The sequence below is a fragment of the Salmo salar genome, chromosome 18 (genome assembly GCF_965601325.2).
Source record: "Salmo salar chromosome 18, fSalSal1, whole genome shotgun sequence".
NCBI lineage: Eukaryota > Metazoa > Chordata > Actinopteri > Salmoniformes > Salmonidae > Salmo > Salmo salar.
The window spans coordinates 46,502,786-46,627,500 of NC_138308.1; the positions used below are offsets into that span (position 1 = coordinate 46,502,786).

The 124,715-nt window shown below is 43.0% G+C and overlaps 5 protein-coding genes across 7 annotated transcripts in view; 4 read left to right on the forward strand and 1 right to left on the reverse strand.

Annotated features, from left to right (window-relative positions):
• The window catches only part of LOC106577343 (disintegrin and metalloproteinase domain-containing protein 12), a 103,192-nt gene extending 68,495 nt beyond the window's left edge, over positions 1 to 34,697 (forward strand). The window contains exons 13-18 of the mRNA XM_045701159.2: positions 2,269 to 2,377; positions 3,139 to 3,274; positions 7,334 to 7,445; positions 12,254 to 12,535; positions 28,686 to 28,966; positions 29,204 to 34,697. Coding sequence (XP_045557115.2) covers positions 2,269 to 2,377; positions 3,139 to 3,274; positions 7,334 to 7,445; positions 12,254 to 12,535; positions 28,686 to 28,966; positions 29,204 to 29,273 — 990 coding nt within the window. The 3' untranslated portion in view covers positions 29,274 to 34,697. The remainder of the gene's footprint in view (positions 1 to 2,268; positions 2,378 to 3,138; positions 3,275 to 7,333; positions 7,446 to 12,253; positions 12,536 to 28,685; positions 28,967 to 29,203) is intronic.
• Positions 34,698 to 44,623: 9,926 nt separating this feature from the next.
• On the forward strand, positions 44,624 to 70,472 carry LOC106593079 (putative pre-mRNA-splicing factor ATP-dependent RNA helicase DHX32). The gene is made up of 13 exons (XM_045701162.2): positions 44,624 to 45,224; positions 48,109 to 48,302; positions 53,956 to 54,085; positions 54,573 to 54,654; positions 54,968 to 55,131; positions 55,866 to 56,120; positions 56,294 to 56,387; positions 57,054 to 57,203; positions 60,041 to 60,232; positions 61,650 to 61,790; positions 68,046 to 68,236; positions 68,643 to 68,833; positions 69,773 to 70,472. The coding sequence occupies exons 1-13, from the start codon at positions 44,937 to 44,939 to the stop codon at positions 69,963 to 69,965; spliced, it is 2,265 nt and encodes a 754-aa protein (XP_045557118.2). The 5' UTR covers positions 44,624 to 44,936; the 3' UTR covers positions 69,966 to 70,472.
• Positions 70,336 to 76,187, reverse strand: LOC106593752 (protein BCCIP homolog). The gene is made up of 6 exons (XM_045701163.2): positions 76,002 to 76,187; positions 75,465 to 75,620; positions 75,135 to 75,227; positions 74,129 to 74,316; positions 72,972 to 73,140; positions 70,336 to 70,898 (listed from the first exon to the last, which is right to left on the reverse strand). The coding sequence occupies exons 1-6, from the start codon at positions 76,140 to 76,142 to the stop codon at positions 70,728 to 70,730; spliced, it is 918 nt and encodes a 305-aa protein (XP_045557119.2). The 5' UTR covers positions 76,143 to 76,187; the 3' UTR covers positions 70,336 to 70,727.
• On the forward strand, positions 75,503 to 89,949 carry uros (uroporphyrinogen III synthase). 3 transcript variants are annotated; one of them, XM_045700428.2, is made up of 11 exons: positions 75,503 to 75,727; positions 76,531 to 76,566; positions 77,177 to 77,260; positions 79,770 to 79,853; positions 81,071 to 81,167; positions 81,353 to 81,427; positions 87,278 to 87,352; positions 88,910 to 88,993; positions 89,125 to 89,210; positions 89,314 to 89,412; positions 89,531 to 89,949. In XM_045700428.2, the coding sequence occupies exons 3-11, from the start codon at positions 77,198 to 77,200 to the stop codon at positions 89,651 to 89,653; spliced, it is 786 nt and encodes a 261-aa protein (XP_045556384.1). In that variant the 5' UTR covers positions 75,503 to 75,727; positions 76,531 to 76,566; positions 77,177 to 77,197; the 3' UTR covers positions 89,654 to 89,949. The 3 variants fall into 3 exon arrangements, with proteins under 3 accessions (XP_045556384.1, XP_045556383.2, NP_001135006.1); XM_045700427.2 differs by lacking the exons at positions 75,503 to 75,727; positions 76,531 to 76,566 and adding an exon at positions 76,701 to 77,032; NM_001141534.2 differs by lacking the exons at positions 75,503 to 75,727; positions 76,531 to 76,566 and adding an exon at positions 77,021 to 77,032 and having other exon boundaries at positions 89,297 to 89,412; positions 89,531 to 89,948.
• A 233-nt stretch (positions 89,950 to 90,182) lies between these two features.
• Positions 90,183 to 107,211, forward strand: mmp21 (matrix metallopeptidase 21). The gene is made up of 9 exons (XM_082964995.1): positions 90,183 to 90,908; positions 92,850 to 95,820; positions 97,107 to 97,259; positions 97,659 to 97,798; positions 99,556 to 99,697; positions 101,613 to 101,742; positions 103,161 to 103,288; positions 105,161 to 105,333; positions 106,403 to 107,211. The coding sequence occupies exons 1-9, from the start codon at positions 90,756 to 90,758 to the stop codon at positions 106,712 to 106,714; spliced, it is 4,302 nt and encodes a 1,433-aa protein (XP_082821121.1). The 5' UTR covers positions 90,183 to 90,755; the 3' UTR covers positions 106,715 to 107,211.
• The last annotated feature ends 17,504 nt before the right edge of the window (positions 107,212 to 124,715 follow it).

The window sequence follows — 124,715 nt, forward strand, 5'->3', positions numbered from 1 at the left end:
GTTATCAATCATCCTACAGGCCTGCCTGCTGAGAGGCTCAATCAGTTTGCTGTAATGAATTCATTTATGTTCAGCTTTAAGTGCCATTCATCATCGACTGGCTCTGAGGCACACGTCCTTGTCCTAATATGTGCTGAAATGTGAAGCCAGGCAAAGGTTTATTTGGCCAAACCCACGCAGGCAAAGGTTTATTTGGCCAAACCCAGGCAGGCAAAGGTTTATTTGGCCAAACCCAGGCAGGCAAAGGGTGTAAGGAACACAGTTAAACTTGAAGCCTGTGATCTACTGTAGCAGTAGTATGTTGTGGTATACTACCTACAGGTGTGTAATAACTACAATATGTCGTGATATACTACCTACAGGTGTGTAATAACTACAATATGTTGTGGTATACTACATACAAGTGTGTAATAACAACAATGTGTTGTGATATACTACCTACAGGTGTGTTATAACTACAATATGTTGTGATATACTACCTACAGGTGTGTAATAACTACAATATGTTGTGGTATACTACCTACAGGTGTGTTATAACAATATGTTGTGGTATACTACCTACAGGTGTGTTATAACTACAATATGTTGTGATATACTACCTACAGGTGTGTAATAACTACAATATGTTGTGGTATACTACCTACAGGTGTGTTATAACAATATGTTGTGATATACTACCTACAGGTGTGTTCTAACTACAATATGTTGTGGTATACTACCTACAGGTGTGTTATAACTACAATATGTTGTGATATACTACCTACAGGTGTGTAATAACTACAATATGTTGTGGTATACTACATACAGGTGTGTAATAACAACAATGTGTTGTGATATACTACCTACAGGTGTGTTATAACTACAATATGTTGTGATATACTACCTACAGGTGTGTAATAGCTATAATATGTTGTGATATACTACCTACAGGTGTGTTATAACAATATGTTGTGATATACTACCTACAGGTGTATAATAACTACAATATGTTGTGATATACTACCTACAGGTGTATAATAACTACAATATGTTGTGATATTCTACCTACAGGTGTGTAATAACTACAATATGTTGTGGTATACTACCTACAGGTGTGTTATAACTACAATATGTTGTGGTATACTACCTACAGGTGTGTTATAACAATATGTTGTGGTATACTACCTACAGGTGTGCTATAACTACAATATGTTGTGGTATACTACCTACAGGTGTGTTATAACTACAATATGTTGTGGTATACTACCTACAGGTGTGCTATAACTACAATATGTTGTGGTATACTACCTACAGGTGTGCTATAACTACAATATGTTGTGGTATACTACCTACAGGTGTGCTATAACTACAATATGTTGTGGTATACTACCTACAGGTGTGTTATAACAATATGTTGTGGTATACTACCTACAGGTGTGTTCTAACTACAATATGTTGTGGTATACTACCTACAGGTGTGTAATAACTACAATATGTTGTGATATACTACCTACAGGTGTGTAATAACTACAATATGTTGTGATATACTACCTACAGGTGTGTTATAACTACAATATGTTGTGGTATACTACCTACAGGTGTGTTATAACTACAATATGTTGTGGTATACTACCTACAGGTGTGTAATAACAATATGTTGTGGTATACTACATACAGGTGTGTAATAACTACAATATGTTGTGATATACTACCTACAGGTGTGCTATAACTACAATATGTTGTGGTATACTACCTACAGGTGTGTTATAACAATATGTTGTGGTATACTACCTACAGGTGTGTTCTAACTACAATATGTTGTGGTATACTACCTACAGGTGTGCTATAACTACAATATGTTGTGGTATACTACCTACAGGTGTGTTCTAACTACAATATGTTGTGGTATACTACCTACAGGTGTGTAATAACTACAATATGTTGTGATATACTACCTACAGGTGTGTAATAACTACAATATGTTGTGATATACTACCTACAGGTGTGTTATAACTACAATATGTTGTGATATACTACCTACAGGTGTGTAATAACTACAATATGTTGTGGTATACTACATACAAGTGTGTAACAACAACAATGTGTTGTGATATACTACCTACAGGTGTGTTATAACTACAATATGTTGTGATATACTACCTACAGGTGTGTAATAACTACAATATGTTGTGGTATACTACATACAAGTGTGTAACAACAACAATGTGTTGTGATATACTACCTACAGGTGTGTAACAACAACAATGTGTTGTGATATACTACCTACAGGTGTGTAATAACAACAAGAACTGCCACTGCGAGGCCCACTGGGCTCCTCCCTTCTGTGACAAGGCAGGCTTTGGGGGAAGTTTGGACAGTGGACCGATGAGGCTAGCAGGTACCCATTGTTAACAACACAAATGTCTGCCATAGTGTCATGCAAAGTAGGCTTGGGGTCAATTCCATTTCAATTAAGTCATTTCAGAAAGTAAATTGAAATTCCAATGTTCATCATTGAGACTAGCCATGTAGCTATAGATGGCCATTGTCGCTAATTCCAATGTTCCTCATTAAGACTAGCCATGTTGCTGTAGATGGCCATTGTAGCTAATTCCAATGTTCCTCATTGAGACAATCAATCAATCAAATGTATTTATAAAGCCCTTCTTACATCAGCTGATATCTCAAAGTGCTGTACAGAAACCCAGCCTAAAACCCCAAACAGCAAGCAATGTAGAAGCACGGTGGCTAGGAAAAACTCCCTAGAAAGACCAGAACCTAGGAAGAAACCTAGAGAGGAACCAGGCTATGAGGGGTGGCCAGTCCTCTTCTGGCTGTGCCGGGTGGAGATTATAACAGAACATGGCCAAGATGTTCAAATGTTCATAGATGACCAGCAGGGTCAAATAATAATAATCACAGTGGTTGTCGAGGGTGCAACAGGTCAGCACCTCAGGAGTAAATGTCAGTTGGCTTTTCATAGCCGATCATAATCATGTAGCTATAGATGGCCATTGTAGCTAATTCCATTGTCCCTCATTGAGACTAGCCATGTAGCTATAGATGGCCATTGTTTCTGCCACAGGATCTGGCTCCCCAGGCTCAAAAGGTATTGCTGTTTTCATGTACTTCATGTCTGTCTCTTATGTCATTTCCCAGACTACGGTGGTGTGGCGGTGGGGGTCCTGTTGACTCTAATAACCTTCCTGGGAGCTGGCCTCATCGTCTCCATCAAGAGAAAAACCCTACTGAGACTACTCTTCACCAACAAGAAGAACCCTATGGACAAGCTGAGGTAATATAGAACCCTATGGACAAGCTGAGGTAATATAGAACACTATGGACAAGCTGAGGTAATATAGAACACTATGGACAAGCTGAGGTAATATAGAACACTATGGACAAGGTGAGGTAATATAGAACCGTATGGACAAGCTGAGGTACTATAGAACACTATGGACAAGCTGAGGTAATATAGAACCATATGGACAAGCTGAGGTAATATAGAACACTATGGACAAGCTGAGGTAATATAGAACACTATGGACAAGCTGAGGTAATATAGAACCGTATGGACAAGCTGAGGTAATATAGAACACTATGGACAAGCTGAGGTAATATAGAACCCTATGGACAAGCTGAGGAAATATAGAACCCTATGGACAAGCTGAGGTAATATAGAACACTATGGACAAGCTGAGGTAATATAGAACACTATGGACAAGCTGAGGTAATATAGAACACTATGGACAAGGTGAGGTAATATAGAACCGTATGGACAAGCTGAGGTACTATAGAACACTATGGACAAGCTGAGGTAATATAGAACCATATGGACAAGCTGAGGTAATATAGAACACTATGGACAAGCTGAGGTAATATAGAACACTATGGACAAGCTGAGGTAATATAGAACCGTATGGACAAGCTGAGGTAATATAGAACACTATGGACAAGCTGAGGTAATATAGAACCCTATGGACAAGCTGAGGAAATATAGAACCCTATGGACAAGCTGAGGTAATATAGAACACTATGGACAAGCTGAGGTAATATAGAACACTATGGACAAGCTGAGGTAATATGGAACACTATGGACAAGCTGAGGTAATATAGAACCCTATCAACAAGCTGAGGTAATATAGAACACTATGGACAAGCTGAGGTAATATAGAACACTATGGACAAGCTGAGGTAATATAGAACCCTATGGACAAGCTGAGGTAATATAGAACCCTATGCAGACAAGCTGAGGTAATATAGAACACTATGGACAAGCTGAGGTAATATAGAACACTATGGACAAGCTGAGGTACTATAGAACACTATGGACAAGCTGAGGTAATATAGAACCCTATCGACAAGCTGAGGTACTATAGAACACTATGGACAAGCTGAGGTAATATAGAACCATATGGACAAGCTGAGGTAATATAGAACACTATGGACAAGCTGAGGTAATATAGAACCCTATGGACAAGCTGAGGGAATATAGAACACTATGGACAAGCTGAGGTAATATAGAACCCTATGGACAAGCTGAGGTAGTATAGAACACTATGGACAAGCTGAGGTAATATAGAACCCTATGGACAAGCTGAGGTAGTATAGAACACTATGGACAAGCTGAGGTAATATAGAACACTATGGACAAGCTGAGGTAATATAGAACACTATGGACAAGCTGAGGTAATATAGAACACTATGGACAAGCTGAGGTAATATAGAACACTATGGACAAGCTGAGGTAATATAGAACCCTATGGACAAGCTGAGGTAATATAGAACACTATGGACAAGCTCAGGTAATATAGAACACTATGGACAAGCTGAGGTAATATGGAACACTATGGACAAGCTGAGGTAATATGGAACACTATGGACAAGCTGAGGTAATATGGAACACTATGGACAAGCTGAGGTAATATAGAACACAATGGACAAGCTGAGGTAATATAGAACACTATGGACAAGCTGAGGTAATATAGAACACTATGGACAAGCTGAGGTAGTATAGAACACTATGGACAAGCTGAGGTAATATAGAACCCTATGGATAATCTAAGGTAATATAATATATACCAACAGGTAGGGCATTAGAAGCTAAGGTAATATAATATAATCAACTCAGCAAAAAAAGGAACATCCCTTTTTCAGGACCCTATCTTTCAAAGATAATTCATAAAAAGCCAAATAACTTCACAGATCTTCATTGTAAAGGGTTTAAACACAGTTTCCCATGCTTGTTCAATGAACCATAAACAATTAATGAACATGCACCTGTGGAAAGGTCGTTAAGACACTAACAGCTTACAGACGGTAGGCAATTAAGGTCACAGTAATGAAAACTTAAGACACTAAAGAGGCCTTTCTGAAAAACGAGAAAAGAAAGATGCCCAGGGTCCCTGCTCATCTGCGTGAACGTGCCTTAGGCATGCTGCAAGGAGGCATGAGGACTGCAGATGTGGCCAGGGCAATAAATTGCAATGTCCGTACTGTGAGATGCCTAAGACAGCGCTACAGGGAGACAGGACGGACAGCTGATCGTCCTCGCAGTGGCAGACCACTTGTAACAACACCTGCACAGGATCGGTACATCCGAACATCACACCTGCGGGACAGGTACAGGATGGCAACAACAACTGCCCGAGTTACACCAGGAACGCATTACATTACATTTACGTCATTTAGCAGACGCTCTTATCCAGAGCGACTTACAGTAGTGAATACATACATTTCATACAATTTCATACATTTTTTTTTTTTTCTGTGCTGGCCCCCCCGTGGGAATCAAACCCACAATCCTGGTGTTGCAAACATCATGCTCTACCAACTGAGCTACAGGGAAGGCTATATAGAACGCACAATCCCTCCATCAGTGCTCAGACTGTCCACAATAGGCTGAGAGAGGCTAGACTGTGGGCTTCTAGGCCTGTTGTAAGGCAGGTCCTCACCAGACATCACCAGCAACAACATCGCCTATGGGCACAAACCCACCGTCACTGGACCAGACAGGACTGGCAAAAAGTGCTCTTTACTGACGAGTTGCGGTTTTGTCTCACCAGGGGTGATGGTCAGATTCGCATTTATCGTAGAAGGAATGAGTGTTACACTGAGGCCTGTACTCTGGACCGGGATCGATTTGGAGATGGAGGGTCAGTCATGGTCTGGGGTGGTGTGTCACGGCATCATCGGACTGAACTTGTTGTCATTGCAGGCAATCTCAACACTGTGCGTTACAGGGAAGACATCCTCCTCCCTCACGTGTTACCCTTCCTCATGTCAGGCTCATCCTGACATGACCCTCTAGCATGACAATGCCACCAGCCATACTGCTCGTTCTGTGTGTGATTTCCTGAAATACAGGAATGTCAGTGTTCTGCCATGGCCAGCGAAGAGCCCGGATCTCAATCCCATTGAGCACGTCTGGGACCTGTTGGATCAGAGGTTGAAGGCTAGGGCCATTCCCCCCAGAAATGTCCAGGAACTTGCAGGTGCCTTGGTGGAAGAGTGGGGTAATATCTCACAGCAAGAACTGGCAAATCTGGTGCAATCCATGAGGAGGAGATGCACTGCAGTACTTAATATATTATATTACCTTAGCTTCTGTCACGTTCTGACCTGTAAAGGTGTTATTTGTTAGTGTTTAGTTTGGTCAGGAAGTGGCAGGGGGTATTTGTTTTATGTAGTTCAGGGTGGTTGTGTGTATGTGTCCATGTAGAGAGGGGTATTTGATTTATTAGTCCAGGGTTTTGGTTATTGTTCTATGTTAGTTTATTTCTATGTTCTGTCTAGTCATTTGTATTTCTATATTTAGTTAATTGGTGTTGGGGCCTTCAGTTGGAGGCAGCTGTCTATCGTTGCCTCTGATTGAAGGTTCTATAATTAGGGGTGTGTTTGTATTGTGGATTGTGGGTAGTTGTATTCTGTTTTGTGTTCTCATGTGACAGAACTGTTAGTGTCGTTTTCGTAATTGTATACGTGTTTAATTTTGTTTCACCTTCTTCAACATTAAAGAGAAGATGAGTATATACTTCCCTGTTGCGTCTTGGTCCTCCACACACGACAATCGTTACAGCTTCTAAAGCCCTACCTGTTGGTATATAAACTCAGCAAAAAAAGAAACGTCCTCTCACTGTCAACTGCGTTTATTTGTAAATATTTGTATGAACATAACAAGATTCAACAACTGAGACATAAACTGAACAAGTTTACTTTTGCAAGCCACCGTAGACTGTATGAAATGGGCTAGCCAGTAGTCTTCTAAAGTACCACGATCAACCCATTGAGATGAATAAAACAAATTCACATATCTGGGGACTGATTTTGTATTTCATCTGTTCTTGTGTCACAGGTCAACGGAGCCTAACAGATCATCCAGTCCTAGCCGTAGAGATTCCCCACCTGGCCAGCCTCAAGCCCAGACACCGCCACAGAGACAGAATCACAGCAGCAGCATCTTCAAGGTTCATTTCACTTCTTCCTCCTCTTTTAATCTCTTCCCCCTCTCCCCCCACCCCTCCCACTGGCTTCCTTGCACACAACAGCAGCTAATCCCCCCCATCTCTCTCTCTCTCTCGCTCTCTCTCCATCCTTCTCCCCTCCCCCCCATATCCTCTCCCTCCCTCTAGCTCCCTGTGTGACATGTTATTTTCACACAAACGGCAGCTAATTCAAATCCAATTAAAGGTTGGGCAGCCAGCGGAGGTGGTGTATATAATGGCATAATGGACTCTGCTGAGAGAAACCCAGCTCTGGTCTCGCAGTGAAAGATGCTTATTAGAAGAATAAATTGATTTATTTTAGCGTGACACACACCGGGAATATTAATGTCTAGTCTATTGTTGTTGGGTTTTCAAAGCCGCAGGCTGGTACTTTAACAACAACAGAGTGTTATATTCAGGTGACAGGCTGGTACTTAAACAACAACAGAGTGTTCTATTCAGGTGACAGGCTGATACTTTAACAACAACAGAGTGTTATATTCAGGTGACAGGCTGATACTTTAACAACAACAGAGTGTTATATTCAGGTGACAGGCTGGTACTTAAACAACAACAGAGTGTTCTATTCAGGTGACAGGCTGATACTTTAACAGCAACAGTGCGTTATATTCAGGTGACAGGCTGGTACTTTAACAACAACAGAAGGTTATATTCAGGTGACAGGCTGGTACTTTAACAACAACAGTGTGAGATATTCAGGTGACAGGCTGATACTTTAACAACAACAGAGTGTTATATTCAGGTGACAGGCTGATACTTTAACAACAGAGCGTTATATTCAGGTGACAGGCTGGTACTTTAACAACAGAGTGTTATATTCAGGTGACAGGCTGGTACTTTAACAACAGCAGAGTGTTATATTCAGGTGACAGGCTGATATTTTAACAACAACAGAGTGTTATATTCAGGTGACAGGCTGATACTTTAACAACAACAGAGTGTTATATTCAGGTGACAGGCTGGTACTTAAACAACAACAGAGTGTTATATTCAGGTGACAGGCTGATACTTTAACAACAACAGAGCATTATATTCAGGTGACAGGCTGATACTTTAACAACAACAGAGTGTTATATTCAGGTGACAGGCTGGTACTTAAACAACAACAGAGTGTTCTATTCAGGTGACAGGCTGATACTTTAACAGCAACAGTGCGTTATATTCAGGTGACAGGCTGGTACTTTAACAACAACAGAAGGTTATATTCAGGTGACAGGCTGGTACTTTAACAGCAGAGTGTTATATTCAGGTGACAGGCTGATACTTTAACAACAGAGTGTTATATTCAGGTGACAGGCTGATACTTTAACAACAACAGAGTGTTATATTCAGATGAATTACAAAGCTTCAGTTCAGATTCAGATTGAATGGATCAGTTCCCTGTAAGTTCAAATAACTCAAATAACTTTTTTTGTTGACATGGCAGGATATGATTGAGTGATTTCAACTTAATAGGGTCGGCGGGACAAAATCGTCCCACCTACTCAACAGCCAGTTGAATCCCGTGGCGCGTTATTCAAATACCTTAGAAATGCTATTACTTCAATTTCTCAAACATATGACTATTTTACACCATTTTAAAGACAAGACTCTCGTTAATCTAACCACACTGTCCGATTTCAAAAAGGCTTTACAACGAAAGCAAAACATTAGATTATGTCAGCAGAGTACGCAGCCAGAAATAATCAGACACCCATTTTTCAAGCTAGCATATAATGTCACATAAACCCAAACCACAGCTAAATGCAGCACTAACCTTTGATGATCTTCATCAGATGACAACCCTAGGACATTATGTTATACAATACATGCATGTTTTGTTCAATCAAGTTCATATTTATATCAAAAACCAGCTTTTTACATTAGCATGTGACGTTCAGAACTAGCAAACTTCCGGTGAATTTACTAAATTACTCACGATAAACGTTCACAAAAAACATAACAATTATTTTAAGAATTATAGATACAGAAGTCCTCTATGCACTCGCTATGTCCGATTTTAGCTTTTCGGTGAAAGCACATTTTGCAATATTCTGAGTAGATAGCCCGGCATCACAGGGCTAGCTATTTAGACACCCACCAAGTTTAGCCCTGACCAAAGTCAGATTTACTATAAGAAAAATGTTATTACCTTTGCTGTTCTTCGTCAGAATGCACTCCCAGGATTTCTACTTCAATAACAAATGTTGGTTTGGTTCAAAATAATCCATAGTTATGTTCAAATATCCTCTGTTTTGTTCGTGCGTTCAAGACACTATCCGAATGGTAAAGAAGGGTGACGCGCACGACGCATTTCGTGACAAAAAAAATCTAAATATTCCATTACCGTACTTCGAAGCATGTCAACCGCTGTTTAAAATCAATTTTTATACAATTTTTCTCGTAAAAAAGCTATAATATTCCGCCCGGGAAAGCGTGTTTACGTTCAAAGAGAGAGAAAATAAAAACATGGGATCCCCTCGTGCACGAGCCTCAGTCTGATGGTACTCTGAACGGCCACTATCCAAACGCGCTAATGTTTTTCAGCCAGAGGCTGGAATTACATCATTCAGCTTTTTCCCAGGTTCTGAGAGCCTATGGGAGCCGTAGGAAGTGTCACGTTACAGCAAAGATCCTCAGTTTTCAATAAACAGAGCCAAGAAGAATAAGAACTTGTCAGACAGGCCACTTCCTGTAAGGAATCTTCTCAGGTTTTTGCCTGCCATATGAGTTCTGTTATACTCACAGACACCATTCAAACAGTTTTAGAAAGTTTAGGGTGTTTACTATCCAAAGCCAATTTTAGTGACCCGTCCTGTAGTGTCTGGTTTTAGTGACCCGTCCTGTAGTGTCTGGTTTTAGCGACCCGTCCTGTAGTGTCGGGTTTTAGTGACCCGTCCTGTAGTATCTGGTTTTAGTTACCCGTCCTGTAGTGTCTGGTTTTAGTGACCCGTCCTGTAGTATCTGGTTTTAGTGACCCGTCCTGTAGTGTCTGGTTTTAGTGACCCGTCCTGTAGTGTCTGGTTTTAGTGACCAGTCCTGTAGTGTCTGGTTTTAGCGACCCGTCCTGTAGTGTCTGGTTTTAGTGACCCGTCCTGTAGTGTCTGGTTTTAGTGACCCGTCCTGTAGTGTCTGGTTTTAGTTACCCGTCCTGTAGTGTCTGGTTTTAGTGACCCGTCCTGTAGTGTCTGGTTTTAGTGACCCGTCCTGTAGTGTCTGGTTTTAGCGACCCGTCCTGTAGTGTCTGGTTTTAGCTACCCGTCCTGTAGTGTCTGGTTTTAGTGACCCGTCCTGTAGTGTCTGGGTTTAGTGACCCGTCCTGTAGTGTCTGGTTTTAGTGACCCGTCCTGTAGTGTCTGGGTTTAGTTACCCGTCCTGTAGTGTCTGGGTTTAGTGACCCGTCCTGTAGTGTCTGGGTTTAGTGACCCGTCCTGTAGTGTCTGGGTTTAGTTACCCGTCCTGTAGTGTCTGGGTTTAGTTACCCGTCCTGTAGTGTCTGGTTTTAGTGACCCGTCCTGTAGTGTCTGGTTTTAGTGACCCGTCCTGTAGTGTCTGGTTTTAGTGACCCGTCCTGTAGTGTCTGGTTTTAGTGACCCGTCCTGTAGTGTCTGGTTTTAGTGACCCGTCCTGTAGTGTCTGGTTTTAGCGACCCGTCCTGTAGTGTCTGGTTTTAGCGACCCGTCCTGTAGTGTCTGGTTTTAGCGACCCGTCCTGTAGTGTCTGGTTTTAGCGACCCGTCCTGTAGTGTCTGGTTTTAGTTACCCGTCCTGTAGTGCCTGGGTTTAGTTACCCGTCCTGGAGTGTCTGGGTTTAGTTACCCGTCCTGTAGTGTCTGGTTTTAGTGACCCGTCCTGTAGTGTCTGGTTTTAGTGACCCGTCCTGTAGTGCCTGGGTTTCATTGGGTCTTCTCTCTGCTCCGGTAAGAGGATGTCTGCATCGCCAAATGACACACTCTTCCCTATACGGTGCACTACTTTTCAGCAGAGCTCTATGTGTCCTGGTCCCTCTGGTCAAAAGTACTGTCCTATAAAGGGAATAGGGTGCCATTTAGGACTCAGAGGAGGTACGAGGAGAGAGGTATGTTTGATGTAAGCAGGGTGCAGGTGAGGTCAGGAGCTGTTCAGTGTTATATGAGAGAGGGGTGTGTGTGACTGAGTGTGGAATACATTTTTAGACTCCCCCCAAAAATTCCTGAAATCATAGCTGTGTGAGGTCTGTGGCTCTGTCCAAGTAGACTAGGTCAAACATTCTCTCTCTCTCTCTCTCTCGCTCTCATTGTACCTGAATGAGGACCCAGGGAATCCAGGGAACTAACCCTAACTCTAATCCAGGGAATGCTGAATGGACTGGAGGAAATGTTGTGATTTATAACAGTGTGACAGGAAGCACGGTAGAGGGAGGAGAGGATAGGATAGGAATGGAGAAGAGGGGAAGGAGAGGAGAGAAAATGTGAAGGGGAGGAGTGGAGAGGAGGTGAAGGAGAGGGGGAGGAATGGAGAGGAGATGAAGGAGAGGGGCGGTAGAAGTGTGGAGATTTGACATGACAGCTGATGATATGAAGCAGACTTCCAGGAGGTTCTGCTCTGGTCTGTTTCTGTTCGAGGTTGTGTTCATTAGGCACCAAACGGGAAAAAAAACACACTGAAACAGGGAGGGACTACCTGAACTTGTCCAATAACAAACGCTCATTTTCAGTTTCCATTGAAACACATTTGATACAGTGGGTACTAATGAATATGATCCAGTTTCTGATTGATGTGTCTGTGTTTCTGTATCCCGTCTCTCCACAGCCTCCTCCCCAAAATCAACACCCCCCTGGACAGCCCTACCCCTCCCACAGCCTGCTCCGACTACCCCAGTGCTCCCCTGTTCACCTGAGTCACCCCGTCCCCCTTTCCCTGTCCCCTACGTCCGTCCCTGGACCAGGAAAGCCCAGACCACCTACTCCCCCTCCTCACCGAGCCCTGTCTCCCCATGGCCAAGGACATGCCCACAGCCACAGCCAGGCTCCGCCAAGAGGGGCATCGTTTCACAGTGTGCCACAGCATCATAACTCCTGCAGGATGGTCTTGGTGAGGCTGTGTGTGTGTGTGTGTGTGTGTGTGTGTGTGTGTGTGTGTGTGTGTGTGTGTGTGTGTGTGTGTGTGTGTGTGTGTGTGTGTGTGTGTGTGTGTGTGTGTGTGTGTGTGTGTGTGTGTGTGTGTGTGTGTGTGTGTGTGTGTGTGTGTGTGTGTGTGCAGGATGGTCATTGAGTGGAGGATGGTCTCGCTCTCTTTGATATTGTACCTGAATGAGGACGCTGGGAACTAACCTTAACCCAGTAAATCCAGGGAACTAACCCTAACCTTAACCCAGGGAATCCAGGGAACTAACCCTAAACTTAACCCAGGGAATCCAGGGAACTAACCCTAAACTTAACCCAGGGAATCCAGGGAACTAACCTTAACCTTAACCCAGGGAATCCAGGGAACTAACCTTAACCCAGGGAATCCAGGGAACTAACCTTAACCCAGGGAATCCAGGGAACTAACCCTAACCTTAACCCAGGGAATCTAGGGAACTAACCCTAACCTTAACCCAGTAAATCCAGGGAACTAACCTTAACCCAGGAAATCTAGGGAACTAACCCTAACCTTAACCCAGTAAATCCAGGGAACTAACCTTAACCTTAACCCAGGAAATCTAGGGAACTAACCCTAACCTTAACCCAGTAAATCCAGGGAACTAACCCTAACCTTAACCCAGGGAATCCAGGGAACTAACCCTAACCTTAACCCAGAGAATCTAGGGAACTAACCCTAACGCTAACCCAGGGAGGATGGTGTGGAGGATGGTCCTGGTGGGGGGGTGGAGGATGGTCTAGGTGAGGGAGTGGAGGATGGTCTTGGTGAGGGAGTGGAGGATGGTCTTGGTGAGGGAGTGGAGGATGGTCTTGGTGAGGGAGTGGAGGATGGTCTTGGTGAGGGAGTGGAGGATGGTCTAGGTGAGGGAGTGGAGGATGGTCTAGGTGAGGGAGTGGAGGATGGTCTAGGTGAGGGAGTGGAGGATGGTCTAGGTGAGGGAGTGGAGGATGGTCTAGGTGTGGGAGTGGAGGATGGTCTAGGTGAGGGAGTGGAGGATGGTCTAGGTGAGGGAGTGGAGGATGGTCCTGGTGAGGGAGTGGAGGATGGTCCTGGTGAGGGAGTGGAGGATGGTCCTGGTGAGGGAGTGGAGGATGGTCCTGGTGAGGGAGTGGAGGATGGTCCTGGTGAGGGAGTGGAGGATGGTCCTGGTGAGGGAGGGGAGGATGGTCCTTGTAGGGAGGGGAGGATGGTCCTTGTAGGGAGGGGAGGATGGTCCTTGTAGGGAGGGGAGGATGGTCCTTGTAGGGAGGGGAGGATGGTCCTTGTAGGGAGGGGAGGATGGTCCTTGTAGGGAGGGGAGGATGGTCCTGGTGAGGGAGGGGAGGATGGTCCTGGTGAGGGGGTGGAGGATGGTCTAGGTGAGGGAGTGGAGGATGGTCCTGGTGAGGGAGTGGAGGATGGTCTCGGTGAGGGAGTGGAGGATGGTCTAGGTGAGGGAGTGGAGCATGGTCTAGGTGAGGGAGTGGAGGATGGTCTAGGTGAGGGAGTGGAGGATGGTCTTGGTGAGGGAGTGGAGGATGGTCCTGGTGAGGGAGGGGAGGATGGTCTAGGTGAGGGAGGGGAGGATGGTCCTTGTAGGGAGGGGAGGATGGTCCTTGTAGGGAGGGGAGGATGGTCCTTGTAGGGAGGGGAGGATGGTCCTTGTAGGGAGGGGAGGATGGTCTAGGTGTGGGAGTGGAGGATGGTCTAGGTGTGGGAGTGGAGGATGGTCTAGGTGTGGGAGTGGAGGATGGTCTAGGTGTGGGAGTGGAGGATGGTCTAGGTGAGGGAGTGGAGGATGGTCCTGGTGAGGGAGTGGAGGATGGTCCTGGTGAGGGAGTGGAGGATGGTCCTGGTGAGGGAGGGGAGGATGGTCCTGGTGAGGGAGGGGAGGATGGTCCTGGTGAGGGAGTGGAGGATGGTCTAGGTGAGGGAGTGGAGGATGGTCCTGGTGAGGGAGTGGAGGATGGTCCAGGTGAGGGAGTGGAGGATGGTCTAGGTGAGGGAGTGGAGGATGGTCTAGGTGAGGGAGTGGAGGATGGTCTAGGTGAGGGAGTGGAGGATGGTCTAGGTGAGGGAGTGGAGGATGGTCCTGGTGAGGGAGTGGAGGATGGTCCTGGTGAGGGAGTGGAGGATGGTCCTGGTGAGGGAGTGGAGGATGGTCCTGGTGAGGGAGTGGAGGATGGTCCTGGTGAGGGAGGGGAGGATGGTCCTTGTAGGGAGGGGAGGATGGTCCTTGTAGGGAGGGGAGGATGGTCCTTGTAGGGAGGGGAGGATGGTCCTTGTAGGGAGGGGAGGATGGTCCTGGTGAGGGAGGGGAGGATGGTCCTGGTGAGGGAGTGGAGGATGGTCCTGGTGAGGGAGTGGAGGATGGTCCTGGTGAGGGAGTGGAGGATGGTCCTGGTGAGGGAGTGGAGGATGGTCTAGGTGAGGGAGTGGAGGATGGTCTAGGTGAGGGAGTGGAGGATGGTCTAGGTGAGGGAGTGGAGCATGGTCTAGGTGAGGGAGTGGAGGATGGTCTAGGTGAGGGAGTGGAGGATGGTCTAGGTGAGGGAGTGGAGGATGGTCTAGGTGAGGGAGTGGAGCATGGTCTAGGTGAGGGAGTGGAGCATGGTCTAGGTGAGGGAGTGGAGGATGGTCTTGGTGAGGGAGTGGAGGATGGTCCTGGTGAGGGAGGGGAGGATGGTCTAGGTGAGGGAGGGGAGGATGGTCCTTGTAGGGAGGGGAGGATGGTCCTTGTAGGGAGGGGAGGATGGTCCTTGTAGGGAGGGGAGGATGGTCCTTGTAGGGAGGGGAGGATGGTCTAGGTGTGGGAGTGGAGGATGGTCTAGGTGTGGGAGTGGAGGATGGTCTAGGTGTGGGAGTGGAGGATGGTCTAGGTGTGGGAGTGGAGGATGGTCTAGGTGAGGGAGTGGAGGATGGTCCTGGTGAGGGAGTGGAGGATGGTCCTGGTGAGGGAGTGGAGGATGGTCCTGGTGAGGGAGGGGAGGATGGTCCTGGTGAGGGAGGGGAGGATGGTCCTGGTGAGGGAGGGGAGGATGGTCCTGGTGAGGGAGGGGAGGATGGTCCTGGTGAGGGAGGGGAGGATGGTCCTGGTGAGGGAGCGGAGGATGGTCTCGGTGAGGGAGCGGAGGATGGTCTCGGTGAGGGAGCGGAGGATGGTCTCGGTGAGGGAGCGGAGGATGGTCTAGGTGAGGGAGTGGAGGATGGGTGCAATTATGGAATCTGTAATATCTGAAATGAAGTTGGATTATTAAGGAACCGGACTCTACTGCTCCACAGTCAGTGTGATGGCCTGGTCTCCTTTCACAGGTCTTGTGTGTCCTATAAAACTTCATGTGTATTGACAGTTCTTTATTTAACTAGGAAAGTCAGTTAAGAATAAATTATTATTATTTACAATGACAGCATAACCCTGCCAAATCCTAACCCGGACGAGGCTGGGCCAATGGTACGCCGCCCTATGGGACTCGCAATCACGTCCGGTTGTGATACAGCCTGGAAACGAACCAGGGTCTGTAGTGACTGAGATGCAGTGCCGTAGGCCTCTGCGCTATAGGCCAATAAAGAGGCCAGGTTAACCAGGGATGTAGTGCTGCCTCTAACACTGAGATGCAGTGCCTTAGACCACTGCGCCACTCGGGAGTTGAATACAGGCCAATATAGAGGCCAGGTTAACCAGGGTTGTAGTGCTGCCAGAGCGCAGGGGAGTGGCTCTCCCTCACTTTTTTCAATTTGAGAAGAAACAGAGCTGGTAAAACTATTTCTGGAAAATTCATTCTGATCAATTTTAAATAAGTTATATTTAATTATCACCAAATATTCCATGTAAAACAACAGAATGGCAAACCAAATAAATATGTATATCAGACTAGAGGAACATGGAGGAGGTTCCTGTATATCAGACTAGAGGTACATGGAGGTTCCTGTATATCAGACTAGAGGAACATGGAGGTTCCTGTATATCAGACTAGAGGTACATGGAGGTTCCTGTATATCAGACTAGAGGAACATGGAGGTTCCTGTATATCAGACTAGAGGAACATGGAGGTTCCTGTATATCAGACTAGAGGAACATGGAGGTTCCTGTATATCAGACTAGAGGTACATGGAGGTTCCTGTATATCAGACTAGAGGTACATGGAGGTTCCTGTATATCAGACTAGAGGAACATGGAGGTTCCTGTATATCAGACTAGAGGAACATGGAGGTTCCTGTATATCAGAGGTACATGGAGGTTCCTGTATATCAGACTAGAGGAACATGGAGGAGGTTCCTGTATATCAGACTAGAGGTACATGGAGGTTCCTGTATATCAGACTAGAGGTACATGGAGAAGGTTCCTGTATATCAGACTAGAGGTACATGGAGGTTTCTGTATATCAGACTAGAGGAACATGTAGGAGGTTCCTGTATATCAGACTACAGGTACATGGAGGTTCCTGTATATCAGACTAGAGGTACATGGAGGAGGTTCCTGTATATCAGACTAGAGGAACATGTAGGAGGTTCCTGTATATCAGACTAGAGGAACATGTAGGAGGTTCCTGTATATCAGACTACAGGTACATGGATGTTCCTGTATATCAGACTAGAGGAACATGGAGGAGGTTCCTGTATATCAGACTACAGGTACATGGAGGAGGTTTCAGTTCTATCTGTAATTCTCAAAGCAATTTACAGTATCTGGCTTTAATACCATATGGGATTGTCCATGGGGATATGATGAAGCCTTTAGCGAGGAGAAGAGATGAGCTTTGCTGCTGAAGCCTGCAGGTCAGATTAGACAGACTAGTTTGATCCTCCGCTAAACACTACGACGAAGCCTCCAAAGAGAGGAGAGGAGCCTGCAGGTCAGATTAGACAGACTAGCTTGATCCTCCGCTAAACACTTCGACGAAGCCTCCAGAGAGAGGAGAGGAGCCTGCAGGTCAGATTAGACAGACTTGCTTGATCCTCTGCTAAACACTACGACGAAGCCTCCAGAGGAGAGGAGAGGAGCCTGCAGGTCAACACAGAGTAGTCTTTCATGACAGACAAAACATTACAATGTACAGTAGCCAGCCAGCGGCCTGCGCACACAGTAAGATTTGGTGACTCGAAGTAAGAAACCTGACGTAAGAAACCTGACTCTATCTCTGACCCTTATCTCTGTCTTTACTGTCATAGTGTCAGGGCTCAGAACCTAACTCTATCTCTGACCCCTTATCTCTGTCTTTACTGTCATAGTGTCAGGGCTCAGAACCTAACTCTATCTCTGTCTTTACTGTCATAGTGTCAGGGCTCAGAACCTAACTCTATCTCTGTCTTTACTGTCATAGTGTCAGGGCTCAGAACCTAACTCTATCTCTGTCTTTACTGTCATAGTGTCATGGCTCAGAACCTAACTCTATCTCTGTCTTTACTGTCATAGTGTCATGGCTCAGAACCTAACTCTATCTCTGACCCCTTATCTCTGTCTTTACTGTCATAGTGTCATGGCTCAGAACCTAACTCTATCTCTGACCCCTTATCTCTGTCTTTACTGTCATAGTGTCATGGCTCAGAACCTGACCCCATGTCAGACCCCAGCAGGTCTACATCACGACATATCATGCTCATTTAGTGTTTAGTATTTATCAGGATCCCCATTACCTCAACTCAAATCATATTTTATCGGTAACAGACTGTACACACGGTTAGCAAGTGTTAATGCGAGTGACCCCTATCTCTGTCTTTACTGTCATAGAGTCATGGCTCAGAACCTAACTCTATCTCTGTCTTTACTGTCATAGTGTCAGGGCTCAGAACCTGACCCCTATCTCTGTCTTTACTGTCATAGTGTCATGGCTCAGAACCTAACTCTATCTCTGTCTTTACTGTCATAGTGTCAGGGCTCAGAACCTGACCCCTATCTCTGTCTTTACTGTCATAGTGTCATGGCTCAGAACCTGACCCCTTATCTCTGTCTTTACTGTCATAGTGTCATGGCTCAGAACCTGACTCTATCTCTGACCCCTTATCTCTGTCTTTACTGTCATAGTGTCATGGCTCAGAACCTGACCCCTTATCTCTGTCTTTACTGTCATAGTGTCATGGCTCAGAACCTGACTCTATCTCTGACCCCTTATCTCTGTCTTTACTGTCATAGTGTCAGGGCCGCCCCCCGCCCCCCGTCACGCAAGCCGGCTCGACCGACTCTATCTCTGACCCCTTATCTCTGTCTTTACTGTCATAGTGTCATGGCTCAGAACCTGACCCCATGTCAGACCCCAGCAGGTCTACATCACGACATATCATGCTCATTTAGTGTTTAGTATTTATCAGGATCCCCATTAGCTCAAATCAAATCACATTTTATCGGTAACAGACTGTACACACGGTTAGCAGGTGTTAATGCGAGTGTCGCGGAAATGCTTGTGCTTCTAGTTCCCGACTGTGTAGCAATATTTAACAAGTAATCAAGTAATCTAACAATTCCACAACAACTACCTAATACACACAAATCTAAATAAAGGAATGGAATAAGAGTATATACATATAAATAGGTACTACTCTACCTGGGGTCTAAACAGGGTCCAAACAGGGTTAACACAGTGACAACAGCCTGCATCATCAATAACACATTACATCATACAACACATTATTACATCATCCCTCTAGGATTTGATTTGATTACACACGTACAATGTAAAATCCACAATACCACAGCATTACTGTGTGTGTGTGTGTGTGTGTGTGTGTGTGTGTGTGTGTGTGTGTGTGTGTGTGTGTGTGTGTGTGTGTGTGTGTGTGTGTGTGTGTGTGTGTGTGTGTGTGTGTGTGTGTGTCTGTCTCATCATTAGGACACACACACACACACCACATCACATCAGGCTCATTAGCAGTGTGCTTAAAGCCTTAATGAGATGTTAACTCCTGCTCTGATGAAAGACAAGGTCATTAGGAGGTCATAGCAGACCCAAGGCCAGTCTATTGAAGTATCATCAAGCAGCATGCTATTAAAGCTGCAGTCTGGGATTCGGTTTTCAATAAATACAGCAACAACAAAACAAAAAATTATAATAATAATGAAATGACTTTTGAACAGATTCCCAGATTGTAAATTTAAGAGATGATGAGATTAATGACAGTGTGTGTTGAGGAGGCAGAGGTAATTTATTGATTTATAGTCTGGAACAAGCTTCGCAGAAATAGACGTGGTAAATTGAGTTGAGCCATATCAAACTAATGTTGGATAAAGCTGTCAGAACGGCCCACTTTTTACTGCAGTAGAATATTGTGTCCAGTGTTCCAAGTTCCGGGGGACGAAATTCCAATTCCAAAATGTCCACTGGGCCTAAACTTGGTTTCACTTGGTTTCCGTAACAAATCAGAACATGTGTTCAGTTCTGGCTAACTCATTGGATTATACTATATCTCACTGCATAAGAGACAGGCTTATACAGGCCTTCTCGTTCAACTGTTGCTCTTCCAGAAAAAATCCAATGGTTTCGAGCATTATTAAGTAAGGCCTGTAGTCGTGGTCTAACTGCCAGTCCAATCCAACCCCACCCTGTAGCAATAACATCTGATTGGTCCAGCTCCAGACCTAGGAGCTCCAGGGAGGCTAACCAGGCTGCTGACTCTTCCCAAGAAGAGCCTCTCAGCTGGGGGCAGCTTAGCCAGGGCTGTGGGGTTCTTCTGGTATTCAGTAAAGAGGCTGTCTGTGTCCATCCTAGTGGATAACTGGTTGATAATTCATCTTTTGAGCCCGTTTTGCTGTTAAAAAGACCTTATTGTGAAAAGCGTCATTTGAACCAGTTCTGCCCACTAGGGTCTAACTCAGGAACAGTATGAATGGTAAGAGTTCTGTACAGTTACCACTGCATTCACAGTCGCAGTTTTATATCTGGATTTCATCAGATATGCGCTTTCTTCTGGCCTGGATTCAATTTGTCTTCCCATTTGACACTGTAGCCTGTATTTTGGATCGTACTCAAATCGTCCCTCCTTGCATGACGATACCGGCTGCAAATGTTTTAGATCAGTAGTTGTTCAACAGTAGCCTTCGTAGAGACAGAACCCTTTGTAATGTGTTAGTTTCCCTCGTCCCACAGCTCTTGGCAATAGTGGAACCAAAGGGGAAACATAACCACTTTATGATCACTTGATGGATGGCAGGGTAACGAAAGCCCTCAAAGCGTCACAAAAGTTTTCAGGGGCATAGAAACCTCTTCAAAAAATAAAAAACGTGTGAAACTTGTGATATTCCAGATGAGACAGAGCAACCGCCCTGCTTTAAAGCCAGCCAACTTCACTCAAGGGCTTTTAACATTACTGAGCAGAAACCGAGTCGAGACAAACCAAGCTGTACTGAGCTTGTTCTGGCGACACATCCACTGTAGCCATCAAACTCAACTATGGACTTGGACTTTCCATTGTTCCCCTCTGATCAGGGCCTGATTTAGACCTGGGACCCCAGGTGGGTGATATTAATGACCAGGGACTGATTTAGACCTGGGACACCAGGTGGGTGATATTAATGACCAGGGACTGATTTAGACCTGGGACACCAGGTGGGTGATATTAATGACCAGGGACTGATTTAGACCTGGGACACCAGGTGGGGTGATATTAATGATCAGGGCCTGATTTAGACCTGGGACACCAGGTGGGTGATATTAATGACCAGGGACTGATTTAGACCTGGGACACCAGGTGGGTGATATTAATGACCAGGGCCTGATTTAGACCTGGGACCCCAGGTGGGTGATATTAATGATCAGGGCCTGATTTAGACCTGGGACACCAGGTGGGTGATATTAATGACCAGGGCCTGATTTAGACCTGGGACACCAGGTGGGTGATATTAATGATCAGGGACTGATTTAGACCTGGGACACCAGGTGGGTGATATTAATGACCAGAGCCTGATTTAGACCTGGGACACCAGGTGAGTGATGATAATAATCAGGTAGACGAGACAACAAGCAGGGTCCAGACCTTGTAGGGTCAGAGTTGAATAACACTGCACTATAGTAAGGGCTCTGTGTTTTGTAAAATCATGTAACAAAGCAAGATTCTATCCTGTATTTTAAGTCTTATAGAGACATGAGAATTAGACGAAAATTAAAGTATTGTCTGAGGAAGGTGCTGGACCATCTCACATAAAAAGAAAAGGCGACGGTTTGAGGAAAACGCTTTCAATCAAGGTTTTAATCTAGGTCATGTGACATGACTGAGCAAAGAACAATTATAGTTGCTAGAACTGTATGGTACTGTATGATACTGTATGATACTGTATGGTACTGTATAGTACTATATGATACTGTATGGTAATGTATGGTACTGTATGGTACTGTATGGTATGGTACTGTATGTTACTGTATGGTAATTTATGGTATGATACTGTACGGTAATGTATGGTACTGTATGATACTGTATGGTAATGTATAGTACTGAATGATACTGTATGGTATGATACTGTATGGTACTGTACGGTACTGTATGGTACTGTATGGTACTGCATGGTATGATACTGTATGGTACTGTATGGTAATGTATGGTACTGTATGACACTGTATGTACTGTATGGTACTGGATGGTAATGTATAGTACTATATGGTACTGCATGGTATGATACTGTATGGTACTGTATGATACTGTATGATACCGTATAATATGATACTGTATGGCACTGTATAGTACTGTATGGTACTGTATGGTACTGCATGATACTGTATGGTACTGTGTGGTAATGTATGATATGATACTGTATGGTAATGTATGGTACTGTATGGTAATGTATGATATGATACTGTATGGTACTGTATAATACTGTATGGTACTGTATGATACAGTATGGTATGATACTGTATGGCACTGTATAGTACTGTATGGTACTGTATGGTACTGCATGATACTGTATGGTACTGTGTGGTAATGTATGATATGATACTGTATGGTAATGTATAGTATGGTACTGTATGGTAATGTATGATATGATACTGTATGGCACTGTATAGTACTGTATGGTACTGCATGATAGTGTATTGTACTGTATGGTAATGTATGATATGATACTGTATGGTAATGTATGGTACTGTATGGTACTGTGTGGTAATGTATGATATGATACTGTATGGTAATGTATGGTACTGTATGATACAGTATGGTACTGTATGATACAGTATGGTATGATACTGTATGGTAATGTATGGTACTGTATGGTAATGTATGATATGATACTGTATGGTAATGTATGGTATGATACTGTATGATACTGTATGGTACAGTATGGTATGATACTGTATGGTACTGAATGGTAATGTATGGTATGATAATGTATGGTATGATACTGTATTATACTGTATGGTGGTATGGTATGATACTGTATGGTACTGTATGGCAATGTATGGTATGATACTGTATGATAATGTATGGTACTGTACTGTATGATTCTGTATGATACTGTATGGTGGTATGGTATGATACTGTATGGTACTGTATGGTACTGTGTGATACTATATGGTACTGTATGGTACTGTACTGTATGATACTGTATGGTACTCTATGATACTGTACTGTATGATACTGTATGGCACCAAATGGTACTGTACTGTATGGTACTGTACTGTATGATACTGTATGGTACTGTACTGTATGATACTGTATGGTACTGTATGGTACTTTACTGTATGATACCGTATTGTACTGTATGATACTGTATGGTACTGTATGGAACTGTATGATACTGAATGGTACTGTATGGAACTGTATGGTACTGTACTGTATGATACTGTATGGTACTGTACTGTATGATACTGTATGATACCGTATGGTACTGTATGGTACTGTACTGTATGATACTGTATGGTACTGTATGATACTGTATTGTACTGTATGATACTGTATGGAACTGTATGATACTGTATGGTACTGTATGATACCGTATTGTACTGTATGATACTGTATGGTACTGTACTGTATGATACTGAATGATACCATATGGTACTGTATGGTACTGTACTGTATGATACTGTATGGTAATGTATGATACTGTATTGTTCGGTATGGTACTGTACTGTATTATACTGTATGGTACTGTACTGTATGACACTGTATGGTACTGTATGACACTGTATGGTACTGTACTGTATGGTACTGTATGGTACTGTACTGTATGGTACTGTACAGTATGGTACTGTATGGTATGATACTGTATGGTACTGTACTGTATTATACTGTATGGTACTGTACTGTATGGTACTGTACTGTATGACACTGTATGGTACTGTATGACACTGTATGGTACTGTACTGTATGATACTGTATGGTACTGTACTGTATGGTACTGTACTGTATGGTATTGTACTGTACTGTATGGTACTGTGTGGTACTGTATGATGCTGTATGGTACTGTATGGTACGGTATGGTACTGTACGGTATGGTACTGTACTCTATGGTACTGTATGATGCTGTACGGTACTGTATGGTGCTGTATGGTACTGTACTGTATGGTACTGTACTGTATGGTACTGTACTGTATGGTACTGTATTGTACTGTATGGTACAGTACTGTATGGTACAGTACTGTATGGTACAGTACTGTATGGTACTGTATGGTACTGTATGGTACTGTACTGTATGGTACTGTATGGATCTGTACTGTATAATACTGTATGATACTTTATGGTACTGTATGGTACTGTACTGTATGATACTGTACTGTATGGTACAGTATGGTACTGTATGGTATGGTACTGTGGTACTGTATGGTACTGTATGATACTGTATGGTACTGTATGGTGGTACTGTATGACACTGTATGATACTGCATAGTTATGCAATGTATGATACTGTATGGTACTGTATGGTACTCTATGATACTGTATGGTACTGTACTGAATGATACTGTATGGCACTGTATGATACTGTATGGTCACAGTACTGTACTGTATGATACTGTATGGTACTGTATGGTTCTTTACTGTATGGTACTGTATGGATCTGTACTGTATGATACTGTATGATACTTTATGGTACTGTACTGTATGGTACTTTATGGTACTGTACTGATGATACTGTATGGTACTGTACTGTATGGTACTGTGCTGTATGATACTGTACTGTATGGTACTGTATGGTACTGTATGATACTGTATGGTACTGCACTGTAAAATACTGTATGCCACTGTATGGTACTGTACTGTATGATACTGTACTGTATGATACTGTATGATACTGTATGGTACTGTACTGTATGATACTGTATTGTATGGTACTGTATGGTACTGTATGGTACTGTGTTGTATGGTACTGTATGGTACTGTATGGTACTGTATGGTACTGTATGGTGATACTCTTTGATACTGTATGATACTGTATGGTACTGTATGGTGGTATGGTTTGATACTGTATGGTATGGTACTGTATGGTACTGTATGATACTGTATGATACTGTATGGTGGTATGGCATGATACTGTATGATACTGTTCGGTACTGTATGATACTCTATGGCACTCTATGGTACTGTATTATACTGTACTGTATGTTACTGTACTGTATGACACTGTATGGTACTGTATGGTACTGTACTGTGTGATACGGCATTATACAGTATGGTACTGCATGGTACTGTATGATACTGTATGGTACTGTATTGTACTGTATGGTACTGTACCTTGTGGTACTGTATGATACTGTATGGTACTGTACTGTTCTGTATGGTACTGTATGAATCTGTATGGTACTGTACCCTAAGATACTGTATGGTACTGTATGGTACTGTACAGTATGATACTGTATGGTACAGTATGGTACTGTATGATACTGAATGGTACTGTTTGGTACTGCATGATACTGTATGGTACTGTATGGTACTGTATGGTATGGTACTGTGTGGTTTGGTGGTGTATGGTACTGTATGGTACTGTATGGTACTGTACTGTATGATTCTGTGTGGTACTGTATGATACTTAATAGTACTGTATGGTACTGTATTGTACTGTATGATACTGTATGGTACTTTACTGTATGATACTGTATTGTACTGTATGGTACTGTACTGTGGTACTGTATGATATGACACTATATGGTACTGTATGGTACGGTACTGTACTGTATGGTACTGTATTGTACTGTATGGTACTTTACTGTATGATACTGTATGGTACTGTATGCTACTGTATGATACTGTATTGTACTGTACTGTATGATACTCTATGGTACTGTATGGTACTGTACTGTATGATACTGTATGGTATGGTACTGTATGGTACTGTATATTACTGTACCGTATGATATTGTATTATACTCTATGGTACTGTACTGTAGGGTACTGTATGATACTGTATGGTACTGTATGATACTGTATGGTACTCTATGGTATGGTACTGTATGGGACTGTATGGTACTGTATGGTATGGTACTGTATGGTATGGTACTGTGTGGTACTGTATGGTACTGTATGGTATTGTGTGGTACTGTATGGTACTGTATGGTATTGTGTGTTACTGTATGGTATGGTACTGTATGGTACTGTATGGTATGGTACTGTATGGTACTGTATGGTATGGTACTGTATGGTACTGTATGCTATGGTACTGTATGGTACTGTATGGTATGGTTCTCTATGGTACTGTATGGTGTGGTACTGTATGGTATGGTACTGTACTGTATGGTACTGTATGGTACTGTATGGTATGGTACTGTATGCTATGGTACTGTATGGTATGGTACTCTATGGTACTGTATGGTATGGTACTGTATGGTATGGTGGTATGGTATGATACTGTATGGTACTGTATGAAACTGTGGTATTGTATGGTACTGTATGATACTCTATGGTACTGTATGATACTTAATGGTACTGTATGGTACAGTATGGTACTGTACTGTATGATTATGTACTGTGTGGTACTGTACTGTATGATACTGTATGATACTTTATGGTACTGTATGGTACTGTATGATACTGTATGGTAGTGTATTGTACTTTACTGTATGGTAATGTATGGTATGGTACTGTATGGTACAGTATGATACTGTATGATACTGTATGGTACTGTATGGTGATGTATGGTATGATACTGTATGGTACTGTATGATACTGTATGGTGCTGTATGATACTGTATGGTACTTTACTGTATAATACTGTGTGGTACTGTATGGGGCTGTACAGTATGATACTGTATGGTACTGTATGGTACTGTATATTACTGTACTGTATGATACTGTATGATACTGTATGGTACTGTACTGTATGGTACTGTATGATACTGTATGGTACTGTATGATACTGTACTGTATGATACTGTATGATACTGTATGGTACTATACTGTATGATACTGTATGATACTGTATGGTTCTGTATGATACTGTATGATACTATTTGGTACTGTACGGTATGATACTGTGTGGTGCTGTATGGTACTGTATGGTATGGTACTGTATGGTACTGTGTGGTACTGTATGGTATAGTACTGTATGGTACTGTATGGCATGGTACTGTATGGTATTGTGTGGTACTGTATGGTACTGTATGGTTCTGTATGGTATGGTACTGTATGGTATGGTACTGTATGGCACTGTATGGTACGGTACTGTATGGTATGGTACTGTATGGTACTGTATAGTACTGTTTGATACTGTATGGTACTGGCTGATACGGTGTGGTACTGTATGATACTGTATGGTACTGTATGGTACTGTATGGTACTGTATGGTGTGGTACTGTATGATTCTGTATGGTAGTGTATGATTCTGTGTGGTAGTGTATGGTAGGTACTGTATGATACTGTATGGTACTGTATGGTACTGAATGATACTGTATGGTACTGTATTATACTGTATGGTATAGTACTGTATGGTACTGTATTGTATGGTACAGTCTGGTATGGTACTGTATGGTATGGTACTGTATGGTACTGTATGTTGTGGTTCTGTATAGTACTGTATGATACTGTATGGTACTGTATGATACTGTACTGTATGGCACTGTATGGTACTGTATGGTATGGTACTGTATGGTAGTGTATGATTCTGTGTGGTAGTGTATGGTAGGTACTGTATGATACTGTATGGTACTGTATGGTACTGAATGATACTGTATGGTACTGTATTATACTGTATGGTATAGTACTGTATGGTATTGTATGGTACAGTCTGGTATGGTACTGTATGGTATGGTACTGTATGGTACTGTATGTTGTGGTTCTGTATTGTACTGTATGATACTGTATGGTACTGTATGACACTGTACTGTATGGCACTGTATGGTACTGTATGGTATGGTACTGTATGGTAGTGTATGATTCTGTGTGGTAGTGTATATGGTAGGTACTGTATGATACTGTATGGTACTGTATGGTACTGAATGGTACTGTATGATACTGTATTGTATGGTACTGTATGGTGGTGTATGATACTGTATGGTAGTGTATGGTAGTGTATGGTAATGTATGGTACTGTATGGTAGTGTATGGAGTATCTAAACACTCTTTCCTTCTTAGAGAAACTGTGTGTGTGTGTGTGTGTGTGTGTGTGTGTGTGTGTGTGTGTGTGTGTGTGTGTGTGTGTGTGTGTGTGTGTGTGTGTGTGTGTGTGTGTGTGTGTGTGTGAATATGGAACATCTGTACAGTAGGTAACAGCCAGACGTTAATCATGATGTCATCATTCTGCAGTAGATTAATAACACATGACGGATCTTCATCACATGCTTCTGAGTCTTAAATGGCACCCTATTCCCTTTGTACTGCACTACTTTTGACATAGGGCCCTATAGGGAAACATTTAGGATGCATATATACTGTCTGTCTGTCTGCCTGTCTGCCTGTCTGGGGAAGGGGAGGGAGGGAGGGCTGCCATGGTGAACGAGTGAAGGTGTCGATGTGATAACACAGGCAGACAGAGCTCATATGAAACCTGGGGTACAATTAGGTGGCTTTGATCGCCCCCTGGTGCTGTGTGTGAGTCAACGCTATCATCTGAGTCTACTGATCCCATCAGTTTTCAGTTCAGATTAAGTTTTGAACTGAATACCACTATACACATGTTCCAATTGGGACAATAAAGAGTTGGTTTGATTGCTTGATAGACTGATTCCTTCATTCATTGATTGTTTTGATTGGCGGTCGGTGTGTCTGTCTTCAATAGGAGTTGGAGAAGCCTAGTCCACCCCAGAAGCCCCTACCTGCCGACCCCCTGGGCAGGAATACCCAGAAGCCTTTGACTGCAGACCCCCTGGGCAGGAATACCCAGAAGCCTTTACCTACCTACCCCCTGGGCAGGAATACCCAGAAGCCTTTGCCTGCTAACCCTAACTCCCCCGGAAGGAGTGGTCATCTGATTCGTAGCCCCATTGCTGTCGGAGTCCCCATCCCTGTACCTGTCCCCGGTGTCCCCAGGCCGCTGAGACCTGTTCCACACCACAACAGGTACGTCCCAGATACTCTGGACAACACCCAGCTATTAGATCAATCAACTTATAGTCTCGCTTGACAGACTGTTACTGGCTGGTCAACGAAGATTTTTGTTCAGCATTCTGAGATGAATCAATTTATCCTTTCATGCCAAGATTACGTTTTCTAACCAGTCACTTGTGAATTTCTGGACGTGATACTTAACATGCACTTTTAACATCTATCTTCCTCTCCCTCTCCCTCCCCCCCCAGATCTGTACCTAAGCAACCCCCAACACTACCTAAGCCTCGTGTGATCGTTCACGCCAAGTTCAGCAGCTGAGAGCAGCTGGACTAAACTGAAGGGAATTAAAGGACGTTCTTTCTGTAAGATGATAAAGACATTTCACTTGCACTATGAAACCTTAAGATGTGGTGTCTCTGAGTTTTGAATAATGGGGACGGACCGTTGGGCGGTTGGCGTGTCAGCGAGTCAGTCCCCTCCGTTGGTGCTCTGATGTCAAAGAGGTGCTATAGGTCTGAGCTCAGGTACATGTATGTAAAGTATTTATGTTTTGTGTATTTATTAATTAGTTACCACACAGCGCACTGTGCCAGACACTTGGGATTTAATTTGTAGTCTTTGTTTATTTTATTTTGTTCTACTCTTAGCCATTTGATTTCAATCATGGGGATATTTTAACCTGTTTTGATGGACAGGGAGCAAGGGGAAAGGTCCAACTTAACAAAGCCTGTCTCTGGAGATCTGGGAAGTTGTAAAGACCAACATGGCGTTCAATGAACTGGATTCAGAACAAAAGGAAAGACATCTACAAACATCAGATAGGGCGACTTTCTTCTGCACTTGGGTTGACGGACTTGGGTTGCGTATGACACCACCTGTTGTAAGACAACGGCATCACTGGTAAATCCTGCCGCAGGTCTTCCTCCATACAGTATACAGCCAGCTGTTTCTCCCTCTGTGACCGTACTATGTATGCACTGATGCTGAGAGACTGAGCCCTGAGGAACACCAATAACAACCTTACACCAACCTTACAACAACCATACACCAACCTAACACCAACCTTACACCAACCTTACAACAAACATACACCAATCTAACACCAACCTTACACCAGCTGTACACCAATCTTTGACCAACTATACACCAACCTTGCATCAACCATACACCAATCTTTCAACAACTACAGTGCCTTACAAAAGTATTCATCCCCCTTGGCATTTCTCCTATTTTGTTGCATTACAACCTGTAATTTAAATAGATTTTTATTTGGATTTCATGTAATGGACATCCACAAAATAGTCCAAATTGGTGAAGTGAAATGAAAAAAAATAACTTGTTTCCAAATATTCTAAAAAATAAAAAACTGAAAGTGGTGTGTGCATATGTATTCACCTCCTTTGCTATGAAACCCCTAAATAAGATCTGGTGCAACCAATTACCTTCAGAAGTCACATAATTAGTTAACTAAAGTCCACCTGTGTGCAATCTAAGTGTCACATGATCTGTCACATGATCTCAGTATATATACACCTGTTCTGAAAGGTCCCAGAGTCTGCAATACCACTAAGCAAGGGGCACCACCAAGCAAGCTGCACCATGAAGACCAAGGAGCTCTCCAAACAGGTCAGGGACAAAGTTGTGGAGAAGTACAGATCATGGTTGGGTTATAAAAAATATCAGAAACTTTGAACATCCTGTGGAGCACCATTAAATCTATTATTAAATAATGTAAAGGATATCCAATTTGTAAGTCGCTCTGGATAAGAGCGTCTGCTAAATGATGTAAATGTAAATATGGCACCACAATAAACTTGTCAAGAGAGGCTCCGCCCACCAAACTCACGGACCAGGCAAGGAGGGCATTAATCAGAGAGGCAATAAAGAGACCAAAGATAACCCTGAATGAGCTGCAAAGCTCCACAGCGGAGATTGAAGTATCAGCCCATAGGACCACTTTAAGCCGTACACTCCACAAAGCTGGGCTTTACGGAAGAGTGGCCAGAAAAATCCATTGTATAAAGAAAAAATAAGCAAACAGTTTTGGTGTTTGCCAAAAGGCATGTGGGAGACTCCCCAAACATATGGAAGAAGGTACTCTGGTCAGATAAGACTAAATTTGAGCTTTTTGGCCATCAAGGAAAACACTATGTCTGGCGCAAACACACCATCTCTCATCACCCCGGCAGGGACGGGGAAACTGGTCAGAATTGAAGGAATGATGGATGGCGCTAAATACAGGGAAATTCTTAAGGGAAACCTGTTTCAGTCTTCCAGAGATTTGAGACTGGGACGGAGGTTCACCTTCCAGCAAGACAATGCCCTTTCGCATACTGCTAAAGCAACACTTGAGTGGTTTAAGGGGAAACATTTAAATGTCTTGGAATGGCCTAGTTAAAGCCCAGACCTCAATCCAATTGAAAATCTGTGGTATGACTTAAAGATTGCTGTACACCAGCGGAACCCATCCAACTTGAAGGAGCTGGAGAACCTATCCAACTTGAAGGAGCTGGAGCAGTTTTGCCTTGAAGAATGGGCAAAAATCCCAGTGGCTAGATGTGCCAAGCTTATAGAGACATACCCCAAGAGACTTGCAGCTGTAACTGCTGCAAAAGGAGGCTCTACAAAGTAGTAGTTAAGCACGCTAAAATTTTCACTTTTTTGTCTTATTTCTTGTTTGTTTCACAATAAAAAATATTTGCATCAGGCATGTTGTGTAAATCAAATGATACAACCCCCCCCCAAAAAATCATTTTAATTCCAGGTTGTAAGGCAATAAAATACGAAAAATGCCAAGGGGGTGAATACTTTTGCAAGCCATTGTATACACCAACCTAACACAAACCTGACAACAACCATACACCAACTTTACACCAACCTAACACCAACCTTACACCAATCCTTCACCAATCTTACACCAACTACACACCAATTTCACACCAACCTTAAAACAGCTATACACTAACCTTACACCAACCTTACATCAATCATACACCAACCTTCCACCAACCTCACAAAAACCTTACAACAACCTTACACCAACCTTAGAACAACCATACACCAACTTTATACCAACCTTAAACCAGCTATACACCAACCTTAAACCAGCTATACACCAATCTTACACCAACTTTACACCAATCTTACACCAACCTTACACCAACCATACACCAACCTTAAACTAGCTGTACACCAACCTTAAACCAACCTTAAACCAACCTTACACCAACCTTACACCAACCTTACACCAACCATACAACAACCTTACACTCAGCAGCTGACCCAAGAGTTAACTCAACACCCACAAGCACTACATATATAGACACTACATAGCACTACATAGCACTACATAAAACACTACATAGCACTACATAAACACTTGATTGTGGGATTATGTCACACCGTCAGTCAGAAGTAGGGCTACCTAACAGAAAGGCTAACAAGCGGTAATTGGAATTGAACACTACGGTTAATAAGCAAAACAGAAACCTCTTTAAGAGGTGGAAAACCATTCATTTTGCCATGGAAGTCATTCATTAGCTGTTTGTACCTGGTGAAAGAAGGTTTCGAGGTTGTTTTTAACTTACTTTACTCTGATTGTGTATCACCACTGAGACAACCACAATCCTCCAACACTGACTCTCAACTCTCACGGCTGATTACTGCTTATTATGTACAGCAGGGCCAACGTTCGCTAGCAAAACGCTGTCGAACGTTGCAGATAGAAATGCCACAAATAGTGCTGTAGTGATTTCTTATTCTACATGTCAGAGAGGGGTGAATGAATGTTACAAAACGTTGCGTTCTGCTGAACATGGCCCCGGTTTTTAATTTGCCATTGTGCCAATGTTAGCCTGATTAAATCAGATTGACTTCTGTTCTCAAATGTGGAGTGGCTATACTGAGGTGTCATTAATTAAGATATTACACAGTTATTACACAGTCCAGAGGTGTTATTACACAGTCCAGAGATGTTATTACAGTCCAGACGTGTTATTACACAGTATTACACAGTCCAGACGTGTTATTACACAGTCCAGACGTGTTATTACACAGTCCAGACGTGTTATTACACAGTCCAGACGTGTTATTACACAGTCCAGACGTGTTATTACACAGTCCAGACACAGTCCAGATGTGTTATTACACAGTCCAGATGTGTTATTACACAGTCCAGATGTGTTTACACAGTCCAGACGTGTTATTACACAGTCCAGATGTGTTATTACACAGTCCAGATGTGTTATTACACAGTCCCAACGTTATTTTAGTTATTACACAGTCCAGATGTGTTATTACACAGTCCCAACGTTATTTTAGTTATTACACAGTCCAGATGTGTTATTACACAGTCCAGATGTGTTATTTCACAGTCCAGATGTGTTATTACACAGTCCAGATGTGTTATTACACATTCCAGATGTGTTATTACACATTCCAGACACAGTCCAGATGTGTTATTACACAGTCCAGATGTGTTATTACACAGTCCAGATGTGTCTTAGTCCTGTCTTTATGTCATAAAACTCAGAAGATATGAGGTGACTATTTTATTAAATAATTGTATGGTTTTTATTACAGCGTGAAGGCTGTAATTGACAGTATTGTTCAAAACTTTTCATTCACACTGTTGAACTTTATTTTAAGCGCAGACATCTTGTTCTCAAATATCTAGATGGAAAACAGATATGTTTTGTCATGTCTATCTGGTATTTCATCTCTTGACTTTTGGAGGCAGAGATCCATAGATTCATAATCAGTTAGTTTTACTATGACCTTCTATTGTGTTGCACTAGTTTTACGTTGTTTACTTTGCTGTTTGAAAGTCTTGTTGCCATGACACCAGTATTACTGTCCTGTGTCCTACCTGTAGTCACACCAGTATTACTGTCCTGTGTCCTACCTGTAGTCACACCAGTATTACTGTCCTGTGTCCTACCTGTAGTCACACCAGTATTACTGTCCTGTGTCCTACCTGTAGTCACACCAGTATTACTGTCCTGTGTCCTACCTGTAGTCACACCAGTATTACTGTCCTGTGTCCTACCTGTAGTCACACCAGTATTACTGTCCTGTGTCCTACCTGTAGTCACACCAGTATTACTGTCCTGTGTCCTACTGTACCTGTCCTGTGTCCTACTGTACCTGTCCTGTGTCCTACCTGTCCTGTGTCCTACTGTACCTGTCCTGTGTCCTACTGTACCTGTCCTGTGTCCTACCTGTCCTGTGTCCTACCTGTCCTGTGTCCTACTGTACCTGTCCTGTGTCCTACCTGTCCTGTGTCCTACTGTACCAGTCCCGTGTCCTACTGTACCTGTCCTGTGTCCTACCTGTCCTGTGTCCTACTGTACCTGTCCTGGGTCCTACCTGTCCTGTGTCCTACTGTACCAGTCCCGTGTCCTACTGTACCTGTCCTGTGTCTTACCTGTCCTGTGTCCTACTGTACCTGTCCTGTGTCCTACTGTACCTGTCCTGTGTCCTACCTGTATGTCCTGTTTGAAAGTTCCTTTTTGTCTGTGTTACATAGAAAACACAATATGTTACATGTAAACACAACACGTTATCATGGACAGATCGCTTTTTGTAAGATAATTATTTGATACGCTTTAGTGTCTATGTCAATACACTTTAGTGTCTATGTCAATACGCTTTAGTGTCTATGTCAATACGCTTTAGTGTCTATGTCAATACACACAAACTTTTGAACACTTGATCAGTATCAGTAAAATGTTTTTTTTAAACACTAAAGTGGTCTTGTTTTTTTTGTCTATTATACAATTCAGACTAATGTTCTCAGTTGACTGCTACTGGCTCCTCTTCCCCTCCAACAAATGGATGATGCTTTGAAACAAAACTACGTCATTCATTTTGAAACACTTAACAAATAGTGAAACTGTCCATCCCGTTTAGAACGGTTGAGTATACGAATACAGAGGAAGTAGTTGCCTTTCTTTTCAAAACGTTTAAAACGTTTTCAAGCCGTTTCTGTTGCACCTCCACGCCAACTCGTTTCTGAGTCAACGATCTGCTCCGTTCTCTAACAGCAGCTTGACAAAGTCTTCATAGTTGTTCAGGAACGTCATCTGAATGTCAGACGGACATCACATCTCTTTATGACTGTTGTTGTAGTGAAGTCAGGAAACAGTACAGACATCACATCTCTTTATGACTGTTGTTGTAGTGAAGTCAGGAAACAGTACAGACATCACATCTCTTTATGACTGTTGTTGTAGTGAAGTCAGGAAACAGTACAGACATCACATCTCTTTATGACTGTTGTTGTAGTGAAGTCAGGAAACAGTACAGACATCACATCTCTTTATGACTGTTGTTGTAGTGAAGTCAGGAAACAGTACAGACATCACATCTCTTTATGACTGTTGTTGTAGTGAAGTCAGGAAACAGTACAGACATCACATCTCTTTATGACTGTTGTTGTAGTGAAGTCAGGAAACAGTACAGACATCACATCTCTTTATGACTGTTGTTGTAGTGAAGTCAGGAAACAGTACAGACATCACATCTCTTTATGACTGTTGTTGTAGTGAAGTCAGGAAACAGTACAGACATCACATCTCTTTATGACTGTTGTTGTAGTGAAGTCAGGAAACAGTACGGACATCACATCTCTTTATGACTGTTGTTTTAGTGTAGTCAGGACACAGTATGGACATCACATCTCTTTATGACTGTTGTTGTAGTGACGTCAGGAAACAGTACGGACATCACATCTCTTTATGACTGTTGTTGTAGTGAAGTCAGGAAACAGTGTGGACATCACATCTCTTTATGACTGTTGTTGTAGTGAAGTTAGGAAACAGTACGGACATCACATCTCTTTATGACTGTTGTTGTAGTGAAGTCAGGAAACAGTGTGGACATCACATCTCTTTATGACTGTTGTTGTAGTGAAGTCAGGAAACAGTGCGGACATCACATCTCTTTATGACTGTTGTTGTAGTGAAGTCAGGAAACAGTACAGACAGACAGTACATAGGACTCCATCACAATTCATCTTTCCTTGATCTCTCCACCACGAGGGGGAATCTTCTTCTCCTCTGTATTTTGAGAAGGAGGTGAGGAGAGAGGATGTGAGAAATCAAGGAGAGGCCTATGACCTGTGATGGCCAGAGCCACAGTCCTTATACTATGTCATTCATTTATTTATTATTTAATTTAAGACTACAGTCCGACTAGCTAAGGTAGAACTCCAGACTATATAGTCCTATTAGCTAAGGTAGAACTCCAGACTATAGTCCTATTAGCTAAGGTAGAACTCCAGACTATAGTCCTATTAGCTAAGGTATAACTACTATAGTCCTATTAGCTAAGGTATAACTACTATAGTCCTATTAGCTAAGGTATAACTCCAGACTATAGTCCTATTAGCTATGGTATAACTACTATAGTCCTATTAGCTAAGGTAGAACTCCAGACTATAGTCCTATTAGCTAAGGTAGAACTCCAGACTATAGTCCTATTAGCTAAGGTAGAACTCCAGACTATAGTCCTATTAGCTAAGGTATAACTACTATAGTCCTACTAGCTAAGGTATAACTACTATAGTCCTACTAGCTAAGGTATAACTACTATAGTCCTATTAGCTAAGGTATAACTCCAGACTATAGTCCTATTAGCTAAGGTATAACTCCAGACTATAGTCCTACTAGCTAAGGTATAACTCCAGACTATAGTCCTACTAGCTAAGGTAGAACTACTATAGTCCTATTAGCTAAGGTATAACTCCAGACTATAGTCCTATTAGCTAAGGTATAACTCCAGACTATAGTCCTACTAGCTAAGGTATAACTCCAGACTATAGTCCTATTAGCTAAGGTATAACTCCAGACTATAGTCCTACTAGCTAAGGTATAACTCCAGACTATAGTCCTATTAGCTAAGGTATAACTACTATAGTCCTATTAGCTAAGGTATAACTACTATAGTCCTATTAGCTAAGGTATAACTCCAGACTATAGTCCTATTAGCTAAGATATAACTCCAGACTATAGTCCTACTAGCTAAGGTATAACTCCAGACTATAGTCCTATTAGCTAAGGTATAACTACTATAGTCCTATTAGCTAAGGTATAACTACTATAGTCCTATTAGCTAAGGTATAACTACTATAGTCCTATTAGCTAAGGTATAACTCCAGACTATAGTCCTATTAGCTAAGGTATAACTACTATAGTCCTATTAGCTATGGTATAACTACTATAGTCATATTAGCTAAGGTGTAACTCCAGTCTATAGTCCTACTAGCTAAGGTATAACTCCAGACTATAGTCCTATTAGCTAAGGTATAACTACTATAGTCCTACTAGCTAAAATATAACTCTAGACTATTGTCCTATTAGCTAAGGTATAACTACTATAGTCCTATTAGCTAAGGTATAACTCCAGACTATTGTCCTATTAGCTAAGGTATAACTCCAGACTATAGTCCTACTAGCTAAGGTATACCTACTATAGTCCTACTAGCTAAGGTATAACTCCAGACTATAGTCCTATTAGCTAAGATATAACTCCAGACTATAGTCCTACTAGCTAAGGTATAACTCCAGACTATAGTCCTATTAGCTAAGGTATAACTACTATAGTCCTATTAGCTAAGGTATAACTACTATAGTCCTATTAGCTAAGGTATAACTACTATAGTCCTATTAGCTAAGGTATAACTCCAGACTATAGTCCTATTAGCTAAGGTATAACTACTATAGTCCTACTAGCTAAAATATAACTCTAGACTATTGTCCTATTAGCTAAGGTATAACTCCAGACTATAGTCCTACTAGCTAAGGTATAACTACTATAGTCCTATTGGCTAAGGTATAACTCCAGACTATTGTCCTATTAGCTAAGGTATAACTCCAGACTATAGTCCTACTAGCTAAGGTATACCTACTGTAGTCCTACTAGCTAAGGTATAACTCCAGACTATAGTCCTATTAGCTAAGATATAACTCCAGACTATAGTCCTACTAGCTAAGGTATAACTCCAGACTATAGTCCTATTAGCTAAGGTATAACTACTATAGTCCTATTAGCTAAGGTATAACTACTATAGTCCTATTAGCTAAGGTATAACTACTATAGTCCTATTAGCTAAGGTATAACTCCAGACTATAGTCCTATTAGCTAAGGTATAACTACTATAGTCCTATTAGCTATGGTATAACTACTATAGTCATATTAGCTAAGGTGTAACTCCAGTCTATAGTCCTACTAGCTAAGGTATAACTCCAGACTATAGTCCTATTAGCTAAGGTATAACTACTATAGTCCTATTAGCTAAGGTATAACTCCAGACTATAGTCCTACTAGCTAAGGTATAACTACTATAGTCCTATTGGCTAAGGTATAACTCCAGACTATTGTCCTATTAGCTAAGGTATAACTCCAGACTATAGTCCTACTAGCTAAGGTATACCTACTATAGTCCTACTAGCTAAGGTATAACTCCAGACTATAGTCCTATTAGCTAAGGTATAACTACTATAGTCCTATTAGCTAAGGTATAACTCCAGACTATAGTCCTACTAGCTAAGGTGTAACTCCAGACTATAGTCCTATTAGTTAAGGTAGAACTCCAGACTATAGTCCTATTAGCTAAGGTATAACTACTATAGTCCTACTAGCTAAGGTATAACTACTATAGTCCTACTAGCTAAGGTATAACTACTATAGTCCTATTAGCTAAGGTATAACTCCAGACTATAGTCCTATTAGCTAAGGTATAACTCCAGACTATAGTCCTACTAGCTAAGGTATAACTCCAGACTATAGTCCTACTAGCTAAGGTAGAACTACTATAGTCCTATTAGCTAAGGTATAACTCCAGACTATAGTCCTATTAGCTAAGGTATAACTCCAGACTATAGTCCTACTAGCTAAGGTATAACTCCAGACTATAGTCCTATTAGCTAAGGTATAACTCCAGACTATAGTCCTACTAGCTAAGGTATAACTCCAGACTATAGTCCTATTAGCTAAGGTATAACTACTATAGTCCTATTAGCTAAGGTATAACTACTATAGTCCTATTAGCTAAGGTATAACTCCAGACTATAGTCCTATTAGCTAAGATATAACTCCAGACTATAGTCCTACTAGCTAAGGTATAACTCCAGACTATAGTCCTATTAGCTAAGGTATAACTACTATAGTCCTATTAGCTAAGGTATAACTACTATAGTCCTATTAGCTAAGGTATAACTACTATAGTCCTATTAGCTAAGGTATAACTCCAGACTATAGTCCTATTAGCTAAGGTATAACTACTATAGTCCTATTAGCTATGGTATAACTACTATAGTCATATTAGCTAAGGTGTAACTCCAGTCTATAGTCCTACTAGCTAAGGTATAACTCCAGACTATAGTCCTATTAGCTAAGGTATAACTACTATAGTCCTACTAGCTAAAATATAACTCTAGACTATTGTCCTATTAGCTAAGGTATAACTACTATAGTCCTATTAGCTAAGGTATAACTCCAGACTATTGTCCTATTAGCTAAGGTATAACTCCAGACTATAGTCCTACTAGCTAAGGTATACCTACTATAGTCCTACTAGCTAAGGTATAACTCCAGACTATAGTCCTATTAGCTAAGATATAACTCCAGACTATAGTCCTACTAGCTAAGGTATAACTCCAGACTATAGTCCTATTAGCTAAGGTATAACTACTATAGTCCTATTAGCTAAGGTATAACTACTATAGTCCTATTAGCTAAGGTATAACTACTATAGTCCTATTAGCTAAGGTATAACTCCAGACTATAGTCCTATTAGCTAAGGTATAACTACTATAGTCCTACTAGCTAAAATATAACTCTAGACTATTGTCCTATTAGCTAAGGTATAACTCCAGACTATAGTCCTACTAGCTAAGGTATAACTACTATAGTCCTATTGGCTAAGGTATAACTCCAGACTATTGTCCTATTAGCTAAGGTATAACTCCAGACTATAGTCCTACTAGCTAAGGTATACCTACTGTAGTCCTACTAGCTAAGGTATAACTCCAGACTATAGTCCTATTAGCTAAGATATAACTCCAGACTATAGTCCTACTAGCTAAGGTATAACTCCAGACTATAGTCCTATTAGCTAAGGTATAACTACTATAGTCCTATTAGCTAAGGTATAACTACTATAGTCCTATTAGCTAAGGTATAACTACTATAGTCCTATTAGCTAAGGTATAACTCCAGACTATAGTCCTATTAGCTAAGGTATAACTACTATAGTCCTATTAGCTATGGTATAACTACTATAGTCATATTAGCTAAGGTGTAACTCCAGTCTATAGTCCTACTAGCTAAGGTATAACTCCAGACTATAGTCCTATTAGCTAAGGTATAACTACTATAGTCCTATTAGCTAAGGTATAACTCCAGACTATAGTCCTACTAGCTAAGGTATAACTACTATAGTCCTATTGGCTAAGGTATAACTCCAGACTATTGTCCTATTAGCTAAGGTATAACTCCAGACTATAGTCCTACTAGCTAAGGTATACCTACTATAGTCCTACTAGCTAAGGTATAACTCCAGACTATAGTCCTATTAGCTAAGGTATAACTACTATAGTCCTATTAGCTAAGGTATAACTCCAGACTATAGTCCTACTAGCTAAGGTGTAACTCCAGACTATAGTCCTATTAGTTAAGGTATAACTCCAGACTAGAGTCCTATTAGCTAAGGTATAACTACTATAGTCCTACTAGCTAAGGTATAACTACTATAGTCCTACTAGCTAAAATATAACTCTAGACTATAGTCCTATTAGCTAAGGTATAACTACTATAGTCCTATTAGCTAAGGTATAACTCCAGACTATAGTCCTATTAGCTAAGGTATAACTACTATAGTCCTACTAGCTAAAATATAACTCTAGACTCTTGTCCTATTAGCTAAGGTATAACTACTATAGTCCTATTAGCTAAGGTATAACTCCAGACTATAGTCCTACTAGCTAAGGTATAACTACTATAGTCCTATTGGCTAAGGTATAACTCCAGACTATTGTCCTATTAGCTAAGGTATAACTCCAGACTATAGTCCTACTAGCTAAGGTATACCTACTATAGTCCTACTAGCTAAGGTATAACTCCAGACTATAGTCCTATTAGCTAAGATATAACTCCAGACTATAGTCCTACTAGCTAAGGTATAACTCCAGACTATAGTCCTATTAGCTAAGGTATAACTACTATAGTCCTATTAGCTAAGGTATAACTACTATAGTCCTATTAGCTAAGGTATAACTACTATAGTCCTATTAGCTAAGGTATAACTACTATAGTCCTATTAGCTAAGGTATAACTCCAGACTATAGTCCTATTAGCTAAGGTATAACTACTATAGTCCTATTAGCTATGGTATAACTACTATAGTCATATTAGCTAAGGTGTAACTCCAGTCTATAGTCCTACTAGCTAAGGTATAACTCCAGACTATAGTCCTATTAGCTAAGGTATAACTACTATAGTCCTACTAGCTAAAATATAACTCTAGACTATTGTCCTATTAGCTAAGGTATAACTACTATAGTCCTATTAGCTAAGGTATAACTCCAGACTATTGTCCTATTAGCTAAGGTATAACTCCAGACTATAGTCCTACTAGCTAAGGTATACCTACTATAGTCCTACTAGCTAAGGTATAACTCCAGACTATAGTCCTATTAGCTAAGATATAACTCCAGACTATAGTCCTACTAGCTAAGGTATAACTCCAGACTATAGTCCTATTAGCTAAGGTATAACTACTATAGTCCTATTAGCTAAGGTATAACTACTATAGTCCTATTAGCTAAGGTATAACTACTATAGTCCTATTAGCTAAGGTATAACTCCAGACTATAGTCCTATTAGCTAAGGTATAACTACTATAGTCCTACTAGCTAAAATATAACTCTAGACTATTGTCCTATTAGCTAAGGTATAACTACTATAGTCCTATTAGCTAAGGTATAACTCCAGACTATAGTCCTACTAGCTAGCTAAGGTATAACTACTATAGTCCTATTGGCTAAGGTATAACTCCAGACTATTGTCCTATTAGCTAAGGTATAACTCCAGACTATAGTCCTACTAGCTAAGGTATACCTACTATAGTCCTACTAGCTAAGGTATAACTCCAGACTATAGTCCTATTAGCTAAGATATAACTCCAGACTATAGTCCTACTAGCTAAGGTATAACTCCAGACTATAGTCCTATTAGCTAAGGTATAACTACTATAGTCCTATTAGCTAAGGTATAACTACTATAGTCCTATTAGCTAAGGTACAACTACTATAGTCCTATTAGCTAAGGTATAACTCCAGACTATAGTCCTATTAGCTAAGGTATAACTACTATAGTCCTATTAGCTATGGTATAACTACTATAGTCATATTAGCTAAGGTGTAACTCCAGTCTATAGTCCTACTAGCTAAGGTATAACTCCAGACTATAGTCCTATTAGCTAAGGTATAACTACTATAGTCCTATTAGCTAAGGTATAACTCCAGACTATAGTCCTACTAGCTAAGGTATAACTACTATAGTCCTATTGGCTAAGGTATAACTCCAGACTATTGTCCTATTAGCTAAGGTATAACTCCAGACTATAGTCCTACTAGCTAAGGTATACCTACTATAGTCCTACTAGCTAAGGTATAACTCCAGACTATAGTCCTATTAGCTAAGGTATAACTACTATAGTCCTATTAGCTAAGGTATAACTCCAGACTATAGTCCTACTAGCTAAGGTGTAACTCCAGACTATAGTCCTATTAGTTAAGGTATAACTCCAGACTAGAGTCCTATTAGCTAAGGTATAACTACTATAGTCCTACTAGCTAAGGTATAACTACTATAGTCCTACTAGCTAAAATATAACTCTAGACTATAGTCCTATTAGCTAAGGTATAACTACTATAGTCCTATTAGCTAAGGTATAACTCCAGACTATAGTCCTATTAGCTAAGGTATAACTACTATAGTCCTACTAGCTAAAATATAACTCTAGACTATTGTCCTATTAGCTAAGGTATAACTACTATAGTCCTATTAGCTAAGGTATAACTCCAGACTATAGTCCTACTAGCTAAGGTATAACTACTATAGTCCTATTGGCTAAGGTATAACTCCAGACTATTGTCCTATTAGCTAAGGTATAACTCCAGACTATAGTCCTACTAGCTAAGGTATACCTACTATAGTCCTACTAGCTAAGGTATAACTCCAGACTATAGTCCTATTAGCTAAGATATAACTCCAGACTATAGTCCTACTAGCTAAGGTATAACTCCAGACTATAGTCCTATTAGCTAAGGTATAACTACTATAGTCCTATTAGCTAAGGTATAACTACTATAGTCCTATTAGCTAAGGTATAACTACTATAGTCCTATTAGCTAAGGTATAACTCCAGACTATAGTCCTATTAGCTAAGGTATAACTACTATAGTCCTATTAGCTATGGTATAACTACTATAGTCATATTAGCTAAGGTGTAACTCCAGTCTATAGTCCTACTAGCTAAGGTATAACTCCAGACTATAGTCCTATTAGCTAAGGTATAACTACTATAGTCCTATTAGCTAAGGTATAACTCCAGACTATAGTCCTACTAGCTAAGGTATAACTACTATAGTCCTACTAGCTAAGGTATAACTACAGACTATTGTCCTATTAGCTAAGGTATAACTCCAGACTATAGTCCTACTAGCTAAGGTATACCTACTATAGTCCTACTAGCTAAGGTATAACTCCAGACTATAGTCCTATTAGCTAAGGTATAACTACTATAGTCCTATTAGCTAAGGTATAACTCCAGACTATAGTCCTACTAGATAAGGTGTAACTCCAGACTATAGTCCTATTAGTTAAGGTATAACTCCAGACTAGAGTCCTATTAGCTAAGGTATAACTACTATAGTCCTACTAGCTAAGGTATAACTACTATAGTCCTACTAGCTAAAATATAACTCTAGACTATAGTCCTATTAGATAAGGTATAACTCCAGACTATAGTTATATTAGCTAAGGTATAACTGCTATAGTCCTATTAGCTAAGGTATAACTCCAGACTATAGTCTGAGTAGCTAAAATATAACTCCAGATTCCTTTTTGTAACAAATTGGCGACTGTCTGGACAATAACTCTAATTGGCTCTTTGGTATCACATGCAATAACATCCGTCTTTTTCAGACTGTAACATAACTCATGAAGTGGCATGACACTTTATGCCGTGGGTGGACAAACAGAGATAACATAAGGCCACGCCTCCAACAACGGGTTTGTCAAAACAAGCATTGTGATTGGTTGAGATGCGTTGTAATTCATATTTAAACAAATGTTTATCAGGGGTAAACCAATGTAGGTTCTCCTTCTGAGAATTCCCTGCGCAGCCACTGTCTCATCAGCCCAGCCAGCCAATTCATTAACTTGATGTCCACTATAAAAAAAAAACATCTGGACTTTATTTCCTCTTGTTTCTATGGCTGGAATGGAACGGTATCAAACATATGGAGACAACATTTGACTCTGTTCCAAAAATTCCATTCCAGCCATTACAATGAGCCCGTCCTCCTTTAGCTCATTCCACCAGCCTCCACTGGTGCACCACCCCCCGACTCGTGTCGCCTATGCAAATCAATCCACGTGTTTTGACCATTGCCAGTGGCCAATAGCGCAGCAGTGCGCTGCGGATTGACAGTCACGAAACGGTAATAAGAGTTTTAATCCGAAATCATATCAACAAAAACCGCATGTTGTTTGTCCTGAAATTTCTTCACATTTGTCAACAAAACATGAACAGAAATCTTGTTTGGATCAGACGTTAAACTCCTAGTCAACGTTGGGAATTGTTACATGGATGAGTTCGGGTTTTTTGTTGTTGGGATAAACGGTTCTCTGTGCCTTTGATTATATCTGTTGCCAACAGTTGTTGCGCTCTCGACGGGATCATCTATCATTGCCATGGCGGATCGATCAACCATGTCCGAGCAGGACAATCATTTGACGGAGAAAGAGATTTGTTCAGATTCGGAAACTGCTGACTGTCTGGAAGAAGAAGCTTTTGTCTTCGGAGAGGGTCTGGAACTGAACCGATTTGATGGATTGCCCTTCTCCTCTCGATATTATAAACTACTGCAAGAGAGAAAGTCTCTACCTGTTTGGAAAGCTAGAGAGGAATTTTTGGATATCCTGGTGAACAATCGACTTGTTATAGTATCTGGTACAACTAAAACTGGGAAAAGTACACAGGTGAGTTGGGAATTAATACGAGAGTGTTCAAGATCTAAAATGTGATTTTCAATGAATTTTAATAATAATAAAGAATAACAATATTTCCCCTTTGATTCCCAATACAGTATCTAGTATTTATATAATTATGTATTTTTTAGTTGCAAATTTGTTAATTTGTATAGTAGCATACAGTCCATAGATGACACGTGGAAGATATCTAATAGGGCAACAACGAGGCCATACATTAAACATTAGTTCCATACAAAACCATGTCAGCTACTTCATAGTCTGTTACCTATAAACCTTTTTAATGTCCTGCTATGAACCTTTTTTTTTCTCCAGATCTCATCCACATCATAATTCCTTACACTGGAGTTTTTCCATATAAGGGTAGTATAGAGTTGTTATTGAATCAAAATGTGACAGTATTCAAGTAAGAAACTTCTGCCAGGATCTTGTTGTAAAGTGTTAAATGCCAGCCGGCTGCATTGGGAAGGTCAGTCTCAACTGGGACCCTTATAAATATAGCTCCAGCCTGCAGGGAACCTGATATTAATACCATTAGCTGTGTTTTTGTCCCAAATGGCACCCTATTGCCTATGTAGTGCACTACTTTTGTCCTGGACCCTGTAGGATCTGGTCAAAAGTAGTGCACTACACAGGGAACATCATGCTATTTGGGACAGTCTCCTATGTCTTAGACCCTGAAGCTACACATATGACTTTAGATATGACTCTGTTTACTTACAGCAGAATCCACTAGCCTGGTCCCAGATCTGATCTCACCTAGCCTGGTCCCAGATCTGATCTCACCAGCCCTGGTCCCAGATCTGATCTCACCTAGCCCTGGTCCCAGATCTGATCTCACTTAGCCCTGGTCCCAGATCTGATCTCACCTAGCCTGGCCCAAGATCTGATCTCACCTAGCCTGGCCCAAGATCTGATCTCACCTAGCCTGGTCCCAGATCTGATCTCACCTAGCCTGGTCCCAGATCTGATCTCACCTAGCCTGGTCCCAGATCTGATCTCACCTAGCCTGGTCCCAGATCTGATCTCACCTAGCCTGGTCCCAGATCTGATCTCACCTAGCCTGGTCCCAGATCTGATCTCCCTAGCCTGGTCCCAGATCTGATCTCACCTAGCCTGGTCTCAGATCTGATCTCACCTAGCCCTGGTCCCAGATCTGTTGGTGCTTCTGCCTGCTCCATTGTGAAGCCGTGGCCAGAGAGCAGAAGCAGACAGGCATCCAGGTTAATAATCCACTCCTTTCGTATGATGACTGAGATCATGGGTTTAATATGACCAAATACCTGTAAATACCCCAATTCCCATTAGTCATGTATGCATCAATTTAGTAGTTCACATCCCCCAACCTAACCCAGTTGTCCATTGAGTCTGGGAACAGATGGGAGTATTGAATGGCCTCTCCCTCTCACTGTAATCTGATTTAAATGTTTTCGAAAGCAGAAATAGGAGCACATGGTTTATGAGAATATGGCTCTTCATTCCAGGGGTTGTGCACTGTGCCGTGTCTCTGTTTGAGCCAGATATGTTTTAAACAAAAATCCATTTGATCTGGGAAGAACCTTTTTTATTTTACCTTTATTTCACTAGGCAAGTCAGTTTAAGAACAAATTCTTATTTACAATGACGGCCTCCCCTGGCCAAACCCAGACGACGCTGGGCTAATTGTGCGCCGCCCTATGTGACTCCCAATCACGGCCGGTTGCAATACAGCCTGGAATCGAACCAGGGTGTCTGTAGTGACGCCTCTAGCACTGAGATGCAGTGCCTTAGACCGCTGTGCCACTCGGGAAGTTGATGCAAGTTCCATGGGATCTCTTTCCTGCAGTGCTACCAAAAACATAGTTCAATTAGATTCTAGAACTACAAGTATAAACTTCAGAAAGGATTGTTGGTATTTTTTGCCTGTGTGCTACACAGGGAATGTCCCTAGGTGCAGAATGACACTGATTGTGGCTAAATTGATTATATGGCTATGAAGGTCCCCTACCCACAGTCACATTCACGGCTCTGGCTCTGTGAATGCCCTTCTCCAAGGCAAGAAGGGCATTTTATGCCATCAAAAGGAACGTAAAATTCGACATACCAATTAGGATCTGGATAAAAAATACTTGAATCAGTTATAGAACTCATTGCCCTCTATGGTTGGGAGGTCTGGGGTCCGCTCACCAACCAAGAATTCACAAAATGGGACAAACACCAAATTGAGACTCTGCATGCAGAATTCTGCTAAAATATCCTCCGTGTACAACGTAGAACACCAAATAATGCACGCAGAGCAGAATTAGGCCGATACCAGCTAATTATCAAAATCCTGAAAATAGCCGTTAAATTCTACAACCACCCAAAAGGAAGCGATTCCCAAACCTTAAATAACTCCATCCCTCCCTCCCTTTCCCCATCCCTCCCTCCCTTTCCCCATCCCTCCCTCCCTCCCTCCCTCCCTCCCTCCCTCCCTCCCTCCCTCCCTCCCTTTCCCCATCCCTCCCTCCCTCCCTCCCTCCCTCCCTCCCCTCTCCCTCCCTCCCTCCCTCTGGCCTCCAGCTGTTAGGCACTAATCCTCTAGAGCTGTCACTTGCTGCCACAGCAGTTTAGCATAACACAATTAGTAGAAGCTGGTCCTTGTCGCTAGTGTGACACCGGCTCCGCGTCGCAGTCGGCACCGGCTCCGCGTCGCGGGTCGACACCGGCTCAGCGTCGCGGTCGACACCGGCTCAGCGTTGCGGTCGACACCGGCTCCGCGTTTGAGTCAGGTCACTCTGGTGGATTCACTAGAATGCATAATGATTGGATGGATGAATACCCTTTGATAATGTGGGGCTGAAATTGTTTGAAATTGAATTTCTATATGATCAACTAAAATGTCTCCATCTGTCAGATCCCCCAGTGGTGTGCAGAGTTCTGCCTGTCGGCCCAGTACCAGCACGGCATGGCATTGTCTACCCAGATCCACTCACAGCAGGCGGTAGACCTGGCCCTCAGGGTGGCTGATGAGATGGACGTCAACATTGGACATGAAGTGGGTTACAGCATCCCTCTGGAGACATGTTGTTCTACTGACACTGTTCTCAGGTCTGGATCTAACACACACACACACACACTGTTCTCAGGTCTGGATCTAACCCACACACACACACACTGTTCTCAGGTCTGGATCTAACACACACACACACACACACTGTTCTCAGGTCTGGATCTAACACACACACACACACACACACACACACACACACACACACACACACACACACACACACACACACACACACACACTGTTCTCAGGTCTGGATCTAACCCACACACACACACTGTTCTCAGGTCTGGATCTAACCCACACACACACACTGTTCTCAGGTCTGGATCTAACACACACACACACACTGTTCTCAGGTCTGGATCTAACACACACACACACACACACACACACACACACACACACACACTGTTCTCAGGTCTGGATCTAACACACACACACACACTGTTCTCAGGTCTGGATCTAACACACACACACACACACTGTTCTCAGGTCTGGATCTAACACACACACACACACTGTTCTCAGGTCTGGATCTAACACACACACACACACTGTTCTCAGGTCTGGATCTAACACACACACACACTGTTCTCAGGTCTGGATCTAACACACACACACACACACACTGTTCTCAGGTCTGGATCTAACACACACACACACACACTGTTCTCAGGTCTGGATCTAACACACACACACACACACACACACACACACACACACACACACACACACACACACACACACACACACACACACACACACACTGTTCTCAGGTCTGGATCTAACCCACACACACACACTGTTCTCAGGTCTGGATCTAACCCACACACACACACACTGTTCTCAGGTCTGGATCTAACACACACACACACACACTGTTCTCAGGTCTGGATCTAACCCACACACACACACACACACACACACACACACACACACACTGTTCTCAGGTCTGGATCTAACACACACACACACACACTGTTCTCAGGTCTGGATCTAACACACACACACACACACACACACACACACACACACACACACACACACACACACACACTGTTCTCAGGTCTGGATCTAACACACACACACACACACTGTTCTCAGGTCTGGATCTAACCCACACACACACACTGTTCTCAGGTCTGGATCTAACACACACACACACACTGTTCTCAGGTCTGGATCTAACACACACACACACTGTTCTCAGGTCTGGATCTAACACACACACACACACACACTGTTCTCAGGTCTGGATCTAACACACACACACACACACTGTTCTCAGGTCTGGATCTAACACACACACACACACACACACACACACACACACACACACACACACACACACACACACACTGTTCTCAGGTCTGGATCTAACCCACACACACACACTGTTCTCAGGTCTGGATCTAACCCACACACACACACTGTTCTCAGGTCTGGATCTAACACACACACACACACACTGTTCTCAGGTCTGGATCTAACACACACACACACACACTGTTCTCAGGTCTGGATCTAACACACACACACACACACTGTTCTCAGGTCTGGATCTAACACACACACACACACACACACTGTTCTCAGGTCTGGATCTAACCCACACACACACACTGTTCTCAGGTCTGGATCTAACACACACACACACACACTGTTCTCAGGTCTGGATCTAACACACACACACACACACTGTTCTCAGGTCTGGATCTAACACACACACACACACACACACACACACACACACACACACACACACACACACACACACTGTTCTCAGGTCTGGATCTAACCCACACACACACACTGTTCTCAGGTCTGGATCTAACCCACACACACACACTGTTCTCAGGTCTGGATCTAACACACACACACACACACTGTTCTCAGGTCTGGATCTAACCCACACACACACACACACACACACACACACACACACACACACACACACACACACACACACACACACACACTGTTCTCAGGTCTGGATCTAACACACACACACACACACTGTTCTCAGGTCTGGATCTAACCCACACACACACACACTGTTCTCAGGTCTGGATCTAACACACACACACACACACTGTTCTCAGGTCTGGATCTAACCCACACACACACACACACTGTTCTCAGGTCTGGATCTAACCCACACACACACACACACTGTTCTCAGGTCTGGATCTAACCCACACACACACACTGTTCTCAGGTCTGGATCTAACACACACACACACACACACACTGTTCTCAGGTCTGGATCTAACCCACACACACACACACTGTTCTCAGGTCTGGATCTAACACACACACACACACACTGTTCTCAGGTCTGGATCTAACACACACACACACACACACTGTTCTCAGGTCTGGATCTAACACCCACACACACACACTGTTCTCAGGTCTGGATCTAACACACACACACACACACACTGTTCTCAGGTCTGGATCTAACACACACACACACACACACTGTTCTCAGGTCTGGATCTAACACACACACACACACACACACACACACACACACACACACACACACACACACACACACACAGTTCTCAGGTCTGGATCTAACACACACACACACGCATACATACACATACATACATACATACATACATACATACATACATACATACATACATACATACATACATACATACATACATACATACATACATACATACATACATACATACATACACACACTGTTCTCAGGTCTGGATCTCATATACATACATACACACAGACACACAGACACATATACACACAGACACATACACACACAGACACACACACACACACACACCTCCCGAGTGTCGCAGTGGTCTAAGGCACTGCATCATGGTGCTAGCTGTGCCACTAGAGATTTTGGGTTCGAGTCCAGGCTCTGATGCAGCCAGCTGTGACTGGGAGACCCATGGGGCGGCGCACAATTGGCCCAGCATCGTCCGGGTTAGGGGAGGGTTGGGTCGGCAGGGAAGTCCATGTTCCATCACGCACTAGCGACTCCTGTGGCGGGCCGGGCGCAGTGCACGCTGACACTGTCGCCAGGTGTACGGTGTTTCCTCTGACACATTGGTGTGGCTGGCTTCCGGGTTGGATGGGCATTGTGTCAAGAAGCAGTGTGGCTTGGTTGGGTTGTGTTTCTAAGGACGCTTGGCTCTCGACCTTCACCTCTCCCGAGTCCGTACGGGAGTTTCAACGATGAGGTTACCTCATCGTTGAACTGTAACTACCAATTAGATACCACGATACCACGGGAGAAAAAGGGGTACATTTTTATTAAATAAAAACCCTAACTCAGATTTTGTATTTTACCTTTATTTAACTAGGCAAGTCAGTTAAGAACAAATTCTTATTTACAATGACACACACACACACACACACACACACACACACACACACACACACACACACACACACACACACACACACACACACACTGTTCTCAGGTCTGGATCTAACCCACACACACACACTGTTCTCAGGTCTGGATCTAACACACACACACACACTGTTCTCAGGTCTGGATCTAACCCACACACACACACACACTGTTCTCAGGTCTGAATCTAACACACACACACACTGTTCTCAGGTCTGGATCTAACACACACACACACACTGTTCTCAGGTCTGGATCTAACCCACACACACACACTGTTCTCAGGTCTGGATCTAACCCACACACACACACACACACACACACACACACACACACACACTGTTCTCAGGTCTGGATCTAACACACACACACACACACACACGGACTCGGGAGAGGTGAAGGTCGAGAGCCAAGCGTCCTTAGAAACACAACCCAACCAAGCCACACTGCTTCTTGACACAATGCCCATCCAACCCGGAAGCCAGCCACACCAATGTGTCAGAGGAAACACCGTACACCTGGCGACAGTGTCAGCGTGCACTGCGCCCGGCCCGCCACAGGAGTCGCTAGTGCGTGATGGAACATGAACTGTAACTACCAATTAGATACCACGATACCACGGGAGAAAAAGGGGTACATTTTTATTAAATAAAAACCCTAACTCAGATTTTGTATTTTACCTTTATTTAACTAGGCAAGTCAGTTAAGAACAAATTCTTATTTACAATGACGGGGTTAAATGCCTTGTTCAGGGGCAGAACGACAGATTTGTACCTTGTCAGCTCGGGGATTTGAACTTGCAACCTTTCGGTTACTAGTCCAATGCTCTAACCACTAGGCCAAGCTGCCGCCCCAATGAGCTCCAGGTACAGATGCTGCTGAAGGAGATATCTCAATAACCACATTAACATACTACTACCACTAGCATCCATAGACAATACATCTCTACATACTAAGTAGCATGCAAGTATGTACACTACATGACCAAAAGTATGTGGACACCTGCTCGTTCAACATCTCATTCCTAAATCCTGGGTATTAATATGGAGTTGGTTCCCCCTTTGCTGCTATAACAGCCTCCACTCTTCTGGGAAGGCTTTCCACTAGATGTTGGAACATTGCTGCAGGGACTGACTTCTATTCAGCCACAAGAGCATTAGTGAGGTCAGGGGCACTGATGTTAGGCGATTTAAGCCTGGCTCGCAGTCAGCGTTCCAATTCATCCCAAAGGTGTTCGATGGGGTTGAGGTCAGGGCTCTGTGCAAGCCAGTCAAGTTCTTCCACACCAATCTTGACAAACCATTTCTCTATGGACCTCGCTTTGTGCACGGGGGCGTTATCATGCTGAAACAGGAAAGGGCCTTCCCCAAACTGTTGCCATGACGTTGGAAGAACGGAATCATCTAGAATGTCATTGTATGTTGTAGTGTTAAGATTTCCCTTCACTGGAACTAAGGGGCCTGAACCATTATTCCTCCTCCACCAAACTTTACAGTTGGCACTATGCATTCAGGCAGGTAGCGTTCTCCTGGCATCCGCCAAACCCAGATTTGTCCGTCAGACTTCCAGATGGTGAAGCGGGATTCATCACGCCAGAGAACGCGTTTCCACTGCTTCAGAGTCCAAAGGCAGCGAGCTTTACACCACTCCAGCCGACGCTTGGCATTGCGCGTGGTGATCTTAGGCTTGTGTGCGGCTGCTCGACCATGGAAACCCATTTCATGAAGCTGCCGAAGAACAGTTGTTGTGCTGAAGTTGCTTCCAGAGGCAGTTTGGAACTCGGTAGTGAGTGTTGCAACCGAGGACAGACGATTTTTAAGCACTTTAGCACTCGGGGGTCCCGTTCTGTGAGCTTGTGTGACCTACCACTTCACGGCTGAGCTTTTGTAGTTCCTACATGTTTCCACTTTACGATAACAGCACTTACAGTTGACCAGGGCAGCTCTAGCAGGGCAGAAATTTTACGAATTGACTTGTTGGAAAGGTGGCATCCTATGACGGTGCCATGTTGAAAGTTCTTCAGTAAGGCCATTCTACTGCCAATGTTTAGCTATGGAGATTACATGGCTGTGTACTCGATTTTATACACCTGTCAGCAACGGGTGTGGCTGAAATAGCCGAATCCACTAATTTGAAGGGGTGTCCACATACTTTTGTATATATGGTGTATATCGGCACTCACTTCTGGTCTCCACGCTCCATACTGGTATTGAGTGCATAGCGTGTATTGATCGACATTGAAAGATGTTACCATCTGCATCATTAGTTAACTCAGTTCTGGTCCACTCCAGGTTCTGTACAGATGCCCTGCTACTGAGGGAGATGATGTCTGATCCCATGTTGGAACACTACGGGGCCATCGTCATCGACCAGGCTCATGAGAGAACCGTCAGCACAGACATACTGCTGGGACTGCTCCAGGTATGGTGGGAATGACCTTTTGTGACCTTTGTTTAAAAGTGGCACTCAGTATAATAGGATCTGTTGGATTATATAGATTTCTATTCTAGGGGTATTATTCCAGAAAGCAGGATTAAGGAGTGAGCAAGATGTTAAGTCAGATCTCAAGGAAGGAAGGAAGGGAGGGAGAGAGAGAGAGAGAGAGAGAGAGAGAGAGAGAGAGAGAGAGAGAGAGAGAGAGAGAGAAGAGAGAGAGAGAGAGAGAGAGAGAGAGAGAGAGAGAGAGAGAGAGAGAGAGAGAGAGAGAGAGAGAGAGAGAGAGAGAGAGAGAGAGAGAGAGAGAGAGAGAGAGAGAGAATATATTTTTTCTCTCTGGAATACCAGCTGATTTGATGTTAATCTACACTGATTTGATTTTTGTTTTTTTAAGTTCTGTGTACACAAGTTAAATTCCTAGTAACAGCAGTTTGTTGCATGTCAATAAAGTTTTGTTGTTGTGATTGTGCAGGACATCCTGGTCCACAGACCAGACCTGAGGGTGGTGATTCTGACTGTGTCCTCCATGACAGACAGGCTCCGGGCCCACTACGGTAGTGGAACGACCCTCCTATATGTTTCATTGATTTTTTTTCATGGGAAAAGATGCACTTTGTAACAACTCAGGGGGAATAACACATGGTCCCTGTTGTTGTGTTATCAGATGATTAGAAGAATGGAGGTTGTGGCGTCTGATATATTATTTATTGATCTTTACTCAAAGCATTGTGGGGATACTTTATTGATCACTACCTCTGTTACTCCATTAGAACATGAGTAAAACATGGAACGGAATTCTGACTGTTTCAGTTATCAATATAATGATAACACGGACTGGACTAACAGTAATGTTCACTGTCGTTACAGGTAGTAACGTCCCTGTGGTCAGTCTGGAGGCCCTCTGTCCAGCTGAGGTGATCTACAGTAACTGTAGTAGTAAAGACTACTTCTACTCTGCTCTAAGATTGGTACTGGAGATTCACCGCACCAAGGAGGAGGGAGATGTGGTGCTGTTCTTGGCCTCAGCTCAGGTGAGACAATTTACACAGTTCAACAGCGATGATGGTGCGGTATTTGTCCGTAACTCGATTACTTGCTTGTTTTTGGTGGTGCTATGTTCTGAATGATGGCATGCCATAGCTCTCTGTCCTTAAGCAGGAGCGCTGTCCTTAAGCAGGAGCTCTGTCCTTAAGTAGGAGCTCTGTCCATAAACAGCATTTCTGTCACAATGTTATCTTTTTTTAATAATGTGTGGTGTGTACTTGCATTAATTGAATTTAGATGGCAAAACAACATTCCAGATCATTTCCCCCGTCTCGTCTGCCACTGTCTGCCTTTGTTTTTATGTGCTTTAGTGTGTTTGACTGTGATGGCTAGTGGTCTGTTGGAATGACAAAGCGTTTTTGAAATGCCTTGTTGTCCTTGACCATATATGTACGACAATTAGCTTAAAGCCTGTCAATAGGGATGTCAACTCAGCCTTTTTCTATTGGTGGGTCTGAGAGCAAAATGTGCTAACTTTTTATGACATGATAAAAGCCCTCTCTTCCCCTCACATTGAACCATCCAGCCTGGAGTGTAATGGTCAAGTAGCAGACACTATTATCCTAAGAGACTCGCGGTACAGTGAGTGCATCAATTTTTTTTAGACGTGATCCCTGCAGGAATTGAACCCATGACCTTGGGGCCATGCTAACCAGTAGCCACACAGGACTAGTCGTATGGTGCTGTCAACACTTCTCACACTGTGTTGCCCCTCCCACAGGAGGTTGTCTGTGCCCGTGCTATCCTCCAGAGAGAGGGTACCAGACTGGGGGCAGGCCTGGGGGAGCTGGTGCCCGTGGTCTTGTGCCCTGGGCAGGGTCGGGCACCCTCTCTCCTGGGGGAGGGGATGGGGAGTAGGGGAACAGTTACGACCAGGGGCCGGAGGGTTTTCCTCTCCACAAGCCAGGGAGAGGACATGTTCTGGGCTGTAGACTCTGTTAACTTTGTCATCGACGCAGGAGTGGAGAAAAGATATGTGAGTTTAATCCCCATAAAACAAGCATTGCATGTTAGTTTAGAAATGTATGCCAAGGCTATGACCATAGATATCCTATTAAATGAGTTAATTAATGACATTATTAAATAGTTATATGTCTTTCTATGGCTGTGGCTAACCTGTCCTTTTTAAAAATGTATTATTTCAACAAGGTGTATAATCCCAGGATAAGGGCCAACTCTGAAGTACTACGATCCATCAGCAGATGCCAGGCAGACATCAGGAAGCAGCTGACTGGACCCACAGGTACTGACGTCAGGAAGCAGCTGACTGGACCGACAGGTACTGACATCAGGAAGCAGCTGACTGGACCGACAGGTACTGACATCAGGAAGCAGCTGACTGGACCCGACAGGTACTAACTACCTGTCATCTCTCCTTGATGTGATTCAGTTGACTTGCATCGGTTGTTGGTTAGATCCAAGTCTTTTTCACTCAGGGCCCCCCTTCCAGCATTGGGGAACACAACCCCCCCCCACGCATTAAGAAGGAAAGAACTTCCACAAATTAACTTTTAACAAGACACACCTGTTAATTGAAATGCATTCCAGGTGACTACCTCATGAAGCTGGTTGAGAGAATGCCAAGAGTGTGCAAAGCTGTCATCAAGGCAAAGGGTGGCTACTTTGAAGAATCTCAAATAAATATTAAATATATTTGTATTTGTTTAACGTGATTCCATATGTGTTATTTCATAGTTTTGATGTCTTCACTATTATTCTACAATGTAGAAAATAGTCAAAAAAAAAGTAAAACCCTTGAATGAGTAGGTGTTCTAAAACTTTTGACTGTGTGTGTGTGTGTGTGTGTGTGTGTGTGTGTGTGTGTGTGTGTGTGTGTGTGTGTGTGTGTTTTTTGATTGATTGATTGATTGATTTCGGAGGTAATAACGTTGTCTGTCTGTTTGTCCAGGGAAGTGTTTCTGCCTGTACCCTGAGGAGAGAGTACTCCCCATAGAGACATCCCCTCAGATCCTGGAGACCAACCTCACCTCTACCATCCTCTTCCTCAAGAGGATGAAGATTGCAGGGCTGGGACACTGTGACTTCATCACCAGACCAGGTCAGCCTACCAGACAGACATCCTACATGGTACTATAGTAGGACAGCTACTTGGCCTGTCCACCGGGGGCTACTTGGCCTGTCCACCAGGGGGGGTACTTGGCCTGTCCACCAGGGGGGTACTTGACCTGTCCACCGGGGGCTACTTGGCCTGTCCACCAGGGGGCTACTTGGCCTGTCCACCAGGGGGTACTTGGCCTGTCCACCAGGGGGTACTTGGCCTGTCCACCAGGGGGCTACTTGGCCTGTCCACCAGGGCTACTTGGCCTGTCCACCAGGGGTACTTGGCCTGTCCACCGGGGGCTACTTGGCCTGTCCACCGGGGGCTACTTGGCCTGTCCACCGGGGGGTACTTGGCCTGTCCACCAGGGGTACTTGGCCTGTCCACCGGGGGCTACTTGGCCTGTCCACCGGGGGCTACTTGGCCTGTCCACCAGGGGGCTACTTGGCCTGTCCACCAGGGGGTACTTGGCCTGTCCACCAGGGGGTACTTGGCCTGTCCACCAGGGGGCTACTTGGCCTGTCCACCAGGGCTACTTGGCCTGTCCACCAGGGGTACTTGGCCTGTCCACCGGGGGCTACTTGGCCTGTCCACCGGGGGCTACTTGGCCTGTCCACCGGGGGGTACTTGGCCTGTCCACCAGGGGTACTTGGCCTGTCCACCGGGGGCTACTTGGCCTGTCCACCGGGGGCTACTTGGCCTGTCCACCGGGGGCTACTTGGCCTGTCCACCGGGGGCTACTTGGCCTGTCCACCGGGGGGTACTTGGCCTGTCCACCAGGGGGCTACTTGGCCTGTCCACCAGGGGGCTACTTGGCCTGTCCACCGGGGGCTACTTGGCCTGTCCACCAGGGGGCTACTTGGCCTGTCCACCAGGGGGCTACTTGGCCTGTCCACCAGGGGGCTACTTGGCCTGTCCACCAGGGGGCTACTTGGCCTGTCCACCAGGGGGCTACTTGGCCTGTCCACCGGGGGGTACTTGGCCTGTCCACCAGGGGGTACTTGGCCTGTCCACCAGGGGGCTACTTGGCCTGTCCACCGGGGGCTACTTGGCCTGTCCACCGGGGGCTACTTGGCCTGTCCACCGGGGGGTACTTGGCCTGTCCACCAGAGGGTACTTGGGAAGACTCATGAGACCATAGGCTTACAGGAGAGGGTACTTCAGGGCTACTCCGGGCAGAGCAAAATGTACTTGGTGGTACTGGAAATGAAAAAAAGGAATTGAACCAAACTACCAATCAATCAAATGTATCTATAAAGCCCTTTTTACATGAGCAGATGTCACCAACTGCTTATACAGAAACCCGGCCTAAAATCCCAAACAGAAAGCAATGCAGAAGCATGACTAGAAACCCTGGTTGTATCTGGGTCCAGGTTATTAGACTGTGGTCGGGAGGTGACCACAGAGACCCTAATTAAATGTGTTATAATATGTCATTCTAATGGATCTGACCCTGTGTAATCTGTGCTGTAACTAGGGTTGCAAAATTCCAGCAACTTTCCCTCAAATTCCCAGGTTTTCCAGAAAATCAGGAGGGAATAAACAGGATATCTGGAATCCTCCGAACCAGGAATTCTGGGAAACCTGGGCATTTTGGGAAAGTTAGCAGAATTTTGCAACCGTAGCTGAAACTGTAGAGTGGTACAGTGTACAGGAAGGGTTTTGTCCTGGGTAGTGGTCTGATGGAGGGCTATGTGCCGTGCTCTGTCCTGTTTAGAGGCAGTCAGTCGTGCTTTAGTAGAGCTGACAGTGGCCTGCCAGGGACCATTGTCTGGGAGCCTCGACCCACCCGGCTGTCGCTGCATGGGGAGAGCTGAGGACAGTGACAAACTGCATCCCAAATGGCTCCCTATTCGCTATATAGTGCCCTACTCTGGTCAAAAGGTAGCGCCCTACTCTGGTCAAAAGGTAGCGCCCTACTCTGGTCAAAAGGTAGCGCCCTACTCTGGTCAAAAGGTAGCGCCCTACTCTGGTCAAAAGGTAGCGCCCTACTCTGGTCAAAAGGTAGCGCCCTACTCTGGTCAAAAGATAGCGCCCTACTCTGGTCAAAAGGTAGCGCCCTACTCTGGTCAAAAGGTAGCGCCCTACTCTGGTCAAAATACTGATTCTGTATTCTTATGTCTTTTGACGTGTGCCATTTTTATTTTGTAGCTACATGGAGTGACCAGTTAAAGTAAGGCCCTCGATCTCTTGAGGAGCTGAACAGATACTATATGATCATAATCCAAAGCATCAACTGACAAGTCAGTTTGCTAAACAGGTGTTTTGCTCAGTCTTTTCTCTGTCATATATCTATTTTATTATCTATGATGTAAAGGATTATCTACTTCCTATCCAGATCTTCTCTTTTATTATCTATGATGTAAAGGATTATCTACTTCCTATCCAGATCTTCTCTTTTATTATCTATGATGTAAAGGATGATCTACTTCCCATCCAGATCTTCTATTTTATTATCTATGATGTAAAGGATTATCTACTTCCCATCCAGGTCTTCTCTTTTATTATCTATGATGTAAAGGATGATCTACTTCCCATCCAGATCTTCTATTTTATTATCTATGATGTAAAGGATAATCTACTTCCCATCCAGATCTTCTATTTTATTATCTATGATGTAAAGGATTATCTACTTCCCATCCAGGTCTTCTCTTTTATTATCTATGATGTAAAGGATGATCTACTTCCCATCCAGATCTTCTTTTATTATCGATTATCTAAATTGTCTACTTCCCATCCAGATCTTCTCTTTTATTATCTATTATCTAAATTGTCTACTTCCCATCCAGATCTTCTCTTTTATTATCTATTATGTAAAATGTCTACTTCCCATACAGATCCAGAGGTTCTGATGCAGTCGCTAGAGGAGCTGGATTACCTCGCAGCATTGGACGACGATGGGAACCTATCAGAGATCGGGATCATAATCTCTGAGTTGCCTTTGGACGCTCAGATGGCCAAGGCTCTGCTGGCATCCTGTGAGTTTGATTGTGTGAACGAGGTGGTGACCATCGCAGCTATGCTATCAGGTATGTAGTTTACACTCTTATGACCTTTGGCCCATTTTTAGTTTGATTCTATTTGATTCACTCAGGGTGGATTGCACCAACATGAATTAACTCTTAAACTGGGTTTAATCAAGGTTTATCTAGTAATGTTGTTGCACTGAACTTTAAACCTCGTTTTCAATAATCATAGTTCAATCTAATACTTATTCTACACTAAATTTAATTTAGAAATCAAACCAAGATCAAATTTAATCTTATTGTTTTAAAAACGAATTTAAATTCAGTTTTGGGATTAAATCTAAACTGCCACTGTTTAAAAGTCATTTGTATGTCCTTTATTTTCTTTGTGATTAACAATTTTATCTCCTGTGGTTTATCATGTTCATTAAAGTCATTTGACAGAAAAGTGCAATTAATTTCATCCTTAGCCTGAAGTGAAAAGTCACTTTGCTGGCTAGCTAGCAATGACCAGTTCTGGTTTGTTTCCATAGAATTACAACATATTGCTATGGTGAATCCATTAGGACACGTATCACTGATCATAGTTTAGTGATTTAACCTTTAGATGAACTAATCCAGTCTTAAAATTAAGTGGTGCAACACATCTTTGATGAACTATGAACGTAGATTTACAAAATCTAGATTAGGTCTAATCTAAAATGGATTTAAACCATGTTGGTGCAGAACACCCTCCATGTCTTGTAATGGGGTTAAACCCACACACTTATGTTAACATCCATAAAGCCTTTATAACCGCTACTGAAGATATTAGAATATCCATCATAAGCAGTCTTAACCATTATGGACAACAACATCGGCAGCTCTGACCTTTTGAATGTATAATCTGCCAGACAGTATATGATCTACTATATGGACATAGTCTAGTCTCTGATTTTTGGATATATAATCTGCCAGACAGTATAATCTGCCATGTGGACATAGTCTAGTCTCTGACCTTTGAATGTATAATCTCCCAGACTGTTTGATCTGCCATATGGACATAGTCTAGTCTCTGAACATTTGCAGTTGAAGCCTAGACGGCTGCTATTTCTCCCACTCAGACAATGAGCCACAAGGTACTATACGGGGAGAGTAGCTTGGTCAAACAATGCTAACCCTGTTGATATGTCTGTTTTAGCACCAATGCTAACCTCCCTATTGATTCTCTGTCTGTCTGCGTTAGCGTCAATGCTAACCTCTATTGATTCTCTGTCTGCATTAGCACCAATGCTATACTCCCTATTGATTCTGTCTGTCTGCGTTAGCACCAATGCTAACCGCCCTATTGATTCTGTCTGTCTGCGTTAGCACCAATGCTAACCACCCTATTGATTCTGTCTGTCTGCGTTAGCACCAATGCTAACCACCCTATTGATTCTGTCTGTCTGCGTTAGCACCAATGCTAACCACCCTATTGATTCTGTCTGTTTTGCGTTAGCTCCAAGCTGCTTCCTGGAGCCACCTGTTGGCAGGGCCCAAGAGGTACAACAGTGTCACAGAAAGTTCCGGCACCCTGAGGGAGACCACTTCACCCTCATCAACATCTACAACGCCTTCAAATACAGCCAGAGAGAGACATGTACGTTAGTTACCTCAAATACAGCCAGAGAAGGTCCCATGTGGCTCAGTTGGTAGAGCATGGTGTTTGCAACGCCAGGGTTGTGGGTTCGATTCCCACGAGGGACCAGTACGGAGAAAAACATGTATGAAATGTATGCATTCACTACTGTAAGTCGCTCTGGATAAGAGCGTCTGCTAAAATGACTAAAATGTAAATGTAGAAGGAGAAAGACAGTCAGTCACATCCATTGAGCTCAAAAAAGCATCACATTGTGAAATACTACACTATACAGTGCCTTCGGTAAGTATTCAGACCCCTTGACTTTTCCACATTTTGTTAGGTTACAACCTTACTATAAAATGTATTCGTTTTTTCCCCTCATTTTTCCAAATGTATTAAAAATAAGTATTCAGACCCTTTGCTATGAGACTCGAAATTGCGCTCAGGTGCATCCTGTTTCCATTGATCATCCTTAAGCTGTTTCTACAACTTGGAGTCCACCTTTAGTAAGTTCAATTGATTGGACATGATTTGGAAAGGAACACACCTGTGTACATATACCGTTCCACAGTTGACAGTGCATGTCACAGCAAAAACCAAGCCATGAGTTCGAAGAAATTGTCCGTAGAGCTCTAAGACAGGATTGTGTCGAGGTACAGATCTGGGGAAGGGTACCAAAATATTTCTGCAGCATTGAAGGTCCCCAAAACACAGTGGCCTCCATCATTCTTAAATGGAAGAAGTTTGGAACCATCAAGACTCTTCCTAGAGCTGGCCGCCCGGCCAAACTGAGAAATCGAGGGAGAAGGGCATTGGTCACTAAGAGAGCTCCAGAGTTCCTCTGTGGAGATGGGAGAAACTTCCAGAAGGACAACCATCTCTGCAGCACTCCACCAATCAGGCCTTTATGGTAGAGTGGCCAGACGGAAGCCACTTCTCAGTAAAAGGCACATGACAGGCCGCTTGGAGTTTGCCAAAAGGCACCTAAAGGACTCAGACCATGACAAACAAGATTCTCTGGTCGGATGAAACTAAGATTGAACTCTTTGGCTTGAATGCCAAGCATCACGTCTGGAGGAAACCTGGCACCATCCCTACGGTGAAGCATGGTGGTGGCAGCATCCTGTTGTGGGAATGTTTTTCAGCGGCAGGGACTGGGAGAGTAGTCAGGATCGAGGGAAAGATGAACGGAGCAAAGTACAGAGAGATCCTTGATGAAAACTTGCTCCAGAGGACTCAGGACCTCAGACTGGGGCGAAGGTTCACCTTCCAACAGGACAACAACCCTAAGCACACAGCCAAGACAACACAGGAGTGGCTTCAGGACAAGTCTCTGAATGTCCTTGAGTGGCCCAGCTAGAGCCCGGACTTGAACCTGATCTAACATGTCTCGAGAGACCTGAAAATAGCTGTGCAGCAACACTCCCCATCCAACCTGACAGAGCTTGAGAGGATCTGCAGAGAAGAATGGGAGAAACTCCCTAAATACAGGTGTCCCAAGCTTGTAGCGTCATACCCAAGAAGACTCGAGGCTGTAATCATTGCCAAAGGTGCTTCAACAAAGTACTGGGTAAAGGGTCTGAATACGTATATAAATGTGATATTTCAGTTTTTTCTAAAAACCTGTTCTTGCTTTTTCATTATGGGGTAGTGTGTAGATTGATGAGGTAAAAAAAAAATAGAATAAGGCTGTAAAGTAACAAAATGTGGAAAAAGTCAAGGGGTCTGAATACTTTCCGAATGCGCTGTATGCATCTACAGTTGAAGTCGGAAGTTTACATACACTTAGGTTGGAGTCCTTAAAACTCATTTTTCAACCACTCCACAAATTTCTTGTTAACAAACTATAGTTTTGGCAAGTCGGTTAGGACATCTACTTTGTGCATGACACAAGTCATTTTTACAACACTTGTTTACAGACAGATTATTTCACTTATAATTCACTGTATCACAATTCCAGTGGGTCAGAAGTTTACATACACTAAGTTGACTGTGCCTTTAAACAGCTTGGAAAATTCCAGAAAATTATGTCATGGCTTTAGAAACTTCTGATGGGCTAATTGACATCATTTGAGTCAATTGAGTCAATCAACAGCTTGCTTTAAAAAAACATGTAAAAAACTATTTTGCAAAGGGTAAAGTCTATAATACATAGTCCACTCTGTTTATAACAGATTATAGTTTTTTGAAACAGAACTTTATTGAGATCAAATGTTTAATTGATGAGAATTTGCAGAATGTTGGCCAAAATCCACTGCCTGCCAGTGGGCTTCCTCTCACTACCATATTTGGCAGTGAGTGGAACCGCCAACTGGATGCTTCACGTTTATACATCCTGTGAAATATGTCTCATTGTACTATCTGTGCTAGCACCACCATGTTTGTATTGTTCAATGTTGCTAGAATTACCTAATGTATGCTACAGGAAGGCAACAGGCCTCGGCCTAACTATCCCTTTTTGATTGGATCCATTTGGGCAGTGTGCGAATTACGCAATGACATCCGGGGGGGGGTCTCTATTTATGAATTTAATAATAGACGTCATTTAAATAAAAAATATTACCTTTTTAAAGTGGCATGAACACAGCCAGTCATGATATTTTCATCTGATTGTCAAATAAATCACTTCAAAAAGTAGGCTACCTGTGCGTGTTCGTCCACTCCAACATTCCATCATCCAAACTGCTTGTATAGCCAGCCTACTCACGCCATTTGAAGAATGGAAATAGACATCTCTTACAAAACACCAAAAAGTGTGCCCAATGACATTCAGCCATTGATTAGGCCTACATTAATTGATGTCTTGCAGACAAATTGATGTCTTTTGTAGCCTGGAAAGTTAATGCTTAGTCTTCACATATCGTGACATAAAACACTACCTTTCTTCCCTTACATTTATCACAGTGTTATGTCATTATTAAGCTTTTAACAATTTACTTGAACTTTGAAATAAACATACTTAAACCCTGTACGAATCATGGATCTTGGAGATCCGGGAAAATGCACTATGTAACAGTGTAACTATGCCTGCGTAATAGAGGTCGACCGGTTAATCGGAATGGCCGATTTAATTAGGGGCGATTTCAAGTTTCCATAACAATCGGTAATCTGCATTTTTGGACACCGATTATGTCCGATTGCATTGCACTCCATGAGGAGACTGCGTGGCAGGCTGACTACCTGTTATGCGAGTGTAGCAAGGAGCCATGGTAAGGTGCTAGCTAGCTAGCTAGCTAGCATTAAACTTATCATATAAAAACAATGAATCTTAACATAATCGCTAGTTAACTACACATGGTTGATATTACTAGTTTATCTAGCTTGTCCTGCGTTGCATATAATCGATGCGGTGCCTGTTAATTTGTCCTTGAATCATAGCCTACTTCACCAAACGGGTGATTTAACAAGCTGTCGTTGCACCAATGTACCTAACCATAAACATCAATGCCTTTCTTAAAATCAATACACAAGTATATATTTTTAAACCTGCATATTTAGTTAATATTGCCTGCTAACATTAATTTCTTTTAACTCGGGAAATTGTGTCACTTTTCTTGCGTTCTGTGCAAGCAGAGTCAGGGTATATGCAGCAGTTTGGGCCGCCTGGCTCGTTGCGAACTATGTGAAGACCATTTCTTCCTAACAAAGACCGTAATTAATAAGCCAGAATTTTACATAATTATGACATAATGTTGAAGGTTGTGTAATGTAACAGCAATATTTAGACTCATGGATGCCACCCGTTAGATAAAATATGTAATGGTTCCGTATTTCACTGAAAGAATAAACGTTTTGTTTCCGGATTTGACCATATTAATGACCTAAGGCTCGTATTTCTGTGTGTTATTATAATTAAGTCTATGATTTGATATTTGATAGAGCAGTCTGACTGAGCGGTGGTAGGCAGCAGCAGGCTCATAAGCATTCATTCAAACAGCACTTTCGTGCATTTGCCAGCAGCTCTTCGCTGTGCTTCAAGCATTGCGCTGTTTATGACTTCAAGCCTATCAACTCCCGAGATTAGGCTGGCAATACTAAAGTACCTATTAGAACATCCAATAGTCAAAGGTATATGAAATACAAGTGGTATAGAGAGAAATAGTCCTATAATAACTACAACCTAAAACTTCTTACCTGGTAATATTGAAGACTCATAGTTAAAAGGAACCACCAGCTTTCATATGTTCTCATGTTCTGAGCAAGGAACTTAAACATCAGCTTTTTTACATGGCACATATTGCACTTCTACTTTCTTCTCCAACACTGTTTTTTCATTATTTAAACCAAATTCAACATGTTTCATTATTTATTTGATACTAAATTGATTTTATTGATGTATTATATTAAGTTAAAATTTGTTCATTCCGTATTGTTGTAAGTGTGTGTGTGTGTGTATATATATATATATATATATATATATATATATATATATATTTGGTCCTCCAATAATCGGTATAGGCGCTGAAAAATCAGAATCGGTCGACCTCTACTGCGTAACATTTCATTATGTTTCAGCGTGAAAAGTTCTCAAGGGCACACAAATCCAAAATAATGTAGGCCTATGCCATTGCAAAATCGAATGCTTCTAACTGAATTTTAACCTCATCTGAGAGTCACGTTATAGGCCTACTGTCCTTAACGTATACTTGTTGGATGGATTGGCTGTGCATTTGTGTCTAATGGTAGGCTAGCTGTCTAGTGTCCCGTGTGGCTCAGTTGGTAGAGCATGGTGTTTGCAACGCCAGGGTTGTGGGCCAGTACGGGGGGGAAAATAATTGTAAAAAAAATTTATGAAATGTATGCATTCACTACTGTAAGTCGCTCTGGATAAGAGCGTCTGCTAAATGACTAAAATGTAAATGTAAAAATTGGAGATGTACCTGTGGATGTATTTCAAGGCCTACCTTCAAACTCAGTGCCTATTTGCTTGACATCATGGGAAAATCAAAAGAAATCAGCCAAGAACTCAGAAAAAAAATTGTAGACCTCCACAAGTTTGGTTCATCATTGGGAGCAATTTCCAAATGCCTGAAGGTACCATGTTCATCTGTACAAACAATAGTATGCAAGTATAAACACCATGGGACCACGCAGCCGTCATAACGCTCAGGAAGGAGACGCGTTCTGTCTCCTAGAGATGAACTACTTTGGTGCGAAAAGTGCAAATCAATCCCAGAACAACAGCAAAGGACCTTGTGAAGATGCTGGAGGAAACAGGTACAAAAGTATCTATATCCACAGTAAAACGAGTCCTATATTGACATAACCTGAAAGGCCGCTCAGCAAAGAAGAAGCCACTGCTCCAAAACCGCCATAAAAAAGCCAGGCTACGGTTTGCAACTGCACATGGGGACAAAGATCGTACTTTTTGGAGAAATGTCCTCTGGTCTAATGAAACAAAAATAGAACTGTTTGGCCATAATGACAATCGTTATGTTTGGAAGAAAAAGGGGGAAGCTTGCAAGCTGAAGAACACCCTCCCAACCATGAAGCATGGGGTGGCAGCATCATGTTGTGGGGGTGCTTTGATGCAGGAGGGACTGGTGCACTTCACAAAATAGATGGCATCATGAGAAAGGGAAATTATGTGGATATATTGAAGCAACATCTCAAGACATCAGTCAGGAAGTTAAAGCTTGGTCGCAAATGGGTCTTCCAAATGGACAATGACCCCAAGCATACTTCCAAAGTTGTGGCAAAATGGATTAAGGACAGCAAAGTCAAGGTATTGGAGTGGCCATCACAAAGCCCTGACCTCAATCCTATAGAAAATTTGTGGGCAGAACTGAAAAAGTGCGTGCGAGCAAGGAGGCCTACAAACCTGACTCAGTTACACCAGCTCTGTCAGGAGGAATGGGCCAAAATTCACCCAACTTATTGTGGGAAGGTTGTGGAAGGCTACCTGAAACATTTGACTTAAGTTAAACAATTTAAAGGCAATGCTACCAAATACTAATTGAGTGTATGTAAACTTCTGACCCACTGGGAATGTAATGAAAGAAATAAAAGCTGAAATAAATCATTCTCTCTACTATTATTATGTCATTTCACATTCTTAAAATAAAGTGGTGATCCTAACTGACCTAAGACAGGGACTTTTTTACTAGGATTAAATTGTGAAAAACTGAGTTTAAATGTATTTGGCTAAGGTGTATGTAAACTTCAGACTAACTGTATATGTATGTATACATTTAATTATATTCTACTTGATTCTATTCTCTTCTCCTCACTTCTAGCTGAATGTTTCTTCCTGTCATTCTAATATTCCCTCAGACTTCAGCGTAGAGAAGTGGTGCCAGGACTACCATCTAAACCACCGTGCCCTTCAGACAGCAGACGCCATCAGGTCAGAGTTGACTGACATCCTGAAGAGAATAGAGCTGCCCATCTCAGAGACGTCCTTCGGAACCAAGACCAACACGCTCAACATCAAGAGAGCTCTGCTGGCAGGGTTCTTTATGCAGGTCGGTGGACAATGGAGACCATAGTGCTAGTGTAGAGGACGTCCCACTGCTCGCTTAAGCGTGTTCCGTTTCCTCCCGGTTCCACTTCCAAACCCGAGGTTAGCAATACCAAGGTTCAATTCCCGAAGGGATCGCATACGTGACCGCCCTCCTGAAGCGGGTCACGCCACTGAAAGCTAGCTTTTTCGGCCGCGCAAGAGGCAGATCATAATCTGCTACGTTAGCAACGCCGAGGTTCAATTCCCGAACGGATCACATACACATTAAACATCTGAATGAACTCACCGTCCTGTAACTCACCGTCCTGTATGGAAGTCAGTGTCCTGTATGGAAGTCACTGTCCTGTCACTTTCCATGAAGTAATTTGCTTAATGGCAAATATGAACTTCCTTTATCCCTGTTTTAGATTGCCCGTGATGTGGATGGTTCAGGAAACTACTTCATGTTGACCAACAGGCACATGGCTCAGGTCCACCCTGCCTCCAGCTATGGGGCCAAGGCACATCAATTGGGTTTGCCAGAGTGGGTGCTGTTCCATGAGTATTCTCTCTCGGAAAACAACTGTATCCGGATAGTCTCTGAAATCTCCCCTGCAGTGTAAGTCAATGGGCCAAACCAAGGCTCTTTCTCAATGCATTTTCCCTTGACTCCTCATGTCCGTTCTTATGTGCTCTTTTTCAAAATGCATTGGATGAGGTGAGAGGCCCCTCCCCTCTAACCTTCTCATCCAATGACCCCCCGAGGCCCCTCCCCTCTAACCTTCTCATCCGAGGCCCCTCCCCTGTAACCTTCTCATCCAATGACCCCCAAGGCCCCTCCCCTCTAACCTTCTCATCCAATGACCCCCCGAGGCCCCTCCCCTCTAACCTTCTCATCCGAGGCCCCTCCCCTGTAACCTTCTCATCCAATGACCCCCAAGGCCCCTCCCCTGTAACCTTCTCATCCAATGACCCCCGAGGCCCCTCCTCCCCTCTAACCTTCTCATCCAATGACCCCCGAGGCCCCTCCTCCCCTCTAACCTTCTCATCCAATGACCGCCGAGGCCCCTCCCCTCTAATCTTCTCATCCAATGGTTCATCCAGACCGCCCCACAGTATCTCTATAATATTAGTGTTGTATTCTCTCTGTAGGTTCATCCAGACCGCCCCACAGTATCTCTATAATATTAGTGTTGTATTCTCTCTGTAGGTTCATCCAGACCGCCCCACAGTATCTCTATAATATTAGTGTTGTATTCTCTCTGTAGGTTCATCCAGACCGCCCCACAGTATCTCTATAATATTAGTGTTGTATTCTCTCTGTAGGTTCATCCAGACCGCCCCACAGTATCTCTATAATATTAGTGTTGTATTCTCTCTGTAGGTTCATCCAGACGGCCCCACAGTATCTCTATAATATTAGTGTTGTATTCTCTCTGTAGGTTCATCCAGACGGCCCCACAGTATCTCTATAATATTAGTGTTGTATTCTCTCTGTAGGTTCATCCAGACGGCCCCACAGTATCTCTATAATATTAGTGTTGTATTCTCTCTGTAGGTTCATCCAGATGGCCCCACAGTATTTCTATTACAACCTGCCTCCTAGTGAAAGTAAAGACCTACTACAGCACATCCTGGACCGGGACGGATCTGGCCGTAAAGACAAGAAACAGACCCTGACAATCAACAGTAAAGCAGATAAGGACTGCAGTACAGTGGCTCAGTCTTATGACAGATGTGTGCTACAGTGACCCCTGGTAGAGAGTTTTAGCGCTGCGCTGACCTTCACAGCTAATTAGAACAGTGGTTCTCAGGGGGACCCCCAGACTTTTCACAATGTTGTTGTAGCTCTGAACTGTCACCCGATTGACTCAGCGATTAGACGAATCAGGTGTGTGAGCTGTGGAAGAGTTCAAATATATGGATCGGCGGGAGGGGTCGGCTGGGGGTCACCGAGAGGTTTGATAAAACCCCTGGATTCAATCACTGACTTGCTGTACAGTATTCTTCATTTCTTTAATTCAGTCAGGTGGTAACTGCCTTGGTAATTTGATATTACAGTAAATAATTAGCCTATATTCTAACAGAATATACCCCAATAAATGAATCCAGAGAGTCAAATCAGTTTGAACTCAAAACATCTGATATTCCTTAACAGAAAAATGCACAACTTCATTTTGGAAGAAATTGTTTGTACTGAAATGTTAATACATCACTATGTTTACATGAATCTGTAAATACAGTGCTTTGAACTATGACCAATGTCTAACGTGATTTATTTTGTCAAATTATACATTTCTCTAAAAACAGCTAGATAAAAACCACTGGGCTAAAGGGAACCGTTACGACATTATTCTCCGCTTAACAAAAATGATTCCAGTGGTCCCTTCCTTTCGATGTTTTGTATTGAATTTTACATTTGCAAAAAATAAAATAATCCCGAGGGGCTGTTTAAAAGACATCAGTCCTGTGGTTTACCAGAGTTTATTCTGTGTGTGTCGTAGTACGGTTGGTCACACGGTCAGGTATTCTTTGAGCTTGTCCATGATGGCTGACATCCTGTCTGCTGGGATGAGCATCACGGTTCGCTGCGGCTTCATGGGGACGTCGTCGAAGGACCACCGCCCACTCAGAACACTGTCCGTCTCCTCCTGCACTGAGTAGTGGAACTTCATGGTGGCTTGCTGTAGTGGAGACATGGACAAATGGTTAAGGCAGTGAAAAGGACAATTAAAAACGGGCCATTTAACTCACCAAGTGTAGCTTGAGTAGTCGTAAAACGAGTATAACTAGAGGAAGTTATGAATAGTGACTAGGGTTGGGGGTTGAAATGCGCCAATTCTCTTCATTTGGGACATTTGATAATTGGCTTTAATTTCTGAAGCCATAAGACTCCTGAACAGGTAATCAAATGGTTACCCAGACTATTTGCATTGTGTGCCCCCCCCACCCCTCTTTTACGCTGCTGCTACTCTCTGTTTATCTTATATGCATAGTCACTTTAACCATATCTACATACTACCTCAATCAGCCTGACTAACTGGTGTCTGTATGTAGCCTCTCTACTGCTACTCTCTGTTCATCATATATGCATAGTCACTTTAACCATATCTACATACTACCTCAATCAGCCTGACTAACTGGTGTCTGTATGTAGCCTCTCTACTGCTACTCTCTGTTCATCATATATGCATAGTCACTTTAACCATATCTACATACTACCTCAATCAGCCCGACTAACCGGTGTCTGTATGTAGCCTCTCTACTTTTATAGCCTGTCTTTTAATTTCTTTACCTACCTATTGTTCACCTAATACCTTTTTTGCACTATTGGCTAGAGCCTGTAAGTAAACATTTTACTGTAAGGTCTACTACACCTGTTGTTGTATTTGGCGCACGTGACAAATAAACTTTGATTTGAATTGAAATGGAATTGACTCCCAACCCTGACAGTGATATATCCAGGTCTCGTGGTGCTCCGCTGTGGAAGATGGGAAAACGAGAACGTTCCAGCTTTTGCTTGAATAGCTGATTGTAAGATCCAAGTAGAGGTAAGCAGCTGGTGGGGTGGAAACAAAATACCTTGTCCTCTCCCTCCTGAACTAGTGAAACTCTCTGTTGGCTGGGCTCCCTGCTTGTGTCATCAAACCCCTGCATCTTATCCAGAACGCTGTAACCCACCTGGTTTTCAACCTTCCCAAGTTCTCCCATGTCACCCTGCTCCTCCACACAGACACACACTCCACTAGCGTACAGTGGAAGCTCCCATCCACTACAAGACCATGGTGCTGGCCTGCGGAGCAGCAAGAGGAACTGACCTCCCTTCCTTCAGGCTCTGCTCAAACCCTACACCCCAACCTGAGTACTCCGTTCTGCCACCTAGGTAGCCAAGTGGTTAGAGTGGAGGGGAGGCAGATAGCCTAGTGGTTAGAGTGGAGGGGCGGCGGGTAGCCTAGTGGTTAGAGTGGAGGGGAGGCGGGTAGCCTAGTGGTTAGAGTGGGGGGGCCGGCGGGTAGCCTAGTGGTTAGAGTGGAGGGGCGGCAGGTGGCCTAGTGGTTAGAGTGGAGGGGAGGCGGGTAGCCTAGTGGTTAGAGTGGAGGGGAGGCGGGTAGCCTAGTGGTTAGAGTGGGGGGGCCGGCGGGTAGCCTAGTGGTTAGAGTGGAGGGGAGGCAGATAGCCTAGTGGTTAGAGTGGAGGGGCGGCGGGTAGCCTAGTGGTTAGAGTGGAGGGGCGGCGGGTAGCCTAGTGGTTAGAGTGGAGGGGCGGCGGGTAGCCTAGTGGTTAGAGTGGAGGGGCGGCGGGTAGCCTAGTGGTTAGAGTGGAGGGGCGGCGGGTAGCCTAGTGGTTAGAGTGGAGGGGCGGCGGGTAGCCTAGTGGTTAGAGTGGAGGGGAGGCGGGTAGCCTAGTGGTTAGAGTGGGGGGGCCGGCGGGTAGCCTAGTGGTTAGAGTGGAGGGGCGGCGGGTAGCCTAGTGGTTAGAGTGGAGGGGAGGCGGGTAGCCTAGTGGTTAGAGTGGAGGGGAGGCGGGTAGCCTAGTGGTTAGAGTGGAGGGGCGGCAAGTAGCCTAGTGGGTTGGTCAGTAACCTGAAAGGTTGCTGGATCAAATCCCAGAGCTGACAAGGTAAAAATGTCGTTCTGCCCCTGAACAAGGCAGTTAACCCACTGCTCCCCGGTAGGCCGGCATTATAAATAAGAATTTGATCTTAACTGACTTGCCTAGTTAAATAAAAAATTAATTTAAAAAAGTCAGAAACATACCTCATAGAAGAACTCCTCCTCTGCGTTGACGAACGTGAGCTCATCTTTAGGCGGCGCTCCTCTGGCAGGGATGGTCTTGGAGGGATCCTTATAGGTCTTGCAGATCATCAGACAGTAATGACACTTCCCACTGGGCTTGTTGCTGCTCTGGGCTTCTGCCATCTCCTCCCTGGAACATTCAATGATGTGGTCATGTTTTTATGGTAGTGTACTGACACAGTTTGTCTTCTTTCCATAGACAATAATACATACATGGAATTACTTTTGTACAAACAAACAAAAAAATATGTCGATGATTTTTAGCATTTGTTTATCCGGTGCAAAGTGACCCATATCTGAGACAAGCAGTTACATAATTGCAGGTCCATATTAAATCACCATGATTAAAAGGGTTAATCTACAGTAGCACACCCATAATGCATAGCAGGTTATTGACAGTGAACACAATGGTACATCGCCTGAGCGGCAGTCGAGTAATCTGAGAGCATGTCTGCTGACAGCGCAGTAATCTGAGAGCATGTCTTGCTGACAGCCCAGTAATCTGAGAGCATGTCTTGCGACAGCCCAGTAATCTGAGAGCATGTCTTGCTGACAGCCCAGTAATCTGAGAGCATGTCTTGCGACAGCCCAGTAATCTGAGAGCATGTCTTGCTGACAGCCCAGTAATCTGAGAGCATGTCTTGCTGACAGCCCAGTAATCTGAGAGCATGTCTTGCTGACAGCCCAGTAATCTGAGAGCATGTCTTGCTGACAGCCCAGTAATCTGAGAGCATGTCTTGCTGACAGCCCAGTAATCTGATAGCATGTCTTGCTGACAGCCCAGTAATCTGAGAGCATGTCTTGCTGACAGCCCAGTAATCTGATAGCATGTCTTGCTGACAGTCCAGTAATCTGAGAGCATGTCTTGCTGACAGCACAGTGTGCAGGGTATGCAACAGAAAATTTTGTAACATTATTAAATCTAAAACAAACAAACAAAAAAAATAGTTTCTAATTGGACACCTCCAGGTAGTCCATCCCTGTTTCAGTACGTTTTCTTTGGTTTTGTGACCTAATGAACATGACCCAGGTGGGATAACAGAGAGAAAGGGGAGGTAACTGACTCCGCTGTTTGGAGGGGCAGGATGATATGTGGGGGGTTAGAGTTAGAGACTCACTGTAGCTGTTTGTGAAGGGGCAGGGCAATCTGTGGGGGCACGTTGATGAACCTCTCGCTGAGCAGCAGTCCTACAGGCTTACTGGTGTCGTTGAGGACCTTCTCCAGATCGTCCGTCACACTATGGGGACAACTCTTCTCACATTGACCCAGGATCAGATCCTTTACCTCCTCCACACACTGGACACCCTGTGAACGGATCATAACACAGTTATTAACATAGCACCATAGACCTTATTCACCAGACTGCCGTGATTGTTCAAAATGCAGGCTAGAGCAGTAGGCAGGAAGAGGAAGTAGGCTACTACATTGAAGTCTATGGAAAACAGATCTTTCCTCAAGGTCGAACTTTTAAAATATCAGATTCAGACAGAGAAGAGTGAACGACAAACTTAAAAAAAAAAAATGTTTTTAAATTTAGCTAGGCAAGTCTGTTAAGAACAAATTCTTATTTACAATGACGGCCTACCGGGGAACAGTGGGTTAACTGACTTGTTCAGGGGCAGTTAGACAGATTTGTACCTTGTCAACTCGGGGATTCGATCTAGAAACCTTTCGGTTACTTGTCCAATCCCTCTAACCACTAGGCTCCCCGCCTCTAACCACTAGGCTCCCCGCCTCTAACCACTAGGCTCCCCGCCTCTAACCACTAGGCTCCCCGCCTCTAACCACTAGGCTCCCCGCCTCTAACCACTAGGCTCCCCGCCTCTAACCACTAGGCTCCCCGCCTCTAACCACTAGGCTCCCCGCCTCTAACCACTAGGCTCCCCGCCTCTAAACACTAGGCTCCCCGCCTCTAAACACTAGGCTCCCCGCCTCTAAACACTAGGCTCCCCGCCTCTAAACACTAGGCTCCCCGCCTCTAACCACTAGGCTCCCCGCCTCTAACCACTAGGCTCCCCGCCTCTAACCACTAGGCTCCCCGCCTCTAACCACTAGGCTACCCGCCTCTAACCACTAGGCTACCTGCCACCCCAAATAGATAACATATATGTGACTGTACCTACCTTTCTCTCAGTGAGGTTGAGCATGCTGATGAAACCAAACACTTCATCAGCTGGATCCTCGTCATCATCACTGTCCTCTGGCACCTCTGCTTGCTGACATCACAAAACATGCAAAATACATACATGATGCTACTGAACTCATAAAATTGTTCTCCATTGGATGTGGGGTTGGAAAACTGGAACTAGAAACACAAGCATTTCGCTACATCTGCTAAACATGTAGATCAGGAATACATTTTGATTTGAAGAGAGCATATTTCGGGAGTTTAATATGTCGCATATTTACTGATGGTCTGGTGTGTGAAAGATGCACCACGTCTTGTTTCTTACCCTGATGACGCTTCCGATATGATTCTGCTGGATGAGGAGATCGGTCAACTCGGATGTATTGACATGAGCCTTCAGAAACAGCTGTTGTAGGAGTTTCTTCACCCCATTGTAGTCATTGTGAGTAATGGTATGGGCCTCAAAGTCTACAATGACCTCCTGGAAACAAATACAAGTTTTTAATACAAGTCCCGAATCCCGATTCAATGTTTTGGACTGGAGGGGGACTCAGGGCGAATATGCTGCCAGTTTTAGTGTCAATACAGGTATCGATTGTTTGTTTGTCTAAATTACTCTTAAGGTTTTAAGTGTAAATGTCCATGATTTTTACTATTTAGCTAGTTAAATACTCTGAAGTTATCGACTGGCTATGTTCAGCATGTCCCTAACATACTTAACATTGTTAACTAGCTTGATATAAACAACAGTTGTTTGCTAGAAAAGCTAGTTAGCTAGCTAACCCCTCTAAACACGTTAGCCACTGCTAGCTAGCCTGCTAGGCCAGGAATGTAGCCAGTTCGCTACAGACATATATCGTACTTCATTAATCTCCTCTTCTGATCCGCTCTCATTCTCTCCTGAATCACCGTCGTCTTCCAATCCCTCGTCAGAGCTGTTATCCTCACTATCAACGGGATTTTCTCCCATTCCAACTGCTCGTCTTTTAGCTGAAGAAGCCATGCTGCCAAAACAGATACCACGCGTACGGGAAAGGACGAGGGGGATTAAAAGTGGAGTTGGAGTACTGAGACACTGTAGCGGCCATGTTGGATCAATTGCTGCATGCTTCGCTATGCTTGGAACGTCCATGTGTAGAACCGCAATGGCGTCCCGTTTCTCACGCTGACAGCAGAATGGAATAAACCATTTTGATGTAAAAGGGATATATATTGTATATAAATTATATTTAAAATATGTTAGAATATTGTTTACTGAACTGTTCCAGAAGAAAAAAAATAACGATGACTTTCTCTAATTGTAATTGTAGTGATAACATTCATTGTTATTGCTCAACTATTATCCTAACAAAACATGACTATTTTGTTGTCCCCTATTTCCTCGTTTTTAGTAGTAGCCATGAAGCCAGCTGGAGGGAGAGCTTGAGGTACAGTGTTTGTGTACATCCAATTTTTGTTGATTGTCTACGGTTTCTGTTGATTTTCTGTTGACTTGAAAACGAAAACTAGTTAGCTCAATAGTTAAAGCATGATAAGATATTGTGTGTGCAGTTGTTATTGTTTTATGGTTGCGCCAACGATGCCAAGTAAATGTGTCGCCTTGGCTCACAAGAAGTGACAGCTCCATATTTGAATTGTGTTGCATAACATAACAGCATTGCAAGTACATAACACGTACAGTACGCTGGTGCATGAAATACCTAAGCTCTACAGCTGACTGAATAACACCGCATGCCTCTAAATGATAAATGGTCCCAAGCAATGAAAACAGTTGATTCATGGCTCAACAGCGTTGTTATCAGTAGGCGACATATGCCAGGCGCTGGGTGTAACGTTAGCCCTCTATGGGTTACACCCCCCCGTCAACCTTCTGTTCTGAAGCTACTACACAGGGTCAGTCATTCAGTTTATAATCTTACTAAATAGAGTAAATCTGCATTGAGTGGATTTTTTATTTTTTTATGTGTTCCCGATTTTCATCATTGACCTCGTTGCTGACTGTAACATTTCCGTTGTATACCTTGTCTTATTCCACAGGGCTCTGAGTCATCTGTCGAAATGCATGTGCTGCTTCTGAAAGAACCAAGAGAGGGAGGCTCTGGACCAGATCCTTACATCAAGGTACAGTAGAGACACATATTTTGTATTGACATGTGCATTCTATTCTGTTCTATTCAATCCTATTCTATTATACTCTACACCTGGTATAATCCATTATACAACGGGTGGTTCTAATCCTGAATGCTGATCGGTTAAAAACGCATTTTAGCGCCAGTGTCTGTTCCACAAGTTACCAACCGGTTAAATCTATGACTTAAAATGCCTATTTACTCTGTTCCATCTGACTGCTGCAATCCACTGTCTCATCAGCCCAGCCAGGCAATTTATAAACTTTATCTCCACTATAAGATGCATCTGGACATTATCTCACATTTCTTTTAGACTAACATTTAGTTTTCAACATGTTTTATATAAACCTTGTTCTCTGTCTCTCTGACATTTGCAACATTGTTTCAAAATTCAATCTCCAGCTGTCCCATAGTAATGAACTTGTTGGGATTCGGGACGAAACAGACAGGCAATTTTATTTATTTATTTTATTTCACCTTGTTCTCAAATAGCCAGGTAGGCCATTTGAGAACAAGTTCTCATTTACAACTGCGACCTGGCCAAGATAAAGCAAAGCAGTGTGACACAAACAACAACACAGAGTTACACATGGAATAAACAAACGTACAGTCAATAACGCAATAGAAAAAGTCTATATACAGTGTGTGCAAATGGTGTGAGGAGGTAAGGCAATAAATAGGCCATAGTAATTACAATTTAGCACATTAACACTGGAGTGATAGATGTGCAGATGATGATGTGCAAGTAGAAATACTGGTGTGCAAAAGAGCAAAAAAATTTAACAAAAACAATATGGGGATGAGGTAGGTAGATTCGCATGCAGCGTTTCTCAGCCAGTCTAAATCATGAATCAGCTGGCATAATTTTTATGGATATATACTGTACAAACAGGTAAAACTAAACGAAATGCAGCTAGTTTGCAGTCTTTCCAGCTTCAGTATGAAGTGATTGTGTTTAGCTGTGTTGTTGGCTAGCTCCTCTGAACAACAGTGTCCTGATGAGAGAGCACATTTTCTATGCCAGGTGAAATCGTGGATCATTACCTGATTGTTATGGATGTATACAAATAAATGTCACTAGAAAACAGCTTAAACAAATGCAAATGCGGCTACTTTGCTGTTAATCTGTCTGGGATAAGAACGTTGCCAGCCAGTATGGCAATGGACATTTAGAATGAACGACTGGGTCGCGTCCATAGATACAGAACAAAAAGACTGAACGACTGGGTCGCGTCCATAGATACAGAACAAAAAGACTGAACGACAGGGTCACTCACGTCCATAGATACAGAACAAAAAGACTGAACGACTGGGTCGCGTCCATAGATACAGAACAAAAAGACTGAACGCTGGGTCGCGTCCATAGATACAGAACAAAAAGACTGAACGATTGGGTCGCGTCCATAGATACAGAACAAAAAGACTGAACGACTGGGTCGCGTCCATAGATACAGAACAAAAAGACTGAACGACTGGGTCGCGTCCATAGATACAGAACAAAAAGACTGAACGACTGGGTCGCGTCCATAGATACAGAACAAAAAGACTGAACGACTGGGTCGCGTCCATAGATACAGAACAAAAAGACTGAACGACTGGGTCGCGTCCATAGATACAGAACAAAAAGACTGAACGACTGGGTCGCGTCCATAGATACAGAACAAAAAGACTGAACGACTGGGTCGCGTCCATAGATACAGAACAAAAAGACTGAACGACTGGGTCGCGTCCATAGATACAGAACAAAAAGACTGAACGACTGGGTCGCGTCCATAGATACAGAACAAAAAGACTGAACGACTGGGTCGCGTCCATAGAAACAGAACAAAAAGACTTAACGACTGGGTCGCGTCCATAGATACAGAACAAAAAGACTGAACGACTGGGTCGCGTCCATAGATACAGAACAAAAAGACTGAACGACTGGGTCGCGTCCATAGATACAGAACAAAAAGACTGAACGACTGGGTCGCGTCCATAGATACAGAACAAAAAGACTGAACGACTGAGTCGCGTCCATAGATACAGAACAAAAAGACTGAACGACTGGGTCGCGTCCATAGATACAGAACAAAAAGACTGAACGACTGGGTCGCGTCCATAGATACAGAACAAAAAGACTGAACGACTGGGTCGCGTCCATAGATACAGAACAAAAAGACTGAACGACTGGGTCGCGTCCATAGATACAGAACAAAAAGACTGAACGACTGGGTCGCGTCTCTGGCAACCGAACCGATAGAACGAACGACCAGCCGGCCTGGGTAGCAACCCTAGATTTCTGTCAGGACTATATCTTGTGGAAGGATAAAAGTGATAATGCCCTCAAAGCCGGTGTTTTGGTGGGTATACTGGAACGGTTTGCCAATAACAACACCGTCACAATATAACCTCGAAACACCGGCTTCTCGGGCATAATAACCTAAATGTATAATGGGTGACTGTGTAACAGTGAAATCGATTTGATTTGATTTACAGAACTCTCAACTTTGTATTTACAGGAGCTGGCATCCCGTGGACACAAAGCAACCTTAATTCCTGTGCTGTCTTTTACATTTGTGTCCTTGAACACTTTGTCAGACAAGGTGAATACCATTTATATATACATCAAAGTGTTGATTTTTTAAGATCGAAAGCTTGGTAACATTTTACTGGGACACCAAGCGTCATAACTACCAAGGTAGTTACTTTATGACTGGTTATGACACCTACATTAGAGTGTCAAAACCCCTAAAACCTACCAAGGTAGTTACTTTATGGCTGGTTATGACACTGACTAAACCTACCAAGGTAGTTACTTTATGGCTGGTTATGACACTGACTAAACCTACCAAGGTAGTTACTTTATGGCTGGTTAGGACACTGACTAAACCTACCAAGGTAGTTACTTTATGGCTGGTTATGACACTGACTAAACCTACCAAGGTAGTTACTTTATGGCTGGTTAGGACACTGACTAAACCTACCAAGGTAGTTACTTTATGGCTGGTTAGGACACTGACTAAACCTACCACACAAGGTAGAACATTCCATTCCACCATAGCCTACTGGTCAACAGTATGTTTATGTTATATAATAGTTTCTGAAATTGACTATATTAAATTATCTTTATAATCACACATAAATTGACGTCAGACATGCACCTCCCCACAATGCTCTATTGTTGATGACTGGGATGAATGCAGGAGCAGATTTCAGGGGCAGGACAAGACGCCTTTTTGACTGATTGACGTAAGAGCGTGTACGTGATAGGCCTACCTGGCTTTATTGGCTTGTAGGATTATGATGGACATAATGCTTCGTGACAGTGTCATAAAGTGTATTTTCGTAGTCCAAGTAAAGTGACGAAGTATGGTCATAATGCTTCGTGACAGTGTCATAGTGTATTTTCTGCAAGTTATTTAAAATATGATTGGGGGAAAAAAACACGACTGTAAAGAAATTAATTATTACAACAACAACAAAGAAACAAACTTTCAAAACGAAAGGAAACTTCTTGGCAGGGAAAAACACATTTGAATAAATGTGGGTTTTGACACTCTGATGTAGGTGTCATAACCAGCCATAAAATAACGCAATATATTTAACAACAGGTGTGTGTGTGTATGTATATATATATATATATGGGTCATGACAGTGTTATGACCATGTTATGACAAGTAATGTCAGCTGTTATGACATGGTTATTACAGCGTCATAACGTGTTATGACAATTGGGGTGTCAAGTAAAGTGTTACTGAACGTTGTACTGTTTGGTTTATGTTTAGTAGTCGTTATACAGCTGTTCTCTCTACTACTGCAGCTGTTTCAACCAGAACAACATGGCGGCCTGATTTTTACCAGCCCGAGGGCAGTGGAGGCAGTCAGAATGTGTCTTGAAGATGATGAAAGAAGGGAACGTGAGTAGATGTCATGTGAAGTTTTAATAAACTATGTACTGTAAATGCCTCCCCGTCAACAAATTGTCATTGTCAGGAAAGGATAGGTCTCCTGTGCCTTAGTCTTGTGCGTTTTCAGATGGACAAAAGTCAACACTCGTTAGTGTATGTAAGCTACTCGTTTTAATTTCTGTTTTCTATTATAGAGTGGAACAATGACATAAAAGACAAATGGAATGCCAAGTCCATCTATGTTGTTGGGAAGGCTACTGCAGCGTTAGGTGAGTAATTGATCACCAACATTGTGTAAACTTACTGGAATTAAGCACTTCTATTCAGCATGGAGTTCTTTGTAGTTTACAACGCCTTCATGTCTCTAAAGTGATGTCTCTCCTTTGTTTCACTGAGAGGATCTTGTCATATATCACTTGGAGGCCTAGTTATATAAAAAAAAAAAATACCTGGGATATATACTGTAAACTCAGTGGCCAGTCTATTAGGTACACCCATCAAGTACTTGATAGGACACCCCTTTGCATCCAGAACAGCCTGAATTCTCTGGGGAGTGGAACCGTTGCTCAATTGGTATCAAGGGACCTAACGTGTGCCAGGAAAACATTCCCCACACCATCACACCACCGCCACCAGCCTGTACCGTTTTGACACCAGGCAGAATGGGGGCCATGGACTCACGCTACTTACACCAAATCATGACTCTGCCATCAGCATGACCTAACAGGAACCGTGATTCATTGAACCAGGCAATTTGTTCCACTCTTCATTTGTCCAGTGTTGGTGATGGAAGTGCCCACTGGAGCTGCTTCTTCCTGTTTGTATCTGATAGGAGGAGAACCCGGTGTGGTCGTCTGTAGTGGTGTGGTGGTCTGTAGTTGTGTGGTGGTCTGAAGTGGTGTGGTCGTCTGTAGGTCTGTGGTTGTCTGTAGTGGTGTGGTCGTCTGTAGTGGTGTGGTCGTCGGTAGGGCTGTGGTCGTCTGTAGGGCTGTGGTCGTCTGTAGGGCTGTGGTCGTCTGTAGGGCTGTGGTCGTCTGTAGGGCTGTGGTCGTCGGTAGGGCTGTGGTCGTCGGTAGGGCTGTGGTCGGCTGTGGTCGTCTGTAGGGTTGTGGTCGTCTGTAGGGCTGTGGTCGGCTGTGGTCGTCTGTAGGGTTGTGGTCGTCTGTAGGGTTGTGGTCGTCGGTAGGGCTGTAGTCGTCGGTAGGGCTGTAGTCGTCGGTAGGGCTGTGGTCGTCAGTAGGGCTGTGGTCGTCTGTCTAGTAAGAAAAAGCTTTCCTTGCCTCAGGCTGCTCAGCTGTTCTCTCAAGTGATCATACTATTCTCAATTGAATCTTGTCTTTACTAATATGTCAGTTTTTTTTTAACTTATAATGGCCCATTATCAATGGACAGGGGCAGGAACAGGGGAAAAATGACATGTCATCTGTATGCACTTGAATAGCGAATGGAGGCCGCACGCTTTCCCACCGGTCCGTTTTGTAGGCTACTTGGGTTTTATAGCGGAGCATTATGAGCAGCTGAGGAATAAATATAAGAAGCCTCATTTCCCTCCATGTATCCACCACTGTTTGAGGAGCATGCTCTCGCTGCCCCGACAGGTGATATTCCACCCAAACTCTGTATGCCACGGGCTCTCCAACTTTGTTCCTGCAGCTACCCATTGATTAATTTTGGGAAACCAAGTAAAATCTGTTCGGAGAAAATCGACAGTAACTTATTTTCACAACAAAACATCCAGTATTTCAGTAAACCGTTGACAGCCCGTCTGCGTGCTCGAGAAAGGAGTACAGGAGAGAGAGGAGGAGATGGAAACGAATACCGGTGGGATATTCTGTAATGCTATAAATGTAATGTGTCGCCCAATTAATTATGAAAATATTTTAAAAATCCCCATTACTAGGCTATTCAAATACAAATTCATAATCCTATATGCATAAGCTCTAATATGCTTATGGATGTTTTGAATGATTTATCACCTTAGAAAGCTCTGTCCATTTCGTTGTGTTAGGCTTTTAAACAACATCCACAACAATCATGTTTTACTCTGTTTCAAACTGCTGTTGAACTTCTGTCTTCAAATTGATCATCACAGTGAGGTGAGTTTTAAAAGTAAGATAGGCCAACTGAGTGCTGAGTACCAGGCAGTTAGGACCTGATGGAGGGACAATAGAGCCCTGAGTACCAGACCATTAGGACCTGATGGAGGGACAGTAGAGCCCTGAGTTCCAGGCCATTAGGACCTGATGGAGGGACAGTAAAGCCCTGAGTACCAGGCCATTAGGACCTGATTAGAGGACAATAGACTGCTGAGTACCAGGCAGTTAGGACCTGATGGAGGGACAATAGAGCCCTGAGTACCAGGCCATTAGGACCTGATGGAGGGACAATAGAGCCCTGAGTTCCAGGCCATTAGGACCTGATGGAGGGACAATAGAGCCCTGAGTTCCAGGCCATTAGGACCTGATGGTCTGTTGGAAATTTACTGCGTTCATGACTGCCAGTGTGGCAGTAATAAGGTCACTGCAACAGCCCTAGTCATCTGCTGCAATAGCCCGTCTGTGACAAGGACAGAGAGTTGCACGTTCCGAGATGCCGTTCTGCACACACACCACTGTTGAAATGCGTCGTTATTTGCCTGTTTGAGGCCCACCTGTTAGCATGCACCATTCTTTCCATTCTCTTCCGAACTCTCATCAACGAGTTGTTTTCACCCACAGGACTGCCGCTGACTGGATGTTGTTTGTTTGTTGCGTCATTGTCGGTAAACCCTTAGTCACTGTTGTGCGTGAAATGCCCTGGAGGGCGGCCGTTTCTGAGATACGGGAACCGGCGCGTCTGGCACCAACGACCATAACACGCTCAAAGTCGTTTAGGCAACTTGTTTTTCCCCACTCTAACGTTCAATCGAACAGTAACTGAAAGCATCGATGCCTGTCTGCCTGTTTTATTATAGCAAGCCACGGCCACGTGACTCACTGTCTGTAAGGAGAGAACCATTTTTGTGAACGGGATGGTGTACCTAATAAACTGGCAGCTGAGTGTAATAAAATTAAAAAAACTGTAAATATCACAGAGTGAGGCTTTAATGAGATGGAACTAGATATAGTATGTGTGGCAGGCACCTGGATGTCACAGTAACGTGTCAACCATGTTACCACTAGCCTGCAGTCAGCTGGAAATGACTTTTCCACAAGTGACAGTTTACTGACATCTTGCTGCCTTGTCTTTATAGAGGGCAGGTGGCAGGTGCAATACTCTCTAGGTATCTGTACTGTTCCGTTTACCTCTGATTATTGGGAAGGAATTACAGGGTTGTTCTGTTAACGTTTCAGCTAAAGTTTGAGTGTATTGAACTGTTATCTGCATCAAAACACTTTCTAAGAATGTTTAGGGTGTTCATTCATGTGTAGAATAATGACTACATGTATTAATGTGATAAACTACATGTATTACTATCATAAACTACTATATGTATTACTATCATAAACTACTACATGTATTAATGTCATAAACTACATGTATTAATATCATAAACTACTACATGTATTAATGTCATAAACTACATGTATTACTATCATAAACTACTACATGTATTAATGTCATAAACTACATGTATTACTGTCATAAACTACTACATGTATTAATGTCATAAACTACATGTATTACTATCATAAACTGCTACATGTATTAATGTCATAAACTACTACATGTATTAACGTCATAAACTACATGTATTACTATCATAAACTACTACATGTATTAATGTCATAAACTACTACATGTATTAATGTCATAAACTACATGTATTACTATCATAAACTACTACATGTATTAATGTCATAAACTACTACATGTATTAATGTCATAAACTACTATATGTATTAATGTCATAAACTACTATATGTATTACTGTCATAAACTACTACATGTATTACTGTCATAAACTACTACATGTATTACTATCATAAACTACTATATGTATTACTATCATAAACTACTACATGTATTAATGTCATAAACTACATGTATTAATATCATAAACTACTACATGTATTAATGTCATAAACTACATGTATTACTATCATAAACTACTACATGTATTAATGTCATAAACTACATGTATTACTGTCATAAACTACTACATGTATTAATGTCATAAACTACATGTATTACTATCATAAACTGCTACATGTATTAATGTCATAAACTACTACATGTATTAACGTCATAAACTACATGTATTACTATCATAAACTACTACATGTATTAATGTCATAAACTACTACATGTATTAATGTCATAAACTACTATATGTATTAATGTCATAAACTACTATATGTATTACTGTCATAAACTACTACATGTATTACTGTCATAAACTACTACATGTATTACTATCATAAACTGCTACATGTATTAATGCCATAAACTACTACATGTATTCATATCATAATGAATACTAATGTATTAATATCATAAACTACTACATGTATTAATGCCATAAACTACTACATGTATTAATATCATAAACTACTACATGTATTAATGCCCTAAACTACTACATGTATTCATATCATAATGAATACTAATGTATTAATGTCATAAATTACTACATATATTAATATTATAATGAATACTAATGTATTAATGTCATAAACTACATGTATTAATATCATAAACTACTACATGTATTAATGTCATAAACTACATGTATTACTATCATAAACTACTACATGTATTAATGTCATAAACTACATGTATTACTGTCATAAACTACTACATGTATTAATGTCATAAACTACATGTATTACTATCATAAACTGCTACATGTATTAATGTCATAAACTACTACATGTATTAACGTCATAAACTACATGTATTACTATCATAAACTACTACATGTATTAATGTCATAAACTACTACATGTATTAATGTCATAAACTACTATATGTATTAATGTCATAAACTACTATATGTATTACTGTCATAAACTACTACATGTATTACTGTCATAAACTACTACATGTATTACTATCATAAACTACTATATGTATTACTATCATAAACTACTACATGTATTAATGTCATAAACTACATGTATTAATATCATAAACTACTACATGTATTAATGTCATAAACTACATGTATTACTATCATAAACTACTACATGTATTAATGTCATAAACTACATGTATTACTGTCATAAACTACTACATGTATTAATGTCATAAACTACATGTATTACTATCATAAACTGCTACATGTATTAATGTCATAAACTACTACATGTATTAACGTCATAAACTACATGTATTACTATCATAAACTACTACATGTATTAATGTCATAAACTACTACATGTATTAATGTCATAAACTACTATATGTATTAATGTCATAAACTACTATATGTATTACTGTCATAAACTACTACATGTATTACTGTCATAAACTACTACATGTATTACTATCATAAACTACTACATGTATTAATGCCATAAACTACTACATGTATTCATATCATAATGAATACTAATGTATTAATATCATAAACTACTACATGTATTAATGCCATAAACTACTACATGTATTAATATCATAAACTACTACATGTATTAATGCCCTAAACTACTACATGTATTCATATCATAATGAATACTAATGTATTAATGTCATAAATTACTACATATATTAATATTATAATGAATACTAATGTATTAATGTCATAAACTACTAATGTATTAATATCATAATGAATACTAATGTATTAATGTCATAAACTACTACATGTATTAATATCATAAACTACTACATGTATTAATATCATAAACTACTAATGTATTAATATCATAATGAATACTAATGTATTAATGTCATAAACTACTACATGAATTAATGCCATAAACTACTACATGTATTAATATCATAAACTACTACATGTATTAATATCATAAACTACTACATGTATTAATATCATAAACTACTATATGTATTAATATCATAAACTACTATATGTATTAATATCATAAACTACTACATGTATTCATGTCATTAGATGAAAAGTAGGTTTCTTTTTGGTATTATATTTCAGTAATCAGTTGTCTGTTTTTCTTCCGTAGTGGAAAACCTAGGTCTGGTCCCCCTGGGAGAGGACACTGGGACTGCAGATGTTCTCTCGCGCCTCATCCTTGAACGTATGACAGTTATTTACATTTACATTTACGTCATTTAGTAGACGCTCTTATCCAGAGCGACTTACAAATTGGTGCATTCACCTTATGATATCCAGTGGAACAACCACTTTACAATAGTACATCTATATCTTTTTTTTTTCGGGGGGGGGGGGGTTTAGAAGGATTACTATATCCTATCCCAGGTATTCCTTAAAGAGGTGGGGTTTCAGGTGTCTACGGAAGGTGGTGATTGACTCCGCTGTCCTGGCGTCGTGAGGGAGCTTGTTCCACCATTGGGGTGCCAGAGCAGCGAACAGTTTTGACTGCAACTACACTGAACAAAAATATAAACGCAACATGCAAAGCGTTGGTCCCACGTTTCATGACTTGAAATAAAAGATCCTAGAAATTTTCCATACACACAAAAAGCTTATTTCTCTCAAATTTGGTTAGTGAACATTTCTCCGTTGCCACGATAACCCAGTTTTGTCACACAGCACAATGCCACAGATGTCTCAAGTTTTGAGGGAGCGTGCAATTGGCATGCTGACTGCAGGAATGTCCACCAGAGCTGTTGCCAGATAATTGAATGTTAATTTCTCTACCATAAGCCGCCTCCAATGTTGTTTTAGAGAATTTGGCAGTACGTCCAGCCGGCCTCACAAGCTCATCTGCGTACTCGTTGTCCTCACCAGGGTCTTGTCCTGACTGCAGTTTGGCGTCGAAACCGACTTCAGTGGGAAAATGCTCACGTTCGATGGCCACTGGCACGCTGGAGAAGTGTTCTCTTCACGGATGAAACACGGTTTCAACTGTATCGGGCAGATGGCAGACAGCGTTGTGTGAGCAAGCAGTTTGCTGATGTCAACGTTGTGAACAGAGTGCCCCATGGTGGCGGTGGGGTTATAGTATGGGCAGGCATAAGCTACGGACAACGAACACAATTGCATTTCATTGATGGAAATTTGAATGCACAGAGATACCGTGACGAGATACTGAGGCCCATTGTTGGGCCATTCATCAGTCAACATCACCTCATGTTTCAGCATGATAATGCATGGCCCCATGTCGCAAGGGTCTGTACACAATTCCTGGAAGCTGAAAATGTCCCAGTTCTTCCATGGCCTGCATACTCACCAGACATGACACCCATTGAGCATGTTTGGGATGCTCTGGGTCGGCGTGTACGACAGAGTGTTCCAGTTCCCACCAATATCCAGAAACTTCGCGCAGCAATTGAAGAGGAGTGGGAAAACATTCCAAGGGCCACAATCAACAGCCTGATCAACTCTATGTGAAGGAGATGTGTCGCGCTGCATGAGGCAAACGTTGGTCACACCAGATACTGACTGGTTTTCTGATCCACGCCACTAACTGTTTTTTTTAAAGGTATCTGCGAAAAACAGATGCATATCTGTATTCCCAGTTATGTGGAATCCATAAATTAATTAATTTCAATTAACTGTTTTCGTTATATGAACTGTAACTCAGTAAAATCTTTGAAATTGTTGCATGTTGCGTTTTATTTTTGTATTATATTGAGCTGGCTAACTATACCTACATTCTGGCTTGATATAGGAGAGGACACCAATATATTACCACTTTTCTTCCCCTGTGGTTCTATTAAAAGAGAAGTTTTACCTACTGCTTTGAGGGAAAACGGTAAGTTTCCTCTATTACGACTTACTTAAATGCATTCTAACTAATATTTTTAATACCCATGAATACTGTACTATTTATAAGGTAGTATCTAATACCATAGGTGACATTCATTTCATGATGTTTTTTTTTAGGAGTTCCTCTAGACACACTGATGGTTTATCAGACAGCTCAACATCCAGACCTGGAGAAGAACCTGAAGAACCATTTTACAGAGCAGGTACAGGAAGCATCAACAAGCGGGACTTTCCCCTCAAAACACTATCCCATATATACGCTAGTTATACACTAATCATCATGGTTTGGGCTCTGTCCACACACAGGGTGTTCCAGCCAGCATTGCTTTCTTCAGCCCATCGGGAGTCAAGTTCTGCTTGGAAACTGTGAGAAGACTGTCAGGTGAACAACTTAAGCAGATAAAGGTAAAACGTTTCTAGTTTTTCGATGTAACTTTAAAGTGACTGTGGATATCTTCTTTGAGCTTGTGATGCTATACTGCCAATACAATGGAACTTAATGTTGTGTTGTTTTGTCTTCCAGTTTGCAGCCATAGGACCCACCACAGCAGATGCCATGACAGCAGAGGGGCTATCGGTTAGCTGCTCAGCGGACAAACCTACAGCTGAGCACCTAGCCACAGGGATAGCAAAGGCTCTACAGTGACAGACTGACGAGACGGACCACAAACCAACCTGAAAACTTGATCCGTCCCCCATCACTTTCTCAATCAGCCTCTGAAATGGATTGTGATATTGCATTCTTTGGGATTGCTTTATCTCTCTGAAGTATTTGCTATTATTTGTGGCTTTTTATGCCATATTTTGATCCCGGTAACCATCTGTATATTTATTATATTGTCATGTTTTGTTGTGCACCACAGAGATATTGTAATGCTTTATGCCTATTTGTTGACACTGAATGTATCAAATCATGCTCTTATAAACTTGTGAATACACTGAGCTGATAGAAGTATTGTTTTTATGGTAAAACATTGAGACAATTATTTTATTGTGCCACACTAGGCAGGTAGCCTAGCGGTTAGAGGGGTTGGTCAGTAACCTGAAAGGTTGCTAGATTGAATCCCTGAGTTGACAAGGTAAAAATCTGTCCTTCTGCCCTTGAACAAGGCAGTTAAGCCCACTGTTTCCCGGTTGGTCTCATTATAAATAGGAATTTGTTCTTAACTGACTTGCCTAGTTAAATAAAGGTTAAATAAAAAAATAAAAAAAGGTGCATACTTTGAGAATTGAGCATGATGAATTTAATTATTGAAAATAAATAGTGAACAATTAGTCCACGACTATAACAATATGTTTAAATGGTGATTATTGATAATTATTGATTATTTATGGCCGTTATTTTTTTTAATCCAGCTGTGAGGAGAGACGCGCGCCATGCGTTCCAAACAGGTGTGTTGTTTTCCCGCCCTTTACTGTCGGGATGAAAGGCCAACAGTTAAAACGCCCCGTATCCATTAGTAACCAGTGAAGCGTTACTCACGTTTGGCCGACATTTTAATTTAGCAGCCCCGTGTTTACCTTTCGCAGCTGAGCGCGTATTGCGAGTCAAAGGGCCATCTATAGGTGTACTTTATTAAAGTGTCGATACTCTGTAAACTTCAAAGTGTGTCACGTTAAAAGGGCGTAACTTTGGAAAGGAGACTTACATTTAGTTGAGGTTTAAGATTCGCTCTTCAGTGGGTCATTATCTGTCTCTCTCACCCCAGCAAACTGACCCGTGTCAAGACCACACCGCGACAACTACGATGCTGATTTTACTCCAGCTGATAAATGTATTATTGTTGACCAGCATTGGCTCCACTGATGCTGAGAAACTCTTCCACAGTCGGGATCATTCCGATCTACAGATCCCTTCCTCTCACCAGGCTGAGCTCATAACAGACAAGGATAATGCTGAGGTAAAACTGTTTTTTTCTCTCTCTCTCTCCAAGTGATCAGTATTTTATTAGGTGCAAATGTGATGTTCAGTTATTCAATATATGGCAGATCATACTGTCTGGCAGATTATACATTCACAAGGTCAGAGATGCCGATGTAGTTGTCCATAATGGTTAAGACTGCTTATGATGGATATTCTAATATCTTCAGTAGCGGTTATAAAGGCTTTATGGATGTTAACATAAGTGTGTGGGTTTAACCCCATTACAAGACATGGAGGGTGTTCTGCACCAACATGGTTTAAATCCATTTATTTTATTTCACCTTTATTTAACCAGGTAGGCCAGTTGAGAACAAGTTCTCATTTACAATTGCGACCTGGCCAAGATAAAGCAAAGCAGTTCGACACATACAACAACACAGAGTTACACATGGAGTAAAACAAACATACAGTCAATAATACAGTAGAAAAATAAGTATATATACAATGTGAGCACATGAGGTGAGATAAGGGAGGTAAAGGCAAAAAGGCCATGGTGGCAAAATAAATACAATATAGCAAGTAAAACACTGGAATGGTAGATTTGTAGTAGAAGATAGTGCAAAGTAGAAATAGAGATAATGGGGTGCAAAGGAGCAAAATAAATAAATAAATACAGTAGGGGAAGAGGTAGTTGTTTGGGCTAAATTATAGATGGGCTTTTAGATTAGACCTAATCTAGATTTTGTACATCTACGTTCATAGTTCATCAAAGATGTGTTGCACCACTTCATTTTAAGACTGGATTAGTTCATCTAAAGGTTAAATCACTAAACTATGATCAGTGATACGTGTCCTAATGGATTCACCATAGCAATATGTTGTAATTCTATGGAAACAAACCAGAACTGGTCATTGCTAGCTAGCCAGCAAAGTGACTTTTCACTTCAGGCTAAGGATGAAATTAATTGCACTTTTCTGTCAAATGACTTTAATGGACATGATAAACCACAGGAGATAAAATTCTTAATCACAAAGAAAATAAAGGACATACAAATGACTTTTAAACAGTGGCAGTTTAGATTTAATCCCAAAACTGAATTTAAATTCGTTTTTAAAACAATGGAGCAACAAGATTACATTTGATCTTGGTTTGATTTCTAAATTAAATTCAGTGTAGAAGAAGTATTAGATTGAACTATGATTATTGAAAACGAGGTTTAAAGTTCAGTGCAACAACATTACTAGATAAACCTTGATTAAACCCAGTTTAAGAGTTAATTCATGTTGGTGCAATCCACCCTGAGTGAATCAAATAGAATCAAACTAAAAATGGGCCAAAGGTCATAAGAGTGTAAACTACATACCTGATAGCATACCAGACTAGAGGAATGTTATCTATACAGACTGGTACCCAGACTAGTGGAATGTTATCTAAACAGACTGGTACCCAGACTAGTGGAATGTTATCTAAACAGACTGGTACCCAGACTAGTGGAATGTTATCTAAACAGACTGGTACCCAGACTAGTGGAATGTTATCTAAACAGACTGGTACCCAGACTAGTGGAATGTTATCTAAACAGACTGGTACCCAGACTAGTGGAATGTTATCTAAACAGACTGGTACCCAGACTAGTGGAATGTTATCTAAACAGACTGGTACCCAGACTAGTGGAATGTTATCTAAACAGACTGGTACCCAGACTAGTGGAATGTTATCTAAACAGACTGGTACCCAGACTAGAGGAATGTTATCTAAACAGACTGGTACCCAGACTAGAGGAATGTTATCTAAACAGACTGGTACCCAGACTAGAGGAATGTTATCTAAACAGACTGGTACCCAGACTAGAGGACTGGTACCCAGACTAGAGGAATGTTATCTAAACAGACTGGTACCCAGACTAGGTTATTACCCGTCAGCTGCTCTAGAGGTGTTAGTTCTACAAGCTGTTTCAACTACATGCCATATTTCCAGCTATTTCTCTCAAGGTATGGCTTCATAAGACCAGTGAACTGGGAGGAGCTCCAGTTTGAAGAATCAACAGGCATTTCTAACGATGAAGACTTTCCTGGGGAGGAAGACCTATCTGGGATACAGGAGGGAGACTCATCGTTGTCATGTGTAGACACTGATGATGATGATGATGAAGACTCTCCAAATCCCACTGAAAGCCAAGCCTTCATCTCAGCTCTCAGAGAGTTCCAGAAGGTATCCGGCCTGTCTGTCACAGGGCTGTTTGATGACGCCACCAAGGCTGCCATGAACAAGCCTAGGTGTGGGGTTCCGGATAAGGAGACTGATGATGCTACTGATGAAGTACACAACTCCACCAGCTCAGCACTTGGAATCAACACCGCCACCTCGCTAACTAACAACACAGACACCTCAGAAGACTCTAACAGTACATTCAGTGGTGTTTTAAATGGCTCTGCTACTGATTACATATTGGACAATAACATATTCACTGGCATTTCTAATGGGACTGATGGAAACTATACAGAGATTGCCAATACATTCAGTGACATTTTTAATAGCACTCTTAGTACCTACAAACATGATATATCTGCCAGTAGCACAACAGAATATTACGACCCAGTAGGTGATACTCTCAATGATTCTGCTATAAACGACACAGAGAATAACAGCAACACACAGAGTCACACAGTGAACGACCCTACCAGTCCTACTGACAGACCTCATCGGAGTCCTCTTCCTACCACTGCTACTGACAGACCTCATCGGAGCCATCCTCCTACCACTGCTACTGACAGACCTCATCAGAGCCCTCCTCCTACCACTGCTACTGACAGACCTCATCAGAGCCCTCCTCCTACCACTGGTACTGACAGACCTCATCGGAGCCGTCTTCCTGCTACTGACAGACCTCATCAGAGCCCTCCTCCTACCACTGCTACTGACAGACCTCATTGGAGCCCTTCTCCTACCACTGCTACTGACAGACCTCATCGGAGCTCTCTTCCTGCTACTGACAGACCTCATCGGAGCCCTCCTCCTACCACTGGTACTGACAGACCTCATCGGAGCCCACCTCCTATCACTGCTACTGACAGACCTCATCGGAGCCCTCTTCCTGCTACTGACAGACCTCATCGGAGCCCTTCTCCAACCACTGGTACTGACAGACCTCATCGGAGCCCTCCTCCTACCACTGCTACTGACAGACCTCATCGGAGCCCTTCTCCTACCACTGCTACTGACAGACCTCATCAGAGCCCTCTTCCTACCACTGCTACTGACAGACCTCATCAGAGTCCTCTTCCCACCATTGCTACTGACAGATCTCATCAGCGTCAGAGCCCTCCGCCTACCACTGCTACTGACAGACCTCATCGGAGCCCTCTTCCTGCTACTGACAGACCTCATCGGAGCCCACCTCCTATCACTGCTACTGACAGACCTCATCGGAGCCCTCTTCCTGCTACTGACAGACCTCATCAGAGCCCTCTTCCTACCACTGCTACTGACAGACCTCATCAGAGCCCTCCTCCTACCACTGGTACTGACAGACCTCATCGGAGCCCACCTCCTATCACTGCTACAGACAGACCTCATTGGAGCCCTCTTCCTGCTACTGACAGACCTCATCAGAGCCCTTCTCCTACCACTGGTACTGACAGACCTCATCGGAGCCCTCCTCCTACCACTGCTACTGAGAGACCTCATCGGAGCCCTTCTCCTACCACTGCTACTGACAGACCTCATCAGAGCCCTCTTCCTACCACTGCTACTGACAGACCTCATCAGAGTCCTCTTCCTACCATTGCTACTGACAGACCTCATCAGCGTCAGAGCCCTCCTCCTACCACTGCTACTGACAGACCTCATCGGAGCCCTCTTCCTGCTACTGACAGACCTCATCGGAGCCCACCTCCTATCACTGCTACTGACAGACCTCATCGGAGCCCTCTTCCTGCTACTGACAGACCTCATCAGAGCCCTGTTCCTACCACTGCTACTGACAGACCTCATCAGAGCCCACTTCCTGCTACTGACAGACCTCATCGGAGCCCACCTCCTATCACTGCTACTGACAGACCTCATCGGAGCCCTCTTCCTGCTACTGACAGACCTCATCCAAGCCCTCTTCCTACCACTGCTACTGACAGACCTCATCAGAGCCCTCCTCCTACCACTGGTACTGACAGACCTCATCATAGCCCTCCTCCTACCACTGGTACTGACAGACCTCATCAGAGCTCTCCTCCTACCACTGGTACTGACAGACCTCATCGGAGCCCTTCTCCTACCACTGCTACTGACAGACCTCTTCAGCATCAGAGCCCTCCTCATACCATTGCTACTGACAGACCTCATCAGAGCCCTCCTCTTACCACTGCTACGTTCAGACCTTTTCAGAGCCCTCCTACCACTGCTATTGACAGACCTCATCAGCATCAGAGCCCTCCTACCACTGCTAATGACAGACCTCATCAGAGCCCTCCTCCTACCACTGCTACTGACAGACCTCATCGGAGCCCTCCTATCACTGCTACTGACAGACCTCATCAGAGCCCGCTTCCTGCTACTGACAGACCTCGTCAGAGCCCTCCTCCTACCACTGCTACTGACAGACCTCATCGGAGCCCTCCTCCTACCACTGCTACTGACAGACCTCGTCAGAGCCCTCTTCCTGCTACTGACAGACCTCGTCAGAGCCCTTCTCCTACCACTGCTAATGACAGACCTCATCGGAGCCCTCCTCCTACCACTGCTACTGACAGACCTCATCGGAGCCCTCCTCCAACCATTGCTACTGACAGACCTCATCAGAGCCCTCTTCCTACCACTGCTACTGACAGACCTCATCAGCATCAGAGCCGCGTGGCCTCACTGCTGTCCAAGCGGAGGCAGAAGAGACATGTGGGGAGACGTGCATGGGGAAACATGGCCTTCTCCAAAATGGTGCTGAAGTGGAGGCTGATAGGTGAGAGTTACTATGAGTCTGAAAAGGTAGTGTTACTATGAGGCTGATAAAGGAGGGTTACTCTGAGGCTGATATGTGAGGGTTACTATGAGGCTGATAATGGAGGGTTACTGTGAGGCTGATAAGGGAAGGTTACTATGAGGTTGACAAGGGTGTGTTATTTTGAGGCCGATAGGTGAGGGTTACTATGAGGCTGATAAGGGAGGGTTGCTATGAGGCTGATATGTTAGGGTTACTATGAGGCTGATAATGGATGGTTAATATGAGGCTGATAATGGATGGTTAATATGAGGCTGAAAAGGGAGGGTTACTCTGAGGCTGATAGGTGAGGGTTACTATGAGACTGATAAGGGAGGGTTACTATGAGGCTGATAATGGAGGGTTACTATGAGGCTGATAGGTGAGGGTTACGATGAGGCTGATAGGTGAGGGTTACTGTGAGGCTGATAGGTGAGGGTTACTATGAGACTGATAGGTGAGGATTACTATGAGGCTGATAATGGAGGGTTACTATGAGACTGATGGGTGAGGGTTACTATGAGGCTGATAGGTGAGGGTTACTATGAGGCTGATAGGTGAGGGTTACTATGAGAATGATAGGTGAGGGTTACTATGAGGCTGATAATGGAGGGTTGCTATGAGACTGATGGGTGAGGGTTACTATGAGGCTGATAGGTGAGGGTTACTATGAGGCTGATAATGGAGGGTTACTATGAGGCTGATAGGTGAGGGTTACTATGAGGCTGATAGGTGAGGGTTACTATGAGAATGATAGGTGAGGGTTACTATGAGGCTGATAATGGAGGGTTGCTATGAGACTGATGGGTGAGGGTTACTATGAGGCTGATAGGTGAGGGTTGCTATGAGACTGATAGGTGAGGGTTACTATGAGACTGATAATGGAGGGTTGCTATGAGACTGATGGGTGAGGGTTACTATGAGGCTGATAGGTGAGGGTTACTATGAGGCTGATAGGTGAGGGTTACTATGAGAATGATAGGTGAGGGTTACTATGAGGCTGATAATGGAGGGTTACTATGAGGCTGATAGGTGAGGGTTGCTATGAGACTGATAGGTGAGGGTTACTATGAGTTGTTGTTTGTTGAGCTATGAAGAAATAGAAGAGATAAATACATACAAAGCTTCAGTACATGGTATGTGGGTGGACCCAGGAGTTAAACACACAATCCTGGTATTGCAAGCACCGTGCTTTACCAACTGCGCCATACAGGACCAGAGTCATGTCATATTCAAGAGAGTGTGTGCTGGCCTTTGTTCATTTCTAGGAGAGGGTTACAGCAGTCAGCTGACCATACAGGACCAGAGACATATCATCAGCCTGGCCTTCAGGATGTGGAGCGAGGTGTCTCCTCTGGACTTTGTAGAGGACACATTCTCTCCCCTGGAGTTTGTAGACATCAAACTGGGTTTTGGCACAGGTGGGTCTCGTATTAGCCTGGCTACCAGTCCGTTTCTGCTAATATACCTATCCTTACCAGTCCCTGTAATGCAATGACACAGAGTACAAGGACTGGAATGTTAACAAAAACAGACTGGTACCCAGTCGTGTCTCTCATCCCTTGGTTTAGACAATATTACCTGTGTATTTGGGATGAATGGAATGTTATGAACAAATTGCATCTACTCTAGCCTGTTCCCAGATCTGTATATGCTGTCTTGTTGCCAGCTGGTAGGAAAGCACAAACAGGTCGTGGACCAGTCTTTCATTATACTATATCTTCCCTGAAAAGTTGTCTTTTAAAAAAAAATATCTTTACATTTAGTAGAGGCAATGACGATAGATAGTGTGTCCTTTTCGTTGTGTGTCAACCATGCAGGGAGACACTTGGGATGCAACCAGAAGTTTGATGGTACTGGACAAGAGTTTGCTCACGCCTGGTTCCTGGGAGACGTTCACTTTGATGACGATGAACATTTTACTGCACCTAACACTGGCAGTGGTATCAGCTTGCTCAAAGTGAGTTTGGGACAGGATGTTTTGATTCAAACATGATGGTATCTGTAATATCTGATGGACTTGTGATTTGTGTTGTACCTGCCTGCCTTCCCTGTGTTCATTTATAAGACAAACTACATTCATGTAAATATTAGAAAACCCAGAAAACCTCAGGGCTGAGTGAGAACTATCAGGTAGGAGACAGGTAGCCTAGTGGTTAAATGTCAGGGCTGAGTGAGCACTATCAGGTAGCCTAGTGGTTAAATGTCAGGGCTGAGTGAGAACTATCAGGTAGGAGACAGGTAGCCTAGTGGTTAAATGTCAGGGCTGAGTGAGGACTATCAGGTAGGAGACAGGTAGCCTAAATGTCAGGGCTGAGTGAGAACTATCAGGTAGCCTAGTGGTTAAATGTCAGGGCTGAGTGAGAACTATCAGGTAACCTAGTGGTTAAATGTCAGGGCTGAGTGCGCACTATCAGGTAGCCTAGTGGTTAAATGTCAGGGCTGAGTGAGAACTATCAGGTAGCCTAGTGGTTAAATGTCAGGGCTGAGTGAGCACTATCAGGTAGCCTAGTGGTTAAATGTTAGGGCTGAGTGAGCTCTATCAGGTAGCCTAGTGGTTAAATGTCAGGGCTGAGTGAGCACTATCAGGTAGCCTAGTGGTTAAATGTCAGGGCTGAGTGAGAACTATCAGGTAGCCTAGTGGTTAAATGTCAGGGCTGAGTGAGCACTATCAGGTAGCCTAGTGGTTAAATGTTAGGGCTGAGTGAGCTCTATCAGGTAGCCTAGTGGTTAAATGTCAGGGCTAAGTGAGAACTATCAGGTAGCCTAGTGGTTAAATGTCAGGGCTGAGTGAGCACTATCAGGTAGCCTAGTGGTTAAATGTCAGGGCTGAGTGGGGACTATCAGGTAGGAGACAGGTAACCTAGTGGTTAAATGTCAGGGCTGAGTGCGCACTATCAGGTAGCCTAGTGGTTAAATGTCAGGGCTGAGTGAGAACTATCAGGTAGCCTAGTGGTTAAATGTCAGGGCTGAGTGAGCACTATCAGGTAGCCTAGTGGTTAAATGTTAGGGCTGAGTGAGCTCTATCAGGTAGCCTAGTGGTTAAATGTCAGGGCTGAGTGAGCACTATCAGGTAGCCTAGTGGTTAAATGTCAGGGCTGAGTGAGAACTATCAGGTAGCCTAGTGGTTAAATGTCAGGGCTGAGTGAGCACTATCAGGTAGCCTAGTGGTTAAATGTCAGGGCTGAGTGAGCACTATCAGGTAGCCTAGTGGTTAATGTCAGGGCTGAGTGAGAACTATCAGGTAGCCTAGTGGTTAAATGTCAGGGCTGAGTGAGAACTATCAGGTAGCCTAGTGGTTAAATGTCAGGGCTGAGTGAGCACTATCAGGTAGCCTAGTGGTTAAATGTCAGGGCTGAGTGAGAACTATCAGGTAGCCTAGTGGTTAAATGTCAGGGCTGAGAGAGAACTATCAGGTAGCCTAGTGGTTAAATGTCAGGGCTGAGTGAGCACTACCAGGTAGCCTAGTGGTTAAATGTCAGGGCTGAGTGAGAACTATCAGGTAGCCTAGTGGTTAAATGTCAGGGCTGAGTGAGAACTATCAGGTAGCCTAGTGGTTTGGCCAGTACCTGAAAAGTGAATGGTTTGAGTCCCCAAGTCGACTAGGGGAAAAATCTGTCAGTGTGCCCTTAGTCAAGGTACTTAACCCTAATTGCTCCTGTAAATTAGTCAAATGTAATTAACCCTGAATACTACCGTTGTTTTTCCATCTGTCAGGTGGCAGTGCATGAGATAGGCCATGTCCTGGGCCTGCCTCACATCTACAGGACTGGTTCCATTATGCAACCCAGTTACCTGCCCCAGGAATCAGGCTTCGAGATAAACTGGATGGACAGGAAGGCCATACAGCACCTCTATGGTAGGAGAGAGCCACTGTATGTGAAAGTTGTGGAACAATTACCACCTAGTGGACAAAACAGGAATATACAGCCTGCCTACCTACCTATACCTGCTTACCTACCATCTATCTGTCTGTCTGTCTGTCTGGCTGCCTGGCTTCTACGGGACTGTAAGGTTCAACACATCGGTCTGTTTCCTTCTAGGGGGCTGTAAGGTTCAACACATTGTCTGGTCTGTTTCCTTCTAGGGGGCTGTAAGGTTCAACACATTGTCTGGTCTGTTTCCCTCTAGGGGGCTGTAAGGCTCAACACATTGTCTGGTCTGTTTCCTTCTAGGGGACTGTAAGGTTCAACACATTGTCTGGTCTGTTTCCTTCTAGGGGACTGTAAGGTTCAACACATTGTCTGGTCTGTTTCCTTCTAGGGGACTGTAATGTTCAACACATCGGTCTGTTTCCTTCTAGGGGACTGTAAGGTTCAACACATTGTCTGGTCTGTTTCCCTCTAGGGGACTGTAAGGTTCAACACATTGTCTGGTCTGTTTCCCTCTAGGGGACTGTAAGGTTCAACACATTGTCTGGTTTGTTTCCCTCTAGGGGGCTGTAAGGTTCAACACATTGTCTGGTCTGTTTCCCTCTAGGGGGCTGTAAGGTTCAACACATTGTCTGGTCTGTTTCCTTCTAGGGGGCTGTAAGGTTCAACACATTGTCTGGTCTGTTTCCTTCTAGGGGACTGTAAGGTTCAACACATTGTCTGGTCTGTTTCCCTCTAGGGGACTGTAAGGTTCAACACATTGTCTGGTCTGTTTCCCTCTAGGGGACTGTAAGGTTCAACACATTGTCTGGTCTGTTTCCCTCTAGGGGACTGTAAGGTTCAACACATTGTCTGGTCTGTTTCCCTCTAGGGAGGTTCAACACATTGTCTGGTCTGTTTCCCTCTAGGGGACTGTAAGGTTCAACACATTTTCTGGTCTGTTTCTCTCTAGGGGGCTGTAAGGTTCAACACATTGTCTGGTCTGTTTCCTTCTAGGGGGCTGTAATGTTCAACACATTGTCTGGTCTGTTTGCCTCTAGGGGGCTGTAAGGTTCAACACATTGTCTTGTCTGTTTCCTTCTAGGGGGCTGTAATGTTCAACACATTGTCTGGTCTGTTTCCTTCTAGGGGGCTGTAAGGTTCAACACATTTTCTGGTCTGTTTCCCTCTAAGGGGCTGTAAGGTTCAACACATTGGTCTGTTTCCTTCTAGGGGGCTGTAAGGTTCAACACATTGGTTTGTTTCCCTCTAGGGGACTGTAAGGTTCAACACATTGGTCTGTTTCCTTCTAGGGGGCTGTAAGGTTCAAAACAGTGTCTGGTCTGTTTCCTTCTAGGGGACTGTAAGGTTCAACACATTGTCTGGTCTGTTTCCCTCTAGGGAGGTTCAACACATTGTCTGGTCTGTTTCCCTCTAGGGGACTGTAAGGTTCAACACATTGTCTGGTTTGTTTCCCTCTAGGGGGCTGTAAGGTTCAACACATTGTCTGGTCTGTTTCCCTCTAGGGAGGTTCAACACATTGTCTGGTTTGTTTCCCTCTAGGGGGCTGTAAGGTTCAATACATTGTCTGGTCTGTTTCCCTCTAGGGAGGTTCAACACATTGTCTGGTTTGTTTCCCTCTAGGGGGCTGTAAGGTTCAATACATTGTCTGGTCTGTTTCCTTCTAGGGGGCTGTAAGGTTCAATACATTGTCTGGTCTGTTTCCTTCTAGGGGGCTGTAAGGTTCAACACATTGTCTGGTCTGTTTCCCTCTAGGGGGCTGTAAGGGCCAGTTCAACACATTGTCTGGTCTGTTTCCCTCTAGGGGGCTGTAAGGGCCAGTTCAACACATTGTCTGGTCTGTTTCCCTCTAGGGCACTGTAAGGGCCAGTTCAACACATTGTCTGGTCTGTTTCCCTCTAGGGGGCTGTAAGGGCCAGTTCAACACAGTGTTTGACTGGATCAGGAAGGAGCGAACCCAGTACGGTGAGGTGGTGATCCGTTTCAACACCTACTTCATGAGGGACGGTTGGTACTGGCTCTATGAGAACAGGTAAAAATGGACAAATAATGACAATCTTAAAGTTGACCTTTCCGTTAGTCAGCACCTCTTCAACGACTTCGGGTGTGTGTCAATTAATTCCTACAGACCAACAACTATATATGTATATTTTGAAAACAATGAGATAGACTTCATTATAAAAAGTATGGAAAAGAGGTTGAAATATTTATATATATATACAGTACCAGTCAAAAGTTTTTGAACACCTACTCATTCAAGGATTTTTGTTTAGTTTTACTATTTCCTATGTTGTAGAATAATAGTGAAGACATCAAAACTATGAAATAACACATATGGAATCATGTGCCAACTTGAGGCCTGTTATTGTGAAGTGGAAACCTCTAAGAGTAATAACGGCTAAGCCGCAAAGTGGTAGGCCACTCAAGCTCACAGAACGGGACCAGCGAGTGCTGAAACACGTAAAAATCGCCTGTCCTTGGTTACAACACTCACTACCGAGTTCTAAACTGCCTCTGGAAGCAACATCAGCACAAGAACTGTTCTTCAGAAATGGGTTTCCATGGCCGAGCAGCCACACACAAGCCTAAGATCACCATGCGCAATGTCAAGCGTCGGCTGGAGTGGTGTAAAGCTCGCCACCATTGGACTCTTAAGCAGTGGAAACGCGTTCTCTGGAGTGATGAATCACGCTTCACCATCTGGCAGTCCGACGGACTAATCTGGGTTTGGCGGATGCCAGGAGAACGCTACCTGCCCCAATGCATAGTGCCAACTGTAAAGTTTGGTGGAAGAGGAATAATGGTCTGGGGATGTTTTTCATGGTTCGGGCCCCTTAGTTCCAATCAAGGAAAATCTTAACGCTACAGCATACAATGACATTCTAGATGATTCCGTTCTTCCAACGTCATGGCAACAGTTTGGGGAAGGCCCTTTCCTGTTTCAGCATGACAATGCCCCCGTGCACAAAGCGAGGTCCATACAGAAATGGTTTGCTGAGATCGGTGTGGAAGAACTTGAAGGCCTGTACAGAGCCCTGACCTCAACCCCATCGAACACCTTTGGGTTGAATTGGAACGCCAAATGCGAGCCAGGCCTAATCGCCCAAAATCAGTGCCCGACCTCACTAATTCTAATGTGGTTGAATGGAAGTCAGTCCCCGCAGCAATGTTCCAACATCTAGTGGAAAACCTTCCCAGAAGAGGGGAGGCTGTTATAGCAGCAAAGGGGGAACCAACTCCATATTAATGCCCAGGGTTTTGGAATGAGATGTTGAACGAGCAGGTGTCCACATACTTTTGGTCATGTAGTTTATGTACAATTACATTCATTATGTTGTATACACATTCCCAAAAATATAAAGATAAACATCTGCATTTTTCAAAATGCACGTAAGTATATGGTTCTTCATTGAGAAGGTTCAAATCATTCCTCTCTCTGTATGAGGACAGGACCAACCGAACCCGCTATGGTGACCCGGTGGCTCTTCAGGTGGGCTGGCACGGCATACCCACCGACGGGGTAGACGCATGTGTTCACGTGTGGAACAGGAACACTGATGCTGTCTACTTCTTTAAAGGTAATGGAACTGACTACAGTAAACCTCTATCTCTCTCTGTCTCTCTCTCTCTTTCTCTCTCTGTCTGTCTCTGTCTCTCTCTCTCTCTGTGTCTCTCGCTCTCTCTCTCTCTCTCTCTCTCTCTCTGTCTATTTGTCTTGACTGTGTTTCCATCTGTTAGAGGCTTGAGTCTCCCTCTTGACTGTGTTTCCATCTGTTAGAGGCTTGAGTCTCCCTCTTGACTGTGTTTCCATCTGTAGGAGGCTTGATCTCCCTCTTGACTGTGTTTCCATCTGTTGGAGGCTTGAGTCTCCCTTTTGACTGTGTTTCCATCTGTTAGAGGCTTGAGTCTCCCTCTTGACTGTGTTTCCATCTGTTAGAGGCTTGAGTCTCCCTCTTGACTGTGTTTCCATCTGTTGGAGGCTTGAGTCTCCCTCTTGACTGTGTTTCCATCTGTTAGAGGCTTGAGTCTCCCTCTTGACTGTGTTTCCATCTGTTAGAGGCTTGAGTCTCCCTCTTGATTGTGTTTCCATCTGTTGGAGGCTTGAGTCTCCCTCTTGACTGTGTTTCCATCTGTTAGAGGCTTGAGTCTCCCTCTTGACTGTGTTTCCATCTGTTAGAGGCTTGAGTCTCCCTCTTGACTGTGTTTCCATCTGTTAGAGGCTTGAGTCTCCCTCTTGACTGTGTTTCCATCTGTTGGAGGCTTAAGTCTCCCTCTTGACTGTGTTTCCATCTGTTAGAGGCTTGAGTCCCTCTCTTGACTGTGTTTCCATCTGTTAGAGGATTGAGTCTCCCTCTTGACTGTGTTTCCATCTGTTAGAGGCTTGAGTCCCTCTCTTGACTGTGTTTCCATCTGTTAGAGGCTTGAGTCTCCCTCTTGACTGTGTTTCCATCTGTAGGAGGCTTGATCTCCCTCTTGACTGTGTTTCCATCTGTTGGAGGCTTGAGTCTCCCTCTTGACTGTGTTTCCATCTGTTAGAGGCTTGAGTCTCCCTCTTGATTGTGTTTCCATCTGTTAGAGGTTTGAGTCTTCCTCTTTACTGTGTTTCCATCTGTTAGAGGCTTGAGTCTCCCTCTTGAATGTGTTTCCATCTGTAGGAGGCTTGATCTCCCTCTTGACTGTGTTTCCATCTGTTAGAGGCTTAAGTCTCCCTCTTGACTGTGTTTCCATCTGTTAGAGGCTTGAGTCTCCCTCTTGACTGTGTTTCCATCTGTTAGAGGCTTGAGTCTCCCTCTTGACTGTGTTTCCATCTGTTAGAGGCATGAGTCTCTTTCTTGACTGTGTTTCCATCTGTTAGAGGCTTGAGTCTCCCTCTTGACTGTGTTTCCATCAGTTAGAGGCTTGAGTCTCCCTCTTGACTGTGTTTCCATCTGTTAGAGGCTTGAGTCTCCCTCTTGACTGTGTTTCCATCTGTAGGAGGCTTGATCTCCCTCTTGACTGTGTTTCCATCTGTAGGAGGCTTGAGTCTCCCTCTTCACTGTGTTTCCATCAGTTAGAGGCTTGAGTCTCCCTCTTGACTGTGTTTCCATCTGTTAGAGGCTTGAGTCTCCCTCTTGACTGTGTTTCCATCTGTTAGAGGCTTGAGTCTCCCTCTTGACTGTGTTTCCATCTGTTAGAGGCTTGAGTCTCCCTCTTGACTGTGTTTCCATCTGTTAGAGGCTTGAGTCTCCCTCTTGACTGTGTTTCCATCTGTAGGAGGCTTGAAACCCTCTTGACGTTCAACTCTGGCTGTAAATCGTTATCCAGACCTACTCTATCATATGGCTGTTTTAATTGATTATTTTTAGTTTCGTTTTTTTTAAGCGATTTGAAATGATCTCTGTTATGAAAATATCTATCGAAGTTGAATAAATATACAGTATTTTTTATGTATATCTCCTTGTGTACGCTAGGCACCCAGTACTGGAGGTATGACGATGACAATGACCAGGTGTTGACAGTGGACCCTGAAGGACACCTCTACCCTAGACTCATCTCTGAGGGGTTCCCAGGGGTGCCCAGTCCTATAGACACAGCCTTCTATGACAGGAGGGACTACCACATCTACTTCTTCAAGGGCACTTATGTAAGTCATTAACATATCGTTGATTAGCCATATGTCATTAACATATCGTTGATTAGCCATATGTCATTAACATATCGTTGATTAGCCATATGTCAGTAACATATTGCTGATTAGCCATATGTCATTAACATATTGTTGATTAGCCATATGTCATTAACATATTGTGGATTAGCCATATGTCATTAACATGTTGTGGATTAGCCATATGTCAGTAACATGTTGCTGGATTAGCCATATGTCATTAACATATTGTTGACTAGCCATATGTCATTAACATATTGTGGACTAGCCATATGTCATTAACATATTGTTGACTAGCCATATGTCATTAACATATTGTGGACTAGCCATATGTCATTAACATGTTGTGGATTAGCCATATGTCATTAACATGTTGTGGATTAGCCATATGTCATTAACATGTTGTGGACTAGCCATATGTCATTAACATATTGTTGACTAGCCATATGTCATTAACATATTGTGGACTAGCCATATGTCATTTGCATATTGTGGATTAGCCATATGTCATTTGCATACTGTGGATTAGCCATATGTCATTTGCATATTGTGGATTAGCCATATGTCATAAACATGTTGTTGATAAGCCATATGTCATTAACATATTGTGGATTTATGTTTTATGTTCTTTATTAATCTCCTTCCTGTTTGTTTTTCATTTATCTGCCTGATTTGGTTGTTTAAATGCAAAGTGTTTAGTGATTTTAAAAGCACTTTAAATAAAGATTAATTTGTTACATTTGAAATGTTCCTCAGCAGATCTCTCACCATAAAACCAGTTCTGTAAAGGCTACATCATCCTCCACAGAGTTTAAACATTCCTCCTTTAGGGGAAGGGGAAAAAATGCATGAATCAGTTGTTAAAACACGACACGTGAAAATATTGTGTTCCTCAGAAAATCCCCGTCGGAGTTGTTTGTTTTGATAAATTTATGATTTTCCATCTTGTTGTTTAGTACATTTATCACCAGCCTCATACATTTTTTTCAGCAGTTCTTTATTTTGTTCTTCCTCCTGTCATCTAAATATGTAAATATGTTCCTTACAGGTGTATGTGTTCGACGTGACAGCCAACAGCTTGGCCCCAGGCTTCCCAAGGAAGATCACAGCTGTGTTCCCAGCAGTAACGTCTGGGGATCACCCGGGCGGTAACATAGACGCCGCCTACTTCTCCTATACACACAACGCTGTCTTTCTGTTCAAGGATACACAGTTCTGGAGGGTGGTGGGGAGAAGCAGAGACCGCTGGAGGAGACCGTCGCTGCCACGCAACGGCCTGCTGCCACGCAGGAAGGTGGAGGAACAGTGGTTTGACATTTGTAACGTTCACTCCTCGGCTCTGAAAGTGGCCCGTCGCTGAGAGGGGGGGCTATGAGGGAACTGTGGGATTAGGGGATCCTGGACCGAGATCGGTCTGCACTCTTACCAACTCCAAACATGACACTGAGTGAGGAGCACAGACTGGCCCTGTGGCTATGACAACAGAGTACCCAAAGTGACCGCTGGTTGACTAGGAATCTGACTTATATCCATTATATTATAAGATGTATTAGTCTACAACACATTTCATTCATTATGATAACTATTGTTAACTATTATCAACCTTATACATGTCAACAATATATATTTAGTTGTTTCAAAGACATTGTTGTTATTTTAATAGTTTACACATAGGTTGTTGAAGACAATAATGCCTTTTGGAATGTTCTTTCTTATTTTTTTCTATGTTGTAAACGTTTTATTTATATAAAATCAGTTGTATTATATGGACTGAATTTAATTGACAAAAACAAACTCTGAAAACGCAGTTTTTTATTAGGCTGAGATCAGAAACATGTTCCCTATTAAAGATTTGTAACAACCACAAAAAATGCTGCTGTTGTCTTTGTGTGATTGGCTTCATTTATCAATACCACAGAACACATTCTGGAATGATTGATTTGTGAAATCTCTGTGGTAACAGCAAATTCTAAACACGGGGATATTTGTTTTCTGGTAAAATAATCAATAGGATGGCTGATTTTGTAAGATTTTATAAAGTTAAAATTGTCATTTGAATATCACTGTTTCACTTTTTAGTGCCATTAAACTCTGTCTCTATTCAAACTGTTTTTTTTAGCAAGTATTCCTGCACAATACAGAAGGTAGGGTTAGCCGTATATTCAATTTATCACCATTTTTATGGAATTACTTTTGTGCCTTTATTATCAAGCAAACCTTTTGAATTCGAGAACAAAATTGTTAGTATTGCAAACAAAAAATAATGATATTGAAGCAAAACATGAACTCACACTACATTGTCAGGTGTCCAAGTAAAGGTCGGTGTTTGAAAGCAACTTGGAATCGAAGAAAGCACCGAAACCACTGAAAAATCTGTGGAATCTCGCATTTTACGATACACAAGTTGAAAAACCACGTAATCAAACGAAGGTTTCGGACGGTCATTGATCACGTGATAATGCTACCTTGAAACGAGCATCGGTACGTTGTGTTCGGATCAGTAGTGCTTTGAAAACTGCATCGGAGATCCTGTATCAATCGTCCCATCACTAGGGATCGCCATCACCACAGCAGCCTAACTACAACGGCTTGGCGATGATGTGTAGCTCAGACTCCAAGCCAAACTCTACAGAGTCCAGCCCCTGGATACTTCATCTGTAGCCCTCTGCTTCATCTGGTCCATTTTCATTCCCCTCCTGGATCCTTCATCTGTAGCCCTCTGCTTCATCTGGTCCATTTTCATTCCCCTCCTGGGTCCTTCATCTGTAGCCCTCTGCTTCATCTGGTCCATTTTCATTCCCCTCCTGGGTCCTTCATCTGTAGCCCTCTGCTTCATCTGGTCCATTTTCATTCCCCTCCTGGGTCCTTCATCTGTAGCCCTCTGCTTCATCTGGTCCATTTTCATTCCCCTCCTGGATCCTTCATCTGTAGCCCTCTGCTTCATCTGGTCCATTTTCATTCCCCTCGTGGGTCCTTCATCTGTAGCCCTCTGCTTCATCTGGTCCCTTTTCATTCCCCTCCTGGATCCTTCATCTACAGCCTTCAACATCATCCGGTATGAACATCCTTTTCTGACTGAAATATGATTCTCTCAAGGTTGCTTTGATGTCCAAAAGATTTCAAATCGTAATTTTGTGATATGTAACTTTTAAGTTGCATATAATTGAACATATCTACATCGGTCAGTCCAAAATTATTTTTGAATTACGTCACGGAAATACATGTATTTCCTGTCACGGTTTCTATGCATTTCCTCAATAAATATTCTACAAACATTTCAATGTTTTGTCCTCAATTTGAACTCCACTGTGAACACTAGTATGCCAGAGAGTAGCACTTAAATGTGAATACTGGTGTAGGCTTCAGCTACAGGGCTAGGAGTAGAGGTGGTTCAGAGAGAACACAAGGCTTCAGCTACAGGGCTAGGAGTAGAGGTGGTTCAGAGAGAACACAAGGCTTCAGCTACAGGGCTAGGAGTAGAGGTGGTTCAGAGAGAGACAAGGCTTCGGCTACAGGGCTAGGAGTAGAGGTGGTTCAGAGAGAACACAAGGCTTCAGCTACAGGGCTAGGAGTAGAGGTGGTTCAGAGAGAGAACACAAGGCTTCAGCTACAGGGCTAGGAGTAGAGGTGGTTCAGAGAGAGAACACAAGGCTTCAGCTACAGGGCTATGAGTAGAGGTGGTTCAGAGAGAGAACACAAGGCTTCGGCGACAGGGCTAGGAGTAGAGGTGGTTCAGAGACAACACAAGGGCTACATCCCACTTCTCCACCCTTCTCCTGAAGTGTGCACTTGAACACACCTAGGATAGGTGTGGATGCATTGGCAGGAAGGAGTTTCCAGCATTGCTAAATCCATGCAAGTAGGTGTGTGGGTGCACACTTTGGGAGAAGGGTTGTGAATCGAGATGTAATTCACTCAGTAGCATGACTTTTAGGTCAAACTCATATTGGTTCTGCCTATGAGGAGAATCAGTGCCAAGTAATGACTTGTATTGACTTGCAACCATAGAGTTTGATACTGTGCTTTTACATCTGCATTGCTTGCTGTTTGGGGTTTTAGGCTGGGTTTCTGGCTGATGTAAAAGGGGCTTTATAAATAAATGTGATTGATTGACTGTAGACACTATCTACCTCCATGCTTCTGACCATATAGTTAGATACTGTAGATAGATACTACCTCCATGCTTCCAACCATAGAGTTAGATATTATAGATACTATCTACCTCCATGCTTCCAACCATAGAGTTAGATATTATAGACACTATCTACCTCCATGCTTCCAACCATAGAGTTAGATATTATAGACACTATCTACATCCATGCTTCCAACCATAGAGTTATATATTATAGACACTATCTACCTCCATGCTTCCAACCATAGAGTTAGATATTATAGACACTATCTACCTCCATGCTTCCAACCATAGTGTTAGATACTGTAGATAGATACTACCTCCATGCTTCCAACCATAGAGTTAGATACTGTAGATAGATACTACCTCCATGCTTCCAACCATAGAGTTAGTTATTATAGATACTATCTACCTCCATGCTTCCAACCATAGAGTTAGATACTGTAGATAGATACTACCTCCATGCTTCCAACCATAGAGTTAGATATTATAGATACTATCTACCTCCATGCTTCCAACCATAGAGTTAGATACTGTAGATAGATACTACCTCCATGCTTCCAACCATAGAGTTAGATATTATAGATACTATCTACCTCCATGCTTCCAACCATAGAGTTAGATACTGTAGATAGATACTACCTCCATGCTTCCAACCATAGAGTTAGATATTATAGATACTATCTACCTCCATGCTTCCAACCATAGAGTTAGATACTGTAGATAGATACTACCTCCATGCTTGCAACCTCCACCTCCTATCTATCCAAGTAGCAGTAGGACTACCTAATACAGGATACCAACCTCCACCTATCTATCCAAGTAGCAGTAGGACTACCTAATATAGGATACCAACCTCCACCTCCTATCTATCCAAGTAGCAGTAGGCCTACCTAATATAGGATACCAACCTCCACCTCCTATCTATCCAAGTAGAAGTAGGTTTACCAGGGAATTTATTGAAAGTTCCCGGAATTTTGCAACCCTAATCAAAATACACTGTTTTGCAATGGTCTACAGTAGCCTCAACAGCACTCTGTAGAGTAGCACCATGGTGTAGCCGGAGCACAGCTAGCTTCTGTCCTCCTCTGGGTACATTGACTTCAATACAGAACCTAGGAGGCTCATGGTTCTCACCCCCTTCCATAGACTTACACAGTAACTGTGACAACTTCCGAAGGATGTCTTCCAACCTATCAGAGCTCTTGCAGCATGAACTGACGTTGTCCACCCAATCAAAGGATCAGACAATTAATCTAGTACTGAAAGCATAAGCTACTGCTAGCTAGCACTGTAGTTCATAAAATGTGGTGAGTAGTTTGCTCAAAGAGAGAGAAAGACACTAGTTGAACAGTTTTGAACAAAGTAGCAAGAGAGAGAGTAACTCTTTTTCACTTTCAGTTTCACTTACTTAGCTAGCAAATGCAGCTAGCTTATTTAGCCTACTTAAACACCCTGCTCAAACAGAGAGATGCTACGTTAGCTAGCTGGCTATGACTATTCAAAACGACACTGGAACTCTTCCAAGTCGAGGTAAGTGGGAGTAGACGTAGCAGTGAAAAGTGGAGTGAGATCCTCGTTGACCCTCCGGAGGACCTTGAACGGCCCCCACAAACTGGGGGCTCAGCTTCTTACAGGACAGGCAGAGTGGGAGGTTCCTGGTGGAGATCCAGATGCGATCACCAGGATGGAACACGGGAGCCTCACTGCGGTGGTGATCCGCTTGCTCCTTCTGGCGGCGGACAGCACGCTGGAGCCTCATGTGGGCATTGTTCCAAACCTCTTCTGCTCGCCTGAACCAATTGTCCACTGCAGGAGATTTGGTCTGGCTCTGGGTCCACGGAGCCAGGGCTGGTTGATAACCCAGAACACACTTGAAGGGAGTCAGCCCGGTGGAGGAGTGACGCAATGAATTCTGAGCATACTCATCCCAGGGAATAAATCGGGCCCACTCCCCCTGCCAGTCTTGGCAGTGACTCCTCAGGAACCTCCCCAGATCCTGGTTTATCTTCTCCATCTGCCCATTAGACTGAGGCCGGTCCCCGGAAGTGAGGCTGACCGTGACTCCCAGCTTCTTCGTGACGTGATTTAGGGACCACGATTGGAGACGATGTCCTCCGGAAGGCCATAGTGCCAGAAGACCTGCTGGAACAGTGCCTCAGCGACCTGGAGAGAGGTAGGGAGACCAGAGAGAAGGATAAAACGCCAGGATTTAGAGAATCTATCCACAGCCACCAAAAGGGTAGTAAAAACCATCAGAGGAGGGGACATTAGTGACAAAATCAATGGACAGATGAGACCAGGGAAGCTGAGGCACGGGAAGGAGTTTCCCTGCTGGAGCATGTGGGGGAGATTTAGTTTGGACACATACCGAACAGGAGTTGACGTAGCGAGTGACGTCCTGCTCCAAGGTGGGCCACCAGTATTTTCCGGAGATAGATTGAATAGTGCGGGTGATACCTGGATGTCCAGCGACAACAGCTTTGTGCACCCAGGTCAGCAGCTGATTCCTTATCCCCGTGGGAACGTAGGTGTGCTCAGGAGGACAGGTAGTGATTGCGGGTTCCCTCTCCAGGGCCTGGCGAATGTCCATATCTACGTCCCAGACTACAGGGGCTACGACTCGAGAGGGCGGAATTATGGGTACACTGAGGGCAGGAACCTCTCCTGAATCGTAGAGACGGGACAGGGCATCGGCTTTGGTGTTCTTTGAACTTGGGCGATATGTCAGAGTGAAGTCGAATCTAGTGAAAAAAGGTCCCACCTTGCTTGTTGAGGGTTCAGCCGCCCCGTCCGTATGTACTCCAGGTTCCGATAGTCGGTGAGGATGACGAATGGGTCCTTGGCGCCCTCCAGCCAGTGTCTCCACTCCTCTAATGCCAACAGATACAATTTCTGTGGATTACCTTGTCGCTGGGATAGGACAGCCCCCCATCAACCACTTCTGAAGAGTCCACCTCCATAAGGAACGGCAGCGTAGAATCTGGGTGTTTGAGCAACAGGGTGGAAAAATCCCTTCAGTAGGTGGAAGACTTCATTGACTGCAGGACTCCACCCCAATTTATGGAGATCACCCTTGAGAGGAGAGGCTATAGAGCTAAAGTTTTTGATGAAACGGCGGTAGAAGTTGGCAAACCCCAAAAACCATTGTAACCCCTTTATGGTGGTTATTATTTATTTCACCTTTATTTAACCAGGTAGGTTAGTTGAGAACAAGTTCTCATTACAACTGGGACATGGTCAAGATAAAGCATAGCAGTGTGACACAAACAACACAGAGTTACACATGGAATAAACAAACGTATAGTCAGTAACACAATAGAAAAAAATATATACACAGTGTGTGCAAATGAGGTAAGATTAGGGAGGTAAGGCAATAAATAGGCCATAGTGGCAAAGTAATTACAATTGAGCAATTAAACACTGGAATGGTAGACGTGCAGAAGATGAATGTGCAAGTAGAGATACTGGGGTGTAAAGGAGCAACAACAACAAAAATAACAATATGGGGATGAGGTAGTTGGGTGGGCAATTTACATATGGGCTATGTACAGGTGCAGTGATCTGTGAGCTGCTCTGACAGCTGATGCTTACAGATAGTGAGGGAGATAAGTGTTTCCAGCTTCAGTGATTTTTGCAATTCGTTCCAGTCATTGGCAGCAGAGAACTGGAAGGAAAGGCGGCCAAAGGAGGAATAGGCTTTGGGGGTGTCCAGTGAAATATACCTGCTGGAGTGTGTGCTACGGGTGGGTGCTGCTATGGTGACCAGTGAGCTGAGATAAGGCGGGGCTTTACCTTTACCTACCACTAGGAGCACAGCCTCTGGTTGAGCGTCTTCCTGTTTGCTTATGGCTCATCGGTTTGTGGTGGTAAATAGGCGGCTACGAATAATATAGATGAAACTCTCTCTCGGTAGATAGTGTAGTCTACAGCTTATCATGAGATACTCTTCCTCAGGCGAGAAAACCTCAAGACGTCTTTAGATTTCGTGCACCAGCTGTTGTGTACAAGTATACATAGACCCTCACCCCTTGTCTTACCAGAGGCCGCTGTTCTATCATGCCGAAAAAGCTCAAAATCCTCCAGCTGTATGTTATTCATGTCGTCGTTCAGCCACGACTCGGTGAAACACAAGATATTACAGTTTTTAATGTCCCGTTGGTAGGATATACGTGCTCGTAACTCGTCTATTTTATTATCCAATGATTGTACGTTGGCTAATAGGACCGATGGTAAAGGCAGATTACCCACTCGCCGTAGGATCCTTACAAGGCACCACGACCTTCGTCCCCCGATATCTCCGTCTCTTTCTCCTGCCAATGACGGGGATATGGGCCTTGTCGGGCTTCTGGAGTAAATCCTTCCCGTCCGACTCGTTAAAGGAAAAAGTATTCCTCCAGTACAAGGTGAGCAATCGCTGTCCTGATATCTAGAAGCTCTTTTCGAGTCATAAGACACGGAGGCAGAAACATTATGTACAAAAATGAGTTACAAATAACGCGGGGGAAAAAAAACCACACACAATAAGAACAATTGGTTAGGAGATCGTAAAACGGCAGCCATCTCCTCCTCCACCGTTATCTTGTGTGTGTGTTTATATATCACAAAACACCACCACACATTGACTCATCAATATGTTAGTTGAGAAGCACTCTATTGATTAATTCCCCTCATCTTGACACATTAATCTCCTGTTGGGTCTCAGATAACTGGTAGTGCTGCTCCAGGTGCTGCTCCATCCAGGTGCTGCTCCATCCATAGGCTTTATTAATAAAGTGAAGTAGAAATCAATTACAGAGCAGAGAGAGAGAGAGAGAGAGAGAGAGAGGAGAGAGAGAGAGAGACAGAGAGGAGAGAGAGAGAGAGAGAGAGAGAGAGAGGAGAGAGAGAGAGAGAGGAGAGAGAGAGAGAGACAGAGAGTGAGAGAGAGAGAGAGAGGGGGGGGGGGGGGAGAGAGAGTTACGTACTGGCATGGTAATTGGAGCCGCGCCGTGTCTGGAAAACCTGCTTTCAACCAGCATACAAATCAATTTACTGATTAATATATTTTTTCTGTTGAGAATATGCTCATTTCCTGAGGCAATATGTGGTGGTGCTTTGTGATATATAAACACACACACACACACACACACACACACACACACACACACACACACACACACACACACACACACACACACACACACACACACACACACACACACACACACACACACACACACACACACACACACACATATACAGTGGGGGGAAAAAGTATTTGATCCCCTGCTGATTTTGTACGTTTGCCCACTTACAAAGAAATGATCAGTCTATAATTTTAATGGTAGGTTTATTTGAACAGTGAGAGACAGAATAACAACAAAAAAATACAGAAAAACGCATGTCAAAAATGTTGTAAAATGATTTGCATTTTAATGAGGGAAATAAGTATTTGACCCCTCTGCAAAACATGACTTAGTACTTGGTGGCAAAACCCTTGTTGGCAATCACAGAGGTCAGACGTTTCTTGTAGTTGGCCACCAGGTTTTCACACATCTCAGGAGGGATTTTGTCCCACTCCTCTTTGCAGATCTTCTCCAAGTCATTAAGGTTTTGAGGCTGATGTTTGGCAACTCGAACCTTCAGCTCCCTCCACAGATTTTCTATGGGATTAAGGTCTGGAGACTGGCTAGGTCACTCCAGAACCTTAATGTGCTTCTTCTTGAGCCACTCCTTTGTTGCCTTGGCCGTGTGTTTTGGGTCATTGTCATGCTGGAATACCCATCCACGACCCATTTTCAATGCCCTGGCTGAGGGAACGAGGTTCTCACCCAAGATTTGACAGTACATGGCCCTTTGATGTGGTGAAGTTATCCTGTCCCCTTAGCAGAAAAACACCCCCAAAGCATAATGTTTCCACCTCCATGTTTGACGGTGAAGATGGTGTTCTTGGGGTCATAGGCAGCATTCCTCCTCCTCCAAACACGGCGAGTTGAGTTGATGTCAAAGAGCTCCATTTTGGTCTCATCTGACCACAACACTTTCACCAGTTGTCCTCTGATTCATTCAGATGTTCACTGGCAAACTTCAGACGGGCATGTATTCTTGAGCAGGGGGACCTTGCGGGCGCTGCAGGATTTCAATCCTTCACGGCGTAGTGTGTTACCAATTGTTTTCTTGGTGACTATGGTCCCAGCTGCCTTGAGATCATTGACAAGATCCTCCCGTGTAGTTCTGGGCTGATTCCTCACCGTTCTCATGATCATTGCAACTCCACGAGGTGAGATCCTGCATGGAGCCCCAGGCCGAGGGATATTGACAGTTCTTTTGTGTTTCTTCCATTTGCGAATAATCGCACCAACTGTTGTCACCTTCTCACCAAGCTGCTTGGCGATGGTCTTGTAGCCCATTCCAGCCTTGTGTAGGTCTACAATCTTGTCCCTGACATCCTTGGAGAGCTCTTTGGTCTTGGCCATGGTGGAGAGTTTGGAATCTGATTGATTGATTGATTGATTGATTGATTGATTGATTGCTTCTGTGGACAGGTGTCTTTTTTACAGGTAACAAGATGCGGTTAGGAGCACTCCCTTTAAGAGTGTGCTCCTAATCTCAGCTCGTTACCTGTATAAAAGACACCTGGGAGCCAGAAATCCTTCTGATTGAGAGGGGGTCAAATACTTATTTCCCCTCATTAAAATGCAAATCAATTTATAACATTTTTGACATGCGTTTTTCTGGATTTTTTTGTTGTTATTCTGTCTCTCACTGTTCAAATAAACCTACCATTAAAATTATAGACTGATCATTTCTTTGTCAGTGGGCAAACGTACAAAATCAGCAGGGGATCAAATACCTTTTTCCCCCACTGTATATACACACACACACATATATACACACACACACACACACACACACACACACACACACACACACACACACACACACACACACACACACACACACACACACACACACACACACACACACACACACACACACACACACACACACACACACACACACACAGACACACACACATACACATAGAGAGAGAGAGAGACACACTCACAGCACCAGGCGGAAGGTTAGTGGCACCTTAATTTGGGAGGAAGGGCTCGTGGTAACGGCTGGAGCGGAATCAGTGGAACGGCATCAAACACATCAGACACGTGGTTTCCATGGTTTCCGTGTGTTTGATACCCTTCCATTCGCTCCGTTCCGGCTGTTATTATGAGCCGTCCTCTGATGCACCAAACACAAACGCACACAGCACATACAACTCTCTTCTGACCGGCAGACAGTTTCTCTCTTCCAGTCAGAGAGAAGCAGAAGGGGAAACCAAATTGAATTAGCTTTTTCCTCAGTCTTGGCCGCTTGACAGTTTCAACCATATGGATGAATCTTCTGGATTGACCAGCAGAGGGCAGTGTCAACACACGGAATGAATCAGGTCTAGACATTACTTCACCAGAGGAACAGAGCAATAAAAACCTACTTACGCATCAGAAGAAACTTGTTCTATCCTGATAGCGTAAACAGCATAATGTTATTGCCGATGTTTTACATGCTTTATACATTCTATAGACCCATTCCAAATCTGTGGGAAATGGTGCACTTTAACCTTTATTTAACTAGGCCGGTCAGTTAAAGAACAAATTCTTATTTACAAAACCCGGATGATGCCGACCCAATTGTGCACCGCCCTATGGGATTCCCAATCCCAGCCGGATGTGATACAGACTGGATTCGAACCAGGGACAGTAGTGACACTCCTTGCACTGAGACACAGTGCCTTAGACCGCTGCGCCACTTGGGAGCGTTACAGCGTGATTGTTAGTGAAGACAACATTGACAGTAAACGCTGCATATGGAATACAGTTTTTAACATGCAAACTGACAGTTTTTAACATGCAAACTGTAACGCTTCAGATCATCCAGATTGAAGAGAGCCCACAGTGTAATATCTAGAGAATACTGATCAATCCTGTAGACAGGATGCAGTCAGCAGCACGCATCACTGCAGACCACAACGTTACTACTATTACTATTACTATTGTTTACCACATTTTGATTGGTTTGTTATATTTTGTTGGGGGGTGTTACAGGTGCATGATCCATTTATGAAACCCATACCGACAGGCTGTAAGAAACACTTCAGAGTTTAACTGATAATACATTCAATATGAACAGTACACACTACACTACACCCCCCTGTTCAGACACACTACACCCCCTGTTCAGACACACTACACCCCCTGTTCAGACACACTACACCCCCCTGTTCAGACACACTACACCCCCCTGTTCAGACACACTACACCCCCTGTTCAGACACACTACACCCCCCTGTTCAGACACACTACACCCCCCTGTTCAGACACACTACACCCCCCTGTTCAGACACACTACACCCCCCTGTTCAGACACACTACACCCCTGTTCAGACACACTACACCCCCTGTTCAGTCACACTACACCCCCTGTTCAGACACACTACACCCCCTGTTCAGACACACTACACCCCCCCTGTTAAGACACACTACACCCCCTTTTCAGACACACTACACCCCCCTGTTCAGACACACTACACCCCCTTGACACCCTGTAGACAGTGGTGGTGTTCCCCCTGTTCAGACACACTACACCCCCTGTTCAGAACACACTACACCCCCTGTTCAGACACACTACACCCCCTGTTCAGACACACTACACCCCCTGTTCAGACACACTACACCCCCTTCACACCCCGTAGACAGTGGTGGTGTCCCCCTGTACAGACGTTGCATGCATCAACCAACGGTTTTATGCCACATTATCGACTGTGCCGTCGGGGACCAGATTGCTGTAACATGTGACGTGGTTAGCTGATAGGTAAATACCTATCGTGACGTTTTATGATCGGCCATCTGTAACATCTGAGCAGGGGAACACCACCATTGCATCTCTCCTTTACAACAGCTGGCGTCAACTGACCAGCGCAGGTGGAATCGTCACGCCATCATCCGTAAGACGATGCCCTGTAGGTGTAGGCTGCTACGCCGTACAGAAGTCCAGACTGTATCACATCCAGGTCGTGATTGGGAGTCCCATAGGGTGGCGCACAATTGGCCCAGCGTCGACCCGCGTCGGCCCAGGTTTGTCCGGTGTAGGTTGTCATTGTAAATAAGAATTTGTTCTTTAACTGACTAGCCTAATTAAATAAAGGTTACATTTAAAAAATATATATAACTTCAGCAATAATGGCTGAATAGAGCCCTAGGTGTTGATATACTGTCTCAATAAAGCCCTAGGGGTTAATATACTGACTGAATAGAGCCCTAGGGGTTGATATACTGACTGACTGAATAGAGCCCTAGGGGTTGATATACTGACTGAATAGAGCCCTAGGGGTTGATATACTGACTGACTGAATAGAGCCCTAGGGGTTGATATACTGACTGAATAGAGCCCTAGGGGTTAATATACTGACTGAATAGAGCCCTAGGGGTTGATATACTGACTGAATAGAGCCCTAGGGGTTAATATACTGACTGAATAGAGCCCTAGGTGTTGATATACTGTCTCAATAAAGCCCTAGGGGTTAATATACTGACGTGAATATTACTGACTGACTGAATAGAGCCCTAGGGGTTGATATACTGACTGAATAGAGCCCTAGGGGTTGATATACTGACTGAATAGAGCCCTAGGTGTTTATATACTGACTGAATAAAGCCCTAGGGGTTAATATACTGACTGAATAGAGCCCTAGGGGTTGATATACTGACTGAATAGAGCCCTAGGTGTTTATATACTGACTGAATAGAGCCCTAGGTGTTAATATACTGACTGAATAGAGCCCTAGGGGTTAATATACTGACTGACTGAATAGAGCCCTAGGGGTTGATATACTGACTGAATAGAGGCCTAGGGGTTAATATACTGACTGAATAGAGCCCTAGGGGTTAATATACTGGCTGAATAGAGCCCTAGGTGTTGATATGCTGACTGAATAGAGCCCTGAGGGTTGATATACTGACTGAATAGAGCCCTAGGTGTTTATATACTGACTGAATAGAGCCCTATGTGTTAATATACTGACTGAATAGAGCCCTAGGGGTTAATATACTGGCTGAATAGAGCCCTAGGTGTTGATATGCTGACTGAATAGAGCCCTAAGGGTTGATATACTGACTGAATAAAGCCCTAGGTGTTTATATACTGACTGAATAGAGCCCTAGGGGTTAATATACTGGCTGAATAGAGCCCTAGGTGTTGATATGCTGACTGAATAGAGCCCTAAGGGTTGATATACTGACTGAATAAAGCCCTAGGTGTTTATATACTGACTGAATAGAGCCCTAGGTATTGATATACTGACTGAATAGAGCCCTAGGGTTTAATATACTGACTGAATTTTAAAATGACACTCTATTCCCTACATAGTGCACTACTTGCCCATTGAGTAGTGCACTATATAGGGAATAGGGTTCTATTTGAGCCGTAACATATGGTAAGCCTTTAACTCCTCAGCCAACCAGTGGACAGCTCTGGGGAGATACAGGTCATTACGTACCATTATGTTTTATGGTAAGTCTTTAACTCTAAGCCTGCATGTTTCTGGTTGATACTGTAGAAACCCTTCAGTGAGGATATTATTACCATGATTTCTTATACATTTTTAAAGTGGGGTGAAAGTCAAAGGACAAGCAATAAATGAAGGTTTTTCTCCTTCCATCCGAGGCCCAAACTATAAGTAGTCTAATTCTGCATAGTGAGAACAGGCTGTCAGGTGCTGTTATGCTCTTGATGGGATCTCCAAATAAAAAGACTGGTTGTGGGATTATGTTATATTACTATGTATGTTATATTTACTATGTATGTTATATTTACTATGTATGTTATATTTATCATGTATGTTATATTTACCACGTATGTTATATTTACCATGTTATATATACCATGTATGTTATATTTACCATTTATGTTATATTTACCATGTATGTTATATTTACCATATATGTTATATTTACCATGTATGTTATATTTACTATGTATGTTATATTTACCATGTATGTTATATTTATTATGTATGTTATATTTACTATGTATGTTATATTTACTATGTATGTTATATTTACTATGTATGTTATATTTACCATATATGTTATATTTACCATGTATGTTATATTTACCATGTATGTTATATTTACCATGTATGTTATATTTATTATGTATGTTATATTTACCATGTATGTTATATTTACCATGTATGTTATATTTATCATGTATATTATATTTACCACGTATGTTATATTTATTACGTATGTTATATTTACCATGTATGTTATATTTATTATGTATGTTATATTTACCATGTATGTTATATTTATCATGTATATTATATTTACCATGTATGTTATATTTACCATGTATGTTATATTTACCATGTCAAAGAGGAAGTCTCAGGAAAGGAAAATGTTCTCCTTCGGTACATCGGAGGTGTGTGTCAAATCAAATCAAATTGTATAGGTCACATACACGTGTTTATCAGACGTTGTTGCGAGCTGTAGGGAAATGCTTGTGTTTCTACCTCGAACAGTGCAGTAATGTCTAACGAGTAATATCTAACAATACACACAATCTAAAGGAATGAAATTAACAATATATCAATATATGGACGAGTGACGTCAGAGCGTCATAGACTAAGATACAGTAGAATAGTATAGAATACAGTATATACATATGAGATGAGTAATACATAGACTAAGATACAGTAGAATAGTATAGAATACAGTATATACATATGAGATGAGTAATACATAGACTAAGATACAGTAGTATAGTATAGAATACAGTATATACATATGACATGAGTAATACATAGACTAAGATACAGTAGAATAGTATAGAATACAGTATATACATATGAGACGAGTAATATATAGACTAAGATACAGTAGAATAGAATAGAATACAGTATATACATATGAGATGAGTAATACATAGACTAAGATACAGTAGTATAGTATAGAATACAGTATATACATATGAGATGAGTAATACATAGACTAAGATACAGTAGTATAGTATAGAATACAGTATATACATATGAGGTGAAATTGCAAAATATGTAAACATTATTATTAAAGTGACTAGTGTTTAATTTATTAAAGTGGCCAGTGAGTTCAAGTCTATGTATACAGGCAGCAGCCTCTAATGTGCTAGTGATGGCTATTTTGTGTGTGTGTGTTCTACACAGGGACCAAATGCTGCCTGACAGGATCCTTTATGCTCCTGGAAGGATCTCAATCACTCATCTTGTGGTTGGGAGATTATATTACATTTACATTTTAGTCATTTAGCAGACACTCTTATCCAGAGCAACTTACAGTAGTGAATGCATACATTTCATAAACATTTTTCCATACTGGTCCCCCGTGGGAATCGAACCCACAACCCTAGCGTTGCAAACACCATGCTCTACCAACTGAGCCACACATATTACTTTTACCAGGCTATACACTTGCAAAAGGCTGTGTTCCCCTGTGGCTGAATGAGTCAAAGACTGTTTCCCCTGTGGCTGAATGAGTCAAAGACTGTTTCCCCTGTGGCTGAATGAGTCAAAGACTGTTTCCCCTGTGGCTGAATGCAGGATGTGAGGGCTGAATGAGTCAAAGACTGTGTGTTCCAAATGACACCCTATTCCCTACACAGTGCACTACTGTTGACCAGGACTCACCCTATTCCCTACACAGTGCACTACTGTTGACCAGAGCCCTATTCCCTACACAGTGCACTACTGTTGACCATTGCCCTATGGGTGCTGGTCCAGAATATGCACTATATAGGGAATAGGGTGTCATTTGGGATATAACGGAAGATTTTACCATACTCAGGAGTTAGATGCAGGTAGCGGCTGGATCGCCGTTTATCCATGGTAATCAGCGAGGAATTCAGACTCTCCTGAAATATGGATTTAGTTTTCAAAGTTGTTTTGAGAATGATTAACTCTCCGAGGCATCGTCAACTAGGCTTGTTTACTGGAGGTTCATATCAGGTCTCTCTCTCTCCCTCTCTCTCTCGCTCTCTCTGCCCCTCTCTCTCTCTCTCTCTCTCTCTCTCTCTCTCTCTCTCTCTCTGTCTCTCTCTCTCTCTCTCCGTCTCTCTCTCCTTCTGTCTGCTGGCTGTCGTTTAATTTCACGTTCCAATCAATAATTCAAAAGGTTTTTTTTATTATCAATTGGTCTCAAGCAAAGTGCTTACTTTTTTGTTGGTATTTGTATGTTAAGTGCTGCAGAGAAGTAAACAGGATTTCACATATCTGGGCTTTTATGCATTCATTCATTCTGCTGTGGTGGAAACGGTTTAATTTATTAGGCTGTGGAAGAAACGGTTTCATTCATTCTGCTGTGGAAGAAACGGTTTCATTCATTCTGCTGTGGAAGAAACGATTTCACTCATTCTGCTGTGGAAGAAACGGTTTCATTCATTCTGCTGTGGAAGAAACGATTTCATTCATTCTGCTGTGGAAGAAACGGTTTCATTCATTCTGCTGTGGTGGAAACGGTTTCATTCATTCTGCTGTGGAAGAAACGATTTCATTCATTCTGCTGTGGAAGAAACGGTTTCATTCATTCTGCTGTGGAAGAAACGGTTTCATTCATTCTGCTGTGGAAGAAACGGTTTCATTCATTCGGCTGTGGTGGAAACGGTTTCATTCATTCTGCTGTGGTAGAAACGGTTTCATTCATTCTGCTGTGGAAGAAACGGTTTCATTCATTCTGCTGTGGTGGAAACGGTTTCATTCATTCTGATGTGGTGGAAACGGTTTCATTCATTCTGCTGTGGTAGAAACGGTTTCATTCATTCTGCTGTGGTGGAAACGGTTTCATTCATTCTGATGTGGTGGAAACAGTTTCATTCATTCTGCTGTGGTGGAAACGGTTTCATTCATTCTGCTGTGGTAGAAACGGTTTCATTCATTCTGCTGTGGTAGAAACGGTTTCATTCATTCTGCTGTGGTAGAAACGATTTCATTCATTCTGCTTTGGTGGAAACGGTTTCATTCATTCTGATGTGGTGGAAACGGTTTCATTCATTCTGCTGTGGTGGAAACGGTTTCATTCATTCTGCTGTGGTGGAAACGGTTTCATTCATTCTGCTGTGGTGGAAACGGTTTCATTCATTCTGCTGTGGAAGAAACGGTTTCATTCATTCTGCTGTGGTAGAAACGGTTTCATTCATTCTGCTGTGGTGGAAACGGTTTCATTAATTCTGCTGTGGTGGAAACGGTTTCATTCATTCTGCTGTGGTAGAAACGGTTTCATTCATTCTGCTGTGGTAGAAACGGTTTCATTCATTCTGCTGTGGTAGAAACGGTTTAATTTATTCTGCTGTGGTAGAAACGGTTTCATTCATTAGGCTGTGGTAGAAACGGTTTCATTCATTCTGCTGTGGTGGAAACGGTTTCATTCATTCTGCTGTGGAAGAAACGGTTTCATTCATTAGGCTGTGGTAGAAACGGTTTCATTTATTCTGCTGTGGTAGAAACGGTTTAATTTATTCTGCTGTGGTAGAAACGGTTTAATTTATTCTGCTGTGGTAGAAACGGTTTAATTTATTCTGCTGTGGTAGAAACGGTTTAATTTATTCTGCTGTGGTAGAAACAGTTTAATTTATTCTGCTGTGGTAGAAACGGTTTCATTTATTCTGCTGTGTTGGAAATGGTTTCATTCATTCAGCTAATTTGGCTATGTAATTCCTCCTCAACTACGCTTGTAAACAGAAATCTCACTGCTTAATGGAAATCTTACGTTTTTTTCCGTTAAGAGAAATATAATGTATCTGAATCATGTCTGGTTTGAAGCGAAGGGATGAAACGTAGCTGAAGAGTAATGAACTATTGCAGAGCAGCAGCGAAACACAGAGTACTGACTAATTACCAGATTAAAGACGGTAGCTAGGGTGGTGGGGCAGGGATGTGTCATGACGTTGGCCTCTTTTGGTACAGGGAGGACAGTTGACCCCCTCCCTTTTGCACCACCACCCAACCTACCTTCCCCCCAATCCACCCGGTGTAAAGGGTTGTAAAAACTCTAAAATTCCAGGAGAGTCTCTGGCCACATGGCCCATAGAGAGACAAAGGAAATTCTTCCAACTCATAGAATTGGAGAACCGAGCGACATGTGTGTGCTGGAGAAGGTATGGAAGATTGGTGAAGAATCCAGCTACGAACTGATCCGCTTGGTACAATTTTGTGATACTC

Bases quoted from the DNA above. Each gene is read 5' to 3' on its own strand.
- LOC106593079 (XM_045701162.2), top strand. From the start codon at position 44,937: ATGGCGGATCGATCAACCATGTCCGAGCAGGACAATCATTTGACGGAG. The intron at 61,791-68,045 runs GTACGTTAGTTA...ATATTCCCTCAG, and splicing joins ATACAGCCAGAGAGAGACAT to ACTTCAGCGTAGAGAAGTGG. The intron at 68,237-68,642 runs GTCGGTGGACAA...TCCCTGTTTTAG, and splicing joins TGGCAGGGTTCTTTATGCAG to ATTGCCCGTGATGTGGATGG.
- LOC106593752 (XM_045701163.2), bottom strand. From the start codon at position 76,142: ATGGCTTCTTCAGCTAAAAGACGAGCAGTTGGAATGGGAGAAAATCCC. The intron at 75,621-76,001 runs GTACGATATATG...ATTTGTTTCCAG, and splicing joins CAGAAGAGGAGATTAATGAA to GAGGTCATTGTAGACTTTGA. The intron at 70,899-72,971 runs GTATGTTTCTGA...TCTCCACTACAG, and splicing joins AGGAGGAGTTCTTCTATGAG to CAAGCCACCATGAAGTTCCA.
- uros (XM_045700427.2), top strand. From the start codon at position 76,871: ATGCCTCTAAATGATAAATGGTCCCAAGCAATGAAAACAGTTGATTCA. The intron at 77,033-77,176 runs GTCAGTCATTCA...CTTATTCCACAG, and splicing joins TTCTGAAGCTACTACACAGG to GGCTCTGAGTCATCTGTCGA. The intron at 81,168-81,352 runs GTGAGTAGATGT...TTTCTATTATAG, and splicing joins AGATGATGAAAGAAGGGAAC to AGTGGAACAATGACATAAAA.
- mmp21 (XM_082964995.1), top strand. From the start codon at position 90,756: ATGCTGATTTTACTCCAGCTGATAAATGTATTATTGTTGACCAGCATT. The intron at 90,909-92,849 runs GTAAAACTGTTT...CCATATTTCCAG, and splicing joins CAGACAAGGATAATGCTGAG to CTATTTCTCTCAAGGTATGG. The intron at 95,821-97,106 runs GTGAGAGTTACT...GTTCATTTCTAG, and splicing joins GCTGAAGTGGAGGCTGATAG to GAGAGGGTTACAGCAGTCAG.